Source organism: Mytilus trossulus, chromosome 10 (assembly GCF_036588685.1).
Source record: "Mytilus trossulus isolate FHL-02 chromosome 10, PNRI_Mtr1.1.1.hap1, whole genome shotgun sequence".
Taxonomy (NCBI): Eukaryota; Metazoa; Mollusca; class Bivalvia; order Mytilida; family Mytilidae; genus Mytilus; species Mytilus trossulus.
Window position 1 is genome coordinate 2,900,339 of NC_086382.1, and position 121,896 is coordinate 3,022,234.

Genomic DNA, 121,896 nt, shown 5'->3' on the forward strand with positions numbered 1-121,896 from the left:
GAGCCCAGGTGGTCGTGTGGTCTAGCGGGACGGCTGCAGTGCAGGCGATTTGGTGTCACGATATCACAGTAGCATGGGTTCGAATCCCGGCGAGGGAAGAACCAAAAATTTGCGAAAACAAATTTACAGATCTAACATTGTTGGGTTGATGTTTAGACGAGTTGTATATACATTATGTTCACAGTCATGTATCACCATCATTGATGGCGATCCGATGGATACATCTGTTGTAGGGTTGTCACTGACTCAGACGTACTTATGAATATAATTATTTTCTGTGACTGTATCTTACATTAATTTGTAGGATCCTTTACTATAGATAATTTAGCTGATCTGTAACCATAACATCTTCATGCCTTATATATCATGTACTGTAGTACGCCGCTAGATTAAAACTGACGTGGAAAGGTAACATGTGGCCACCAAAAGCTCTTTTTTTGAGAGCCCAGGTGGTCGTGTGGTCTAGCGGGACGGCTGCAGTGCAGGCGATTTGGTGTCACGATATCACAGTAGCATGGGTTCAAATCCCGGCGAAGGAAGAACCAAAAATTTGCGAAAGCAAATTTACAGATCTAACATTGTTGGGTTGATGTTTAGACGAGTTGTATATACATTATGTACACAGCCATGTATCACCATCATTGATGGCGATCCGATGGATACATCTGTTGTATGGTTGTCACTGACTCAGACGTACTTATGAATATAATTATTTTCTGTGACTGTATCTTACTTTAATTTGTAGGATCCTTTACTATAGATAATTTAGCTGATCTGTAACAATAACATCTTCATGCCTTATATATAATGTACTGTAGTACGCCGCTAGATTAAAACTGACGTGGAAAGGTAACATATGGCCACCGAAAGCTCTTTTTTTGGGAGCCAAGGTGGTCGTGTGGTCTAGCGGGACGGCTGCAGTGCAGGCGATTTGGTGTCACGATATCACAGAAGAATGGGTTCGAATCCCGGCGAGGGAAGAACCAAAAATTTGCGAAAGCAAATTTACAGATCTAGCATTGTTGGGTTGATGTTTAGACGATTTGTATATACATTATGTACACAGCCATGTATCACCATCATTGATGGCGATCCGATGGATACATCTGTTGTAGGGTTGTCACTGACGCAGACGTACTTATGAATATAATTATTTTCTGTGACTGTATCTTACATTAATTTGTAGGATCCTTTACTATAGATAATTTAGCTGATCTGTAACAATAACATCTTCATGCCTTATATATCATGTACTGTAGTACGCCGCTAGATTAAAACTGACGTGAAAATATGGCCACCGAAAGCTCTTTTTTTGAGAGCCCAGGTGGTCGTGTGGTCTAGCGGGACGGCTGCAGTGCAGGCGATTTGGTGTCACGATATCACAGTAGCATGGGTTCGAATCCCGGCGAGGGAAGAACCAAAAATTTGCGAAAGCAACTTTACAGATCTAACATTGTTGGGTTGATGTTTAGACGAGTTGTATATACATTATGTACACAGCCATGTATCACCATCATTGATGGCGATCCGATGGATACATCTGTTGTGGGGTTGTCACTGACTCAGACGTACTTATGAATATAATTATTTTCTGTGACTGTATCTTACATTAATTTGTAGGATCCTTTACTATAGATAATTTAGCTGATCTGTAACAATAACATCTTCATGCCTTATATATCATGAATTGTAGTACGCCGCTAGATTAAAACTGACGTGGAAAGGTAACATATGGCCACCGAAAGCTCTTTTTTTGAGAGCCCAGGTGGTCGTGTGGTCTAGCGGGACGGCTGCAGTGCAGGCGATTTGGTGTCACGATATCACAGTAGCATGGGTTCGAATCCCGGCGAGGTAATAACAAAAAATTTGCGAAAGCAAATTTACAGATCTAACATTGTTGGGTTGATGTTTAGACGAGTTGTATATACATTATGTACACAGCCATGTATCACCATCATTGATGGCGATCCGATGGATACATCTGTTGTAGGGTTGTCACTGACTTAGACGTACTTATGAATATAATTATTTTCTGTGACTGTATCTTACATTAATTTGTAGGATCCTTTACTATAGATAATTTAGCTGATCTGTAACAATAACATCTTCATGCCTTATATATCATGTACTGTAGTACGCCGCTAGATTAAAATTGACGTGGAAAGGTTACATATGGCCACCGAAAGCTCTTTTTTTGAGAGCCCAGGTGGTCGTGTGGTCTAGCGGGACGGCTGCAGTGCAGGCGATTTGGTGTCACGATATCACAGTAGCATAGGTTCGAATCCCGGCGAGGGAAGAACCAAAAATTTGCGAAAGCAAATTTACAGATCTAACATTGTTGGGTTGATGTTTAGACGAGTTGTATATACATTATGTACACAGCCATGTATCACCATCATTGATGGCGATCCGATGGATACATCTGTTGTAGGGTTGTCACTGACTCAGACGTACTTATGAATATTATTATTTTCTGTGACTGTATCTTACATTAATTTGTAGGATCCTTTACTATAGATAATTTAGCTGATCTGTAAAAATAACATCTTCATGCCTTATATATCATGTACTGTAGTACGCCGCTAGATTAAAACTGACGTGGAAAGGTAACATATGGCCACCGAGAGCTCTTTTTTTGAGAGCACAGGTGGTCGTGTGGTCTAGCGGGACGGCTGCAGTGCAGGCGATTTGGTGTCACGATATCACAGTAGCATGGGTTCGAATCCCGGCGAGGGAAGAACCAAAAATTTGCGAAAGCAAATTTACAGATCTAACATTGTTGGGTTGATGTTTAGACGAGTTGTATATATATAAAGCAAATTTACAGATCTAACATTGTTGGGTTGATGTTTAGACGAGTTGTATATATATATATATATATATACGAGTCTAAATTGAAAACTACGTTCAAACCTATGACTGCGTTGGATAAAAACCGCAATTTTTATACGTGTGCATGTCAAACAAATTTCGTTGTAGAAGGGTCTAAAAACAGCACAAACAACATTTTCCAAAAGACCAAAAGAGTGAAAAAGTATATTTAAACAAAACGCATTTGACTAACAGGTCGAACAACTGATGTTCTTTAACTCTGCTGACTGCCATTGGCGATTGCCAAATAAAATTGATCACAGGTTGTAACAAAATGGATCTTATTATAAATTTAATACGTCACAGAAAAAAAAAAATTGTTAACTTGTGGACAGGATGTTGTGCCACAAACATTCGGTGTCAATATTTCTTTAGTACACCATATCCGGATTTCGACAATAAATGTCTCTTCAGTGATGTTAGGGATCGAAACGGTATTTGGAAGGCCATATAAAAAGCACCCTCATTTTTAGAGAAAGTACCCTCATTTTTAGATTAACTCTTGAATTTTAAGAGTCAATATATAGGATGAACGGATCATATAAACCGGAGGGAAAATATGATACATGCCCAAACAAAAAATATAAACGAGTCTAAATTGAAAACTACGTTCAAACCTATGACTGCGTTGGATAAAAACCGCAATTTTTATACGTGTGCATGTCAAACAAATTTCGTTGTAGAAGGGTCTAAAAACAGCACACACAACATTTTCCAAAAGACCAACAGAGTGTATATATATATATATACATAAGTACGTCTGAGTCAGTGACAACCCTACACCAGATGTATTCATCGGATCGCCATCAATGATGGTGATACATGGCTGTGTACATAATGTATATACAACTCGTCTTAACATCAACCCAACAATGTTAGATCTGTAAATTTGCTTTCGCAAATTTTTGGTTCTTCCCTCGCCGGGATTCAAACCCATGCTACTGTGATATCGTGACACCAAATCGCCTGCACTGCTGATCTGTAACAATAACATCTTCATGCCTTATATATCATGTACTGTAGTACGCCGCTAGATTAAAACTGACGTGGAAAGGTAAGACATGGCCAGCGAAAGCTCTTTTTTGAGAGCCCAGGTGGTCGTGTGGTCTAGCGGACGGCTGCAGTGCAGGCGATTTGGTGTCACGATATCACAGTAGCATGGGTTCGAATCCCGGCGAGGAAAGAACCTAAAATTTGCGAAAGCAAATTTACAGATCTAACATTGTTGGGTTGATGTTTAGACGAGTTGTATATATATATATATATATATATATATATAAGTGCCTATAAATAGCAGCACATGACATACAAATCTATGGGAGTGTGATTAATCAGTACAGAGATTAATTCAATTACACAAATATAATTATAGATTGCCTAACAATGTAATTTTAACACACTATTTAGTATGTAAATATAAGAATGTTTAAAATATTTACAAAATGATGAAAATAAACGCAATATTTCGCTAGACAAACTAGCTTTATCAAGCGTGCATCTATCCAGGTGAAATCGAATGTAGATGATAAGAAACTTTTGCAGCTCAATGTATATGTTGAACTTAGCTGCCTTGAAAATAAGAAAAAAAATTTATAAGAAAATTTTGCAGCTCAATGTCTATGTTGAATTTGGATTGAGCTGCCTTACAAATGAAAAAAAAAATTAAATTTGCAGCTCCATGTATATGTTGGTCTTGGATTTAGCTGCCTTAAAAATACATAATTGGATTGAAATAGCAACGTCCATTGGCCGATATTACGGGATAAAAAGGACGATGCTTAGTTTTTGGATTATTCTTTATCTTTCCTGTATCTTTTCTCGTCTTTTTCGTTAAGACCATCGGGTTCTAATGTGTGAAGTTGGTGGATCCAAAAGTTTTCTCTTCTCCTTCTCGCCGTGGTGTCCCACTCGGTGTTGACTTCTATAATTTGGAAAGTGACATTTTCAAACGGATGTTTCGTTGAACGAAGATGTCTTGTGAGAGGACAGTTTTTGTTGGTTTTGTACGATGAACGATGGTTATTGAGCCGAATATTAAATTTATCCATTGTTTCTCCCACATACTGAATGCCACAAGTGTCACATGTTAATATATAAATATACGGAGAACTCAATTTATATATTAACATGTGACACTTGTGGCATTCAGTATGTGGGAGAAACAATGGATAAATTGAAATGAAATAAGTAACAGATGTATGAATAAAACAGCATCTAGCTTGTCACAGTGTACCACTAGTTTTTCCACATTTTCTTTTGCCTTCTTGTCATAGTACATATAGTACAGTTCTTCAAATTTAATTTTAAGCTTTTCACATTTCCTTCTTATATTTCTTCTTTCATTTAGATTTGTGTTATCAGGATATTTCTTATAACTTATATAGTTCTCTGTATTCCTTTCCATCCATATTTTATTTTGTTTATATTAATCAATTTCTAATTAAACTTTCTTATTTTATTTAAATTCAAGCATAATAAAACATTATGATATAAAAAAAGAAGATGTGGTATGATTTCCAATAAGACAACTATCCACAAAAGACCAAAATGACACACACATTAACAACTATAGGTCACCGTAATGACCATTGTATTACTTCCCTTGAAGGACATAGTTTGTAAATAATTGTAGGATTTAATAATGTCCACCATGAAATAATGTCCTCTATTTCATAACATTTTGAAGTCAAGTGAACACTATTTCATAGATATTGCTATGACAATCTGTCCACTTAGGGGACAATAATCCATGACAATGGAAATTATTGAATACCTAAATTCTAGGAAATAGTGTCCATGTGGACACAATTTCCCAGGACACCATTTTGCCTTACACCTACCCCCCCCCCCCCCCCATGTTTTGCATTAGAGTATCCTACAAATATTATGGAATTTATTAATATCTATTTCTTATGGCAAAAATATTTCTGAATATTCATTCCATACGATGAAATTGCCTCCCAAAGTATCAATGCAGTTTTTAAATAATATTCAATGTAAACACAGGTAATTTCTTTTGTGTTTTGACACAGTCCCCACATTTAAAGTGAAATTTGTCAACCTCAGCGTCGTGAATTTACCTTTTCGTAACACGTCTATTAATAGATAGATGATAAGTATAAGTAGATTTGTACAAAAATAGTTGATTAAGAAAGATGTTGATTATTCATAATGGGAGGGGTTTTTTTCTCGTTTGTTGTTTCCCCGACAAACGAGACTGTAAAAATTGGGGCCCTATATTTGCTTAATTGCCTTTTTCAATTTAGAGTTCTCAATTTTATTGGTGTTACAGGTGATCATTAATGAAAAATGCTTAAAATTATTTGTTTTATCAAATTTAGAAAAAAAATTAATAAAAAATATAGATTAGTTTAAACGTTCATTTGAGGAAAAATAGATCTATAATACCAAGAGATATAAGGAATGTTCTTATGAAGCAACAAAGAAATAATGGTCAACAAGATAAATGACACATATTTTATAAGATTACAGCGAATTCTTAAATTCAATAAACAAACTTTTTCTATTGTAAACTTGTTCATGTGACACACAAGATTTTGTAAAGAACACATCAGTCACTCTTATTTTGTTTTATCATGCCTAGTTATTACTATAGAATATAGAGAATGATAATAGAAAATGAAACATTATCACAAGTGCATAAAATTGTAATCTAACTCTTAATGCTTGCTTAAATTGCTGTTACTTTTTTTCTTTGTCTTTCTTATTGCCTTAATTATCTATCTAAAGTTCAATAACAATAAAAAGTGGGGAATATATTTAACCAAAGAATGGCAATACTTTTTTTTGGGGAAGAGCGGATTTTGTAGTTCGAAATCCGAATTAGCATTAAATGTAACACCTAATTCAATATTTTTGTAGGTGTGTCGTAACGCAGCATAAATGAGTATTCAGGCATTGCTGTCTTTTCATCAAATATTGATATATCTCGATAACCAATGGCTACCTATAATTAAAGATGCATTGAAGAAATGGGTAGCTTATACTTATCATGAGGATATCAGATGTCCATTGTGCACGAGAGGTGGTGTTGCTTCAAAGTTTTGTATTGATTGTGATGTACCGATTGATAAAGAATGCTTGGAATTTCATCAAAATATAACACCATACTTGGAACACACTATCATAGATATAAGAACATGCAAAGAGAAATTTAAAATTAAACATTTTTCAAGGAAACGTTCCTGCTCATGTCACAAAAAACCTCAGGCCGAATTTTTTTGCAGGTCTTGCAACAGCTTTAAATGCGACAAATGTGTGCTAAGTCATAATAAAGAGAATTATACGATTGCCTCACTTCAAGATATATACTTAATATTAGACTCCATTCATGATTTAAAACGTTCTTTAGAAGATGACATTCGCAGAAATCCCACCGAAGAAGGCGACAAAAATGATCTATTCAAAACAGCCATATTATGGATAGAAGTCGTTTTTGGCATTAACAATGATTTCATTGATGTATGTTCAGTACCCGTGCCAACAAGCCTACGTACAGCTTTAGTAGAAGGGAAAACATCTCCAAAGACAATAATAATGACAATTTCACAACTTCAAAAACAACTGGATACGGTAAAAAGAGAACTCTTCGAGATCCCCGACCCAACAAATAGGAACGAAATGGAATCAGCCTGTGAAACTGGTATGATATTTTAGCAATTTTCAATGAATAAATTCCTCTAAAAAAAAATTCTTGTTCACATTGTGGCTATATTTTCATGATGCAGGCTTTTAATGATACGAATACCTTTGCTTTACTGTTTTTTTTCTTTTTTGTAGTTGTATACAGAATATATTTTGCTGGTTAAACATATGAATCGTGAAGTGGGAAAAGATATTCAAGAAATGCCATTCGTTATCAATGATATGAGTGTCTTCTTATAGACAAACTAGTTTTAACCCGCAATATAATGTATTTGCCTGTCCCAAGTCAGGAATCTGTTCTTCGGAGGTTGCGTTTGTTGCTTTATATCACATTTGTTTGTCGTTTATATTGTTTTGTTCATAAATCAGCCTGTTGCATTGTTTTACATTAGTAATTTCGGGGCCTTTTATAACTGACTATGCAGTTTTTACTCATTGTTTAAGGCCGAACAGTGACTTTCAGTTAATCATATATTTGTCATATGGTCTCTTGTGGAGAGTTGTCCTATTGACAATCATACCACCTCTTCTTATTTGATAGAGACCTCTCTTACCTCATTGACAAAATTGTTGATTTCATCGTTTAATTTCCACAGTTTTCTCGGATAGAGATACCAAAGCGACATTAAAAGAGTACAAGTAAACGAATCCATAAAAGTTGTTAGTTGCATGATTTGAATAAATGCTGTGGATAAATGACTTCATACGTCTCTAAAAAAATGTTTTGATAAAAAAAAAGTTAAATGACCAAGAAGGTACGACGCATTAAAAGTTATTTTATTGGTCCTGTTTAACACGTAGTTGAACGTTTCAAATTTAATTGCCAACTAAGAAAATAAAAAAGTAGCTGATTAAATCATTAACCAAACTACAACATTTAAAGAATCGTTGGTTTTTTTTCCAGATCACTTCAACTAGGTATTTTCAGAACAATTCAAGACCTGATGAAGTTTTGGATAGATATTTGAATTTTGTAAATTTCAAAAAAAAAACTGTTAACTGAATTCAAACTGATTTCAAATAATGATTATTATATGGGGATCGTCTTTAAAAAGATTGAATCGGCTTAGAGATGTGAGAAAACAATAACAATGTCATTTGATATTATAGCTTAGATGTACCTCAGGCGAAAACGCTGCAAATAGAAATGTAGACAGTTTGCAAAATGGACAATAAGTTTTCGAAATAAATTTGAAAGTGACAAAAAAAATGTTTCGGCAAAATGGGTTGCCAGAAAGCATATGAACCTAAAGGGAACATACATGTTTGATTATCTCTACTTTACTTACATCAATCACAAATTTTTTTTTTATATGACATTGTGTGATTGATGCCCAATCAAACACAACAACATTGACTGTGCGTTTTCGTGTACATTATGATTTTTTATCGCCATAATTTATTTGTTTTGTTGCAAAATGTGTTAATGCCGAAAGACAAATGAAAGCCTTCTGGTAATAGGAACCATAAGAACACAGGTTCGCATTAAAATCCGTAATGCTCTTTAGGTCGATAACTCACCAAAAAAATCACATCAAAATTAACAATTGTAATTAAAAATATCCTTGTTAAAATATAGCAAAGGAAACTGAACTTTCTATTACGGATGTTTTTCACCCAAAAGTCATATTCAGATTGTTTAAATCCCTGTTTATTGGCAGTCAAAATTAAAAGTCAAACCAGGTTCAATCCACCATATCCGGCATAAGACATTGCCTTTTTAAGTCAGGAATATGACAGTTGTTATCTATTCGTTCAATGTGCTTTTGATTTTGCCAAGGGACTTTCCGTTTTGAATTTTCCTAGGAGTTCAGTATTTCTGTGATTTAACTTTTTAATTGCAACCATATGAATGAAGATCATTTTTGTTCCATATGCGTATTCAAAATGGAGCGATGACTATAAATCATGCATAGTTTTAATTGAAGTTTAGTCACGTATTACAACTGATCATCGATCCTCATCAATTTCTATTAAAATCACTGAAAGGTCAAACTTTCTTGCAAATATCTGCCGTTGCTTAAATAAGACAGATTTAATTCATAAGCTTCACAGGAAGAATACAAAGAAGATAACACTTTTCCCTCTACCTTCACGTTCTTCGATTTTCATGTTGTTCTCTCACAAAATAATGCAAAGTATATTAATTATGTCAAACACACACTTACCAAAATAACCATAAGGGATTTTAATGATACAGTAATATCTGTATTATATCTTGACGTACATCTTGAGATGGAAAATGAAGGTCGGATTAGATAAACAGAAAAAATCCAACACTATCTTTCGATTTTGAACTCTTCTGTTGGTTTAATATTAAGTTATTGAAATTTGTTTGTCTTTTATTTGAGGCATATATAGCATGAACGCAGCTATCTTATACTGACCAAAACCATAACCGAACAGAAAACAACAACCGGAAACAGCATGACAATAGCAAGATACGAAGTATTAATATATCGGAATACTCTAGAGTTTGCGCACTTATAAAAAGCTAGGTCAAAGGATATTTTAACTCTTCAATAAATAAAGTTTCAGAGACTAAAGTACCAATCAATGATCATACTATCCATTGTTTCAATACAGTTTTAATGCAATTATATATGTCAACATATTTGTTTTAGATCAAACTCATGAAAAACAAGTGGTGACAGACAATGATGCCGATCAAATCAATCAAAATCAATCTTATGAATCGAACGTTCATCCCTACCTACATCAAGTAAGGAAATTATAAATCAGAAATTGTTCAAAAACTGAATACATTTGCATGTTTTAGCGTAAAGCATTAAACTATTGTTGATAGAATGAAAATAAACTCATAGATAACAAGGGCCTGGTTTTCGAAAGTATCTTATGACTAAGACATGTCTTATGATGGTCTTTGGACATATCATAGTCGTAAGATATGTTTTCGAAAGTGTTCCAAGTTACGATTAGTCATAACTTTTGTCGTTTACTTAAGACCCCTCGCGACATGACTTATGATGGTCATATGATTGTCAACTAAAATTTTAATTACTCTTCATGTATAATTTCATGTTCATTGCAATAAAAACATTAGTTGTGTTTCTCAGTTAGCTAAATAGTAAAGTTTTTTTTTCTCAACTACGTTAATTAAAATTTGAATCTCCTGCGACATACAATTTGGATTTCTTTTCTAACTTATGGTTTTGTATAATAAATATACATATTATTTCGTTCCTAGTATATTTAAAATAGTACTGTTTTAACGTATGTGCACGGGCATTTCGTTAAGCGGGTACTCGATGTACCGAATCGAAAAATTATTCACAGTTAAATAACAATGCATGTATGATAATACATGAAAGCGAAGTTCAAGATTTTTTATATATTACAAACTAAATTTAAACAAATTATCAACTCATATTTCAATTCCTTTTTGTATAAAATTTCATGTCCATTATAATGAAATAAAACATTCGTAAATATCAAGAATGGTAATAATTAATATGTTCATACTTTTCATTTTCATTTTTATATTTATCACTTTTTAATCATTATTTAAAATAATAGAACATAATGTTCACTTATGACAGACATGAGAGCATCATAGCTATGACTCTCTTTAGACAGCTTTGATTTACATCCTATGACATATCCTATGATAGTCATAAGATGATCATATAATATGTCCTAAGATATATCTTATGATACTTTTGAAAACCAGGCCCCTGGCCCCAGGATTAATTTTTTTATTTACGCCAGACGCACGTTTCGTCTACAAAAGATTCATTTGTGACGCTCAAATCCAAAAAAGTTAAAAAGACCAAACAAAGTACGAAGTTGAAGAGCATTATTAATCCTGTACTATTAATTGAACTGCGATAAGGATAGTGTTATTATTTATATTTATATAGCGTTATATTAAAATGTCACACGCCAGAAATAGTTTATTAACATTATCTTGGAAACCATACATCCGCTTTTTCGAACACATCATGTGAATTGTATTATTCTTTAACTTACTAGATTTAATGTTCTGCTTGGATAGAATTCCTTGATGAGTAGATACGCTTCTATCCTCGTAATAATTGATAAAATACAATAGAATAAGAAACAATTATTCTGATATCTTTTCATATGGTTGGGTTTTGTTGTAGCAACCTGATGAGGATACGCAAATCAGTGGAAATCAAGACAGACCAATTGATAAGGAAATAAGAGGCTTACAACAGGCACAGCAACACCAATTAAATCTAGACAGTTTTGTTAATTTACACAAGACTGACTGAGAAAAAAAAGCTTATAAAAGGTGGAACATTCAGTAAAAAAGATATTTAGTTATCTTTTTTATTAAATACTGTTGTACATAAGTGCTTGATAACAAAAACACCGCTGAGAAGAAAATTATGAAAGTGGAATAGTGTACACATTTAAACAACAATCTTATTATTCGTTGCTTATTGTTTTAAGTTTCTTACATGTTCAATGAATTAAAACATTAAGAATAGAAATAAGAAAAATACAACTGTATATGATATCATGTTTTGTCATGTGTTACCACTTATATGGTTATCTGCATTGCTAAGCATCTGGAGAAGAGTAAAAATTTATAGGAAACTGGGATATCCACAACACTGTCTTAGTGTTATCGCTATTCTTTCGTAGCTATAAGATATCTAAAAAGGAGTAGCTCCAGTAAGACTCTTTTTTAGCCCCAAAATATAACAGTATTTCACATTTGTTAGCATGTAAACTTTTATCTTATTATTGGAAAGAAGAATACTTCTGCTGCATAAATATTAGCTGTTTGTGACGATAGTGTTTTCTTCTAAAACAGATTTAGTTGCTAACTATCTTTTTTCGTGTCAAAGGAACCAAGCGCCATATATTTTAACATCAACATTTAAACTTGAACAGCAATTATCCAATTATCTTAGCCTAACTGTAAAAGGTTCACATACCTTTTTGATATGTAATTGCACTTTTTCGGTTCTATGATTGTTCAATACTTTTATATGGATCATATTTCTGGATTTTGGAACAGCAGTCCTAAATCGTTCATTTGATTTTCATGCAGATTATTTTTATTCTTTTTTACGGTTTTTTACTTTGTTTTTACCTTTATGCAACATTTTGTTTTATGATTTTGTTTAAATATGTACTTCTGTATTGACATTCGACTTCTTTTAGCTCACCTGGCCCGAAGGGCCAAGTGCGCTTTTCTCATCACTTTGCGTCCGTCGTCCGGCGTCGTCGTCGTCCGTCGTCGTTAACTTTTACAAAAATTTTCACCTTTGGAACTACTGGGCCAAATTTAACCAAACTTGGCCACAATCATCATTGGGGTATCTAGTTTAAAAACTGTGTGGCGTGACCCGGCCAATCAATCAAGATGGCCGCCATGGCTAAAAATAGAACATAATGGTAAAATGTAGATGTTGGCTTATAACTCTGAAACTAAAGCATTTAGAGCAAGTCTGACAAAGGGTGAAATTATTTTTCAGGTCAAAATCTATCTGATCTGAAATTTTCAGACAAATCAGACAATCTGTTGTTGGGTTAATTTGCTGCCACCAAATAAGTAATTTTAAGGAAAATTTTGCAGTTTTTAGTTTTTATTTAATATTATTATGGATAGAGATAAACTGTAAACAGCAATAATGTTCAGCAAAGTAAGATCTACAAAAAAGTCAACATAACCAAAATTTTCAGTTGACCCCTTTAGGAGTTATTGCCCTTTATAGTCAATTTTTAACCATTTTTCAAAAATTTTAGTATTCTTTTAAAAAAATCTTCTCCTCTGAAACTACTGGGCCAAATTTAACCAAACTTGGCCACACTCATCATTGGGGTATCTGGTTTATCAAATGTGTGCCGCGACCTGGCCAACCAACCTAGATGGCCGCCATGGCTAAAAATAGTACATAGGGGTGACATGTAGATTTTGGTTTTCTCTCTAAATCCAAAACAATTAGAGCAAATCTGTTAAGGGATAATTTGTGTATTAGATCAAGATCTATTTGCCCTGAAATTTTCAGACAATCAAACAAGCCCTTGTTGGGTTTCTGCCCCCAAAATAGTAATTTTAAATAGAATTTTGCAGTTTTTGGTTATTATCTTGAATATCATTATAGATAGAGATAAACTGTAAACAGCAATAATGTTCAGCAAAGAAAGGTCTACAATTAGGTCAACATAACTAATATTTCAAATGAGCCATTAAGGCGTTATCGCCCTTTATAGTCAATTTTTAACAATTTTCATAAATTTCTGTAAATTTTTGTAAATTCTTAGAAAATATTTTCCACTGTAATAACTGGGCAAAGTTCATTATAGATATAGATAATTGTAGCAACAAGAATGTTCAGTAGGTAAGATCTACAAACACATTACCATCACCAAAACACAATTTGTCATGAATGTATCTGTGTCCATTGTTTGATATGCACATAGACCAAGGTGAGCGACACAGGCTCTTGAGAGCCTCTTGTTTTATTGTATTTCTACTAGGTTAGTTCCACTGAGTGTTTGTATCATATTGTTTCATTTACTTGTTTCTCCTTTTTTTTTAAATTACCAAATGTACATTGTCAGAGTAACTTATTTTAAAAATTGTGTTTTTATTTTTATAAAGTTAAACCAAATTACTCATGAGTGTATTTCTCATTGTACGAGTACATATGTGTATGCTTATGTGTTTATTTCTTCATAATATGGTTACATATCTACTGGCCGTTTTCCTAACAGAACTTTCTAAAAAAAAAAAAAATAAAGGCGCCATAAAAAAAATAGTTTATACCAATTTCAGGTGAGCTCAAAAGCACACTGTGTACAAAACATTTTGATTTTTACAGTTCTAAATGAACTTGACATATCAAATTCATGTGGGACCTTTTACCTTGAAAAGACTGACGATAGTCATATATAGAATTCTGAAAAACCGGTTTTAAATATAATTTTGGATAATTTAAAAAAAAAACGTCCTGATACTATCTTTAAAATACAGGAAAAAATTAATTTCAAATGCATCAAGGGATTCATGCATCAACTAGAATTTCAAAATACGTCCGTTTTTATTTACACTTCTATTATTAAAATTGAAATGAAGATATCTGATAATAGGTTAACAATATTTGAAACGCAATTTAATGGTTGACAGTTCTAAAAAACTTTTTCTGAATCAAAACTACTACACATGTTTTTAAAGATTCAAAAACATTCTATTTAACAATAATCTTTCATAAAAGAAAAGAAATTTGAATGAATTTGAAATTCATGTATCATTCTATAGGAGCTTATATTAGGCCATATAGTCTATGCAATTTAAAATACTAGTTGTCTACCAACAACACAAAAAGCTAAGACAAAAACTGAACAAAACAATGAAAAAGAGCCCAACATCAGACTAAAATACTTTTACCCTACTTATACTTTGACGTCAATTAAAATTACTTAGCCTGAATAAAAATATAAATATTTTTCTTATATCTCTTACAATAATCATCATTTGATTAAAATGATTATAAATTCTTAAAATATTATCTAACTTCATATAAGGAACACGATGAATGATTCTATTGAAGCAGGATCTCAACTTGGGATCTACCCTTCAAGAGCACAAGAGGTCATCTGATTGGTTATGATAACGTGCGAAATTTTTTTCCTTTTTCCTAATATGGATATTTTATATATCGATTTGAACCTCTATCTTACAATTTTTAACATCATCGATACCATCTTTACTACACAACGCATTCCGACAAATAATGAATCTTCAGTGATACTCTAGGCCAAAATCTTTCAAAATAATAAAAAATATTTAAAGAGGGACAAAAGATACCAAAGGGACAGTCAAAATCATAAATCTAAAATAAACTAACAACGCCATGGCTAAAAATGAAAAAGACAAACAGACAAAAATTAGTACAAAAATGTTTCATCTACAAAATGGGAATAATAGATAGGTATTCTTAGTTATGCTTCGGGACAACTTTTACTTCATGGAGAACGAATCTTAGATCAATAACATATGTGTTGGGCTATGTGGATTGGTATTTCAACAAACAATATGTACTCAAGTGTGCCCTAATTGTACAGCGCTACTGGCCGAATTCCTTAGAGAACTTTCTAAAAAAAAAAAAGCCTCGTGGAAAGGTCTTCTATACCACTCAGATGAAATGGTGTCGTTTCACACAATACCCCACTTTAAAAATATATATTAAAAATTACACAATAGCAAAACAGAGAGAAACATAGTTGGCTTAACGTTTTATAATCAATGTTTCCTTTTTTATTGACAACATATTTGTTACGTTTTCATGACGTGTTTTTCTACAAATTAATGGATATCCATGGGAAAAAACTGTTATCTTCTCTTTCCTATTTGTCCCTCTACATATATGAGGCTAACTTCATACATGAGCTCCTTATGAAGAAAGAAAAAAAAGTTAAACAAAAAATCACAAAAAACTCCGAGAAAAATTCAAAACGGAAAGTGCCTAAAACAAATGGCAAAATCAAAAGCTCAAACACATCAAATATTTGATAACAAATGTCATATTCCTGACTTGGTGCAGCATTGTCCTCTAACTTCTATGTCCTCAATATAGATGTTGTTCTCTCCTTAAATACCCTAAGTTTTGGTGACTGTGCTGAATGCATCTATCCCGTTGAACAAGAAATAACGAAAACTACAGATATATTTAAGTCTTTCTCAGATATCTACTTACGTTTAGAAAATGACAATGAGAGTCTGTTGAAAAAACGCTTCATATTTCAGCGCCCCGTTTGTAAACAATCTATATAGAATCATTTCAGCTGCACCTGTTTATGGAGTAAATAACCCTTAGTTGATTAGATATTTAAGAGCTTGTATAAGTTCATAGTAACAGCAAGCTTTGCAGAACCTTGATTTAGAAAAACACCCCATTCAATTGAGGGGTTCGCCAGAGCCTTACCTAAATGAGAAAAAGTTGATCTTGGCAAAATAGGACAAACAAAACAATCAGGTCTGTGATCAAACGTCTAATTTGTAAGTTGAAAAACTGAATAAAGGAAAGAACAAAGTACGTTTTCTAAGACAAAAAAGATGCGAAATGTCTAATATAAAGAAGAAGATGTGGTATGATTGGCAATGTGACAACTATCCACAAGAGGCCAAAATGACACAATTAACAACTATAAGTCACCGTACGGCCTTCATCAATGAGCAAAGCCCATACCGCATAGTCAGCTATAAAAGGCCCCGATAAGACAATGTAAAACAATTCAAACAAGAAAACTAACGGTCTTATTTATATAAAAAATGAACGAAAAACAAAAACAAACGACAACCACTGAATTACAAGCTCCTGACTTGGGACAGGCACATATGTAAATAAGTTCTGTTCACGATAAAATAAGTCAGGAGGGGTATATGTTTGTTAAATTTGGAGGTAGACTGTTTTCAGCAAGTTGTCGGCATTCCTATTCAAACAAACTGTGCGCCTCTCCTAGTTGATCTCTTTTTATTTTCATATGAATCGGTTCCTGAAGTCACTTGTCAAAAAAAAAAAAGAAGCCCGATCATTTAATTTCACATTTAGATATATGGCTGACGATCTTTAAATTAATAATTGGGTTCCATTAATATCTCCTGCAGAACAAGAAATTATAAAATCAACAGAAACGGTTTCATCCGCCCCATTTTAAGACTTATACCTTGTATGTCATAAGTGGTCAACTCCATACCAGAATCTATGACAAGCGAGACGATTATAATTTTGAAATTAAAAAATAAATCCCAGCAAAGCACCAAAATACCGACTTCACCTTTATATGTGGTATACATTTCCATCTCATTCGGAATTCAAGGTCTTGCAGCTGCTTTTCAGATTTTGTAAAAAGGTCACCAGTGTCATACCAGAAAGTTTAGTAGCCAAAGTAACGTCAAAGCACGTCTTGACTTGTTTCTATGGTGCGGAATCAGGGTCATAAATATTGACTTTAGTATATCCTAAAATAATTTCAGTATATACTAATTTACATTTAAGCATACCTTAAATTGATTTTAGGGTATCCTAAAATGATTTTAGTAAATGCTAAAATTATTTTAGGGTATCCCAAAGTCAATTCAGTTTATACTAAAATGGTTTTAGTATATGTTAAAATCATTTTAGTAGCTTCCCAAATGATACGTGATGGTCTTGAAGTATAGATTAAAGAATTATTGATGAAAGGTACTCACGTTTTTTGTCATCTGAATTACGTGTTAAAGTTCCCTTTTGCGGTCCTTTTATAATTGTAACCTTTACTGTTTGTTCATTTTGATTGTATTGTTATGACATGGATCAGTTCAACCCGCCACTGTGTCATTGTGCTATGGTCAATTTGAAATTATTGTCTTCCATGTTTGCTTAATATTTTGTGTTCTTTTTGATTTAACAGTTTTGAGCTGTTATATATTATAAATCAGTATTTCTGAGTTTAAACATATTTATCTATAGTATATTGGGAAACAAGTTTTGAAATGTATATTAATCCCTTACCACTTTGCGGGTGCGGGAGCTGCCTTGTAGAGGCATTAGCCTACTCTTTTTCGAAATCAACAAGGGTGTCTTTAACGTGCAAGTGATATGGTATTAACTACTGACCCAAACCTTTGACTTTTTACATATTGTGTATGTTTGTTTTGTTCACCCTTTGTTATCATTATAATGAAATTCTATGTTACTGTCATAAATGTGAGAGATTTCGCAAGCTATAAAACCAGGTTTAGTCCACCAATTCCTACATAAGGAAATACATGTACCAAATCAGGAATATGACAAATCAGGAATTCGTTAGATGTACTTGAGCTTTTGACATTTTATAAAGAATATTCCGTTTTGAATTTTCATTAGAAATCGGTATGTCTGTTATCTTAATTTTTGTCCCCGAATCAGTCCATTTGAAGCTAAAGTCAAATCTGAGAGACTCATATTTCGTGTTCTATGAATACTAAACATAAACGAATAGAAAAAATATTTATAAAAAAAAAGGAAATCGTACAAAATTTGCACAAAATATTCACTTTGAGAAAAGACTAAGCTTTTATCCAAATCAACGAGTATTATTTGTTTACACTGCATAGATATGACACGCATATTATTGATAAGAAACTAAGTAGGTCAATAAACGATCAAACTTTACGTCATCAATCTTTAAATTGAATATAGTAAATATTTAGGGTAAAATTAGAATTCTTAAAAACCTGTATATTTTTAAAATCAAGGTTAACCCCGTGAGGGGAAAACCATTGATGATACTATTTTGAAATAACACCAGAAAAGTTAACCCAAAATAGATTATTTACTGTGTATCATTTAATAAAATTGAGAATGGAAATGGGGAATGTGTCAAAGAGACAACAACCCGACCAAATAAAAAACAACAGCAGAAGGTCACCAACAGGTATTCAATGTAGCTAGAAATTCCCGCACCCGGAGGCGTCCTTCAGCTGGCCCCTAAACAAATTTATACTAGTTCAGTGATAATGAACGCCATACTAATTTCCAAATTGTACACAAGAAACTAAAATTAAAATACTACAACACTAACAAAGGCCAGAGGCTCCTGACTTGGGACAGGCGCAAAAATGCGGCGGAGTTAAACATGTTTGTGAGATCTCAACCCTCCCCCTATACCTCTAACCAATGTAGAAAAGTAAACGCATAACAAAACGCACATTAAAATTCAGTTCAAGAGAAGTCCGAGTCTGATGTCAGAAGATGTAACCAAAGAAAATAAACAAAATGACAATAATGCATAAATAACAACAGACTACTAGCAGTTAACTGACATGCCAGTTCCAGACTTCAATTAGACTGACTGAAAGATTATGATTTCATCATACGAACATCAGGCACAATCCTTCCCGTTAGGGGTTTAGTATCATACCATCATAACATATATGAGAAGAACATAACCCGTGTCATGCCAACAACTGTTTTTAGAATAAATGTGTTTAGTTCCGACGCAAAAACCTTATCAGTGACTCAATAGTAACGCCAAAATTTGCAATCTTTAATGACTTGACAACAGTATCGTTATTATATCCCTTCTTAATAAGTCTATTCAAAGTTTTTGTAAGTTTCTGAGGTGAATACTGACACCTTTGTGCTTTATACAGAATATTTCCATAAAAAAATGGATGTGAAATACCTGAACGTATAAGAAGTCTGCATGTTGAGCTATATTTACGAATGATGTCTTTATACCGATGATAAAATTTAGTAAATGTTTTGACTAGTTTGTGATATCGAAAACCCTGGTGTAATAATTTATCAGTAATACATAAATTTCTCTCGTTAAAATCTAAAACATTGTTACATACACGACCGAATCGTACAAGTTGAGATATATAAACACCGTAAGATGGTGACAAGGGAACGTCACCATCTAAAAACGGATAATTAACAATAGGAAATGAAAAATCATCCCTTTTATCATAAATTTTAGTATTCAGCTTTCCGTTAGTGATATAGATATCAAGATCGAGGAAAGAGCAGTGGTCATTGTTAGTATAAGCTTTATTTAAAGTAAGTTCAGCAGGATAAATTTCATTAATATACAAACTGAAGTCGTCATTATTAAGAGCCAAAATATCATCCAAATATCTAAAAGTATTATTAAATTTGTTTATCAGATGTTGTTTTGATAGGTCGTTGCTTATTTTTGTCATAAATTGTAACTCATAACAATACAAAAAGAGGTCTGCAATAAGTGGTGCACAGTTAGTCTCCATTGGAATTCCGATAATCTGACGATATACGGAATCCCCAAAGCGAACAAAAATGTTATCTAGTAAAAATTCAAGGGCATATATAGTATCAAAGCATGTCCAATTAACATAGTTTTTTTGTTTATTGCTACTAAAAAATGACCTAAAAGAGTTTGAACATATATATTCACATTCTGATTTTTTGAATGCCCATTTAATTAGGTGTGTGAATTTTTTCTTAATGAGAATGTGAGGCAATGTGGTATACAGGGTAGAAAAATCAAAACTTTGAAAATATTCTAAATCACCAATATAATAGATATAGGAAGATGTGGTGTGAGTGCCAATGAGACAACTCTCCATCAATTGCTATATTTGGACGGATTTTCTGCCTTTTTAAATGATTTTTTTATTTAACGGCCGTTGTTGTCTTATTCAATAAGACAACACCGGCCGTTAAATAAAAAAAATCATTTAAAAAGGCAGAAAATCCGACCAAATATAAATTTTAACTCAATTTTGAAATAGTTTTTATACCATCCATTGATAAAACAAGTCACATCTCTTTTAAGGCTAATATTCAGTACCACAGTAACTCTGCATCTGTCAACGGAGTATTTGTAAGTGTAGGACCACCAATGCACCCACATCAATTTAGAACGTATCTAAAAGTAGTCCCCGCCTGTAAAATATAGCACCTTTGATATCACTGTTTGATAACTAAAATACAGATATACAGAAACTAGATTGATTTTCTCGCTTGAGCTGGTACAGCGAAAGTGAGAAAAGCAATCGAGTTGAGATGACCAATGATAATCTGTTTAATGAAGAAATTAAAAATTCCATTCAATATAGGAATATGTATCATTCAAAAAAAAGATTGGATAAACTTTAAAAAGTGGCGTAATAAAACAACGTCGTTAATATTTAATGCAAAAAAGGAATATTACCAAAACGCGAAAACTAGTTCCAAAAATAGTAAAGAACTTTGGAATCACATTAAAGAGTTAAATCCAAAAGAGGATAATATTTTCCCACCTAAAATGCAGTATGAAAATCAAACGGTTTATAACAACCAAGATATTGTAAATACTCTTAATGTTCATTTTTCATCCGTAGCTGAAAAACTTATTGGAAAATAATACTTCAGATATGGATTTTTCTATGCTACAAAATTTTACTAGTAAAAAATTAAAGAAAACTGAAAATTTTCATTTAAAACTCATTTCCGTTGGAGAGGTGTGTTCTCAACTAAAACATCTTAATATTAATAAATCCGCTGGTTTGGAATGAATTGGTCCCAAATTTTTAAAGCTAAGTGCAGAAATAATATCCCCATCATTAACTTTTTTAATAAACAAAGTATAACTTCAAATCGTTTTCCGCAAAAAATAAAACTTGCAAGAGTAACTGCTTTACAAAAAGGAGCCCTTAAATTATCTTCCAATTTTAAATACCATATTTAAAATTTTCGAAAGACATGTATGTACACAGTTATTTGAATTCCTAAACTATAAAAATTTGTTACATATCGCCCAGTCAGGTTTCAGACAAGGTCATTCCTGCCAAACAGCGCTAACTAAACTTATTGACGAATGGTTAGAATATTTAGATAATGGAGAAATAGTTGGTACAGTGTTTTTAGATTTCAGTAAGTCTTTTGACCTTATTAACCACGTCATACTTTTAGAAAAGTTAAAATTTTATCATATCGGAAAACATATAATAGAGTGGATAAAATCATATTTGTCTGACAGACAACAAGAAGCCCAATACGCTAACATTAAATCTGATAAATCGTTTGTAAAGTATGGAGTCCCTCACGGTTCTATTTTAGGTCCGCTGTTATTTTTAATATATATAAATGATTTACCACTTCATGTTAAACAATCCAATATGGATTTATATGCGGATGATTCAACATTACATTTTCGTGATTAAAACATTGAAAAAATAAACAGCATATTGCAAAATGATTTAAATGCTATACAATTTTGGTGTAACAATAACAGTATGAAAATCAATGCACAAAAAACTAAGTGTATGAAATTGGGTTCAAAACCAAAACTTAAACAACTATCAGAATTATGCATTACCGTCAACGAAACATGTAATGAGAATGTCCATTCTTTCAAATTACTTGGAATTGACATTGATGAAAATTTAAGCTGGAAAGATCATGTTGATCGTGTATGTTAAATAATGTCATCTAAAGTATCACTTTTATATAAAATTAAAGTATATTTGCCAATACACACAAAGCAACTATTTTATAATGCATATATTATACCATATATAGACTATTGTAGTTCAGTTTGGGAAAATTTATCACAAAAAGATTCAGATAGAATCATAAAACTTCAAAACAGAGTAGCAAGAATTATACTGGAATGCGATATTTCTATTCCATCTAATTTCATGTTTACTTCTTTACAATGGCTATCTTTTACCAAAAGAATAAAATACCAACAATCAATTTTAGTGTATAAAATTGTAAATGGGCTAACACCTGATTACTTAGCAATTCTAAATATTGATGATGTGCAACGCCACAACTTACGATCTGTCTCTAATTTTGATTCTTTTGTTCCAAGACCAAATACAAATTTTTATAAAAAATCTTTTCATTACTCTGCAACCAAAGTATGGAATAATTTACCACTCGAAATAAAAAAAATGTCCTAATGTGGAATTATTTAAGAAACATAGTTATAATCATTTTCTTGAAAATTATATGCAAGTCAAATAATTTGTTTTTCTCTAACAAAACTATATCAAATATTGCCATTTATTACCCTTTGTATATTTCAATGATTGAATTGTTGTATATACTAGTAATATATATTGTAATTTAATGTATCAATGTTAACTGTATGCATGTATTTTGTTTTAAGGGCCTCAATGAAAATTATACTATTTCTAATTGAGTTACCCTCTTTAAATAAAGAATTTATTATTATTATTATTATAACTACAGAATTTACCTAAATGTTTTACAGGCTGTGAAATAGAAACAATGAACACAAACCAGATTTGAATTGTCCCTGTTCTTTACTGATTATATTCAATGTACCTCTATAATAGAAAAACTCCAAAACTAGTACATGTATAATGCAAAATGACATCAAAATGACATATGTTTCAATAGTTTTGTTTTGCCCTTATTGCATTTTGCTTTTAAAAGATATATAGGAATGATAATGTCACTGTATCTATCATGGATAGTATTTTAACTCTTCAAAAATATTTGCCAGTCATTTGCAATTTTGCGCCTGTCCCAAGTCAGGAGCCTCTGGCCTTTGTTAGTCTTGTATTTTTTCTAATTTTAGTTTCTTGTGTATAATTCAGAGTTTAGTATGGCGTGCATTATCACTGTACTAGTATACATATTTTTTAAGGGGCCAGCTGAAGGACACCTCCGGGTGCGGAAGTTTCTCACTACATTAAAGACCTATTGGTGGCCTTCAACTGTTGTCTACTCTATGGTCGGGTTGTTGTGGATTTGACACATTCCCCCTTTTCCTTTCTTAATTTTATTTGCTCAACCTGACATACTTCAGATACATAAAGGACTTTGTTTTAGTTTGTCACATTTTATTGTGTCTGTCCACAGAAGCAGCTTGTACGAATGGATTTAGTCTTCATAAAAATGGTACAACGAATGGTGTTGCTAATGGTGTACAGGCTGCAGCCGCTGCTGTGATGAAGGCAGAATAAGAAGTGGATGCTAAATATAGATCTTTTAAAAGGTAAACTTGGGTTTCCAGGAAACAATTTTTTGAGAGATATGATAGGTTTGGGAAACCAGAAATTGTTACTTCTGTCAATGATTGTGGGTTCTTTTATTTTCATGGGTTAATTTTCATAGAATAAGGAAAATGTATATTTGTGAAAATTAACTTCGTTGTTTAGCCAAACTCTTTATACAAAACTATAAAAAAAATAATTTCAGTGAATATTCAAATTAGTGATTTACCAATACACACAAAATCCACATTTGTATTCAGTAATATCCACTGTATATTATATGTAATTTTGAATTTAAATGGAAGCATTAAATTATTTTGATATAAAAAGATTTTTATTTTGTAAAAGTATCTAGAAAATAAAATTCAATTGACATATTATGACTGTAGTTTTTCTATTTTGTAAACCAAAAAATATATGGTTGCTTAAAGTGTCTTTACTCAGTTTCATAGATTTGAAGAAATGATTTATCAATTTTATGCACAAGCTGGATAATAAAGGCTTACCACAGGCAGTTGAGATACTTAAGAAGAAAGCTAACAGTTATTTTGAGAAAGAACATTATTCTAAGGCTATTTACTTATATAACCAAGCCGTAGCTAGATCTTCTAATTCATCTGTGTTGTTTGGGAATAGAGCAGCAGCTTACATGAAAAGAAAATGGTAGGTTGCTATGGTTATGACTTGATTTAAATGACACATTTTGAAATTGAAGGGCCATTTGCAGTTAATGTTTTATCCATTAAGGAATAAACAAGTTCAAACATGAAATAGACATGTAAATTTGGGCTGAACATGGTCTAAATATATTTCTCTTTCACCAAAAGTTTCATTTCTGCAAATTTGTTGTTTAAGTAAACAAGGACATCAAAAGCACTATTTTGTGTCGGAGTAGATCTTCTTTTACATACATTCTAAATTGAAAGGAGTAAATAGTGTCTGACACCTTAATAAATAATTTATATATTTGAAAGACAACACAGTTTAAAATTCCAGTTTTCCTCGTCACATGTTTATTACATGTATGAGGTTTAGAATGTCAACTGGTAGAGGGAATTCTCAAATCTTTCAATTTCATTGGTATTTTTTGTTGAAGAGGGGTAAATAGCCTCATTTGCAGATTGATACTCTCATAAAACTCACTTCTGATTAGTTGAAATTTTAACCTTTTAACCTTTAATATTTCAGGGATGGTGATTTATATGCAGCATTAAGAGACTGTCATAGTGCTTTACAATTAGATCCAAACCATTTGAAAGCTCATTTTCGATTGGCTAGATGTTTGTATGAGTTGTCATGGCCACAGGAAGCTTATGATTGTTTACAACAATTTAAAAATAAGTGTCCAGACTATGCAAAAAGTAATGCATGTGAAGCTTTAGACAAAGACATTAAAGCAGCCATTAGCTCTAATGCAGGTAAGTAACAGAGTTCCATGAGGGTTTGGATTGGAGGAAAATGGAGAAAAATGGAGAAAACAATAAGAAAAGTGAATAATGAGATGGATAAATATAAAGAATAATGGATAAAAAAAAAATGAATAATAGAGAAAAATGGCTTATGGTAGAAATTAAACAATAAAGGAATGAAAACTTTATATAACTCAATTATTTTTGTTCTCTGACTATAGACTTTTAGAGAAATGCTTTTTTGTCTTGTAAGAAAAAAAAATGAAAGAAGCAGAAACATTTTTTGTTATACAAAAGGTTAAGAAGATACCTTAATAAAAATATAAAAAAAATATATAAGTAGAAGAAAGGTAGAAAAGTCCATTGTCAAAAAAAAAAAGAGGAACAACAATCGACAAAACACTGCACTGACAACTAAAATTATTTATTGAATTCCATATGGTTGAAGAGTTTATAGTAACCGATAGTTGTTTACATACATCTTACACATTCTTTGACTCTGTTTGGATAATTAATTTGATGAAAATCATTTATAGCACATCATTCTGCATATTTTTTATTTGTAACAATAGATGATAAAGACCCAGATAATGCTGTAGATCCACAGGCTGCTATGAGAAAGAAGTCCTTCCCAATATCTGACCAGGAGAAATTATGGCGGGAAGCAGCCTTTGACCATGAGTCCAGGTTCTGTGGGCATTGCAATACAACTACAGATATAAAAGAAGCTAATTATTTTGGAAGGTATAATTTATTTGAATTTACTGTAATAAGAGCGTTATGCTTGCAGTAAATTCAGTTAATACTGTCAAGTCTGGTAATTTCATATGTCCTGTAAATTGACATAACATTTGCTAAAGAATTTATTGGATGCATCCGGATATAGACCTTAAGGCAACTTTTTATAAGACGGCAAAAAATGTTTCTCATTGTATAATGCTATCATGTCGTTGTTGTCATCCAAGACACATTTAGTTTCCTGACAATAACTTTAGTTTTAGTGAATAGATCTTTATAAATATTTACCACTTCCACTAAAGGAAGATTATATGATTGATTTTGGGTGTTATGGTTTTCTGGTCAATGGACAATTAAGACAATTCAAAAGCATTGTAAGGGAGGTAACTCAAAAACATTTAACATACAGTGTTGGGTATGTACAGACTTACCTCCCTTACACTACTTGTAAACTATGTATATAGAAATGTCAGGTTTTGGACTAATTGCAAAAAAGGGGGGGGGGTGTAGTAGTTTTCAAATTTTTTCCCCCCAAATTTCTCAAATTTCAAATTTTTGAAAAGTTTGAAGAAGAAATCTGTAATTGCACAAATAGATATGTAAGATCTTGACATTTGTTTTGTGTCAGAAACTCATATTATGTCAAAAATTTGATCACAATCGAAATTCAGAGCTGTATCAAGCTTGAATGTTGTGTCCATGCTTGCTCCAACTGTTCAGGGTTCGACCTTTGTGGTCCTATAAAGCTGCGCCCTGCAGAACACCTGGTTAATTGTTAAAGGAATTGAGGTCAAGATGTTAACTAAGATATATAGTATGTACAGTGTACTTTTGATATTATGGGAAGATATATTGAACATGTAATATAAATATAGAAAATGATAATCTCATTGCTTTGTAGGTGATCTTAATCTTGTGTTCTTCAGCCAAAATCAAAAGCACCTCTAGATAGCTCTTTATATTGTAGAAATATATTTCAAATTGTGTTACATATATACTTTATATAACTAACTTTTTGCCTGTAAAACAAAATTTAACACAGTGACTGTAAATTCAGAAATTTGCAACATTTTATTATTGCAAAGAATCACGTCACGAAAGGTTTTGCAAAAACAAAATTTAATACAGCAGTTTTTGAAGTTGTAATAAATAATCTTACATTTCTTTGTTCAACAATGAAAATTTTGTAAAAGTACAGTATATCATGTTAATATTTGCAGCAATGGTCAGTATATAGTAGCAGGATCTGATGACGGTTCTTTCTTTATATGGGAGAAGAATACTACAAATATTGTACGGGTATTAAAAGGAGACGACTCTATAGTAAATTGTCTACAGCCACATCCAAGTCATTGTTTGTTAGCCACCAGTGGAATAGATCCGGTGGTACGATTGTGGAGTCCTTTAGCAGAGGTATATTTGCATTTTGTGATCAATTGATTGGTTGATTAATTGATGTATAGAGGCAAATATTACATTTATATTCAGATTAATTACTTGTAAGATACATATCAATAGACTTTGCTTTGTACTGGAAGGACAGTGATGCAAATTGATTATGTACAAGTTAGACTGTTTTCACCATGTGATATAGATTTTTATTTGTCTTTGTTTTCAACTTTATGCGTTCATAGGATTTTGGTTTTAGATGTCATTTTAAGGCATTATCTTTTCTCAAATTATCCAGATTTATTTTCTTATAAGGATGTAAATTCTGGATTAGAAAAATTTACAACAATTTTGAATTTGACTTTGTACTGCACTAAGTTAAGTTTTGATGCAAAATGGACAAATGTTAAAACATAAAGACTATGTTTTAGTTATGCTATTTTAGATCTTCTCTGTTTTTTATTTGATGGGTCCCCATGAAGTTTTCAGAATAGAGAATTATGGGGAAATGTGCAGAATAGAGAGCAATGAAATTAAAGAACAGAGAAAAATAGGCAAAAAAGATAAAGAATAGATATTTATTTAAGCTCTACTAAGTTATTTTAATTTAATTTTAATTCTGAAATAAATTGAAAAGGTAGTCTGCAATAATTTTAAATTAAGAATGACTAACATTTTATCTTTCAGGATGGTTCAAAGAATGAAAGAGAAATTGATAACTCAGATGACGCAGCATTAGCCAATCAAAAGAGAATGAATGCTGACCCCTTAGAGGTCATGCTAATGAACATGGGATACCGGATCACTGGAGTGTTTGATGTAGATGAAGAAGAAGAACAGAGAGGTTACCAAGGGGTCAATTGTCGACCCAGTTGAGTTGCCTTGATTTATAGAATAATAATTTAAGACAGTTTATTAAGTTTAAAACTTGTTTTTGTATATGAATTGTTATTGTGATGTTGTTAAACCAGATTATGATACATAATTATTTAAATGGCTGTATAACAGTATTTCCTCCCCAGTATGAGAGCCTCATTGCTCTATAGATTTTTGTAATCTCCCTTTGCTTATTCAATGTATGACAAGTCTGGATCATACATATGTTTTGAAGTAAAAATTGAAGAGGTCATTGATCCATGCTTTCTTTTAATTTGAATAGAAGAAAGAAAATCAAAATGTATACATAATTAGGTATTGTTTTAATTCCTAATGGATTTTGTATTTTTGATTATAAATCATAATTAATTCAAAAATATGTGCAGGAAATAAACATTGTTATTTTAATCCTTTTTGAAAACAAATTTGTGAAAATGTAAACAATTTGTATTTTCATTTACTATTTGTATTCTTGAAATATTCTTCTATATATCAATTTATATAATTCTTACTAAAATTTGCTCAAAATCTCTCTGTTTTTTGTATCTTTGTAAAATGATATACTTGCTTGAAATGATATGTGTCAGATATAAGATATTTTTGTCGGAGGGAAGTAATAAAATCATTGTTTTTGCTTTCAAGCACACATTAAAAAAAAGAATGATCTAGACAAAAGCTCAACAGAAAATATAACTGTTTATAATCATAAAAAAAGAAAATACAGTTAACTCTTAATATTTGAATCTCTTTTGTAAAAATTGATCCCCTATCTCAAAGTAAAATATTTCATAGATGTCCTAGATTTTCAATTTTATTTTCTCCCTTTATCCCAAAATTCCTTTTATAACCTTTAAAAAATTTCAACAGTATGCTCAAGTTTGATGTATTTGCTATAAGCAGTTTTTTTTTAAGGTATCTTATATTAAAATATGTTCAATTTTTAAGAATACTAAATTCAATTCAACTATATCAATTTAAATGTTGAAGATATATATCATTACATATCCCATATTCTTTTCTCAACCAGTTGATATTTTTTTTGAATACTAATGTATTAATAAATTTTTCTTGGTTTTGTCATTTGTCAGTATTTGATTATGTTAAATTTTCTTGGATTTTTCTTGTTTTTTTTTCTGTTGAGATATATTACCAAAAATACATGTATAATGCACATGTTTAAGCATCCATTTTATTAACAAATAATAAAATAAAATCTATGCTGCTTATGAGCATGACAGGAAGTGTGTTTATAAATTGTTTATAAAGAACAGTAATTGTAAATCCAGAATTTATTGCTTTTATTTATTATTATAATATAATATTTTATTGAAAAGCACTTTACGCCCATATGGGCCAATGTCTTAAAACATTATACATAATATACAGTTTACATATATAAAACAATGAAAATAAACACAGCAGACACTTTGAATTATAATCCTTGTCTTTCTCTAAAACAACATATGTATATATATATAAGAGATTAAAATTATATCAAGGACTCCCTGCCCTCAGTCTTAGTGACTTTTTTAAAAAGGAGTCTTATTTGCAAGTGTCCTGTTTAGTTTCAGGATTGGAATATGTTTTAGTTTAACTACATCATTTAAGTTATTACATTTATTTTCATTTAAACATTCTTTTTTTAATTGTTCATTTATTTTACATTTAAAAAAGAAATGAAACTCATTATCTAGTACATCACAATGTGTATATATAGTCTTAAATCTCGGAATTTTCCTATATCTACCAGTTTCTATTTATAAACAGTGGTCACTTATTCGAAATTTACAAATTAGTTGTCTATAAAGACAAAAATGGGAGGCAAATCAATTTTTTTCAGTTAACTTTGTATAAAAGTTTTAAATATGAAGTTCAATAAATGTTATAATAATTCTGAGACATTTTTAAAATTCGGAAATGATATAGAATTTTAATGAAGAATGTGCTAATTTAGTTTGTTTCAATTTAAAATGAAGTCTTATTGTCTTTTGTTTTGATTTTGTTCTTAGTTTTTAAGAAAGTTTTTTCCATTTACATTTTTAAAGATGAAAACAAGGAAAATGTTCGCTATTAAACATAAGATGTAAATAAGTAAATTTGTGTGAAGTGTTCTAGCAATTATACTACATCTCTTGAAGCGATAGAAAGTACTTTAGAAAATTGAACAGATTTTTTTGTTATATAAAAAAATGATAAGGAAAAAGAGATATGAAGGATACCAAAGGTACATTAAAACTCATAAGTCACAAATTGAAGAAATCATGAAAAAAATTGAAGCTTATAAAAATAGGATTCATTTTATCTGTTCACCCTTCAGCTTATTTTAATTGGACCATAATATTTTTGTCATTGTATTTGTCACACATTTTTTTTATTCATTACTTTGCAGTTGATTTCGTTTAAGTAAACCAATCAAACTGAAATTTTATCAAAATAATCATTGCCTCTAATTAAGTGTTTTGAATGAAAATTAGTCACAAAGGGACAAACAAAAAAAAGTACATATTCTAATACCTTTCCTTCTGTATACTTCTGTGTGTTATATATCAAGGGTTTGTTAAAGCATATAATGTTTTTAAATATATAATGGTACTAATAATATTTGACAAAACTATAAATCAAGATTAAACTTGTATGAAGCACATACTCCCTATTGTATACCACTATAAACCTGTATGTAATGTGTTTGATTCAGTGATAGACACCTATGACAATTACAATGTCTTGGACAAATTATAAATAGTATTAGCTATGTGATCATGTTTTATTCAGTTGTTTTACTTTGTACCAGGAAGGTATAATTTCAACATATTATTTTAATTGCCATGCTTGCAGATTATTTGTAATAAAAAGCTTTGATTAAAAGCTACAAATAAAGAAATTATCATGTGTTGTTGTTTTGCATTTTAATCATTTCCATTAAGTTTTACCCTTGTCTGTCTGTGCATTCATCACATATGTCCCGAAAATTGGCTTCCATCCTCTAACTATAGTTTTCCTTGCCCAAATGTTAAACGTGAACTGTAGTTGTAAGATCAAACAATTGAAATAGTTTTATCAAGTGGACGTTTTATTTAGGAAAAACGTATCGTTAAAAAGGAAATTAAGAATAATACCAAACTCTGAGAAAAATTCAAAACAAAACCTAATCAAATGGCAAAATCAAAAGCTCAAACACATCAAACTAATGAATAACAACTGTCTTTAAACCATTCCAAAACATTTCCTTCTAGGTTTGTGGTACAAATAGTAGACTCATTCCTCACCATCTTATTAGTCTATGAACCAGCGTTAAATAGATATATATATCAATCATACTATTTACTCTGACCTTGACTGACACTATATTTATTTTTAAATCACTATGGTTATGAGCAGAAATCACTTCCAACATGATATGCTAAAAGTTATAGGGTATTTTGTGTACTGGAAAATTGTCCCAATCAATTATGGTACTTAACCTTTGACCAAACTATTATATCCTAGAGGCTAGTCCACAACTTTAAATTGTTATGGGAAAAGGAATAAATTGCAAACAATCCAAACTATTTGTCTGAAGAACTTAATAAAGTTTGTTAAGTGTTTTATACGATGTTGATTCACCTTTTACAAGGGTTCTCTACTCAATAAATGATTTGTCCATTCGATGTATGAAAACAACTCGACAACTAGTTAGGAAAAGAATCTTGCAATACATGGAATGTGTACCTAATTGCATGTACATTGCAAACAATTCCACTGACATAGCAGAAGGGATATATAGTTAGGTCGGGTTCTTTTGTAATTCCGACCAAATACGTATATAATGGGCTGGCCCATTTGAGTATTAAAACCATGTTGGAATTTGGCCAATAGCCTCTAACTTCGTTCTCAGGCATACGCAGCTCGTTCTCTGACCAAAATGGGAACAAGTTTCTTTTTCAAATTTCAAATTTTTGTTGTCTGAAATATGATGTATCTTTTATATTAAAATTCTTTAGCAAGAGTAAATTTAAACCACTTTTTATATGACCGCAAACATTTTTTCAGTCGTGTATTGATATAACGTTGTCTTAGTCATCGGTTTCCGAAGACGGATTGTTTCCGGATAATAGCTTTGATATGAGTAAATAGGAATCACAATGTTTATAACCACAAAAGGAAGGTTGGGATTGATTTTGGGAGTTATGACCCTAACAGTTTAGGAATGAGGGCCCAAATAAGCATTTTTGTAGTTTCCAGACAATATCTTGTGTTTAAGTTTATGAATCTCTCTGATATTATACCACAAGCTTCCATACTACAAAGGGATGGTTAGTAATGCCTTTTGGGGGTTATGGCTGAAACAATTTAGGAATTTAGAATGAAAAGGAGAAAACAAGGGTTTTCAGCTCACCTGGCCCGAAGGTCCAAGTGAGCTTTTCTCATCACTTGGCGTCCGTCGTCTGTCGTCGTCGTCGTCCGTCGTCGTTAGCTTTTACAAAAATCTTCTCCTTCTGAAACTACTTGGCCAAATTTAACCAAACTTTAGCACAATCACTATAGGAGTATCAAGTTTAAAAAACGTGTGGCGTGACCCAACCAACCAACCAAGATGGCCGCTATGGCTAAAAATAGAACATAGGGGTAAAATGCAGTTTTTGGCTTATAACTTAAAAACCAAAGCATTTAGAGCAAATCTGACTTGGGTAAAATGGTCAAAATCTAACTGTCCTGAAGTTTTCAGATGAATCCGACAACCAGTTGATGGGTTGCTGCCTCTGAATTGGTAATTTTAGGGAAATTTTGCTGTTTTGGGTTATTTATCTTGAATATTATTATAGATAGAGATAAACTGTAAACAGCAATTATGTTCAGCAAAGTAGGATTTACAAATAAGTCAGCATGACCAAAATGGTCAGTTGACCCCTTTAGGAGTTATTGCCCTTTATAGTCAATTTTTAACCATTTTTGTAAATCTTAGTAATCATTTACAAAAATCTTCTTCTCAGAAGCAACTTAGCCAAATTAAACCATACTAGGCCACAATCATCATTGGGGTATCTTGATTATAAATTGTGTCCTGTGACCCAGCCAACCAACCAAGACGGCCGCCATGGCTAAAAATAGAACAGAGGGGTAAAATGCAGTTTTTGGCTTATAACTCAAAAACCAAAGCCTTTAGAGCAAATCTGACATGGGGGTAAAATTGTTTATCAGGTCAAGATCTATCTTCCCTGAAATTTTCAGATGAATTGTACAACCCTTTGTTAGGTTGCTGCCCCTGAATTGGTAATTTAAAGGAAAATTTGCAGTTTTTGGTCATTATCTTGAATATTATTATAGATAGAGGTAAACTACAAGCAGAAAAATAATTTCAGCGAAGTAAAATTTACAATTAAGTCAACAGGTACAAATTGGTCAGGTGACCCGTTAAGGTGCTATTGCTCTTTATAGTCAATTTTTAACAATTTTTCGTAAATCTTAGTAATCTAAAAACCTTCTTCTCCGAAACTACATGGCTAAATTAAATAAAACTTGGCCACAATGATCATTTGGTATCTAGATTAAAAACCGTGTCCGGTGACCCAGCCAACCCACCAAGATGGCCGCCATGGCTGAAAATAGAACATAGGGGTAAAATGCAGTTTTTGGCTTATAACTCAAAAACCAAAGCATTTATAGCAAACTGACATGGGGTAAAATTGTTTATCAGGTCAAAATCTCTCTGCCATGTAGTTTTTAGGTTTATCGGAAAATCTGTTGTTGGGTTGCTGCCCCTGAATTGGTAATTTTACGGAAATTTTGATGTTTTTGGTTATTATCTTGAATATTATTATAGTTTAAGAGATAAACTGTAAACAGTAATAATGTTCAGCAAAATAAGATTTACAAATAAGTCAGCATGACCAAAATGGTCAGTTGACCCCTTTAGGAGTTATTGCCCTTTATATTAAATTTTTAGCCATTATTCGTAAATCTTAGGAATCTTTAACAAAAATCTTCTTCTCAGAAGCAACTTAGCCAAATTAAACCATACTAGGCCACAATCATCATTGGGGTATCTTGATTATAAATTGTGTCCAGTGACCCGGCCAACCAACCAAGATGGCTGCCATGGCTAAAAATAGAACAGAGGGGTAAAATGCAGTTTTTGGCTTATAACTCAAAAACCAAAGCATTTATAGCAAACTGACATGGGGTAAAATTGTTTATCAGGTCAAAATCTATCTGCCATGTAGTTTTCAGGTTTATCTGAAAATCTGTTGTTGGGTTGCTGCCCCTGAATTGGTAATTTTGATGTTTTTGGTTATTATCTTGAATATTATTATAGTTTAAGAGATAAACTGTAAACAGTAATAATGTTCAGCAAAATAAGATTTACAAATAAGTCAGCATGACCAAAATGGTCAGTTGACCCCTTTAGGAGTTATTGCCCTTTATATTAAATTTTTAGCCATTATTCGTAAATCTTAGGAATCTTTTACAAAAATCTTCTTCTCAGAAGCAACTTAAACAAATTAAACCATACTAGGCCACAATCATCATTGGGGTATCTTGATTATAAATTGTGTCCGGTGACCCGGCCAACCAACCAAGACGGCCGTCGTGGCTAAAAATAGAACAGAGGGGTAAAATGCAGTTTTTGGCTTATAACTCAAAAACCAAAGCATTTAGAGCAAATCTGACATGGGGGTAAAATTGTTTATCAGGTCAAGATATATCTTCCCTGAAATTTTCAGATGAATTGTACAACCCGTTGTTAGGTTGCTGCCACTGAATTGGTAATTTAAAGGAAAATTTGCAGTTTTTGGTCATTATCTTGAATATAATTATAAATAGAGGTAAACTATAAGCAGAAAAATAATTTCAGCGAAGTAAAATTTACAATTAAGTCAACAGGTACAAATTGGTCAGGTGACCCGTTAAGGTGCTATTGCTCTTTATAGTCAATTTTTAACAATTTTTCGTAAATCTTAGTAATCTAAAAACCTTCTTCTCCAAAACTACTTGGCCAAATTAAATAAAACTTGGCCACAATGATCATTTGGTATCTAGATTAAAAAATGTGTCCGGTGACCCAGCCAACCCATCAAGATGGCCGCCATGGCTGAAAATAGAACATAGGGGTAAAATGCAGTTTTTGGCTTATAACTCAAAAACCAAAGCATTTATAGCAAACTGACATTGGGGTAAAATTGTTTATCAGGTCAAAATCTATCTGCCATGTAATTTTCAGGTTTATCGGAAAATCTGTTGTTGGTTTGCTGCCCCTGAATTGGTAATTTTACGGAAATTTTGATGTTTTTGGTTATTATCTTGAATATTATTATAGTTAAGAGATAAACTGTAAACAGTAATAATGTTCAGCAAAATAAGATTTACAAATGAGTCAGCATGACCAAAATGGTCAGTTGACCCCTTTAGGAGTTATTGCCCTTTATATTAAATTTTTAGCCATTATTCGTAAATCTTAGGAATCTTTTACAAAAATCTTCTTCTCAGAAGCAACTTAGACAAATTAAACCATACTAGGCCACAATCATCATTGGGGTATCTTGATTATAAATTGTGTCCGGTGACCCGGCCAACCAACCAAGACGGCCGTCATGGCTAAAAATAGAACAGAGGGGTAAAATGCAGTTTTTGGCTTATAACTATAAAAACAAAGCATTTCGAGCAAATCTGACATGGGGGTAAAATTGTTTATCAGGTCAAGATATATCTTCCCTGAAATTTTCAGATGAATTGTACAACCCGTTGTTAGGTTGCTGCCCCTAAATTGGTAATTTAAAGGAAAATTTGCAGTTTTTGGTCATTATCTTGAATATTATTATAAATAGAGGTAAACTATAAGCAGAAAAATAATTTCAGCGAAGTAAAATTTACAATTAAGTCAACAGGTACAAACCAGCAAGATAGTCTTAAGATCGACGACTCTACTGTTGAAGATGTTCAACAATTCACCTATCTGGGAAGTATTGTCAGTACAACAGGAGGCACAGACGAAGACATATCGGCAAGAAAAAAGAAAGCACAACAGGTATTTTCCATGCTTAAACCTGTTTGGAGGAGTAATGCTTTAAGAACTAGCACTAAGTTAAGGATATTTACCACCAATGTCAAATCTGTACTCTTATACGGATCAGAAACCTGGAGAGAAACAGCTGAATCCATCAAATCTATCCAGACTTTTGTCAATAAATGTTTGAGAAACATCCTCAACATCAGATGGCCAAACAAAATTTCCAACAATGTGCTATGGAGAAGAACCAAACAACAGCCAACAACCCAGACCATAAGAGCAAGAAAGTGGAAGTGGATCGGGCATACCCTAAGAAAGAAAGACACGCACATTACTAAGCAAGCCCTAGAATGGAACCCCCAAGGACATCGAAAAAGGGGAAGGCCAAAAAACACCTGGCGCAGGGGACTAACAACCGAGCTGAGTAAAATTGGGATGGCCTGGAAAGAAACAAAACGAATAGCCATGGACAGGAAGAAATGGAGAGAAACTGTAGTCGCCCTATGTCCCCCTTGGGACGAAGTGGATTAAGTCAAGTAAGTTTTACAAAAATCTTCACCTCTGAAACTACTGGTTTAAATTAATCCTAACTTGGCCACAATCATCTTTGGGGTAATTAGTTTTAAAAATGTGTGGCGTGACCCGACCAACCAGCCAAGATAGCCACCATGGCTAAAAATAGACCATAGGGGTAAAATGCAGTTTTTGGCTTATAACTTATAAGTACAGCTCTTTGTAAGAACCATGCAGGGTGCCATATACATGTGATTTATGAGGGTTTCAGATTTTATCTATAAATGGCATAGAAGAAGCAATAACTGAAACCTGCTAAAAAATAAATATGAGTGGGAAAAAATGAGTGGTTGCCATGGTAACGGACACTCTATTTTTTGGTTGCGAGGCATAGTAAAATCTTTCAAAAATCAACCAAATCACTACAATTGAGAGCCTGATTAGGAATAGAATCAAGCATTTTTCAATAATTTTCATATGTAACAGTGATACAACTTTGTTTAAGCATCATTTTAGTTAAGATTGCATGTAAATCAAATTTGTAAATTTTTGGAAAAATTTTGACAAAAAATGCATATTTTCAACTTTTCTGAATTTGGGATTTTTGCGAAATTATCAAATTCTCTATAGTGTTTTAAAAAATACCAAAGCATTTAGAGCAAATCTGACCGACTTTAAAATTTGTTTATCAGGTGAAGATCTATCTGCCCTGAAATTTTCAGATGGATCGGACAACCTGCTGTTAAGTTGCTGCCCCTAAATTGGTTATTTTTGGCATCCCCTAAGGAGTTATTGTCCTTTATAGTCAATTTATAACAATTTTCATAAAATGTGTAAATTTTTACTAACATTTTCCACTGAAACTACTGGGCCAAGCTCGTTATAGATAGAACTAATTGTAAGCAGCAAGAATGTTCAGTAAAGTAAGATGTTCAAACACATCACCATCACCAAAACATAATTTTGTCATGAATCCATCTGCGTCCTTTGTTTAATATTCACATAGACCAAGGTGAGCGACGCAGACTCTTTGGAGCCTCTAGTTATTTGTTGGTTTCACCATACTTTTTCGGTTACTATCTTACTACCAACTGGAACATGGACTGGGCGTAGCTTCCTCATGTTTTAGTAGTTATGTCAGATTAAAGATGTTTGAAAGTTGAAGGACAACGACACAGTTTACTATTTGCTGGATGTTGTTGAGTGTATTGAGATTCCCTGTTACATCTGCTTTTCTCCTGATGCATTGTGTGTAGTGGAAACACCAGTTGTTTGTGTTGATGTAAGATCATACATTTTATGCTGTATTTCGGATGACGACCTCATCGTCAATGAAGATATTGGTAGGCTCGAGTTGCAGTTGGTGTCTGAACATGATATACATCTTGAGTAAAGTCAGGAACCTTGAGTATACTAATCGCTCTTGGCTTGAAGTAAACTGTATACCAATGGATACTTTGCGATGTCAACCATTGCATGACATGTGTAAAGTTTGAAAAACATTTTACCTCCACCATACTAGTATATCATGATATATGCTGATGCTAGTGTTAGATTTTTTTTTACTGCATGAAGATTACAATACACCAAACTGTTTTGTCGTTTGTTAGAAAGAAAGAGTCACCTTTGGTAGTACATTCCCAGATACCCTTTATGTTGATTTCATCAACGTTTTGTTTTTGTTGCAAAACTGGAAGACTCATTTTGTATTTGTTTAAAAATGGAATTCTTATATTATCTCATATCATTTGCAATGTTGGGATTACAATTTTTAAGGTTTACAATTTCAATTATGTCTTTATATTACTTCTGTTTATCTGGCTTAGTCTTTATTTTAAGGTAATTCTTCGAAGTAGAAAAACATTTTTACAAATAAACAGTGTAATGATTTTTATCGCTTTTTAAATAATATACTAAAACAGTGTAAGAAATATGTTTATCTTTAAAAATACAGGTAGATCTTAGGTGAATTTTTAATCAACCTTCATTGTTATGATAACAAATTATCTATCAAAACATCTTTTGCTATATGCATGTGGGAACAGAAGGAACAGTATTTTTGAAAAGTGGGTATAGGAGGAAGACACCCTTTTCACCTAGTCTTATGACACCTTTAAGATTCTTACCTAAGGCAACGTACATCGTATTAAATACCCGGAATATACGCATATAGTCATGATCATATGCATATGGTCCTTTTACTCATATGATCCGGAACAGAAAGGAAAGAAATAAAAACAAAACTGTTCACAATGCATGTTAAATAAAATGCACATGCAATGAAATGTTACGAACCCACTGGAAACATTCTAAAATTATAAAATAAAAAATTCAATCCTGGTATATTTGATGAGTTTATCTACAAAAATAATTTTTTTATCATTCATTTCATTGAAAGTATTTACATGCTAACAGTTTGCTGATAGTCATGGCAACATTAACAATACACACCTGCTTTTTTCTGTGTAAAAGTCTTTGACGTGACAGAAGTCAATTTATTTCCTATTCTTTGTATGTGGTTTTGTTATTTGCGTGTAGTATTTTTAAATTTTGAATGTGTACACATATAGTTCGCAAACGAAATGTAAAGGGAAATCTTATAATTTGGTAGATCACTTCGGTATAAGTATTTCATAAAAAAAAATGATTCTTGGGATTCTTTGATACGCCGATTCTAACAGTGCACTTATATCTGTTATATTGGACCATAATACGTAAATGCCCTATTTTATAATTTAAAGTCAAAAGTTTGTGACCACAATCATTTTGTGTCCCAAACCTATGCTGTCACTTTTACATCCTGATGTTACATGTTGTTATTACTTTAAAATTATTTTGAATCAATTAAATATAAAGGAAGCTTAACCAATTCAATAAATTGTATTGCCACTTTGATTTTAGGGCAGAGTTGTAAAATTGGTAATCATTACATGGCTACTTATTTTTATATCATAAGTTGTGAAAATTGTGATAAATATCAAATTGGTTTTACTCATTAGTAAAAAAATGATCCAATTTGTGTGATTTCTTAGGTTCACCTCAACAATTATTCTGAAGGAAGATAAGTTTGTATACGGCCAACCAAACATAACTAATATGATAAGTAGAGAATTTGAAGCCATCAGAAACAAACATTCTTTAAAACAATCATATATTGTTTTAGAATGATTTGTGGGATATTGAAAAAAAACAAGGTGTTTATTTTTGCTATTCGTTCCTTCATTCATTAAAAAGAACTTGCATCATCTCTTTAACTAAAATAATTGCTTTCGGAATCATCGATGTTTATATTTTTCTCGATTGAGTGAAGTCTCCAAGTAAATATATCTCACTAATTAACCATAGATAAATATGACTAATAGACTAATAATGACCTAAATTGTTAATTGTGCCAAACAACATGTCACTTGCAGAAAAGGATTCCATAAAATAAATCCCACACATAGAGTGCATTTCCTTTTAACCAAAATGTGTTTTGTGTTGGCGTTTGTTATCGTTTGATAAACGCTACAAAAGAAGAAACAAATTCATCGTTTAATTAGTGTTTATCAAAAAAGTCAACAGTAGTATACCGCTGTTCAAAACTCATAAATCCATGGACAAAAAAAAATCGAGGTAACAAACCAAAACCGAGGGAAACGCATTAAATATAAGAGGAGAACAACGACACAACACTAAAATTTAACACACACAGAAACGGACCAAGCATCAGACAAAATCCCACGAAAATAACAAATATAGCATCAAAACCAAATACATGCATTTGGGATAGACAAGTACCGTGACACGTCTTATCGTAATGTGAATTTACTCTAAAAAAAATAAGAGAAAACAAACGACACAACGTTAAAATATAACACACAGAGAAACAAACAATAATATAACAATGGCCATATTCCTGACTTGGTACAGGACATTTTTAAAGGAATAAAATGGTGGGTTGAACCTGGTTTTGTGGCATACAAAACCTCGCACTGTAATGACAATGTTAAATATAACATTGACATGACAACATAATATTACAGGACCCTGTCAGCCCTTTATTGCCCTGTTTTCCACTTTCAATAATGCATGTACATAGTGTTGGTAAACAGATGTATCCACATAAGGGAATTCGAACCATTCTAAAATATTACAAGAAAGGTAAAATATAAGGAATACCTGATGGGGATGTGCATAGGTCTACATGACCATAACCGAAACACTATTTTTAGTATTAAAACGCATACCAGATATGAATTTCTATACTCAAAATACACACATAAGTATTATACTACAAGCAAGCATGTATGAATTAGGAAAAATGTATTCCAGAAGAAAAAAATATGTATCATTCTTATCAATATGACAGTTGTTATCCATTCGTTTGATGTGTTTGGACTTTTGATTTTTGATTTTCCATTTTGAATTTTCCTCGGAGTTCAGTATTTTTGTGTTTTTACTTTTCACAGAGTTATACCAGCTCTAAATTACTCTAAATATATGCACATAAAAATACATGAACTACAAAGGATGACAATAACATAGACTGGTTTGATCCTGGACCCGATTGATTATAATATATCAAAGGTTGAAGTTAGAAACAAATGTAGGGTTTGTACTAACAAACGACAAACCGCAGACGCAGAGTGCATAGTTTGTCAAAGTTTATGCAAACTTTGCAAACGTATGTTAGAAACAAATGATCAAAACATGTTCGCGCTTAGACGTTTCCATCGTTTGTGCTAGAAAGAAATGCACTCGTATACTCTAAATTGTACAAATAATGCTTATGAAATAACAAGAGGCTCTAAAGAGCCTGTGTCGCTCACCTGTATTTACTGATGCTTTGGAAATCATGTAAAATAAGGTTTAAATCATAATTTTTAGTATAAGATATCATTAGATACTATAATAATATCTAAGATTATAGCAAAAAACTACAAAATTTCCATAAAATTACTAACTCAGGGCAGCAACCCAACAACTGGTTGTCGGATTTGTCTGAAAAATTCGGGCCAGATATATCGAAATATGATGAACATTTTTGGCACCAGTCAGATTTGCTCTAAATGCTTCAGTTTCAGAGATATAAACAAAAAAACTGCATTTAACGCTATTTACTAATTTAAGCCATGTCTGCCATCTTGGATCGCGGACAGGGTCATTGGACATATTTTTAAAACTAGATACTCTTATGATGATTATGGACAAGTTAGGTTACATTTTGTCTTAGTAGTTTCAGAGAAGACTTTTTTAAAAGATTACAAAAATTTAAGAATAAATGGTAAAATTGACTATAAAGGGCAATAACTCCTGAAGGGATCAAATGACCATTTTGGTCATTTGACTAATTTGTAGATCTTACTTTGCTGAACATTATTGCTGTTTACAGTTTATCTCTATCTATATTAATATTCAAGATAATAACCAAAAACTATCCTTAAAATTACCAATTAAGGGGTAGCAACCCAGCAATCGATTGTAAGATTCATCTAAAAATTTCAGGGCAGATAGATCTTGACTTGATAAAACAATTTTAACTCATCAGATTTGCTATAAATGCTTCGGTTTCAGAGTTTTAAGCCAAAATCTATGGGCCAGGTGAGCTAAAACAAATAGCCCAATATGATATTTTGATTTGTATGAGAATTAGGACGATATAAAATTAACATCACCTATATCATCATTGGAAAATTGACTTTCATCGATTACTACAATTTTCTATGGAAAATAATGGGTTTCAGAAGTTCAGTCTTTTTAAAAAAAAAGTGAAATGGGTAAAATGCTGTCTGAAGTTGTATTTATTGTCCATATGAGGGTTTGTTTATATTCGATGTATTCACTAGTTTATATGCCCTTATCCATCTGTTCATGTAGTCACATCGGCATGGGAATCTTTACATGTCTTGATTTAGACAGTCAATCTCGTTGACACGCTTTTTAAATTCGAGCTTAAATAAAAAGTTATCCATTCATGTATGAGTATGTCTAGAAACAATGAGTTTAATATATTTTAAAGCCGATTCCAACGAGTGTGTAGCTAAAGGTAAAATTTGTGGTATGCTTCCTTGCTAGCTCAATCATAAAATCATTATAAGGAGTTCATTTCTTTCTAACCAAAAGTCTGTAAACGTTGTGTGGCGTTTGTTGATGTTTTCTAAACGCAACAAAAGTTGAAACAAATACATCGTTTAATCAGTGGTTACTGAAGCTGTTTTTACTTTCCATAATGCATGCACATGTTATTGGTAAACAGACTTTTTACAAACGTGGAAACTAATACATCGTTTAATCATGGTATATTTAGAAACACATGTAGCGTTGTTCTAACAAACGACGAACTGCAGACGCATTTATAGCGATTGCATAGTCTGTCAAAGTTTATGTAAACTTTGCAAACGAACATTAGAAACAAATGATCAAAACATGTGAGCGCGTAGTCGTTTGAATCGTTTGTGTTAGAAAGAAATGCACCCTTAAGATAAATGTAAGGTACATCCAATATTTGAAGTCAATAGTTTAGCAGAAAACCAATCAGAATTAAGTGACAGAATATAAACATTGTAAAACTAATGTAGTGATAATTATAAGCTAATTTACATGAAATGTTAACTTGTAGGTGTGTTTGATTTGCCAATTTTATTTTGATAAATGCTGAAAAGTTAAATGAAATTAAAGCTGAAATTCCTAATTTTTCTTCTTCTTCAGACATTACAGATATATTTCACTTGTTTGTTGAATTTCTTACATCAAGTTAATGAAATGTAGTTGGATATGATTGGCAAGTGCTGACCGTATTCATTTTTACACATACACATATAAAATTGAGAGAGAATGGAAATGGGGAATGTGTCAAAGAGACAACAAACCGACCAAATAAAAAAACAACAGCAGAAGGTCACCAACAGGTCTTCAATGTAGCGAGAAATTCCCGCTCTCGGAGGCGTCCTTCAGCTGGCCCCTAAACAAATATATACTATTTCAGTGATAATAAAAGCCATACTAATTTCAAAATTGTACACAAGAAACTAAAATTAAAACAATACAAGACTAACAAAGGCCAGAGGCTCCTGACTTGGGACAGGCACAAAAATGCGACGGGGTTAAACATGTTTGTGAGATCTCAACCCTCCCCCTATACCAATGTAGAAAAGTAATGATATGATTACAATACACCCGGACAGGTTAAAAAGATTGGAAGGTGTCCAAAAGTACATATGACCCCATCACTCAATCTAGCTCAGATTAAGTCTTAATGAAGTAGAGAAACGACATTTTTCTTCAAAGCTGCATTTTTTTTTTATCTAAAACTCATAAAAGAGGGACTGTTTTAAGTAGTAAGATAAAGTTTTTCTTTTTTGTGTGAATACAAAAAAATTAGTTGTAACTACTATGCATATAGATGAAGAAAATACACCAAGAGCATAACGATAATTCATGCGTGGGGAATACACCGAATTGCATTAATTAACTAAAATGCCTATTTAGGGCGTTATATTGAAAAAAATATCTTATTTATTGTTATTAGAAGATTTTTTTTAATTCAATCAAAGACCAAGAAATGAAATTTCATTTGCAAAGTAGTCTAGGTAAACCTTGGTATCAAACATACAAATTATAAATAATAAACAGGCCATTGATATGCATGTTTGCACTGGATGATATTATGACGCATTGCTCCTCCTAATTTTAAGGTAATAATCATTTCATGATTGAGCTAGCATGGCATTTAACCAAAGACTCTACATTTAACTACAAACTCGTTGGAATCGGCTGTAAAACTAATGAAAGGTAATCTGCAAGGTAGGTCGACAGGAATGTAGGACTTGAAATGTTATATACGCCAGGATAAAAGAGTATGCTAAATAGAGGCATTTTTTTTCATATCTTACAGCATGACGTCAACAGATTTAAAGCTAAAACTGGACGCAATAGAGTATCTATGAATTTCGTCAAGCCAAGCGAACTTGTAAAATAAAAAAAGATGTTTGATAGGAATGTGTGCAAGTCTAGAAGTAGGGTATAAAAACAAGAATGTGTCCCAAGTACAAGGATGTTCCATCCTCACTATCATTTTCTATGTTCAGTGGACCGTGAAAATGTGGTAAAAACTCTAATTTGGCTTTAAAATTAGAAAGGTCATATCATAGGCAACACGTGTACTAAGTTAAAAGTTGATTGGATCCCAACTTCATCAAAAACTACCTCGACCAAAAACTATAACCTGAAGCCGGACAGACGGACGAACGGCCGATCGAACAAACGAACGAACGCATAGACCATAAATGGGGCATGACAATGCGATCGTCCATTTGATCAAATTGCTTTTACGACTGATTTATTGTTTCAGTTATCTTTAGTACTTTGTTATATTTTATGAATCACTAGAAACACAAAACTCGGGTTCAATCTTTGTTACCTCCCATGGAATGGAAATGAAGTAACATAGATATCAACTTAGTTGCACATTAACTGTTGCGATAGAAGCAAGAACATTAACTAAAATTGTCGACGATTTGAATAGATCATGTTGAGCACTGTATTATAGAATTTAAACTTTGATGTAATCCCTCATTTAGATTTATGTATATGTGTTCATCTTTGCAAAAGGTAGCATAAATAAATAAATTATACTTTATTGTATTCGAAAAGCTTGACAGAAGCAGAACTTAAAAATAAAGTTATTTTTTTCTTCACAAAACAAGTATACAAGTAAAGATGTGATTCGGATATTTTAGAATTATCAACTTATTTGCTAATCGCACTTATACATATGTTACGTCCTTTTCATTTATTGAGGCTGAACCAATTTACTTTAACATGAACTAACATAACGGACCCTTACCCCTGTCGTAATCCACTCACCAATACCAACTGACTATCACAATATGACGCTCGCATTATTACTAGAAAAAATGAAGTAGTTAACTAACCATTGTTTTTGTTTTGTTTAAGCCAAGCCGTTGTCAGTTTATTTTTGATCTATGGGTTTGAATATCCCTCGGGTATATTTCCCCCCTTTTTTTTTTATCTACACTATCATATGAAATAAAGCACCCACTTCGTGTTTTTATCTATAACATAAAATTGCGACTGGAAATTAATAACAATCACGATCAACGTAAATATGCATGAAATGAACATTTCATTACCATATTACCTTTAAACCTGATAGAAAAAGAAACCTGTCATTGATTTTTAAAGTATTAAATGAACTTGACATATCAGAATGATGGATGCCCTTTTACTTTTATCAGACTTTCATGACTTGCGATCATCATAAATAGAATGCTTAAAACCTGTTTTTAAATATAGTTTAGGATAATCCCGACACGAAAAAACCATCTCTGATACTACTTTTAAATATTTTGGAAAAGTAGAATCTAAATGCATCAAATAATCTTTGCATCAAATCAAATTTATAAATAACTCAGTTTTATAAATAAGATTGTTATTGCATTTATTCAAGCATAGAATATATCAATATTTGATTGAAGGGTTTTATTCCTGTTTAAACATTATTGTGGAGGCAATTTAATTTTTGAAAGTTCTCAACAACTGTTTAAAAATCAAAACTTAAAACAGGTTTAAAGTTTCGGCAACATTTTTATTACAAGAAAAATATTAAATCAAAAACATCTAAAGAAATAGTCAGAAACAAAATAAGAATTAATATTTCATGAATATCATACAATTAAAAGCACTGTTAACAAGTTTATTTATCAATAGCAAGAAAAAAATGTGTATGAGCAACGCGACGAGTGACCCAAGTGTAGCAGGATCTGCTAACCAGTTAAACGCTTCTGGGGTTATATCAGTTTTTGTTGGGTTTCGGGTTGATCAATCTTTTGTTTTCATTCTCTTATCGACTTTCGTTTTCTTTTACAACTTATGAATTTAAATGAGCCCTGAATCTCGTTTGCATCTTTTTATCTTTATCTTATTTTATAACAAAGACATATAACCTATCATTTAGTGTAGAATATGTCATATGAATTGAAATAGATGTAAATGAAGCTTTCTGTCTTTAGAAGATTATTGTCGTCTGGTACTGATAAAGGCTTATTGAGAGGCGGATTACTGTTCCTGTAAAAAAAAATATATATATAAATCTCGCTTTCGGTACGTTGGTCCCTTAAAAAAACATGGACCCTCATGAAATGTCGCTGCGTAATGTTCATTGATAATATAAAACCATTTTGGTAAATGTGAAAATCAAAATATTGTGTTGGATATTACCACGTGTTTATTTTCAAATAAACAAATGACCCTAGTTGCGTCGTTTTTATTATTTGGTCTTTATGCTCCTCATCGCCGGAGTTTGTTAAAAGCCGGTTCAATTAGTCAACGGAAATAAAAGGCATAAAATCCGAAACTAACTGGAAAGACAAAACAGAGGGTTTTTTTTCAAATAGATTGACAAACAACCCACATTAGATAATTGCAACTGGGAATTATTAATTCAAAAGCAGCACTTTTTTAAAGTTTTTTTTATTGAAAGTGTTTATTTTATTCAAACGTTTTTCAAATATTTTTATTTGTCTGATGTAAAACATTCTACTCAGAGGAACAAGTGATCAGTATGCTGGAGTTTAGTATCGACAATATATTTGTTAAATTTTGAGAAAGACTTTCCACAAATTTTCGGCATTCCTATTGGAACGAACTGCGCCCATCTCCTTATCGAGCTCTTATTACTTTCATATGAAACGGAGTTCCTTCCGACTCTTGTCAAAAGCAAGAATATCAAAGAAAGCATATTATTTAGTTTCACTCTCAGATATATTGATGATGTTCTTTCCTGTGACAATCCGAACTCTTCTGATTTGGTTCCATTAATATATCCCATAGAACTAGAATTTAAAGTAACAATAGATACGGATTCCTCCGCTTCATTTCTAAAACTTTTATATATCAAATTTGACATACGCAGTCATCTCAGTACCCGAATCTATGATTTTAATTTTCATCAATTTGCTAGTGTGCTTTGTACGTGTGATTTTTTTTTGGCACATATGACGTGTCTCTGTACCTTTACACATCCCGGCATTATGTTTTTGTTATATCATAATTTTGACAATACTTTGAACGACAAAATTATTCTATATCACTTCCTGTGTGACAATTACATTCCGACGTCAAACACGTGACTCTTGACTAGAGTTGATGTGAACCTAGCCATTCAGTCACAGGATTTCAAATATAGCAACCTTTATGGGTTGAGTTAAAATACATATATAAGAAAGCAAAGAATGTGGTTGTTAAATTTGATATGTGCTTTTTGCGCTTCCTTGTTAAAAGTGTGTTTGGTTTTGTTTGGTTTTGTTTTTTATTGGGATACGGTGGTGATTGCTGTACCAATATTTTGATAATTTTACCTTTATTGCCGGTCTTGTTCACGCATCGTTGTAAACATAATGGAATTTGATGCGACTGTCATGCAAGTGAGAAGTTAAGCGCTAAAAATCAGGTTCAATCCACAATTTTCTACATTTGTACTAAGTCAGGAATGTGATAGTTGTAGTAAATACGTTTGATGTGTTTTATCATTTGATTTTTCCATTTGATTATGGACTTTTATTTTGAATTTTCCTAGGAGTTTAGTTTTTTAGTGATTTTACTTTTCATTGATTATAATTTTATCACTCAAGAAAATAACCAATGTTTCCCCTTATTTGTAAAACATTTAAATTTTAACGTCGAAAAGAATGTCCAAGTAATGAAATAGTCACCAATTATTTGCCGATATAATCACATAATCATTAAAACTAGAGATCAACTATACATGAACTATTTGGTCTGATAATCCAATGATCACCAATATAGCGGTCAAGTCATGACATAATCAGAAAACCTCTGAGAAGGCTCGTGTTTTGTTTTATTCTAGAAAATTTGAACATAACCATCTCTGTCATCGCCCTATTTCGTGATTCGCATTCGATTATAATTATTCATATATCAAACCCGCGCAATAGCTCATTGACATTGTAAAGACTTAGTTCGGAAAAAAAGCAAATTATTGTATTATAAAACTAGTTTATTGAATACATTGAGACTATTGATATACAAGAATTATTTTCACAATAATAACTGAGCATGACAAACATAGAATTAGTGTTAATACAATACAACACAAGAAGAGCAATCGCTATTTAGTGACCTTGTCAGTACTTTATCTTCCCATGTTATCAATAAAGTTGTACTGAGATTAGATTTTAAAAAAAAAACAAGAATTTGTTTCATAAAGGCAAGTATTTCACAAGTTCCCACGCTCGTTAAAAGCGTATATTAACAAATAATAAGTTATCGAATTTCCTGCTCATGCTTATAATTACAATACACAGTTTGGTGTAAAGTGTTTGTTAGAAAGTGAAATTGATCTACTATTTTAATTCACCGATATGTGTCCTAACCAAATCAACTTAATTTAAGAGGAACGAACTCCAGGTAAAAGTGAACTGATGTTACACATTGTAATTTTATCCCCAGTATGAACAGCCAGATGATAATTCAAAATAACTATCATTACTGAGTTGCCCAGAGTCTAAAAGTTCATGCAACATGATAATATATTAAATATGTATGTCTATGAATGTGTTTCGGTTTGCCATTGTATAAAAGGTTATTTTCAAAATAAATGTATATTAACGACAGAAAATAAAACTAACAAATACCAGTAGACAACAGTACATTTAACCGATATATGTATCAACATAAAAGAATTATACTAGCCAAGAGAGAATAAATGTTTGAAAAATCATCAAAATACTTGAAGAAAATTCAGATATTTGTCTTTTTTACAATGTTACCTACATTTAATCATTTCACATGTTGTTGTTTTCTTGTGGACTGATATTTAGATTATTCTTCTTTAACTCACCCAGTCGTGAAAAATCGTAGTTTACTAACTTACAAATAAAGGCAACAGTAGTACCGCTGTTTGAAAATTCATAATTCGATTGAGGAAAAAACAAATCCGGGATACGAAATAAATTTGACGGAAACGCATCAAATATAAAGAGGGAAACTACGACACAACAAAAACACAACATTAACATGTAAAATAAAGGCAACAGTAGTATACCGCTGTTCAAAACTCATAAATCCATGGACAAAAAACAAAATCGGGGCAACAAACCAAAACCGAGGGAAACGCATTAAATATAAGAGGAGAACAACGACACAACATAGAAACGCAACAGCACACAGAAACGGACCAAGCAACAGACAATACACCACGAGAATAACAAATATAACATCAAAACCAAATACATAAATATGGGATAGACCGTGCCACGTCTTATCTCAAAAATAAGAGAAAACAGAAACGACCAATATTATAACAATGACCATCTTCCTGACTTGGTACAGGACACTTTTAAAGGGGAATAAAAGTGGTGGGTTGAACCTGGTTTTAAGGCATGCCAAACCTCGCACTTTAATGGCACAGTTAAATATAACATTGAAATGAAAACAAAATATTACAGGACTACAATACAAATAAAAAGCAGAACATATTAGACAAAGAAAAGCATGATTAATAGATAACAAAAAGCATCAGGTTTAAAATGCAATACGCCAAAAACGCGTCTAGTCCACACGAGACTCACCAGTGACGAAAAAAATACAAAATTGTACAGCACTGAAGATCAAAAGTTGAAAAGGTTTTGCCAAATACGGCATTGTTTGTATGCCCAGGATAAGAACATTCATATTATATAAAACAATTCACACTATTGCAAACAGTAAATTTTAACAAATGAATATGAAAGAGATATACATAATGAAACTGAAGTAAAAACTAATTACAGAAAACTGATTACAGAAAACTAAACCCGAATACATAACGCCCAGATATACAAGATCGAAAGTGAAAAAAGTACAAAGTTGTACAGCACTGAAGATCAAAAGTTGAAAAGGTTTTGCTAAATACGGCATTGTAATATGCCCGGGATAAGAACACTATTATATAGAACGATTCATGCTATTGCAAACAGTAAATTTCAACAAATGAATGTGAAAGATATATTCATAATGAAACTAAAGTATTAACTTATTACAGAAAACTAAACCCGAATACATGATGCCAATTTCAATACAGCATAGACACATCGGAATCAGTCCAGGCGTTAACGCAATTAAAAAAATGACGTCACATACGATGGCGAAAAGGCAAACGTTATGCTACATTTGAACTTATAAAATTTAGAAACAGCATGACGTCACACATGAATCCTGGTACTTTTGATAACTATGAAAAACTATAATTTAAAAGTGAGCTAGAATTAGGATTGCTTTAAGATTATATTAAAACTAAATACTGATAATTCATTAAAACAAAATGCATATTGTAATACTTATTAATAGCAATTAACTGTAATATATATATGTCCAGTTTGTTATGAATCCAACTTCAAACGTAATTAATCGTACAAAATTAAATATAATTTAATAAAACACAAACGAACTATAAAATAAAAATGGCCGTTTTCCTCACATTTCAAGAATAAATGGTGTGGGTTGAACTCCCGTTTTTATGGCAACGTAAGTTATAACTTTTAAATGACAATATTACTTGACAGGACTACACACATAAATGGATGAACATATATGACAGAGAAACACACGAATAATAGCTAACAAAAGATACCAGGTTTAAAATTTAATACGCCGGACGTGGCTTTCGTCCCCACAAGACTAACCAGTGACCTTCAGATGAAAAAAGTTAGAAATCCAAACCGAGTACAAAGTTGTAAAGCACTGAGATCCAAAAATTCGAAATTTTTTTGAATAATACGGCTTGGGTTTTCTGCCTTGGATAAGAATATCCTATTATTAAAAAAAATCATACTTTTGCAAAACGCTTACTGTAAATAATACATGAAGTTCCAAATGAGACCTTCTGAAATATTTTAAAATACTAAGAGTTCACTGGGTGTTGTTACAACCATATCTTTAAACATATGAATTAGGTTATCATTTATAATAAACATTCTATTTTTGTACACATTTTCGTTCAAACCATTTGAAACTATTTGGTTTTTATAGCTTCTTGTTTGTGGTCTATATTTCTTTTGATTTTAATATTCTAGTGAATGTTAACTTTATATTTTAAACTTGAAACATCATCGTTCTATTTAAATAGTATGTTTTGAAATGAGACTTTACTACAAGTATATCTAATGTATACATATTTTTTAAAAACATTTATATTTAAGTTATCTATTATCACAATTGTAAGACATGCTGTTTTTCATTCATTCTCTTCACATGTTTCATAGATGTTCTTTTGATTTTAATAAATCAGTATATTTCACGCAATGGAAGAATGTCATGATTCATAACATCCCATACCTTTTGGTGGAAGAGCTTGCAAAAGCTACAAATATTCTTTCCACAGGTATTACACCAATTTACTGCTTTATTTTTGTCAATACACAGCTGACATTTCGTCGCATTGGTCAGATATCGATAGTTCTGCTTCAATAATCCACCATTCACTTTCATCAACGCTTTTCCAGACTAAAAGCATAAAATATATTACCATTCTCAATTACATTAAATGCCATCTGCAATAATTTGAGTCCATAATGAAAGATATTAAAATCAATTATCGGATAAAAAAAATAACACAAATGCACACGTCACGCGTTTTTAATACATCCAGGAGAGCTAAAAAAACGAAAGAATGGAAGGCAAATAAATAAATCACACCAACACGTGGCTTGCTTCTTGTTTTTTTTTGTACAGTCTTTCGACCCAATAATGTTAAATACATGTGAACTAAAGGATATGCATGATCTTTTACTGCTGTACACAACATTGTGTATGCTCAATATGTATTTACTGCTGCAAAACAGACAGTGGTTATAGTTTCATTAAAATAATGATGTAGATCACAAATTGTAATAATTGAATCAAAAATACATGCAAAAGGGGAGGAAATTTATAAAAATGACCACATTATTGATATTCATGTCAACACTGCAATGTTGACTACTGGGCTGGTGATACCCTCGGGGACGAAACGTCCACCAGCTGTGGCATCGACCCAGTGGTGTAAATAGTTATCAAAGGTACCAGGATTATAATTTTCGTCTACATAAGACTCATCACTGACGCTCAAATCAAAATATTTATAAAGCCGAACAAGTAAAAGTTGTAGAGCATTGATGATCCAAAATTCCAAAAAGTTTTGCCAAATCCGGCTAAGGTTATCTATGCCTGGGATAAGATAATCCTTAGGTTTTCGAAAAAAAGTTTTGTAAACAGGAAATTTATAAAAATGACCACATTATTGATATTCATGTCAACACTGCAATGTTGACTACTCGGCTGGTCATACCCTTGGGAACTAAACGTCCAACAGCAGTGGCATCGACCAAGTGGTGTAAATAGTTATAACTATCAAACAATATCAAACTAAGATATGGACTTCATGGTACAATTTTTATGATATCAGGGGCAAACACTTGTCAAATTCTTGTAATCAGCCCCAAAAAAACCCAGATATTATCATTTATTTGTATGTTATATTATTAATTATGAATGCAATAAATTACTAAAACCCATAACGTTAAAAAGCAGATTAATATTCGTCGAGGATATATAAGGGGTAATATAAAGCTGTTCATGATTATTTAAATATGTTGATATTACACCATGGTATTAAAACTAGAGGCTCTCAAGAGCCTGTATCGCTCACCTGTTATAACCTGAAAATTAAGAATTCATAAAAAAAAAAGAGATAAAATTTGGCTTCAAATTAACAACACTTGGCCAGAACCTCATAAGGAGAGGAACATTTATGCTATGTTTGGTTGCATTCAATTCAGTGGTTCTCTAAAAGAAGAAATGTGTATGTATTTCCCATAGGGTCCTATGTTAAACTAAGTCCCCCCTATGGCGACCATCTAGGTAGTTGGATTGGCGCAAAGTAACAACACTTGGTCGGCATCTCATTAGGAACATTCATGCTATGTTTGGTTTCAATCCATTCAGTAAAAGAAAACATTTGTATGTATTTCCCTTATGGCCCTATGTAAAACTAAGTCCCCTGCTGGCGGCCAGATTGGATGATGGATAAGCTACAAAGTACCAACACTTGGTCAGCACCACATAAGAAACATTCATGCTATGTTTGGTTTCATTCCATGCATTGGTTCTCTAGAAGAAGACATTTATATGCATTTCCCTTAGGGTCCTTTGTTAAAATAAGTCCCCCGCTGGCGGCCATCTTGGATGATGTATCGGCTACAAAGTCACGACACTTGGTCAGCACCTCATAAGGAACATTCATGCTATGTTTGGTTTCATTCCATTCAGTGGTTCTCTAGAAGAAGTCATTTGTATGCATTTCCCATATGGTCCTATGTTAAACTAAGTCCCCCGCTGGCAGCCATCTTTGATGATGGATCGGCTACAAAGTAACAACACTTAGTCAGCACCTTATAAGGAACATTCATGCCATGTTTGGTTCCATTCCATTCAGTGGTTCTCTAGAAGAAGTCATTTGTATGCATTTCCCATATGGTCCTATGTTAAACTAAGTCCCCCGCTGGCGGCCATCTTGGATGATGGATCGGCTACAAAGTAACAACACTTGGTCAGCACTTCATAAGTAAAATTCATGCCATGTTTGGTTTCATTCCATTCAGTAGTTCTCTAGAAAAAGTCATGTGTATGCATTTCCCATAGGGTCCTATGTTAAACTAAGTCCCCCGCTGGCGGCCATCTTGGATGATGGATCGGCTACAAAGTAACAACACTTGGTCAGCACACAATAAGGAACATTCATGCCATGTTTGGTTCCATTCCATTCAGTGGTTCTCTAGGAGAAGTTCAAAATGTAAATCGTTAACGACGACGACGACGACGACGGACGACGACGGACGACGACGGACGATGGACGCCAAGTGGTGAGAAAAGCTCAGTTGGCCCTTCGGGCCAGGTGAGCTATAAAGGATTTAAAATAAATACCTAAAACAAGTTTTTATTATATCATGATTTAATCTATTCCAGTGATTACATAGGGGCTTGTTTTTTTCCTTGCCCAGAGCGGATGCTCCCTTCACTTGATGTAACGATTCCATGAATAGAAGGATATATAATAGATATAAGAAGATGTGGTATGAGTGCCAATGAGACAACTCTCCATCCAAATAACAATTCATAAAAGTAAACCATTATAGGTCAAGGTACGGCCTTCTACAATGAGCCTTGACTCACACCGAGCAGCAAGCTATAAAGAGCCCCAAAATTTAAAAAAAAAACATAAATCATTTCGAAAAAAAATCTCTCTCAATTAGACGGAATTTCCTCTTAAATATTTGTAAAACTGAACTTTATGTCTGAAAAAATAATGAATTATATTTCTATTGCAAAATAATAATCGATAGAAAAGGCAGCGATAATACCTTTATCTATACTTTACCTGTGTATTTCTTTGCATTACCAAAATTTCTACCGTTGATATAATGGAATATCGGGGACTGTTAAACCTGCCCACTTCATCACAATCTGTCATTATTGATTCGACGCGTTCCTTTGGTGTTCCAGATCTGTAAGAGACTGTTTTCATATTTTGGTCCATTTTCTTAAACTTGATTTCATTTATTCCGTCTCTCTTGGTTCGTACGCACATGAACCAATCTATAAAAAATAATGACACTAAAAGGAATTCTATATCATGTAGATGTTTCGATTACATAGATAAGACGATGTGGTTTAAGTGACAATGATACCACTATTCATCTAAGTCACAATGTATAACTAGTGGCTTGTAAAGACCAAGCGTCGCTCACCTTGGTCCATGTGCATATTTAACAAAGGTTAGTCTCCAACTTTGGTGACGTGAATATAATTTGTATCCTCTGTTTTGTTGATCTTGTAAAACTGATCATCCAGTCGATTTCGTTTTTCTCTATCTTTTTAAGTTTTTCTTCAAAACACAAGAGGGATATAAATGATACTCATTTAAAGGCAAATACTTTTTTTATAGAGTGACAGTGTACTGACTATATTTGCAGAATTTAACTTGTAAGTAGATCCCGCTTGCTGATAATTATTTTGATATAAAGTGTCCATTTATCTTCTTAATTAAGACAAATCGTGGAAAATTCATCATTAAAGGACAATGCTCTAATAAACAGGATCATTTTGGCTTATTTCAGTCTCTATCTATCTATTATCATTGTAAAAATATAAAATAAAGACGAAAACAATAATTAAAATATTCATCAAAGGGCAATTACTATAAAAAGTAGTCGAATTTTACCATCAGACTTATTTGTAGAACTTGAGTTGCTGATAATTTTTCACTTAAAAAATAATAGGCAACATGAAAAAACGGCGAATCTTCATCAGAGCAATTACTACTATAAGAAATTGTCTGACAATTTTGATGTAAACAAACAATTCTTTGTCTGACTTTGTCTATTTATAACGGATTTCAAAATAATAAAGAAAACTTGCGTTTTATCCCTATGTTCTATTTAGTCATGCCGTGTCTTGGTTGGTTGGCGGGGTCATTGGAAACTATATAACCTAGTCAAAATTGTGGCCTAGTTTGGAAAGATTTAGTTTAGTGGTTCAAAGTAGAAGAGTATTGCAAAAGTTAACTATGACGACGACGATGGAAGACGACCACGAATAAAGACAATGGTGACGGACAACGGACGACAGAAACGGACGACGGACGCTCAGTGACGAGAAAAGCTCACTTTGCACTTCGAGCAAGGTGAACTAAAAAGTTTACAATTATAGGTCAAAGTACGACCTTAAACAGCTCATTTTGCAAAGATATCATTACGAAAATATTGACCAGCAGATAATGTCAGTTTCAGATCATTTTTGTTTGAATCATAGCGATCCTTTACAAAGTAGGATTTATCACTCCCTTACACGAGATACTTGTATCTACGTTGACCATTCTTTTTTATGAAACAAAGCAATACCAACTCTTTCAATTTGTCTTTTAGTTTGGAATGTAGAATACTTGTGTAAGTGTAAAGTGTAGAAAATTAAAATGTTTTCATACTTTTACAATATAAAAGATCTTTGGAATATTTTAGTCTCTACATCTTATTCACGCGAACTCTAAAATAGGCAGTTTCACATTAACTGTGAAGCCCGTCGGTGATTGCTAATAAATTAGATGTTAATACTTTAGAAAGAGGGTTCGTTGAGCACTTGGAAGACCCTGCAATATACCGTTGTTTGTAAGGACACTTATGTAGTTTAGGTATCCAATACAGTGATGGACGATCCAGTTCTTCGTCTTTGGTTGAAATTCCAAAGGAACATAGAACAGACCTATGATTATCCAGGATTTCTTACATTTTGTTACAGCAAATTTTAATAACACAAAGAATCCGTATTTTCATGCCAGTACCGAAGTACTGGCTACTGGGCTGGTGATACCCTCGGGGACTAACAGTCCACCAGCAGAGGGATCGACCCATTTGTAGTAATAACATTAACGGTACCAATTTCCTGCACCAGATGCGCAGTGATGCTCGTGGCCAATATAATTGAAATCCAAAGCTTATATAAAAGATGAAGTGTCGTGAGGGTATATGTTGAGTTTCCAAGTGAATTGTTAATACCAAATTCGTTTACCAAGCAGTTAATATACCCGGAATGAGTTTTACACACAAAAACGATGTTTTTTGGGGCTTTATCTGCGGGGATAACAACACATTTTTCATGTAAGTGAGTATGTACATAATGCATACTTCTTAAATATTGACAAATGAACTTAAAAAACTTATCTACTTTAAGCTTTAGTTTTCTATGTTGTGTTTTGTGTACAATTGTTTGTCTAATGGTCTTTTCGTTTTTAGCAATGGTGTTATCTGTACATTGGTGACATATGAGTTTTAATTTCCCTCTGGTATCTTTCGCTGTCGTTCGTAATTTTTAGGTAAAGTTAACGAAAAGGTTACGGGGTTATCATTTCATTCCCCTAACATCTGACAGTAATGTAACAGCACAAACAGTAAAAAGAATAACGTTAAATCGACAGCACGATAACCTTGCAAAAGAAAAACTTACCACAAAAGAACACTTGCAAAGCTAGCAAGTAAAGGCAACCGAAATTCAAATTCATAACTCTATTTAAAAAGACATATCAAGGTAACAAACAAAGAATGATTGAGTCGCATGATCTATAAATATGAGCGATACTATAAAATATCAATTTAAATGGCTTAACTCATTCAAAAGATATTTTAACAAGAGGGAACATACACTGAAGGAATACATTTGATATAAGATACAATGTAAATGTTAACCTGGCTTTATAACTAGCTAAACTCTCACTTTTTTGACAGTCGCATCAAATTCAATTATATTTGCAATGATGTGTGAACTAAACAAACAGACATAATTGTCAAAAATAGGGTACTGCGGTCAACATGGTATTATTACCTTAATCACTCTAAATACAAACAAATATCCAACAATGAAGCACAAAAAGGAATATTGACAAAGCATATTATCAAAAATCAAAGACAAAAATATAAAACAATACAAGTACAGAGCCACGTCATCTGTATCAAAGAAACACAAAAAGACATACAGACAAAGTAAATCAGCAAAAATAAAACACACAAGAATACAAAAAGAATATTAATAAAAATGACGGGATGTACATGTACAGAGCCCCGTCGTATGTATCAAAGAAAAATAAATAGGCATATAGACGAAGCACACCAGTAAATATGAAGCACAAGAAGACAAAAAAAAATCGTAGAACAATAACACAATGACGGGATTCTAGTTTGAAGTCATCCATCTGTGTTAATATCTAGGAAAAGATAGTATCCTAAGTCTTATTTGAATAGAATATATAAGAAAATTGAACTAAAAGGAGGACAGCAGCTCGTTAATATATTTGTTTAGAAACTTCTTTTCAAATCATTTCAAGATAGAATATCTTCATTTATAAGATAATATAAAAAGATCTTCATATTTTTTTTGATAAAAACTAAGACTTAAATATAACTTTTAAACTATCAATAAAATACAGCATATATCAACACAGTTGTATATTGCAAAACAAAACATCCAAATACAAGGAAAATCAAATATATCTATTTCTTGCAACTTACCTTTTTGTGCAATTCGCTGCTTAAGATTCCAAATATTTGCACCAGGAACAGTGAAGAGCAAACTTTGAAAAAAGTCGTCACACTTCATATCCACAATTCTTTCTTGTTCTGACATAGGCTCCTCAGTTCTTAGGTATGGAATGGGTACATTTTTGTTAGGAAACACATCCTGATTCTGACTCAAAATATAGTCTATGGACTTTTTGTGATTTAAAGTCTGCCTCTTGGTGTCTGAAATGTTAAACAAATGTTTCAATAATAAGATTAACACATTTTGATTTTCATCCTTTTTTGTGGTTTTCATTTGTATATCAGCCAAGTAAAACTTTAAATGTCACACATTGAAATATGTTTTTATAATTTTCTCCGTAGTGAATTTTCATGCTGAGTATATGACGTCGATGGGAACAATACAAAAAAAAACCTCATATCCTTAGGAATGATAATGAATTGAAAAGTCAAAATTGGAATAGCTTGCTTAATCAATAACGACCAAACGAAAATTCAAATAGCTGAATAACGAAAACGAATAGTCTTTCTTATACACACAGCCATGAAAACACACATTGGAATGAAAAATACATGCCTAAAAGGTAGAACAGTCAAATGATTAAATAATATTGAAAGACGAAGGAAATACTTTAATATCTTTAAAATTGTTTAGATTCTGATTGGCAATAAATTTAAAGCTCAGCTTTAATTGTTACCAAAACTGATATTGATTATTTAAAAAGAGTTTTCTCCGAGCACATAGAACTCTCCAACAATTTTTGGTGTTTGCACGGACATTTATTTATTTTAGGTATCCAATAAATAAGGGAGGATCCAAAGGATGTGACATATTGACAATACATTTAAAGAAATATCGGGAAAACGTCGAATAAAAGGTCAATGTATGGTCTTTAACGACAGATAGGGTACCGTGCAGTTAAATATTGGGTGTGAGTTAGTAGAAAAACGAGTTGGTAAATATTGAGTACGAGTTTGCAAAGGTTTGCGAGTTGACACACTATTTCATTCTAGATTTGTAAAACTTCTAGACCTGTCAGACTTCTTGATTTGTAACATGTTGATTTGTAACTTGTAATTTTTCTTTAGAAATGGAACTGCTCATTGGGGGGCAACGGTAACAATTACACAGACACATCTCACAAAACGTGACTAAAACTAAGTTAGAAATGTAGAAATTTATGTAACGAACGAAGAAAATACGTTAACAAATTCAGAAATTTTGTGTATACACATTAAAAATTACATTTCACAAATCAAAAAATGTAGAAGTTCATGTAACGGAAGGAAACAATACATGCTACAACTAAGAAATTACGTTTTACAAATTTAGAAATTGCAAGTTACGAATTAAGAAATTGTCGCAGTAAAAATCAAACCAAGGAGTGGTATATTGAGGTGTACAATGTTTATAAAGTGACTTCATGATAAGTATTATCATTATTACAACTTAGAAAAAAAAACCAGCTGATTTCTAAACAGAAACACATTTACAATAGGAACAAAAAAAAGTTATCATAAGTCTAAAAAAAAATATTACCATCCTCAAATGTATAAATATTTCCAATTCTAAATTCCCTAATGTCTTGTTAAGCAACATATGTTCCGCCTCTTATAGGATTGCAATAACAAAAAACAAAGTTCTTGTCATACACTACATTAACATAAAAGAACGATACCAAAAGGTCATCCAAACTCATATGTAGAAAATAAACTGACAAAGCTATGACTACAATAGATAAAAAAAAAAAAAACCTAACAGACACGCCCACTAACTAACACGACCATTTTTATTTTTGTCTATCTGATGAGCTAAATCAACTGATTTTCATAGTTCGTTTCTTATGTTGTACTGTTATGCCACTGTCCCAGGTTAGGAGGAGGGTTTGGATCCCGCTATCATGTTTAACCCCGCCACATTATTATGAATGTGCCTGTCCCAAGTCAGGAGCCTGTAATTCAGTGGTTGTCGTTTGTATATGTGTTACATATTTGTTTTTCGTTCATTTCTTTACATAAATAAGGCCGTTAGTTTTCTCGTTTGAATTGTTTTACATTGTCTTATCGGGGCCTTTTATAGCTGACTGTGCGGTTTGGGCTTTGCTTTGTTGAAGGCCGTATGGTGACCTATAGTTGTTAATGTTTGTGTCATTTTGGTCTTCTGTAGATAGTTGTCTCATTGGCAATCATACCACATCTTCTTTTTATATATATATTAGTTTGATTTTTTTTCAAGTGACAAGCACTGTGCACACATCCACGAACCGAAGCGTCATTAGTTAAATGAAAGATTCGTGTGAATCACAGTTTACATTCATATTTGTAACAGATAACTTACATTCTTTTTCTTGACAATGTGGGTCTGCAAAACAAATTGATTTCCCCACTCTTACTGGGCTGAAAATAAACATATTCTAGATTTCGAATTATATCTCATGAATAAAACATATAGCTAGAAACAATTACAAACTACAGAAAAACTCAGAATTCAAGTTCCAAAAACAGCACAAGTTATTGATAAGCTTTCATTGGAATAGTATTGTCCATAGAAACCAATGCTTTACAAAATTGAAAACGATCTATTTACATAAAATCTACATGCCAGGGCTAAAGAAACCGCCAAAGAAATGGCAACAATATATGACGTCCGGATCGATAAGATTAATTTTGTTTGTATCTATCTCATGCTTGTGAATACTAAAATCTAGGTGGACTGAATATACCCGTATATATGAATAAAATATCTTATGAAGAGTTAACTTAAATTGCCGCCTTCTTGTTCTAAACAAATATTTTGATCAGATTGTTTTCAATATGAACATACGGATATGATTATGCTTACCTTGGAGACAACTGTTTACCAAGGCCATTAATATTGACTACTGTTGGGTAATTTTTTCGATTTAAACGATTCCTAATATAGCTCGCTTGTCATGTTTTGAAATTTTGGTCAGATTTTCGGAATTCTCTGATTTCATCCATTTAAATGCCTAAACAAATTTAGGTGACCCCCATTTTTATTTTATAATTCTTTTATATGTATGATAATAAACTGTCTGTTTAAGTCTTATAAAATGTTATGTCTTTTAATAGTTTTTAAGCTATGAAAAGGCAAGAGTGAACATGTTCCCGCCAAAATGTCAATGGCTAATATCTCGAAACAAGCACGGTGACCTATATATTGTTTTTTGTTCTTTTGATTTCTTTATCAATCCTCTATCAATATATGCTAGTGTTTTGAAAAATTAATTATTTTGAAACTGAGAAGCTAACTCCCTTGAAGACTCCAGTATTACTAAATTTGAAATAATTCAAAATAATTTAATTATGGATGTAAGGCTGATGCATTTTGTCTATAAGCTCAAGGCATACTTTTTTCATGTGACTGTGACATAATCAACGTTTTTGTCATATTTGACTCCGGATAAAAACGGAATTTGGAATTAAATTATAAGACCGAACAAAACTAATTTCATGTTGGACGGGCCCGCCTACATACTTTTTTTCAAAATCCTGGATGAAAATATTTGTTTTCTGCGCATGTTTTTTTTTGGTTAACATTGTAAAAAAATATAAATCATTTGCAAGAATGTTTGAGTCAACGTCAAATCGCGACCCTTTAATCTGTTTCGAGTATCAACACATATTTCATATCATAAACACCAAGAAGGATTCATTACAAAAATCTTGTCGATTTTCGTTGTTAGAATAAAGGACATGGAAGGAGATGTGTTGCTTTCAACTGCAATACTGCCCGTGGAAGTTTTATCGATCTCTTATTATTTAAAGCATCTGTTATTCAGACTAACAGTATTTGTCGTTTTTTGGTGTGATCCATATTCATAGGTGTTTGTTTATCGTTTTGTTATATATATTTGGAATATAATTGTTTACTTAAAACAGGTTGGGGTACCCCACCATGTTAATAAGTTTAAACGAGGATAATATTGTAAAAAAAGCACTTCTTAGTCCAAAACTTTTATTTTATATTCCTGGACGTATATCTTCTTTATTATTAGTATACGTTTATCCCTTTTTTTAAAGTTTCAAATATAGCGAAGGTTAAAAAGTAAGTTTTTCTGTTTTTCCTCTCTACAATAGCAATATTAACCCTTATCTGAGGGACAGTCTAACATTTAAGTGATATCCCTTATTTTGGGGATAAGGGTGTTGTTCTCAACCTGTTAAATAAATTGTTACTTTGGTGGTTGAGTGTTATCTCATTAAGTCATTGCCATTGGCAACACCAGCACTCATATCACATTTTATTGATATTAAAATTTCTTTTTGAAAAGTACGTTTACTGAATTTACCATAGAGGATAAGTTTGAACTGAGCACGATTGAATCATTTGTTATTCAATCTTTTCAAATACTGTTAAGATTAAAACAACCAATTTAGATCAAAATTCAATAACCAGTAACATACTTATGTTTTATCTCATGAAAATGTTTACATACCCATAAATGGCAATACGTATCACGTTCTCTGTAAATAAACATAAAACCAAAAATGAATCATTAACACTTATGGCAATTTATTTTGATCGGACATTCGTTGTATAAAGAGTCTCACAAAATCTTCACTTAAAAAGGATGAGGTCTGAAAATTATTTTTTATTTTGCTACCTGATCATGTGCTTCGACAGTGTGTTTTTTTCATGAAATTTTAAAGATATGCTTACAAAGGAAACCTAATGGTTTTTAACATAGAGATTTTAATAACATGAACTGACTGATACATTCTTAGCTCTTTTTTTATGAAGGAACAAAAGAAAATGTATACATACCGCTCGTTTGCATCGCAAGTTTTACGAAATCCCTGTCACTCTGAAAATCAAAACAAATGACACATTAAAACTTGGTGGGGTTCGTGTTGCTTAGTCTTTGGTTTTCTATATGGTGTACTATTATTTGTCTGTTTGTCTTTTTATTTTTTAGTATGGTGTTGTAAGTTTATTTCCGATCTATGAGTTTGACTGTCCCTCTGGTATCTTTCGTCCCTCTATTATGCCAATTAAATTTGATCGGACCATTGTTGTATAAAGAGTCTAAATCTTACTAAATCGTCACTTAGAGGATGGGGAGGGATCTGTTAATCCTTTACATTATTTTAACTAACGATGTGCCTCGACAGTGGTATTTTTTTCACTTTGTGAATTAAGATCGCATATTTGCAGAAAATCTGTTCACTTTCTAAGACTTTGTATCGGAAAGAGCTTGAAAAATAGTTTAGACTTCAAATCGTTTGAGAGAAAAGGCGAATGGTTATTATAACCTGTAATTAAAGAACCTGACTTCAGAACTGTTTATCAATTGCAACTGATTATAGTTTGTAAGGTTTAGCCTAGCAATTTCATTAAATGACAATTAAGAATTATGTTTTATTTCTCTACCATGACGTCATACTTAAGTTTTATTTCTCTACCATGACGTCATACTTAAGTTTTATTTCTCTACCATGACGTCATACTTAAGTTTTATTTCTCTACCATGACGTCATACTAAAAAATAATTTCTTTAGACAAACCGTTCGATCTCAACCTATTTTTTGGTTTTATTCTTTGTAACAAGTCATGTTCGGAAGTCATACATTATTTCACCAATTTTATTGCTGAACCCGTTAAGGGTTATACCAGAATATAGGTGACAACTATCAGTTGACGAAATTTACTAACCTCTTTGGTCATGTCTATTTGATATCGGGATTGTGCAAACAGACTCGTGTGTGAATAGCCGTTTGTAGTTTGGTCGGATTGGTGCTGGTCTTCGTTTTGGAGAGACTAAAGGAGATAAAAAAAAAAAGAGTTAAGATTCACGAGTTAATAAATAGTAATAACATTCACAGTATGGATTTAACTGCATCAGAAATGCCTTTCGACAAAAGAATATGTTTTTCAGTAATGCCCGACGACAAAATATTTGTAAATGTGTAATTGCGTTATCATATATATCATCGGATATTTTTGATATCGTTTTACATAACTATTTTGCTATGTATTCGTATATAAAAATGTAATGCATTGATTTCTAAATATTGGGAATTTCACGTATTTTGTCAAGACTTATGTTCGCCTTTGAAGTCCGATATTTCTTATTCTTCAAACACTCTTATTTGGTATTGGAAACTTTGAAAATGCAGAGTATAAAGGTTTTAATATTTCTAGAAAAACTTTTGGTTAAGATTATATGGTAGTTTTACAATAAATAATTTTAAAAAACAATGTATCCTTTTCTTCATAATAAAATTTACTCTTAACACTAATTTCAATTTAGACTGGTCATTGAATTTTACGTTCGGAATTCGATGGGGAGAAGTTATAGTTATTTCTTACTTACCTGTTTACCTGTTTAATGTTTTCCAGTTGTATTATAACAGAACGTAAAAAAAAAACCAGTTATGTCTGCTTTTGTAAGAACGGTTGGAGTTTATGTGTTATGTCTTAACATTTATGGTTTGAATCCTGTTATCTCCCTTTTCAATGCAAATCTCCATAGGAAAATTTAAATGGTGATTTTTTTAGTCTTCCCCAAGTTAGATTTTATAGGACTTTTTTCTGTTTAGATTTGGGGTATAATGCTTATGATTTAAACTTAAAATCTGCTGTTGCAATTAAATTCGGGTAAGGGTCAAATTTATGCTAGATTGACTGGACTATTAGTCCAAATAATTATGACGTCGTCACAGCATTAATTTAAAATAACCTTTCAAGACCGTTATAATCATGATAGTATTGTGAAAATATTTGTGAATTATTTTAGATCTCGTTCCATATATTTGTATGAATTTCATGATTTATATATACGTCACAACGATACGTCACTTTTTGTGGCGTTTATCTGTGTATGTGACGTACAGTTTGTGGTGTTCTGTGCTGTCGTTAACTCATGGGAGATGTCCGTTGTTGTTCTGCGGTTTACATGTTGTAATTGTCTTTTTTTATTATTTATTTATGTATTTATATGTGCTGAGTGTTTTTGCGTTTGTTTGCACTATATTCCTGTCACGTAATGTTGTCATTTTAGTGGAATTTTTAACATTACCATATAAGCGGGAGATGTGGCTAGCCATAAAATTAAGTTCAACCCATCATTTGTTCTAAAAATGTCCTGTACCAAGTCAGGAGTATGGCAGTTGTTATCAAATAGTCCGTTTCTATGTATGTTGGCGTTTGTTGCAGATCTGTGTTTCTGTTGTTCTGTTGTTCTGTTGTTTTCTTCATATAGTTGATGTGTTTCCCTCGGTTTAAGTTTGTAACCCGGATTTGTTTTCTCTGAATCGATTTATGACTTTTGAACAGCGGTATACTATTGTTGCCTTTATAACGATAAGGAATGCATCTTTGAAGAAAATAATATTTAAGAAATTATAAAAATATGTTTGTGTGTTGAATGTCTACGCAGTGTAAAAAAGCTTGAGCAACTTAACAGAAAATAGCTTGTTTCAGTCTAATTTTGCTGTTTCATTCTAACCTTCTGAAAATGTTTCTAGGTTGTACAAATCTGTTGTATTTCGATGTTGTTCAATAAATGTATATCATGCCTTAAAAAAGATATGACTTGCTTTTAGACATGTATGAACCTTTTAATAAAACTTCATTTTCAATGTGCATATTTATTCTATACTTACTGGTATTAATTCGTGTGGTGCAACAAATCCATCGCCATATACTGATAACTTAAATGAATTGTCCATTCTGTTCTAAACTGAAATAAGTGTTAGAGCACGAAATTAATTGAGTGTTATTTTCGTTTTGAAGAAGAATATTTTTGCAAACGCTACTGTTGGACTTTTCTGGTTCATTTTATGAAGATTCTAAATGGTTGACCTGGAAAAACAACTCGGTGCACGGACCACATAACTGCACGTTCCGCTTTGAAGATGAATTCTTTTCAAGCGACACCCCAAGGTGTGGTTACTAAGATAATTCCCTATATCTACTTTAAGTTTTGAAAAATCATCAATGATACACAGCTACTTTTGCATAGGTACTATTTCTGTACTAAAAATCTGTAGTACTGGAAATTTACCTTTTAATATTCAGTACTATTTCATTTCTTTAAAAGTATTGTAATATTTAGGTACATGTATTTTACAGTACTTAATTTGTACTTGAAATTTAGGTACTACAGATTTTTGGTTATTACCGTTACATTTTCAGCATTTTGAAAGTTTTTCTATTTCAAATCTCTTAAAATTATGATTTTCAGACATGGAATATTGTATTATTTCTGTACCAAAATATTTAGTACAAATCAAGTGCTGAAAAATACAAGTACCTAAAAATTACAATAATTTTAAAGTAAAGAAATATACGCGTGTTTCGTCTTCAGAAGACTGTTGTTTTGTCTTTTCGTCTTATTTTGTTTTGGCGTGACGTTGTCAGTTTATTTTCGACTTATGAGTGTTAATGTCCCTTTGATATCTTTCGCCTCTCTTTTATTTAAAAAAGAGTCATCCATTGATCGAAAGCATTGAGAAATTATAGAGAATAACTCCAGTTTGAAAAAGTATTTTCCTTACGACCAGTCATGGCCCTCAAAAGACTAAAAACATCCGTAGCAAAAGAGGGACGAAAGATACCAAAGGGACAGTCAAACTCGTAAATCTAAAACAAACTGACAACGCCATGGCTAAAAATGAAAAAGACAAACAGAAAAACAATAGTACAAATGACAAAACATAGAAAACTAAAGAATAAACAACACGAACCCCACTAAAAACTAGGGGTGATCTCAGGTGCTCCGGAAGGGTAAGCAGATCCTGCTCCCCATGCGGCACCCGTCGTGTTGCTTATGTGATTACAAATCCGATAAATATTCTAATTCGGTAGGTCAAATTCATGAAAGGGAAGGGGATTGTAGTTACGACATAAGGAACATATCCGATATCATTTGTGAAACGGTTATTCCATTAGCAAATTAGTAACAGCTGTTTTAACAAAGCAATCTACTCCACCTTCTGGTTGCTACAAACAAAGAGAAAAATATTTATGTTGTAAAGCTGCCAACACCAGCAGTTCTTTCATCACCTGCTTTACAAAACAAGGTTATACCATCTACGTTAATATCTACTGTAAAAACAAAGAATATAGATATAGGAAGATGTGGTGATGGGTGCTATAAAGGGCCCCAAAATTACTAGTGTAAAACCATTCAAACGGGAAAACCAACGGTCTAATCTATATAAACAAAACGAGAAACGAGAAACACGAATATATTACATAAATAAACGACAACTACTGTACATCAGATTCCTGACTTAGGACAGGTGCAAACATTTGCAGCGGGATTAAACGTTTTAATGGATCCAAACCTTCTCCATTTTTCTGAAACAATAGCATAACATCACAACATAGAAAAACACACAATAAAATATCAATTGGCAGACTTAACTCAATCAAAAAACGTATGATTAAACAATGAACGAATAAATTTGATCTGCGATATCTGAATACAAATGCACAGTTAATTGAATATTAGAGACAAACATTCATGACCAACAAGCTAACAAACAAATTCAAACAAAGCCATGGATGGACATTACTGAGAAATATTTAACCAATCAATATTCACTTTAGAAAAAAACCGGTTTTAAAAAAATTATTATAATCTTGAAGTTTATACAAATGGAGTAAGAATAAGTGAAAAATTGAAGATATTACAAATAATCAAAGCTGGTGTACAGACAAGATCCATATAAATAACAAAATAACAAAAAAGCATTATAAACAGTATCAACATGTCGAATAAACTCTATTTATGTATTAACATGTAACACCTAAGGCATTCTGTAAGATGGTGAATCAATGGACAAATTTAACATTCGCTTAAATAACCACCGATCATGTACAAAACCAACAAAAACTGTCCCCTCACAAGACATCTTCCCCGAAAGAAACATCCGTTTGTTAATGTGAAAGGGACACCACGAAGAGAAGGAGAAGATAAAACTTACTTTCGGAATCACCAGCTTCAAACTTTAGAACCTGGTAGTCTAAATGAAAAAGACGAGAATAGGCACAGGAAAGATAAAGTATAAGTTCTATTAACCTTAATATATAAGATAAAGTATATATATATCTTAATATATAAGATAAAGTATAAGTTCTATCAACCTTAATATCTATGTAATTTTGGCAAATGGACGTTGAAAAGTTACCTTAATCAACAGATTTTTTAATTTAAATCAATAATCTTGACCTTCATCCCGTTTTTGTTTTAGCCGCAAAATTAAATGTACTTGGAGATGCAACAGTGTTTTTTTTTTTAGTTTTTTTTTTATCTGCAATCGATTTCATCTTGGTAGATGCACGCCCGGCGACACCAGCTTGTCAAGCATAATATTGCGTTTCATTTTTATTGCATTGTAAAGATTTTTAACATTTTAATATTTACACACTAAATAGTGTGTTTAAAAATACGTTGTTATATAAAAAAGAAGATGTGGTATAATTGCCAATAAGACAACTATCCACAAAAGACCAAAATGACACAAACATTAACAATTATAGGTCACCGTACGGCCTTCAACAATGAGCAAAGCCTATACCGCATATAGTCAGCTATAAAAGGCCCCGATAAGACAATGTAAAACAATTCAAGCGAGAAAACTAACGGCCTTATTCATGTAAAAGATTGAAAGAAAAACAAATATGTAACACATAAACAAACGACAACCACTGAATTAAAGGCTCCTGACTTGGGACAGGCACATACATAAATAATGTGGCGGGGTTAAACATGTTAGGGGATCCCAACCCTCCCCCTAACCTGGGACAGTGGTATAACAGTACAACATAAGAACGAACTATAAAAATCAATTGAAAAAGGTTTAACTCATCAGATAGACAAAAAATAAGCAATTTTATATCTTACTAAGTAGGACATCACGTGACTTGGGTAACGTAGTGGGCCGCCATTTTGTGTCATCTTGTCCCATATAAAATACATAGGTGCTTCATTAAAGTTAGATTTTCTTAATAATCTGACCCCTTTTTTAACTTTTGAAACTATAGCATTGGTGTTCCAACATAATTCTACCTTAACATATTGGTTCTGTTTAATTTTTCATTAAACTACGTCCCTGAAGATTCGTAAAATTCCTACTTTTCTCGTCATTTCCCCGTCAACTCGATTTTAAATCTAGCCCATGTCTGCTTGTACATCAAATTCACAAATTCCCTAAGTAAAAGTAATACTTTGCAACTCGATTGATAATATTAAAACATATATCTGGCGAAACAGTTTAAATCGAGGGCTAATAACGTCCCACATCGATTTACAAATGTGATTTTATTCGGGATTTTTCAAAATAGCGGATGTGTTTGGAAGTGCCGCATGTATTTTTATGATTCGTTTTTATAAATCTTGTATTTTTCATGCAATTTTTGTGCTGTTTCTGTTATTTTCATGGTTGATATTCTGATAGGTTTGATGTTTAAATTTCTTGATAAAAAATAAAATTATTTTAAGTGTGGAGTGAAAAAATAGTTACAACTGAAATTTTCAAGAAAAATATTTTTCAATTTTTTAAAGATTTTTTCCCTTTTTTGTATAATTTATCTTTATATAGAAAAAATAATATATTCTTTATAGAAAAAAATATTTTCGTCTCGAGAGATAAACAATACATGCACAACATTAGATAAATGCTCTGTACCTATTAAAGTTGATGTCCATTTAAATCTTCGTTGACCACTATGAACAGGTTAACCCAGATTTAATTCATAATGTTACATAACAACAAATTGACAGCTATGTTTTAGGAATCGTGTCAAACCAAAAGCCATCAGGTGAAACTAACATCATGTGTATACATGTATTTCCAGAGTTTAGTTTTAGTGATATAAACCAGTTTTCTAAAATGTAGAAATATACAATTCTCTTTCCCGTGTACACTACCGAAGCAGTATATATCATAAAAAAAACTTTAAGAAAATATAAACAATATCAAAAATTCTTCGATAGGTTAATTTTTGCTTAAAAAATAACCAAATAATAATGTTTCACTGTAATTGTTTAAAAAAATACCTTATTTTAATCTTATATTTAAAAGATGTTTTTGTTTCATAGGAATTAAACGAAACTTCATTGCAAAAAAAAAGTAAAATCGCAAAAATACTGAACTCAGAGGAAAATCAATTAGGAAAGTCCATAATAATATGGCAAAATCAAATAACAAAACGCATCAAAAACGAATGCAAATGATTTTTGTTATGTTTTGTTTACATTAAAAATAAGAATATTAAAATTTTAACTTGTGAAGAATTTTTTTTTAACATTGCATACTTGACAATATTTGGCATGTACTAAAAGGTGGAGTGGAGTATTGGAGTGGAGTGGTGGAGTGTTGGAGTAAAATCATGGAATGAAATATACTTAGAATATCCAAAAATCAATATCATTTTAAGAATCATTTATAATAGTTGTTTTTTAATTGCAACACACAATGATTTTATATTATTTCATTTGACATGTTTGATTATTCATCAAAGTTAAACAATGTTTTGGGTAGCATTTATGACATCTTAGAATGAAAGGGGGGGGGGTAATGTTGTTTATGTTTATCGTGTAGTTTATTTTACTGTCCTGAATTGTAGTGTATTTCTAATAAGAAGGGGGAAGCAAAGGCCCGGTAACCTATGCAGTTAAAATTAATTTTGGACGAGCTCACAATTTTTTTTTTATTAAAATACAGATATATATATACCGTTTCGATCCCTAACATCACTGAAGAGACATTTATTGTCGAAATCCGGATATGGTGTACTAAAGAAATATTGACACCGAATGTTTGTGGCACAACATCCTGTCCACAAGTTAACAACTTTTTTTTTCTTTCTGTGACGTATTAAATTTATATTGAGATCCAGTTTGTTACATCTTGTGATCAATTTTATTTGGCAATCGTCAATGGCAGTCAGCAGGGTTAAAGAACATCAGTTGTTCGACCTGTTAGTCAAATGCGTTTTGTTTAAATATACTTTTTCACTCTTTTGGTCTTTTGGAAAATGTTGTTTGTGCTGTTTTTAGACCCTTCTACAACGAAATTTGTTTGACATGCACACGTATAAAAATTGCGGTTTTTATCCAACGCAGTCATAGGTTTGAACGTAGTTTTCAATTTAGACTCGTTTATATTTTTTGTTTGGGCATGTATCATATTTTCCCTCCGGTTTATATGATCCGTTCATCCTATATATTGACTCTTAAAATTCAAGAGTTAATCTAAAAATGAGGGTACTTTCTCTAAAAAATGAGGGTACTTTTTATTTGGCCTTCCAAATACCGTTTCGATCCCTAACATCACTGAAGAGACATTTATTGTCGAAATCCGGATATGGTGTACTAAAGAAATATTGACACCGAATGTTTGTGGCACAACATCCTGTCCACAAGTTAACAACTTTTTTGTTTTCTTTCTGTGACGTATTAAATTTATATTGAGATCCAGTTTGTTACATCTTGTGATCAATTTTATTTGGCAATCGTCAATGGCAGTCAGCAGGGTTAAAGCACATCAGTTGTTCGACCTGTTAGTCAAATGCGTTTTGTTTAAATATACTTTTTCACTCTTTTGGTCTTTTGGAAAATGTTGTTTGTGCTGTTTTTAGACCCTTCTACAACGAAATTTGTTTGACATGCACACGTATAAAAATTGCGGTTTTTATCCAACGCAGTCATAGGTTTGAACGTAGTTTTCAATTTAGACTCGTTTATATATATAAATATATAGTGATTAAGTTAATTATCAAAATATGGTAGGTTTAGTCCCCAGTTAAAAAATTGAATGTCTTATCCTAGGCAAAATATATTAGAGGCTAAAAATCATCTTGTGATAAAAAAAAATAAAATTATTAAATGGACTATGATTTAATTAAATTAAATTGTCAATCAATATTTTCACTTTGATTTTATCTTATATGTTAATTTGATAATGACAGTACTATTTAAAGTAGTTTGTTTCTTCCAATTAAAAATAGATAAGGAAAATGTTTATATCCACCATCGGCTGTCCATAGAACCCATCAAACTGTTATTACTATAAACTCAGAAACTAAATAACTTTAATAGATGAGAAATGTTGTTCTTTTTATTTAATTTGATTAAATAAACATATGTCAAATCAGTACCAACCACACATTATATGTTCTGCATATTATGAAAACAAGACAGATATAAGTATTTTTATGAGTATTTATCATATGTTTAGTACAAAATACAGCAATTATAATAAAGGTTCATTTTCTAAGTCAGTATCACCTACCCTGTAACGCGTACCCCGTATCGCATATCTAAACCCGTATCGTATAGCTAAACCCGTATCGCATACAAATGAAATGACGTCTGCATTTGATCTAAGACGCCCAGTTGCTGTCCCCACTAAACAAATGTCCTATCATTTCAACTTGTTTGATAAAAATCAGTCATGTTGGTACTTGGTAATATTTTTTGGATCTGTTTTTTAATTAAAACATGTAGTTGAAATGATAGGACAGTATCGTTTACTTTGTGAATTATTTAGATACATAGTCTTAAAAGTGTATTGAGAATGTAATAAGGTTATAGGGGAAATTACGATGTGAATATTCAGCAAATATAGAAGTCTGTAAAAAAAAAGTTAGCTAGAAAATACAGGAAAATCACAATTTCCTTTCCTTGCTTATATTTTGGGACGTTTAAAAAAACACCGGTTATTCCATGAATCTGATTCTGTTAAAAATATATGATACACAGAATGCTTGGCAAAATCTGTATCACATGCTGTATCACCACTCGACCAGGATCATTCCTCGGGACCTTTGACCCTCCGGAGTGATATTGGTTTCTCGTGGTGATACAGCATGCGATACGGATTTTGCCATGTATTATTCTATATATAATGAAAACATTTTCAACAAATATTGTAAAATGAAAACTTTATATATTGTCCTGAACATGTAATGATGAATTCCGAGTGATTCTAGTAAAAGCAAATGCTCATCTGATAAACTTTGCATCATTTCATTATGGATTAAAACATCTTTGAAAAGTAGAGAAACAGATTGTTTCAAGATTTTTGATCTTGGACTTAAATATATTCTATGATCATATCTTTTCAACACAAGATCATTTGGAACATTTCTATGTTATATTTGTTATTCTCATGGGATTTTGTCTGATGCTTGGTCCGTTTCTGTGTGTGTTACATTTTAATAGTGTTGTGTCGTTCTTCTCCTCTTATATTTAGTACGTTTCCCTCGGTTTTAGTTTGTTACCCCGATTTAGTTTTTTGTCCATGGATTTATGAGTTTTGAACAGCGGTTATACTACTGTTGCCTTTATCTATGTTTCCTTGAAAACGATTGTCCACATCCGAATCATTTTCTTATTATTTCAGCTATAAAAGTAAGATGGAATGGTTGTTTGGTTAAATCATGTCTTTGAACTTCAGTGTCTTGTCTTAAAAATAATTTACACCAAAATGTTGTTAACTAAGGTAAAATTGCTGAAAGACCCTCTCCTAAATTTTAAAAATCTGTCATTTAACATTAATCTTATCCTTTATTTGTAATATTGTTTGGAGATATAACCTAAATCAAAATGCCCATGACACATCCAAGGAGAATTATATTGGTATAATGAACTTGAATGCAGTTGGATGCTTTTGATACATGTATTCTATGATTTTTATAGCTACACATGTAAGAATAAGAATTTTAAGAATAAGAATAAAAATATCGTATAAATTGGTTTAATTCCTAACTCCATGTTTTCACATCGTGACTCCACTCAAAAACTCCATAACTCCAACACTCCACTCCACTCCACCTTTTAGGTCATGCCACAATATTTACGACAGAGTTATCGGTCCTTAATATCACTGATATAGTTGGGTATAATGTTCCAAGCATTAACCATTTAACCGAGTATGTGAAAAACTATCACAAGGTTCAGTTGGAGACGAGTTCTTTCTTTTTAAGGGTCAAAATAATAAAATAGCTGACCTCCGTAAAAGGTTTATTCTACAGTATTATGTAAACAGTCTATGTGAAACTAAAATGTGTGATGTGCTTAATCTATGTCATACAGACTAACTTACAAAGTTGTCTTTACCTATAGAATATTTATTCCATTATTTTTAAGCGGGTCTCCTTTTTCATTTTTATCTCCTATGGTTCCACCTTTCTCATTGTTAATAATAGATAACACTCACTCATGTATATGTTCCGGACCATATGAGTATTTGGACCATACGCGTATGGTCATGACCGTATGCGTATACTCATATGGTCCGACCATACGCGTATGGTCCGACCGTACGCATATGGTCGGACCATATGAGTATAATACTCGTTTGTTTATTAACGGGCCGGACCATATGAGTATTTGGACCATATAGGTATATATATTTTTTTCAAATTACATTATAAACGTTTCAATAATACAAAAACTTTATCTAAAAAAACAGTGATGGTTTAAAACATGACAATTTTTTAAATTTTATAATCCAAAAAACTACGTAAAAATTTAATATTGATAACATAGTTAGTTTTCATCGCTAGTTACATTCGTGCATATAGGTTTGGATGACATTCACTTCCAGACGGTATCATAGCTTTTTTGCATTTGCAAGAAATTTGTGCACGATCTTTTTCATTTACACATTTTGTTTGCGAGTTAAAAACAAGCCTTTTTTACAGCTGCGTTCAGTGATACCGAGGTCTTTGGCAATTCTGATGTCTACGGTGTTTTTAAGAAGCTCTAGATTTCAAATATCGTAAAATCACTGTAATACACCATCTTCACAACACAACTTAAATAAACCAATAGTATGCTACTTTCCAGTGACTTCTTATGTAACAGTTCATTAAGAAATTTTTGGAATTTAATTTTTTAGTCGACATATTGCCAATTACTCGTAATAACTAATCGGTAATGACCATCGGTATAAAATGTGTTTACTTTAAATTTGACAATTAAATTATTAAGTAAAATAACTATGTGAAACTTCTTATTTTTATTTAGCTTATCTTTTTATTATAATATAATGATAGAATTACCTATATGATAGCGTATTTTGAATGAACGGTCATACCATATGAAGAGTTTAGAAGTATTAAAAGTAAACTGTAACAGAGTGTTAATTACCCCGACCATACGCGTATGGTCCGACCATACGCGTATGGTCGGACCATATGAGTATATACCCATATGGTCATGACCATACGCGTATGGTCCAAATACTCATATGGTCCGGAACATATACATGGTATATTGTTTTTACTATGCTTTTGTTGCACTCTTTTATGTCTATTTCTTTTTTGAAATAAAATAGCATTTCTCTTTTAATGGGTAAGCTTGTACATCTACTAAGTATTTCTTTCAAGACCATAATCTCATTTATTCATAGTTTCACCTCTTTCAAAAGTAACATAAAAAAGAGGGAGGTAAGATTCTTTGAAAAGGATGCTACTGTATTGTCCAATTTAGTTAGATATGTCTACATACTAATGAGAAATTGTATCTACTGTTAATTCAAAAATTATTGGGTGATATTTAGGAATGCGAATACTGCGACTGGGTTAGGATCGCAAAGCCCTCTCATTCTCACATCCAATACATGTATCCTTGTGCAGGTTTTCTTGAAATCGCAATGATAAATATCGATTTTTGGACAATTCTTTATAAAATCGCATAATAAATACACGCAATAATTTCGGAATTTACAGTATTCGAGTTTACAAGAAGTGATCGAGTATTTACAAGAGTGAAATCTGGTACACTTTTAAATTCATTTATTCAACTTTAGTCATTGTTGGAAATTCGTTTATGAGACACCTGGACGACACATTTTATAGAACGAAAACATATTTATAGGTCAATATATTTATTCAACAATCGACCCTTACATAATTATGTCAAGCTCTCATAATAACAAAATACATAACTACATGATACTAGAACAATAAAAAAAAATGATGCGAGTACTGACTTTAGACATTTGCATGAATATGACATGGTTAAGGTTCATGTGGACCCTATGGCTAAAATGGCCGTATTTTCACCTCAAATTTTTCTCTGAATACAGGCAAACCTGTGAATCTGGAAAAGTTTTAAGGCATAGCATGCGCTAGATAAATAGAATTCAAATGCATTGTATGATTTAGAAAATTCGTAACTTAACTGGATTTTGCCATACACTTTTTTTCGTCTCTGCAGAAGATGATAAAATTAACAAACAGTTGAGTTTACCTTGATATGGTCCACTCAGGTACACAGTTTAAATAACAAATTATTGTCAGGTATCTATTGTCCATCTAATGTCCATGTCAATTAAAAATGCTCACTTTAATGTTTACCTGTGGGGAAGTTCTCAAACCTGTTTCCCAACTTAGTTTATTTTGGCACCTTCTGGAGGAATGAAAAAAAGTGCACGGCAAAATCCTGGTAAGTTTTTATTTTTCTTAAACATAAAACATACTTAAAATTCATTTATCTAGGGCATGCTATGCCTGAATTTTTTTACAGATGCCCAGGTTTGTCTGTACTCAGAGTAAATTTTGAGGTGAAAATACGGCCATTTTAGCCATAGGGTCCACATGAACCTTAAATCATTTAAATTTTTAATATTTTATTTTATTTTACTATCTTGCTATCTTAACCCTCCGCGTTAGAGTCTCGATATGAAGACTTATAAAAAGGGTTAGACAGTGATAAGTGAACCTTGGAATGAGAGGTCAGAGAGCGGAAGTACGGGCGGAAAGAATAAATAAGGGGAAGAAAGTTGCGGAAGGGGATAGAAGGGGGAAGTGGGGGATAGAAGAGAAGGCAAAAAACAATAAATTGTATATTTGAAAAGTTTCTTTGACCATGTTCGTCTGGAAGTAAGGAAGAGGGAATAAGGAATCAGGAAACCCTGTCCATCCCATTGTGAAATGACTTTTATTAAATTCTATATTCAAAGTATAATAATCAATGAAATCTCAAGAACAAACCAAAAATTGCCACAATAGCGTTTCAATGAATGCTGACACGCTAAATGAAAATGTTAAAATTTTATATAACTGTTTATTGGAACCACTTACGCTTTCTACCAACAGGCATGTAAAGATAGTCGTAGACGTATTTAGCTCAACTTTTCAGAATTCATATCTTTGAATGCGTCACTGATGAGTCTTTTGTAGACGAAACGCGCGTCTGGCGCAAATACTAAATTTCAATCCTGGTATTTAATATGAGTTTATCTACAACTTTAGTTTTGAATTGAAATAACAATTATCTTGACTCAAGTGCCACGGATGAATATTGTGTGAATGAAAAAAGTGTCTGGTGTAACAAATTACAAGCATTGTATCTTTGATGAATTATTCTAACATATTTCATTATCTTTAAAAACTTATTACATATTTAACACAACTTACCTGTACAGTTCGTGATATTAATATTGTTGAGAAAAATCGTTCCACCTAAAATTGGGGATTCACCTCTACAGTTCGGGAATTCCCCTGTACAGTTCGTGATATTATTATTGTTGAGAAAAATCGTTCACCCTAAAATTGGTGATTCACTTGTTTAAAAGCATAAAATAAACTGTAAGCAATCGGTTCCAAATTTAGCGTGAGGTTAATCCCAAACATTATACTAAAAATATACTAAAATTAATTCTATTTTTAAAACCTTGTAAGATAGAGCAGTTTCAGAGTTTTAGTTGTTCAAATATGGTGTAAACTGATAAATTCAAAATCATGCAGTGTGTTATTTTCCAATGTTTTTAGGATTTTGATGGTTTTAACAAAATGTTTTCAAGTGTTTTACGGGTATGTACGAAGATTATATTTTATAGTTGATTTCCTATCATCAATAAGAGCAGCAGATATAAAATTCATCATAATTTGGTTTCTCTGTCATGGGATCTTTTTTCGATTTGACAACAAAGATTCGGTTACTTCCTATTTGAATAATCATAGTCTTGGTCCATCCGAAACGGTCGCCATCTTTCTACATATATCATTGTTTAACGACCGATGTAAGAAATGTTAAAGATACGACAACGCACTAGTTACCAAATTTTGGTCTGAAACGGTTATTTTGTTCTTAAAGCCTCGGCCACGGATGCATAACGGACACACACTGGATATGCAACGTACGAGAAACGGACACGTACCGGACAGAACGGATGCCGAACGTACATCCAACGGACGAGTAACGCATAAAACGGACACCTAATGGAAGCGTACCGGATAAAACGGATAAACAAGATATACTGAAAAATCAAATAGTCCAGTCAAACTAAGATTTAACCTCAAACTAATTGCAACAAAAAATGTTTTAGTTCTAATCTATAGCATTATAGCATTATGCCCTTTATATACACAGAAAAAAGTCCCATAAAATCTAACTTTAGGAAAACTCAAAATCAGCATTTTTAATTTCCTATTGAAATTAACATAGGAAGGGGAGATAACTCTTGCAAAAATGAGTCTTTGATTGTTTTTCTTGAGATTTATGTAAAGTAGGATACTTTGATGGGGTTATTCGTTTGTTTTTGACTAAATTATATATCTTCTGCTCATGAAATGTACAAAATCGAAATGTTATGAGTAGTTTTATTTTTTTTAGTGCATTTTTCATTAAAGAAATTGCAAATTTGAAGCTATTAACCATTTTGAAAAAAATATTGTGAAAATCTGGTATTGTTTATATATGTATATAAATTTTTTTTAGCAACTAACTTAACTTAAGAAACTTTAAACCACAAAAAAAAGAATACATACTTAATTGTTTTTATTGAAATTGAGGTTCTTTACCTTGACATGTTGAAAAATTCAATAAATGGTCAACTAATGAATTACGAAATCTAGATTATGGCTTGATAAAATATATGAAAACACCTTTAGAGTTGTTTTCTATACTCTAACATGTCTGAAGACCGGTAAAAAATCAAGAAATCAATACATTCTGATGAATAAAAGCGGTAAAGTTATAATTTTGTAACAATTTTTATTGATATTTCTGCCTTTTTTTACAAGAGTTATCTCCCTTTTCAATGCAAATCTCCATAAGAATTTTAAATGGGGATTTTTTAAGGTATATTTTATGGAACTTTTTTCTGTGCACATTTTGGGTATAATGTTAAAGATTAAAACATAAAAAATGTTCTGTTGCAATTACTTTCGGGTTAAGGTAAAATTTATCCTAGCTTGTCTGGACTAAAAGGCGACAATAATAATACATGCAAATCGCATCAATATTCAAAAAGTTTCTGTGTAACTGGTTTTGGTTTGTTCTTCAAAATTCCGCCAAAGGGTAGTGTCTGGCACGAATAAGAACTGCTTGATTGTGAAGACGTGCCTATACTCGAAGATCGATTAGTAATACTAGTAATAAGAATTCATGAACCTTAAGAAATCTGACAAATCTGACATACCAATAATAGGCATTGCTAACGCGAAATTTTGAATTGGCATTTATCCGTTTAAGATCCGTTCATCATCCGTTTTATCCGCTATTATACATCCGGTAGAAGTCTGTTTCTCATCCGTTCAACATCCGTTTTATTCGTTAAACGTCCGGTAGAATAGTTATCAAAGGTACCAGGATTATAATTTAGTACGCCAGACGCACGTTTCGTCTACATAAGACTCATCAGTGACGCTCATATCAAAATATTTAAAAAGCGAAACTAGTACAAAGTTGAAGAGCATTGAGGATCAAACATTCCAAAAAAGTTGAGCAAAATACGGCTAAGGTAATATATGCCTGGAATAAGAAAATCCTTAGTTTTTCGAAAAATTCAAAGTTTTGTAAACAGGAAATTTGTAAAAATGACCACATTATCGATATTCATGTCAACACCGAAGTGTTGACTACTGGGCTGCTGGTGATACCCTCGGGGACGAAACGTCCACCAGCAGTGGCATCGACCCAGTGGTGTAAAAAGTTATCAAAGGTACCAGGATTATAATTTAGTACGCCAGACGCGCGTTTCGTCTACATAAGACTCATCAGTGACGCTCATATCAAAATATTTAAAAAGCCAAAACTAGTACAAAGTTGAAGAGCATTGAGGATCAAACATTCCAAAAAAGTTGAGCCAAATACGGCTTAGGTAATCTATGCCTTGAATAATAAATCCTTAGTTTTTCGAAAAATTCAAAGTTTTGTAAACAGAAAATTTATAAAAATTACCACATTATCGATATTCATGTCAACACCGAAGTGTTGACTTCTGGGCTGGTGATACCCTCGGGGACGAAACGTCCACCAGCAGTGGCATCGATCCAGTGGTGTAAATAGTTATCAAAGGTGAATTTATCTTCCAGACCTCCAACGGATGTATAACACACGGTTTTACACTAGTAATTTTGGGGCCCTTTATAGCTTGTTGTTCGGTGTGAGCCAAGGCTCCGTGTTGAAGGCCATACTTTAACCTATAATGGTTTAATTTTTAAATTGTTATTTGGATGGAGAGTTGTCTCATTGGCACTCACACCACATCTTCCTATATCTATATAACGGACACGTTATGGATACAAAACGGAAACGAAACGGACGAGTACCGTACAAAAAGGACGCCTAATGGACGTTCAACGGAAATTTTATCCGTTGGACGTCCGTTCAAAGTTTTGAACATGCTCAAAATTTTCCACCGGACAGAACGGACGTCGACGGATAAAACGTACGCGTAACTGACATGCAACGGATATGGACGGACGTATAACGGATAAGAACGGACGTTTAACGGACATGTACGGATTGAAAAAAAAAATTATCCGTTAGTCGTCCGTTCGAGCTATCCGGGAAGGTGTGACCGAGGCTTAACATTATCTGAAAATATGAACTATAAATTATTTAGTCATATTCAGACTTCCAGTCAATTTTCAAATTAATCGAAAGTGGTAAATTTATTCAAGACAATTTGCTGCAGTCAAATCAGTTCATTTCAGTAGCAGTTAAACAATTCAATATTATTTGGTATGTACACGTAAATAGCAACTACTGAACAGTGTGAACATAGACTTAACAGATTTTAACTTACTGCAAGCAAATAGGCTACACAGTACTGAATGTACTGCAGTGGATTAGTCTGAAAATTAACTGAAAAATTAAAATTGAATAATTAATTAACTGTAAAATTGGCATGTACTATAACTTTCCCCCAAGAACTAAAAAGTAAAACTATGTTAACATTGTAAAATATAAATAAAATTATAAGATATTTACAAAAACTTTTTCTTTGTTTTTTTATAGTATTTACGATGATGAAAAGGACTAACGAATAGTGAAAAGTACCTTTTTTTCTCATATAAACCGATTGAGCAAGTGCAAAAACAGACGATTAAATTAACTTCTTTAAGGTTGATTTGGTACAATGGTATTTCTTCTATATTTGTATCATATTCTGTGGTTTTTAAAACATCACAAAACAGGATCATTTGTTAAGAATGCACTGAAATCATGGGCTGCCATTAAGAATGTCGAACAATTAAGATGTCAGTGGTGCAGCGATCAAGGTCCAGCAGTCAGGTATTGTAAAAATTGCGTTAAACTGCTTGACCGCCAGTGCGAACTTTTTCACGAAAAGATCCCTCCGTATCAACTACACACAACTTTCGATATTACTACAGAAGGTCTTGATTTTCAAATTTCGAATTTTGCTCCAGGAATGTTTTGCGAACATCATCGGCATAAGCTGCTTGACCATTATTGCTCCAGTTCCGGTATTTTATTATGCGAAGAATGTAAAGAAAACGGTGACTTTAATGTGGACGAAATAGAACATTTTTTTTCATTGCAAGACTCGATTTATGACACAAAGAAATTGATTCAGGAAATACTTCATACACATCGTAACTTTCCGGAAAGTTCAGAGATGATAACAATGTTAAAGTGGATTGACGTTTCTTTGGGACTTATTCCTGAGTTCGATGATTTCGCTGCAGTACCACTTTCACCGGATATACGAAGAGTATTGGAACAAGAAATATCATCCTCGAATCAAGTTTTCATCAGGTGTAGCGAAGTAAGAGATAAAATGGAAGGCTTACAAATAGAAATGCGTAGAAAATTTTTGTCCAATACCAGAGGTAAAAAAGGGTAAAAAATTACTGCGTTAAAGGAAGTATAGAATAACTAATATAGAAACACAATTTTTTTACAATTGACCTTATTTCCATGACTAAATAGTAATTAGTTGTTAAGAGAATAATAAAATAAAAATGCACTAATGCAGTGTACATGCAGTCATCTAAGAGAAATTACCATAAAAAATAACCTGTTTCGCAACGAAAATAAGCTAATAGAGTTATGTAAAAATATTTTGACCCAAATTTTAATTCTGATAATTGAAAAGTAATTATTATATAACATACAAAACAAAATAACCAGCAAAAAAGAGTTTTCCTCAATTTTGATTTTTTTGTGGGGTGAAGGAACCGATAGGAACTCATTGAATATTGAATTTGAGAAACATATTAATTCAATTTTATCTGAAGTTGACAATTCATTTCAAAACTCTTTACCGTTATTGCATCTGATGAAATGACAGTGAAATATGATACGCATAATGTGTATACGCACTTTTAACTGACCTCTTAGCACAAACTTACAACTTCTCGTCTAATCAAATTCCTTGAATTTGTCTCATAAGTTTCATAGAAAATACTTTTTCCGTGTACTGAGTATTTATGCGTATTGACCACAGGGGTAAGATTTTATTGTATTGTAATCAAGTTATTAAAAACATAACGTGCTACTGGCTATTCTGGAATGAAATTCTGTGTCCAAAATTAAAATTAAATATTCATTATAAGTTTTCACATTGATTTTTAAATATCCTGCTATTTAAATCTTTGTTTTAAAAAATATATATATATTTGACTGTTGCAACCTTTTATCATTTGAATAAAGAATTCCAAATATGGTCCTTAATACCTTGATTAGAATACAACGCTATCTTATAATTGTGGTCATTTATCATCCATGCAATTAATTTGTACACAAAAGAGCATGTACTTTGACAACTTGTGAAGGGAAATTAAAGCCAATTGATGGTGATATTTTAAAACTTTCTTACGGAACTTGACGCCTTCATTGTAAATTAAAACACTGAAGAAAATATGCCACTTATATCTACATTCTGAGAAAGCTTTTTAGTCTTTGAAATACAAATAAAAAAAACAATAATTAATCATCTGTTGGTAGTTGCTATTCCTTTCCGAAAGAATATCTATTGGAACATAGATACATGTACATGCATTTATATTTTTCAAAGTTATTATAGCTTTAGTTTTACTATGAAATTGAAAGAAAAAAATTAAATACAATTAAATCTTTCACTGCAATTGATTTGTAATTGTATGTCTGTTTTGGGCATTTTGTTGTCATCTTTTAAAATACCATGTAATGAGACTCACCTGTAGTGAGACACCGCTTTTGATCAATATACATACTTAGTTTCCTATTACATCAGTAGCCTTCATTTTTTTCATTCTGGAATGAAGGGCCTTTTAAAATTACATAATTTTAATGAGAAATTGACAAATAAACCTCTATTTTACTCATTTATGTTTATATGCTACATGTATAAACTCATGATGTGATATCTATGATACTAGTCACTTGTGATACAAGTATTCAACCAAACTATGATGAACTATCAATTGACCAATTAAATTATTACGTGAGTTGTTAATATGTGCTTAATTGGATAGTCTATGAAAGAGTGTATATAAATTTCATATATATAAAAAGTATTTACGTTTTCATATACTAGCCATTCCATATAAAGCCAGGCTTAATTTATAGAAATCGGACAAGATTAATTCATTTTGTCACTAGAAGGTTTGAATACATTTTGAATTGATCAGCCAATACTTGGTCATGTTTGATGAATATGTTCAACACCGCTATCTTGCTTCGGTCTTTTATTGTCTCTTTGATATGACCAAGTATTGTCTAAGCCATTATTGGTGCTTATTGTTTTTAACTACTCATGAATCGTCTTTATCAAACAAAGTTTTAACAAATTGTATTGAAATTACTAGTTGCATGCGTTCTAAGATGGATAACTCTAAAGTATCTGGTATATTCTTAGATGCAAATGAACAACAGGCAAATGATTTCAGTCATCACCCAACGGAGCTGTTACATAGTATTCAAGATGTAAGCAGAATCAGATACTATACTAATATAAACATTTTATTTAGAATATTTGTTATCATAAGAAAATTGTTCTCTTTCTTATACACTTCAAATTGTATGATTGAATTTATAAACAATTTTAAATCATTTGACTTTTTTGCTATAAATCACCTTTTCAAATTATCTGAAGCCGTGACGATACTTTATCCATGAAATCACAAGTGTTAATATTGATTTATCACAAATAAATTAAAAAATATCTCGATCATGTGTTGTGTATTGTATAGTCATAACTAGAAGCATTACAAATACATAAACAAATTCTGTATATTGAACTATTATTTTTAAATGAAAATATTCCCGTGTATTGTTAATTTTGTGTCGATTTATAGTCATACTAATGCAAAATGCAGAAATTTAAGCGACAATGTTTGTTTGTTAATTGCAACTTTACGGTCAAATATTACATTACATTGAATTACGAAAGTACAAAAAAACTGCAATGGTTAGTTGAGCGATCTGGTTATGAGCGGCAATTAAAACTTAGGATGCGTTTTTCCTCAAATGCATCAAATATTCGTTAAACTTACTATTTAGCACATTTTTTGTATTATTCCTTTTTTAGGGTGCAAACATCACTGACAGCCATACCAATAACGAAAGCACAGCAAATGTTCATGTTTTACAAGAAGCAGATCAAAGCCAGATCAACACAAACAGTTTTGAGGACTTACATCCATTTTAAATATGGCCTAAAGCTTTTAGTCTATATAATGTTTTTGTATTCTATTTCAAACGATACTTTTTTTTAGTTTAAAATTTTACGTGCTTTTGTTTGGTGCAAATGTCTCTTACTTTCTTTTTTTCTAAATGAATTATCTATTTTATATAAATAATTAAATAATCAATTGAGTAAACATTTAATTAATGTATTTTGAATGAAATTTAAGATTGTTTAAATCAATTGTTTAATGAATTTTAAATTATTGGTTTGTCATATTTTGGTTAAAGTCACGTCAAAAAGGTTATTCAGCAAAGATTAAAATATTTGAAACTGTTAACCGTGACTTTTATAAAATATATTAAAGATAAACCATGGTTTTGTTATAAATAAGTAAATAAAAATACTTCAAATTCTAGTAGGAAAATGTACGTATATCATCTATCAAAATAAGAAGATGTGGTAAGATTGCTAATGAGATTTGATTGGAATGATCTCATTAAAATAAAGCAGATTCATTTTGATTTCAGCAGGTTAATTACTTTTGGGTTGCTTTGATGTGGCACATGTATAATATTGTTGGCAATTGTTTGTTTATATTCGTGCGGCTTTGTTTAAAAACTTTAATCGTTCTTTTAGAGGCCAGGTCCATTCCTGTACTAGTATATATATTGTCGAGAAGCTTTATTAAAAGTTGGTTAAAACATAACAGTTATATTGTACTAAATTGTAATCCTGGTACTTTTGATAACTATCTACACCACTTGGTCGATGCCACTGCTGGTGGACGTTTCGTCCCCGAGGGTATCACCAGCCCAGTAGTCAGCACTTAAGTGTTGACATGAATATCAATTATGTGATCATTTTCATAAACTTCCTGATACAAAACTTTGAATTTTTCAAAAAAAAAAGGATGTTCTTGTCCCAGGAATAGATTACCTGAGCCGTATTTGGTACAACTTTTTGGAATTTTGGATCCCCTATGCTCTTCATTTTTGTATTGTTTGGCTTTATAACTATTTTGATATGAGCGTCACTGATGAGTCGTATGTAGACGAAACGCGCGACTGGCGTACTAAATTATATTCCTGATACTTTTGATAACTATTATATTATTATTAAGTTGCATATTTCAAGAGTTAAATTTACATGTTTAAAATGTATAACACACGTGAGGAATTACCATGTTACTGTTAAGTATAATGGGGAGTTAACGAGTTTAAAAAGGGATGCTTCAGCGATCACTTTAAAGATTCAAAATCGTAGTACCGACGTTTATTACTTTATTTTATTAAAGGGATAATTTCTCCTAGTACTTTAGTTTATAAACAAGTTTGTTCAGTTGGTGTGCTATCTGTATATTACAACTGTTCAGAACTGAATGTTTTTATTTCAAAGAATAGTAGACTTTACTCTTTTTTCAACGACTAAATCATTTGAAATGAGGAAGTGTTATGGTATTTAAGTAGTTTATGTATGTCATGCCTAGTATTAAATAGCAATAGAAAATATTATTTCTATCGTTGTGGTTAAAGTTAATCCAATTAAACGTATTATTAGTCATGTAAAAAATGAAAAACTTTTTCAGGTGAATTAATACTTATTTGAATTTCAGGAAATAAACAATATAAAATATAAATGAACTTTTAATTTGATATAAGACACATTTCAGAGACATTCAAATAGTGACCTTGTGACATAGCGCGTTGCTTTTAAAAAAAAAAACCTGTTATCTGAAAATGGAAACAATGTTCTCATTAGATTTTATCAATTTACTGGAAGCTTACCTTGTTCAATTCTATTTGATTAATTTGTTGATATTTTGTGAGTTGTTATTGTTTTAGTTAGTATTGTAATTCGATGTTTAATATGATTGTATAATAAGCAAAAGCAGATATATGTATTCTTAATGAACAGAGCTTTGTGTGAGAAAGTAGTAATGGTAAAATGTCTATTTTTTTTACTTTTTATAAAATAAAAAATAATATTTTTCTTTACTTTAAGTAAAGTGTCTATGTGTATTCTGTATATGCAATATAACGAGGAATAATACCATTTATTAAATTTACAGTACGTTTGTTTTGTTTTTATTTTACAAGACGATTTCAGATACCCTTAGTAGTAGAAAACCTATAGTGCAATAGCCGATTGGTACCTGTTGTCACCATCGTCTTCAACCGACCTCTCACTTATCATAGCCGTGTGAATGTATCACAAAAAAAACTTTATATAAGATATATATTTATACATGGCTTTGCTTATTGTTGACGGCCATACGGTGACCTATGGATTTCAATGTCTGTTACATTCGGTCTATTGTGAAGGTTTGTCTCATTGGCAATCATACCACATCTTCTTTTTTTTTATAGATATATCTCGTATCCAATGAATGATTTAGTGTAAAAAACGCCATACACAGTCAGAGGAAAACATTACATTGTGCAATGCTAAGACACAGGCATCGAAAGATAGTAGAGCTATGCATATACACATGTATATAACAATAGTATCTAGATTGCTTTTAATTCACTGATAACAAAATCAATATTAATACCAATAAAAACAATATTCAAAGATCTAATTACAGTATTGAATTGGTTACCTTTTAGAATAAGTTTATTTAAAGGGTAGATAAGTTTACCCGGATCGTTTCTAAGTTTTTGGGCTCGGTAAACAACATCTCCGTATAAATAAAAATGTATAAACCTGTTTGAAATAAGTTTTCTGAAGGTACTTCAAACCGTCACAACTGTATACTTAAGAAATAAGAATTTATACAACAAAACTGACAATACACAAGTTTGGACTCAAAAATTAAAAGAAAATTGATTATCCAAAGAAAAACATTCAGTTGCAAAGCAAATGCATATAAAAAAGAAACTGAGCAAATTGGAAAGTAATAAAATCTCGTATTAGTGAATACAGGGGTCAAATTTGTTTTGCGGAAAATGATGACAAAAACCGGCACTCAAAAAACCCTGTCTTGTATCGTTTCTTTGCAGACTTCTGTAGTAAAGGTTGTAAGTAATTTGTGATAACTAATCCTCTTACTTAATAATTTACCAGTAAAACAAAGACTACGTTCATTAAAATCCAAATTGTCAAATCGAATTGATGACCGAAAATCTTATGTATTGTCGATTTCAGTCGTAATTCCTTATTGGAGCTGTTTTATGTAAAGGCACACACCTGCTTTTAAAACCCATATGATGCGCACATGCACGAGCGTTATGAATCAATTGAATTGAGTAAATTACAATACGAGATATGAAACAGCTAAGAAATTGAAAGTCTTCGCGCGCATTTCTTTCTAACACAAACGAAACATGTTTAGATCAGTTGTTTTTAACATACGTTTGCAAAGTTTGCATAAACTAGTATGGAGTCTTTAAAAGGTGACATTTGGTGGATTAAAGCTTAAAGTTGTCCTTCGAATTCTTTCAGACACTTTTTTTTTAATCGACTGAATGTTCAGTGAAAAGATGTATAACGTTAAAGATACTAGTAAACTTAATACAGGTATAATTGTTAACCCTCCGGAACTCTGAAATGTCGATGCCCCCAAAATACCACAAAAGGTATCACTTAGTGGGAGAGAAAATAAAGGTGTTACATACATTTGTAATGAATTAAATAAGCAAACAGAAACAAAAAATTTGCTTCAAACAAATTTTTTTTTAAGGATTTTGAGTTACAAATGAGATCACTCCATGAAAAACTTATTTTGAAATATACAAAATGCTTTTTGGGAAAAAAAAACCATATGTATCCGTTGAGATTAACATTGCAAGCTTTCATTGATTTATATTTATATTCCTGTTTTAACACCAGACCAGTAGTCGGCACTTCTGTGTTGACATGGATATCAAATACTAGTAAATGATATTTTTTAGGCAGTTAAGCGAGCACCCTAGATTTATGTTCTACCCAATAAATGCTGAAATATGTGCCATTGTTATTATCTAGCTATCTAGTTATGTTATTTATAACTAATTGGACAGTTTTTTCATACTTTTAATTCTTGATTTCAAAAAAACCTTAAATGATCGTCGATTTATCCAAAAGTTTTGAAGTTGAAAAAAGCCTATATAATCTTATTACACAAACTAATAAATAGTTATAATGTTCAGTTACTTCTTTAGTGTCGAAGAGTTAAGAAGTTTTCTCAAGTTTTGGGATTTGGCGTTCTTGTGCATCATTTTTTCCGAAATTTTCCTTACTCATACCCCTCTAGTAATTTGGACGGATTCATTTATAATGGCCGGGGCGGGAAGGATTTAGAAGAGCGTTGATAAATTGACTGTATTCATACCTGATAATTAAATTTGTTTAAAAAGTCAACTTTTATATTCATACATGTATATTGTAAAACGGACAGCTGTTGATAATAACATGCACAGCATTTTATTAATTTCTTGAATGAATTGTGTACTCTGAGTTACAAAGTCAAACACTCCTTTCATCTAATATTATTGTCACATGATTTCAAAATGGTGGATGAACCCTCACACATGGAAAAATCACGAGAATCAAACTTCCTTCATTTTAGAATTATCAGGCTTATAATTTAATAATATTTGCTGATAATTAAATGAGCTTAAGGACCCGTTAATTTACAAACATTTCAGCGTGTATGTTTTATGAATTCTTTAAACAATCATTAAATGCCAAAACAAAATTAAGTCAACAAGTTCATGTCACCTGAAAAGGTCTTAACTGACTTAACTCACATGGTTTAAATTCGTGACTGGCATTTTGTGCAATGTGATTGAATTGTTGACATTTGCTTTACACTTTAATTGAGGACTTAGTTCGGTGTAACAATGGAAGATGTAGATCCTTTAGGAACACGACCTACAGTTGTGCAAATAGAAGATCTCACTCGATGGAACCTTACAGCTTTGTTAGAAACAAGAGAAAATGATAATAACTCTGAAGATTTTCATCCTTTTCCTTGGAGAAATGACTTAAACGCTAAAATTATTTTATGGTATGTAATTGATGCTATGGGCATGATGGGTGAAATCAATATTTTGGGTGTAATCTTTTATAGTGTCTAACGTTAACGGTCATAAAACTTTCGAGCATGATTTTTGTACTCAGATTTGAAAATCAACCAATCAAATTGCTGGATTTCATGTTTCGAGCTTGATTTTTGTTTGTAAGTAATGAACAATTCAGGAGTCAGTTTCACCAAAAAAACTTTGAACTAAGATTTGTCGTAAGTTACATACTGATGAATTGTTCATGACTTAATATTATGATCAATCTTAGTCTTAATTTTTTTTTTTTTGTAACCAACTCCTGTTTTAAGGTAGATGTAATTTCAATGATTCAAACAATTCCAACAAGAAAACTGAAAGGTCTGATTTATATATACAACACACATGTATGTACAAAGCAATAAACAAAACTAAATATATAAATACAGTAAAACCTGTATAAACCGGCCGGCTACGGGACTATGAAAAAGGGCCGGTTTAGACAGTGAGCCGGTTTATTCAGGTTTCCGTTTTGACCGGAAGTTTATGACTTGAGACGTCCGACATTTTGCATGTAAAAGTTTTCTCTGATCATAAATTATATCTGATAAATTAAAATACTTTCACTTCGTTTTCATTGTTTGCATTTGCATCATAATGCTCGCGTTGTTTGGATTGTGAGACGAGAGTTTCGTTTTATTCCCATGATCAATAATTTGAAATGTTGGAATGGCCGATTAAAAAGCCAGATTATTATCAAACGTAATTTCATCACTTTCGAAACGTTGTTGTATAGTGTACAATATCCATTGATTGTTGTCATCCGGGTATTTTTCATTATCAAGGTCATTTGTTTAGGGGTTCACAACAGGGAACCCATGATTTCGAAATCACGATGTGAATTTCTTACTCCGCGATTTTAATTTGTTTATCCAAGTTAAAACGTAAGTTCAATCCGAATTATATTCGGTGTGTTTTTTCGTTTACTTGTTTATAATGTTTTAATAAATAATACAGCTCACTACTACAACGAATGTAGGTTCACAGTTTGACACCTGACTAATTGATAATCAATTATGTTTTAATTGCATATCGATCATTGAAATTTATTAGACAAACCGGTTTTGACAGGTAATAATTAATGTAATTAAGAGTATTGGGACTTCATAATTAGACCGGAATTCGAAATACACAAGGTCCGGTTTACAAAGGGTATTTTAACAAAGACTTTGTATGGAAAAATATGGGACTTTTATTTTCGGCCGGAATGGACAGGAATCCGGTTTATTCAGGGTCCGGTTTAATCAGGTTTGACTGTATAAGAAAATGGTATGAGCTGATGAGTGCCAGTGAGAAAACTCTCCATTCAAATCACAATTTATAAAAGTAAATCATTATAAGTCAAGGTACTGCCTTCAACACAGAGCCTTGGCTAACAGTCACACCAAACAGTAAACTATAAAGGGCCCCAAAAATTACTACTGTAAAACCATTCAAACAGGAAAACCAAGGGTCTAATCTTTTTAAAAGGCAACAAAGAACAAATAGATATGCATGTACAACATGTACAAAAATGTAGGAAGATGTGATGTAAGTGCCAATGAGACAACTCTCCATCCAAATAACAATTAAAGTAAATTAAACAATTATAGGTCAATGTAGGGCCTTCAACACAGCGCCTTGGCTCACACTGAACAACAAGCTACATGTATAACGGCCCCCAAAATTACTAGTGTAAAACCATTCAAACGGGAAAACCAACAGTCTAATTGAATTACAGGCTTCTGATTTTAATCATTTAGGACAGGCACATACAGAATTTTGAAGGATGAATTAAGCAAATGGCACTCTTATTTTGTAATTTTGTAGGTGTGGTGACGTAACAACATTAGATGTACATGCTCTTGTTCACTCTACAAATGAGAAACTGAATGATAAAAGTATAGAAACAGAGACATTGTATGCCAAGGCTGGACAGGAACTTGTAGATGAAATTAGAAATAATGTGAGAGGTAAGTACATTGTTTACTCTAAAAAGTCAGGACATGGTTTGTTTAAATTTGTTATACTTAAATACTGTTAAAAGTTAGGACATATTGTTACATGTACCACAAAATTCATGAACTCAGATGAGATTAAAAACAAGTATTTTCTTATCCAAGGAAGGGAATGAACTTGTACATGCCTCTCGATAAGATTAAGAATAATTTCAACAGTAAGTTGTGTAGAAAGTGGGGACATATTATGCCAATAGATATAGGAAGATGTGGTGTGAGTGCCAATGAGACAATTCTCCATCCAAATAACAGCCATAAACTCAGACAATGTGAAGAAAGTACTGTAAAAAGGCAGGACATGTTTATTTGCTATTTCCAGGCTTAACATGAACTCAGATGATATTAGCAATACCGAAAAAATTAAGAACATTTGGTAAAAAGTCAGATCATAAAAATTCTTTCAAAATTTGTTGCTATTTTTTTCCAAGCTCTGTGATCATGCTGATCATCTTCCAATTTCAAAGAAATTAACCATTTTTAACTGAAACAAAAGAAGTAGTAGTTTTCAAAAGCTTTGACATTTTATTTTAAAGTTGCCTGTAAATTGGGTTAATGGGGAAGGGGACTTCGGGGTTTTGATTTGGCCTTCTTGCTGTATTGATCTGAGTGCCACTGATGAGTGTAATGTAGACTAAATGTCCTTTTGAAATTGCAGATTGTAGGCCTTGTGTCTTTGATGAATTATGGTATATGTTTGGTGCATTCAAAGTAGATTCCAGCTTAAGCATTATCATTTCTAAAAAAAATAATTATCATATACACATGAATATCACAGTATTCATAAACTAAGATGGTAATACAGTATTTATTTTTCAGTATGTAAAACAGGAGAAGCTAAGTTAACCAAAGGCCACAAACTTCTTGCCCGATATGTCTTACACACTGTTGGACCTCGCTATAATGTAAAATATATCACTGCTGCTGAGAGCGCCCTCTTTAGTTGTTACAGAAATGTCATGCAATTGGTCAGGTATATAGAATGTTATTGTTTTGTTTCAACTATTGAGTATTTCTAAGATGTTATAACATTTTCAATGCTTCTTGATTTTTATTCATTTGAAATCTTGAAGTTGTTAGAACACAAAATCTTCAATTTATGCAGTAAAAACAGAGGCAAAAAATTAATGTAAATATATGCAATATGTCCATATACTTTTAATCAAACAGATAAAATTATTAAGATTTAGATACAGCATCTTTTTGTGTAAATGCTTTGTCTTGGTTAAGATGTAAGAAACTTGATGGTTTAAGAAAAACTACATTTAAAAATTATGATCAATAGTGTTTTCATTTTTACAGAGAGAATTCTATAAAGTCTGTAGCGCTGTACCCAATACATTCAACAAAAAGAAGTTACCCTGTTAAAGAAGGAGCACATCTAGCTATTAGTAAGTATCAGACTGGTCCATTAAGGATATGCCTCCCCCTCCCCTCAACAAAAAGAAGTTACCCTGTTAAAGAAAGAGCACAGCTTTTAGTAAGTATCAGACTGAATGCATCAGGAATGTGCCTCCCGTTCCCCATTATTATTACTTCAATTCCAATTTCCAGAATTCAATTATAATCCTACAAATTCAATTTAGGATTCTAGAAATGAAATAGTGCATAGCTGTGAAAGGGATAGTACTTAGCTGCTTACAAAACATTTTGAAATGATTAGCAAAATCAGATAATAATGCATATATAAGGCATAAAAAGATTTCAAGAATGTATTATAAAGGGGCATAACTTTGAAACTTGAAAGTGGTAATAAGAAAATATTTCTGTTTGTTATTGAAGGAACAATAAGAAGATTCTTAGAGAAATATGGAGATGACATAGAGACAATTATATTTTGTTGTAATGAAGAGTCAATTGTAAGTAAAAGAATTAAAATACAGAATTTGAATTAAAAGAAAAAGATAAAAGAAAAAAATACCATACAAATGTTGACTTACCAGAATTGGAGAATTGACATATTTATTATATTGTAATCAGTGTTTAATTGGTAATTGATTTAATATATTACAAATTTTGAAGGCAGCCTGACACATACAAACACTGCAAGTTTTCTATTGATTTCAGAAATCAAAAATCCTAATCTTGCAGCTACTTCCCTGCATAGGTCAAATACAAGAGAAAACAAACTATTTTTTTATCAATTACCTACAGTACGCCCAGAGAGTTTGTAATCGCGAACTTTTATCACCGATTTCCGAGTGTAGCGGTGTGACACCGCGAATCACGGATTCTACTCCCAATTTCCTCCAAAGATTCTCTCCCAACACCGCGTGGCTGTTAATTGGTTTATTGCCCATCGGATGAACTGAAAATTAATGACGCGTGACAACATAATCGGATTAGCCAGATTTATTACCTTTGTACATTTAATCGATCTTGATTGCACCTGTGTGCTTTAAAATACGTTATTTAAATGTCCATTCATTGTCAGATAAAAGTGTGACATTTTTATTTAAAATAAGATAATTATTCTTATGATGCCCATGTCATTGTCATATGAAATGAAACGTAAAAACGTATAAAAATACGAATAAAATACTTATTCAGTATTTTCATTATAGTCCGATCAGTTCATAATTTTTGTTTTTTCAACAAAGTTTCATCAAAGATGATTTTACCACAATTAGAACCTTTTAAGGCCTACTCAGTGAGCAATATCCGGTTCATTAATAGTTCAATATTATATAATTAATATCAACTGGCTTAAAACAAAATGATGTTTTTACGGTAATTTGTCCAATCTAAATCAAACCCTAGAGTTAATTTATCGGACCAACAAGTGAACTCTGTTACTTTCAATTTATTTTGAAATGTAAAATATTATGTTCCACTACCTCGGTAGATTACCGACTTGAAATATTTGAATTTAAAAAAGAAACTGTAAAGTGACAAATAGTTTTGTATGCAATGTGGCAGCCCTATATTCATAAATACTGAGATAATTCCCCGCCCAGACACAACACAATAATCACAACCTTATTTAAATATATGAAGAAATAAAATCACGTGTTTTTTATCTGTTATGATCTGTTATTGATCTTTTATTATTTAAAATAAAATTGGATTGGCGCAATCCGTATTTTACTGCTCGTTAAAAGTCCTCGGCGAAATATAAAAAGAAGTATTTCAACAATTTATACTATAGAATATTAAAATGAAATTATATCGTACAAGAAAGAAATATGTAAAAAAAATGTGGATCGGATTTTTACGATCGACACATTTTCACAGAAGTTCTCTACCAACGCCCATCAGGAACTGAACGACATGCATCCTGTTTTCATCTACCATTAATGTATAGTGTTGACTATGGAAGTATAAATAATGTCCAGGTTTATGTCCTCTGTTGACTGAGAAACGTATAAATAAAAGGCTGATGTTCGTTTATTCAGAAAAGGAATAAAATTTAGAATCCGGTTAATCAATTGCAAAAGGACCTTCTAGAGCCTCAATCTTAACGCACACAAATGTCAATCATTACAAAGCAAGTTTAAACCTTCGATTCAATGAATTTTCCCACGGTTATCCAGAAAGGTCACCTGAGTTTACTGTTACATGATACTATTTCCCGCCAAATAAAAATCTCGTGGACAAAATTAATGTCACTATTTTTAGCATTCAATATTGTGAGCGAGGTCAAGTTCAAGTTAAACCACGCACTGTTGATCACTGAGATGCGTGTCGTCTTCCCACGGCAATTAATTGTTTTAAAAATATTAAAAGATCACTGTTCTAAATACAACACAAAAGTTTACATTCATTGTGCGTAAATGAATATTATGCAACGACGAGTTGATGCAGCTATAGATGTATTCCTGTTGTAGCCGAAATGTATTATATATATCATAAAGTAATGTTAATCGTGAAGAGAAAATGCCGTAGACTTATTAAGCATAACGAATGGTGAATAGTATTTTCTTTTTTACTTGCATATACAAGTTTTAAGACACGTAATTTTCTTTAAACTCACTGCTCACATTTTATACCTTCAGCGTTAGTTTCCGTTTATTTTCACGCAAGTATGTCTCTTTTCGTAAGTTATATCAATTACCGATAAATTAAAAAAAAAACGAGGTCATAATCAAGTATAGATTTTTTTTATAAAACTTAATACAATTGAAAGCATTAACAACAACGTTTTGGATTTTAAAACTTTTATTTTGTAATCGTAAAATGGAAATGGCGTAGAATTATTAGCATAACATATAGTGAATAATATTTTCTTTTTTACTTGTAGTATAAAAATTTTGAGACGTGTAATTTTTCTTTAAACTGCCCTCATTTATTCAGCGTTAGTCTCCGTTTATTGTTGCACAATTATATCTCTTTTAGTAAATTAAATATTTATTTACTGATAAAAAAACGGAAGTCAAAATCAAATATAGTTGTTTAAAAAATTGATTAAAATGTACAGTGTAATTGAAAGAATTAACAACAACGTTTTGCTTTTTATTTTAATCTTTCATTTCTTTCAAGCAATCAGATATAACCTGATAATCAATAGACAGGAAATACAATTGTTTAATTACATTAGAAATCTCACATACCTTGACTGTCACGTGCCGGCATAGATCAGACGGATTAGGGCAATTAATTACCTGGTGTCACACCGCGTCACACCAGACTGGGAGAGATGTCGCTAATACAATAAACAAAAGGTAGCGGATTTACGCGGAAGTCGGAGGGAATACTCCCAAATTTCTCCGAGAATTTTGGGAGGGATGTCGGAGTTTCCTGGTGTTACACCAGCAAAAATATCGGAGTATGGAGTTTGGGATTACAAACTCCTTGGGCGTACTGTAGGTAGAAAAGTAAACAAAGGGAACAACTCTGCATTTACTTTGTTGATATGCATTTATTTACATATAACTAACAGATATAGTTTCTTTAGAATGAGCTTTGCCGGTTTAATTGTATAACAGACTTTAAAGTAGGGGGTTCATGTGTATATGTAGTAGGTCATTTAATAATTTATCAATGTATGTGCATATATGATATACATGTATATGAAAAATTACTATATGGAAGTATTTTGATTGTTCTTGAATTATTAATTTTAATGTAAAAAAAACCTTTTTATACGACCGCAAAATTTGAAAAAATTTTCGTCGTATATTGCTATCAACTTGGCGTCGTCGTCTGCGTCGTCATCGTCATCGTCCAAATACTTTTAGTTTTCGCACTCTAACTTTAGTAAAAGTGAATAGAAATCTATGAAATTTTAACACAAGGTTTATGACCACAAAAGAAAGGTTGGTATTGATTTTTGGAGTTTTGGTCCCAACATTTTAGGAATTAGGGGCCAAAAAGGGTCCAAATAAGCATTTTCTTGGTTTTCGCACTATAACTTTAGTTTAAGTTAATAGAAATCTATGAAATTTTGACACAAGGTTTATGAACACAAAAGAAAGGTTGGGATTGATTTTGGGAGTTTTGGTTTCAACAGTTTAGGAATTGGGGGCCAAAAAAGGGCCCAAATAAGCATTATGCTTGGTTTTCGCACAATAACTTTAGTTTAAGTAAATAGAAATCAATGAAATTTAAACACAATGTTTATGACCACAAAAGGAAGGTTGGTATACATTTTGGGAGTTTAGGTCCCAACAGTTTAGGAATTAGGGGCCAAAAAGGGACCCAAATAAGCATTTTTCTTGGTTTTCGCACCATAACATTAGTATAAGTAAATAGAAATCTATGAAATTTAAACACAAGGCCAAGGTTTATGACCATAAAAGGAAAATTGAATAATTGGGGTTCTTTGATATGCCGAATCTAACTGTGTATGTAGATTCTTAACTTTTGGTCCCGTTTTGAAATTGGTCTACATTAAGGTCCAAAGGGTCCAAAATTAAACTTAGTTTGATTTTGACAAAAAATGAATCGGTTGGGTTCTTTTATATGCTGAATCTAAAAATGTACTTAGATTCTTGATTATTGGCCCAGTTTTTAAGTTGGTTCAAATCGGAGTCCATAATTAAACTTTGTTTGATTTCATCAAAAATTGAATAAATGGGGTTCTTTGATATGCCAAATCTAACTGTGTATGTAGATTCTTCATTTTTGGTCCTGTTTTCAAATTGGTCTACATTAAAGTCCAAATGGTCCAAAATTAAACTTAGTTTGATTTTAACAAAAATTGAAATCTTGGGGTTCTTTGATATGCTGAATCCAAACATGTACTTAGATTATTGATTATGGGCCCAGTTTTCAAGTTGTTCCAAATCAGGATCTAAAATTATTATATTAGGTATTGTGCAATAGCAAGTCTTTTCAATTGCACAGTATTGCGCAATGGCAAGAAATATCTAATTGCACAATATTGTGAAATAGCAATTTTTTTTTTAATTAGAGTTATCTTTCTTTGTCCAGAATAGTAAGCAAGAAATATATAATTGCACAATATTTTGCAATAGCAAGATTTTTTTTTAATTGGAGTTATCTTTCTTTGTCCAGAATCAACTTAAATCTTTGTTATATACAATATACAATGTATATTCACTTTTTACTAATAACTGATAAATTAAAATAATCTTTACCATTCAGTGATAACAAGCAGTTTTTTTACATCTTAATACTTTATGATGTATTTAAATGAGTAGTTATTGTTGCAAACTCCATTAGAAATTTTAATTGAGATTAGTTTTGGAATAAGGGAAAGGGGGATGTGATTAAAAAAATTGGGTTCAATTTTTCTCATTTGAAATTTCATAAATAAAAAGAAAATTTCTTCAAACATTTTTTGAGAGGATTAATATTCAACAGCATAGTGAATTGCTCTAAGAGAAAACAAAAATTTTAAGTTCATTAGAACACATTCATTCTGTGTCAGAAACCTATGCTGTGTCAACTATTTAATCACAATCCAAATTTAGAGCTGAATCCAGCTTGAATGTTGTGTCCATACTTGCCCCAACCGTTCAGGGTTCAACCTCTGCGGTCGTCTAAAGCTACGCCCTGTGGAGCATCTGGTTTATGAATGCTATTGTAAAGAAAAATTAGTACAATTTCCAAAATGACACAAATTTTCTATTGCTCACTATATTTGCAATTTTTTTGTTAAATTTTTTAGCTCACCTGGCCCGAAGGGCCAAGTGAGCTTATGCCATCAATTGGCGTCCGTCGTCTGTCGTCGTCCGTCGTCGTAAGAATCTTATCCTCTGAAACTACTGGGCCAAATACTTCCAAACTTTAACTGAATGTTCCTTAGGGTATCTAGTTTATAAATTGTATCCGAAGTTTTGATCTATCAACAAACATGGTCGCCATTGCTAAAAATAGAACATAGGGGTCAAATGCAGTTTTTGGCTTATAACTCAAAAACCAAAACATTTAGAGCAAATCTGACAAGGGGTAATATTTTTTATCAGGTCAACATCTATCTGCCCTGAAATTTTTAGATGAATCAGATATTCTGTTGTTGGGTTGCTGCCCCTGAATTGGTAATTTTAAGGAAATTTTGCTGTTTTTGGTTATTATCTTGAATATTATTATAGATAGAGATAAACTGTAAACAGCAATAATGTTCAGCAAAGTAAGATCTACAAATAAGTCAACATGATCGAAATGGTCAGTTGACCCCTTTAGGAGTTATTGCCCTTTATAGTCAATTTTTTACCATTTTTCATAAACCTTAGTAATCTTTTACAAAAATGTTCTCCTCTGAAACTACTGGGCCAAATACTTCCAAACTTTAACTGAATGTTCCTTAGGGTATCTAGTTTATAAATTGTATCTGAAGTTTTGATCTATCAACAAACATGGTCGCCATTGCTAAAAATAGAACATAGGGGTCAAATGCAGTTTTTGGCTTATAACTCAAAAACCAAAGCATTTAGAGCAAATCTGACATGGGGTAAAATTGTTTATCAGGTCAAGATCTATCTGCCCTGAAATTTTCAGATGAATCAGATATTCTGTTGTTGGGTTGCTGCTCCTGAATTGATAATTTAAAGGAAATTTTGCTGTTTTTGGTTATTATCTTGAATATTATTATAGATAGAGATAAACTGTAAACAGCAATAATGTTCAAAGATCTACAAATAAGTCAATTTGACCAAAATTGTCAATTAACCCCTTAAGGAGTTATTGCCCTTTAAAGACTTTTTTCACAATTTGTTCATCATGTTTACTTACTTTAAAAAATCTTCTCCTTTGAAACTGCTGTATCAATTTCAGCCAAACTTAGGCTGAATGAGTTTCAGAGTATCTAGTATAAATTTTATATTTTATTTCCTTGTATGTAAAGAAACATAGCTCCTATGGCTAAAATAGAACATAGTAGAAAATGATTTTTTTTTTGCTTTTGAAGAAAGTAGGACTATCCAAAAAACATTTAAAAAATTGAAAAGCCAAAATAATGATTTAACCAAAAGAATTAAGGTGAGCGATTCAGGCTCGTGAGAGCCTCTTGTTTTATTATTTATTTTTTACCAGGATGCCTATTTGAAAATTTTACCCTTGTATTTTCCTCGAAATGAAACTGAGGAAAAAATAGCAGTAACAGAATTGCCCCTAGATATAGGGAATGAGGATGGAGAACCAGTTATACCAGAGAGACAGATTAGAATTATGGATAAACCTACACTGGCAGCCATGAGTAAGTTTGAACAGGGTATCAGTCATTTGGTTGTATAAAATGATTAAAATCAAAGCTTTATACAGGCTTTGGTGGCCAAGTGGTTTAAGTAGTTCTACTACTGTTATCACTAGTCAGTGTGGGTGCAATGACTCTGATCTTAAATGACTAGGATTGTCATTTTTAGCTTACCTGGCCCGAAGGGCAAAGTGAGCTTATGCCATCACTGGGTGTCCGTCGTCGTCCGTCATCTGTCGTCGTAAACTATTTTAAGAATCTTCTACTCTGAAACTACAAGGCCAAATACTTCCAAACTTTAACTGAATGTTCCTTAGGGTATCTAGTTTATAAATTGTATCCGAAGTTTTGATCTATCAACAAACATGGTCGCAATTGCTAAAAATAGAACATAGGGGTCAAATGCAGTTTTTGGCTTATATCTCAAAAAAGAAAGCATTTAGAGCAAATCTAACATGGGGGTAAAAATGTTCATTAGGTCAAGATCTATCAGCCCTGAAATTTTCAGATGAATCAAACAACCCATTGTTGGGTTGCTGCCACTTAATTGGTAATTTTAAGGAAATTTTGCAGATTTTGGTCATTATCTTGAATATTATTATAGATAAAGATAAACTGTAAACAGCAAAAATGATCAGCAAAGTAAGATCTACAAATAAGTTAATATGATCAAAATTGTCAATTGACCCCTTAAGGGGTTATTGTCCTTTAATGACAATTTTTCACAATTTGTTCATCATATTTGCTAACTTTAAAAAATCTTCTCCTCTAAACCTACTCAACCAAATTCAACCAAACTTCAACTGAATGATCAGTAGGGTGTATAAAATAAACTTTGTGTTTTATTTTCTATTTCGTCAAAAAACATGGCCGTCATGGCTAAAAATAGAACACAGGGTAAAATGCAGTTTTTGGCTTATATCTCAAAAACTCCAGCATTTAGAGCAAATAAGACAAGAAGTTAAAGTATTAATTAGGTCAAGGTCTACCTGACCTGAAATTTTCAGCCGAATTGGGTAACTGGTTTTTCAGGTATAATGCCCCTGAATTGATGATTTTAAAGAAATTTTGCAGTTTTGGGTTATTATCTTGAATATTATTATAGATACAGATAAACTGTTAATAGCAAAAATGTTAAGCAAAGTAAGATCTACAAATAAGTCAATTTGACCAAAATTGTCAATTGACCCCTTAAGGAGTAATGGCCTTTTAAAGACTTTTTTCACAATTTTTCATCAGGTTGACTTACTTTAAAAAATCTTCTCTTTTGAAACTGCTGTATCAATTTCAGCCAAACTTAGGCTAAATGAGTTTCAGAGTATCTAGTATAAATTTTATATTTTATTTCCTTGTATGTCAAGAAACATAGCTCCTATGGCTAAAATAGAACATAGGAGAATTTTTATTTTTTTTTTGCTTTTGAAGAAAATAGGACGATTCAAAGAACATTTAAATAAATTGAAAATCCAAAATAATCATTGATGAGAGATTTAACCAAAAAAATTAAGGTGATGGATTCAGGCTCTTGAGAGTCTCTTGTTGTCTAACAAAGGTCTGTGGTTTTGGTTTTTATACGACCGCAAATTTTGAAAAAATTTTCGTCATATATTGCTATCACGTTGGCGTCGTCGTCGTCGTCGTCGTCCGAATACTTTTAGTTTTCGCACTCTAACTTTAGTAAAAGTGAATAGAAATCTATGAAATTTTAACACAAGGTTTATGACCATAAAAGGAAGGCTGGTATTGATTTTGGGAGTTTTGGTCCCAACATTTTAGGAATTAGGGGCCAAAAAGGGCCCAAATAAGCATTTTCTTGGTTTTCGCACTATAACTTTAGTTTAAGTTAATAGAAATCTATGAAATTTTGACACAAGGTTTATGACCACAAAAGAAAGGTTGGGATTGATTTTGGGAGTTTTGGTTTCAACAGTTTAGGAATTAGGGGCCAAAAAAGGGCCCAAATAAGCATTATTCTTGGTTTTCGCACAATAACTTTAGTTAAAGTAAATAGAAATCAATGAAATTTAAACACAATGTTTATGACCACAAAAGGAAGGTTGGTATTGATTTTGGGAGTTTCGGTCCCAACAGTTTAGGAATTAGGGGCCAAAAAGGGACCCAAATAAGCATTTTTCTTGGTTTTCGCACCATAGCGTTAGTATAAGTAAATAGAAATCTATGAAATTTATACACAAGGTTTATGACTATTAAAGGAAGGTTGGTATTGATTTTGGGAGTTTTGGTCCCAACAGTTAAGGAAAAAGGGGCCCAAAGGGTCCAAAATTAAATTTTGTTTGATTTCATCAAAATTGAATAATTGGGGTTCTTTAATATGCCGAATCTAACTGTGTATGTAGATTCTTAATTTTTGGTCCCGTTTTCAAATTGGTCTACATTAAGGTCCAAAGGGTCCAAAATTAAACTTAGTTTGATTTTAACAAAAATTGAAACCTTTGGGTTCTTTGATATGCTGAATCTAAAAATGTACTTAGATTTTTGATTATTGGCCCAGTTTTCAAGTTGGCCCAAATCGAGGTCCAAAATTAAACATTGTTTGATTTCATCAAAAATTGAATAATTGGGGTTCTTTGATATGTCAAATCTAACTGTGTATGTTGATTCTTAATTTTTGGTCCAGTTTTAAAATTGGTCTAAATTAAAGTGCAAAGGGTCCAAAATTAAACTAAGTTTGATTTTAACAAAAATTAAATTCTTGGGCCTCTTTGATATGCTGAATCTAAACATGTACTTATAGATTTTTGATTATGGGCCCAGTTTTCAAGTTGGTCCAAATTAGGATCTAAAATTATTATATTGAGTATTGTGCAATAGCAAGTCTTTTCAATTGCACAGTATTGTGCAATGGCAAGAAATATCTAATTTCACAACATTGTGAAATAGCAAATTTTTTTTTAAGTAAGAGTTATCTTTCTTTGTCCAGTATAGTAAGCAAGAAATATCTGCAAGAAATTTTTTTAATTGGAGTTATCTTTCTTTGTCCAGAATCAACTTTAATCTTTGTTATATACAATATACAATGTATATTCACTTTTTACTACCAACTGATAAATTTAAATAATCTTTACCATTCAGTGATAACAAGCAGTTTTTTTACATCTTAATATTTTATGATGTATTTAAATGAGTAGTAATTGTTGCAAACTCCATTAGAATATTTTAATTGAAATTAGTTTTGGAATAAGGGAAAGGGGGATGTGATTAAAAAATTGGGTTCAATTTTTCTCATTTGAAATTTCATAAATAAAAAGAAAATTTCTTCAAACATTTTTTTGAGAGGATTAATATTCAACAGCATAGTGAATTGCTCTAAGAGAAAACAAAAATTTTAAGTTCATTTGAATACATTCATTCTGTGTCAGAAACCTATGCTGTGTCAACTATTTAATCACAATCCAAATTTAGAGCGGAATCCAGCTTGAATGTTGTGTCCATACTTGCCCCAACCTTTCAGGGTTCAACCTCTGCGGTCGTATAAAGCTACGCCCTGCGGAGCATCTGGTTCTCTGAGCACTCCAGCTTCCTCCACCAATAAAAACTGGCTGCAGAGGAAAATATTCCAAAAGTGTCATTAAAACACTAAAAAAATAGCTATATAGTTACCTATCAAAGCTTCGGATAAACCCACACTTGCAGCCATGAGTAAATTTCAGCAGGGTATCAGTCACACATGGTGTAACCTATCAAAACTATGGATAAACTATTAAACCTACCATAGCAGCCAATCATAATTAATAGATAAGCCATGAGTAAGTACATAAATTATGAACAGAGTGTCAGTCATACTGGAATGACAAATCAAAGCTTTACAATGTACATAAACCATAAAAAAATACCCTGTCATCCAATTAGAACTATGAATAAACAATAAAAACCTACCATGGCATCCAATCAGAATTGTTGATAAATCTACACTGGTAGCTTTGAGTAAGAATCAGCAGGGAATCAGTCACACAAGGGGTAATCAATCAAAATTATAGATAAGCCTAAACTAACAACCTTTAATAACAAGGTTAAGCAGGCTATATATTAATTTACCAGCCTGCACAGATTTCTTATTTAGAAATAAGACATTGTGCACAAATTTGACTTTTTCTCTTTCTGTAAGGATAGCACTCAAATAAGACTGATCACATTTTTTAACAGCGTCCATGTTCTTTATTGTCTGGAATTTGCAGTTGATATTTGGCACTGTATATTAAACAAACAACAATCAATCATTTAGTCGAATTTATTATAGATATTTGTGTTACTTCTTTCAGGGAAAAGTTCTCTAGACGGGTTTGAAGAAACAGTAGATTTAAACAAAGAATTTGCAACTTCTACTATTGTTGAGGTTGGTAGGCATCCATTTGCTAAGATGGAAGAAAATCCTGACACTCATAAAAAGACACATATGTATGGTAAAACAACAGATGAACAGAGGGTACAGGACAATAAAAGGAGGTATGTTTATTCTTAAGGTTTCTACATATGAAAAGAAGATGTGGTATGATCGGCAATGAGATCTGGCCTTGCGGTCATAAAACTTTCGAGTCAGTTTTTTGTACTCATACTCAAAAATCAACCAATCAAAATGTTAGATTTCATGTTTCGAGCATGATTTTTGTGCTCTGAGCAAAGTTTTATGACTTCAGCCCCTGTTGTTGTTCTGTTACTTATTTTTTTATAATAAGTGTTCAAAATCATTATTGTTAAGATTTTAAGGTCATAATCATCAGCCTTCTAGACAGCATTTTGTATTGAAATGAATTATCATTGATACAGTCATAATTATTAACCAGATGCTCCGCAGGGCGTAGCTTTATACGACCGCAGAGGTTGAACCCTGAACGGTTGGGGCAAGTATGGACACAACATTCAAGCTGGATTCCGCTCTAAATTTGGATTGTGATTAAATAGTTGACACAGCATAGGTTTCTGACACAGAATGAATGTATTCAAATGAATTTAAAATTTTTGTTTTCTCTTAGAGCAATTCACTATGCTGTTGAATATTAATCCTCTCCAGGGGCAGATGCAGGAATTTTCCAAAGGGGGGGTGCTATCCCAGGGCAAAGGGGGGGTGCAAAACATATGTCCCGATACAAATGCATTGATCGACCAAAATAAAGGGGGGGTGCGAACCCCTGGAACCCCCCCTCTGGATCCGCCACTGCTCTCAAAAAAATGTTTGAAGAAATTTTCTTTTTATTTATGAAATTTCAAATGAGAAAAATTGAACCCAATTTTTTAATCACATCCCCCTTTCCCTTATTCCAAAACTAATTTCAATTAAAATATTCTAGTGGAGTTTGCAACAATTACTACTCATTTAAATACATCATAAAATATTAAGATGTAAAAAAAAACTGCTTGTTATCACTGAATGGTAAAGATTATTTAAATTTATCAGTTGGTAGTAAAAAGTGAATATACATTGTATATTGTATATAACAAAGATTTAAGTTGATTCTGGACAAAGAAAGATAACTCCAATTAAAAAAATTTCTTGCAGATATTTTTGCTTACTATACTGGACAAAGAAAGATAACTCTTAATTAAAAAAAAATTTGCTATTTCACAATATTGTGAAATTAGATATTTCTTGCCATTGCACAATACTGTGCAATTGAAAAGACTTGCTATTGCACAATACTAATATAATAATTTTAGATCCTGATTTGGACCAACTTGAAAACTGGGCCCATAATCAAAAATCTAAGTACATGTTTAGATTCAGCATATCAAAGAGGCCCAAGAATTTAATTTTTGTTAAAATCAAACTTAGTTAAATTTTGGACCCTTTGCACTTTAATTTAGACCAATTTTAAAACTGGACCAAAAATTAAGAATCTACATACACAGTTAGATTTGGCATATCAAAGAACCCCAATTATTCAATTTTTGATGAAATCAAACAATGTTTAATTTTGGACCTCGATTTGGGCCAACTTGAAAACTGGGCCAATAATCAAAAATCTAAGTACATTTTTAGATTCAGCATATCAAAGAACCCCAAGGTTTCAATTTTTGTTAAAATCAAACTAAGTTTAATTTTGGACCCTTTGGACCTTAATGTAGACCAATTTGAAAACGGGACCAAAAATTAAGAATCTACATTCACAGTTAGATTCGGCATATTAAAGAACCCCAATCATTCAATTTTGATGAAATCAAACAAAGTTTAATTTTGGACCCTTTGGGCCCCTTTTTCCTTAACTGTTGGGACCAAAACTCCCAAAATCAATACCAACCTTCCTTTTATAGTCATAAACCTTGTGTTTAAATTTCATAGATTTCTATTTACTTATACTAACGCTATGGTGCGAAAACCATTCAAAATTTGCGGTCGTATAAAAACTGTTTACCAAACTTTTAATTTTTCGAAATACATGTACTAAGGAATTTTAAACCTAGGGAAATATTACCTAAGCTGTATTTCGCAAAATATTTTTGGAACTTGGTTCTCCAATGCTCTTCAAAAAAATACATATTTGCCTGTTTTTAGCTCACCTGGCCCGAAGGGCCAAGTGAGCTTTTCTAATCACTTGGCGTCCGTCGTCGTCGTCCGTCGTCGTTAACTTTTACAAAAATCTTCTCCTCTGAAACTACTGGGCCAAATCAAACCAAACTTGGCCACAATCATCATTGGGGTATCTAGTTTAAAAAATGTGTGGCGTGACCCGGTCAACCAACCAAGATGGCCGCCACGGCTAAAAATAGAACATAGGGGTAAAATGCAGTTTTTGGCTTATAACTCAAAAACCAAAGCATTTAGAGCAAATCTGACAAGGGGTAAAAATGTTTATCAGGTCAAGATCTATCTGCCCTGAAATTTTCAGACGAATCAGACAACCCTTTGTTGGGTTGCTGCCCCTGAATTAGTAATTTTAAGGAAATTTTGCTGTTTTTGGTTATTATCTTGAATATTATTATAGATAGAGATAAACTGTAAACAGCAATAATGTTCATCAAAGTAAGATTAACAAATAAGTCAACATGACCGAAATGGTCAGTTGACCCCTTTAGGAGTTATTGCCCTTTATAGTCAATTTTTAACAATTTTCATTAATTTGGTAAATTTATGTAAATTTTTACCAAATATAGTTCTCTGTTACTAATGGGCAAAGTTCATGATAGATATAATTGTAAGAAGCAAAATCGTTCAGTAAAGTAAGAACTTCAAACACATCACCATCACCAAAATACAATTTTGTCATGAATCCATTTGTGTCCTTTGTTTAATGTGCACATAGACCAAGGTGAGCGACACAGGCTCTTTAGAGCCTCTAGTTTTCTTTACTGATGAGTCTTTTGTAGAAGAAAAATGTGTCTGGGGTAAAAACATTTAAGCCTTGTATCTATGATGAGTTTTACGTCAATATTGAAATGCTTCCATAAATGTACACCAATTATATCTGTACTTATCATGTGTGTCCTGGTACTTTTCAGACTTTTGAAAGAACAAACACTTGCAAGAATAAACTATGCTAATTTTTACTTCCAGGTATGAGAGATACCTAAAGCGAGCTAAGACTGAAGATTTAACAGACATTGCCGCACTAAAGTGTTTATACAGGACTGGTACTGATAAGTTTGGGAGACCAGTCATAGTTTTTGTGGGGAAATTATTTCCTGTTAATACTGTAGACTTAGACAAGGTTAGAATTAATTTTTAAGGAAGTCATATAAAACTCAGTGTGCAATAGATGATTTCCACAAGGGTACACTTTTTCAAAAACCTAACCCCTCGCCCCCTCAAATTTATAAATATAAGAAATAAGAAATTTGGAAATTTACAATAGACAACACAACAGCATCAGAATGTCATTTAATAACAACTTGCATGTAAGAGTTTCTGTTCTTGAATGGAATTGATATTTTGACCCTATTGGGTGCTTTAGGGATGTACAGCTCTGAGGAGCCAAAAATTTCTGGATTTAAACTTTTTTTCTAAACCTGATTTTGAGGTTTATATGACTGAAAAAAAATAATTGGGGAAGAAAAAAATGATATGGTGGTGTGCTTCTTTTTTTCATATGGCCCTTTGAACAGTCAGGGGAATTACTTAAACAAGTAATATTTAAAATTACCCATACAAGTAATGTTGAAAACGAGGCTATTTTGAATATAACTTATATAAGTAACTTTTATAAATATTAATTTTATAGGGGTCAACTATACATATTTTTAATACTAGCTTTAACAAATTTTCGCAGTCATCTTGTTATTTTTCCCATGAAATATGAAATCTAATCTTTCTGAAACACTAATTGCCTTTCTGACGCACTTATCTTTCATATCGATGCTTTTGGGTCAAAGATTGGTCTCTTGGGACTATTAAAAAATCATTTTCCTCAAAAATCTTGAAGCTAGACAGATATTAATAGATAGAAACTTGTGAATTAATTAAGACTTGAAGTTATTTATAATTTGTAACCCAAAACAATTACATATGTTCCTTAAATAAGTGTTATTACTAATTATTTCAAAGATGTATAAAATAACTTATTCAAGTAATATTTTTGTCATTATTTTTAAAGTAACCCTTAATCTCTATACTCCTCTTAAATCTAATAAATTCTTCATTTTATGATATAAAATACTGTAAAACTTCGTTAAAACTACATTTAGTCCATGCTTCTATTGAAATTTAACATAACTCTATTGAGTTATTTTATAATTTTTCAAAACAAAAATTACCTATACAAGTAACTAAAAAAAAAATACTTGTTTAAGTAATGCCCCTGACTGTTGAAAGTACTTAATTTTGATGATTTTCCAATTTTTCATCAATTTTTATCCATTTTTGGGCAAATTATTTTCGTGAAAAAAATCACAGTTCCACAATTTAACTTTTTTTTTTTTTTTAAAGTTACAGAGTACAGTTGTCCAAGCAGGGTAAGACAATGTATTTTCTATTTTCAGGCATTCCTCTATTTGATACGAGTGTTAGAGCCGATTGCTGAAAAAGATTATGTTGTTGTTTATTTTCACACTCAGTCTACGGCAGAAAATCATCCAACCATGAATTATCTCAAAAACGCATATTGTGTACTGGATGAAAAGTAAGTTTATTTGACAATAGTATTGAATTTCTCAACCTTATTGAAGTTCATCATAGTTTGTACTTGGCTTTAGGACATTTGTTGGAACTTAACTTGAGAAAGTGCTGCAGGGTATAGAAATTGTCCCTTTCCATTTTGGTAGTCTATATAGCTATAAGAGTTATGTGGGGTGTATGAATATTTAGCAATATTAAATCTTAGGGCAATAGCAATAATGTCTAGGGATTAATAAACACTTGCAATAACTCTTTGAGCTGTCTGCAGGTGGTGGGTCAATGCTAGACTAAATTTTTTACCTAACCAAGGTTATCAATTTTTAGAGGCAGTTCAAATTTCAAGCCTTTCAGTTAATTGATTATAAAAGAACAATAAATGATATTTTATACTGACTGAAATCCAGAAAATCCTGTTTTTTGCGCAACAAAAACTCATTTATTCTTTATTTTTATGCCCCACCTACGATAGTAGAGGGGCATTATGTTTTCTGGTCTGTGCGTCCGTTCGTCCGTTCGTTTGTCCTGCTTCAGGTTAAAGTTTTTGGTCAAGGTAGTTTTTGATGAAGTTGAAGTCCAACCGACTTCAAACTTAGTACACATGTTCCCTATGATATGATCTTTCTAATTTTAATGCCAAATTAGAGTTTTTACCCTAATGTCACGGTCCACTGAACATAGAAAATAATATTGCGAGTGGGGCATTCGTGTACTGGGGACACATTCTTGTTTAAAAGTGAATTATTAATTTCAGCATTTTCAACTCCTGAATGAACTTGGCCAATATTTGTCATTTAACAGTCATGTTGTGTCAAGAGAGGAATCCTTTAGATTTTAAGGGATCAGGTGTTCTAACTCCCTCATACTTGTATAGTTATATCCTAGAAAATTTAGACCAAGAAAGAAAAGTTAAGTGGTTACCATACCTTATTTTCTTATTTAAACAAAATAAATTTTAAGACTTGAAATACATTTATTGAAAATCACCTGAATATAATTCACCTTGTATAACCCAGGGAAGTATACACATGGGGCCCTGTGTTTACAATCCATTGTCCAGGGATAAACAGTGGACTCTTATTTTTAAATCACAAGAACAAAAGAATTTCCAAAAACTGTTGTTATATTCTCTTTTACAGATATAAAAAGAATTTAAAAGCTTTTTACGTGGTTCATCCAACATGGTGGTCAAAGGTATAGTTTTAAGAAATAGAATTTAAATTTACTATGATAAAATAAAAAAAATACCATAATTTTATCATGATTTTGTTATTCATATTTGAAAATTATAATTTATGAGGATTTTATAAAAAATCTGTGGTATCTAGTTATTTTCACGATGGTCAACTTATGGTTTAATTAACAAAAAAAAAGCACTGGATGATTCAATGATTAAACTCTTCCACAAACTTAAACATGTTAAAGAAAAACTTTTTTAATATTTTGATTTAGTCAAAATTTTAGAAACATGTATAACAGTCAATTTTTTTATTCTTACATTCTTCTGATTTATGTTTACAGCTGACAACATGGTATTTCACAACTTTCACAGCGTCAGATCTCAAAAATAAAGTATATAACCTGAAAGGTGTTCAGTATTTGTATGGTACAATTTCTCCTGATCAACTTGATGTACCATCATTTGTTATAAACTATGACACTGAGGTTTGTACTGAACTCTATTTCGTCTTAGAAAATTAGCTACATATTTATTACATCCAATGGATTTCCTGTTTGTATGATTTTACCAAATGAGTCATACCATCTGTCCTTTGTTAATATGGGAATTTTTTCAATAACAAATTTTGAAATCTTATCACATAAACTTTAATAATAACTTGAACCTGACCTTCGAGGGAAAGAAAAGGACATTTAGTATAAAATACTTAGATGAGGTATAATTGTATATAAGACAAATGATGTAAATGGTAGAAACTATAGGTTGCCATACAGCCTTTAACAATGAGCAAAACTTATACCCCATAGCTAAGCTCATTATAGATACCAGGATTATAATTTAGTGTTTATGGCAGACCCATGTTTCATCTACAAAATATTCATCAGTGAATCAAAAAAGGTTTGAGAAGCCAAGCTATAGAAGGCCCTGACAATATAAAATGTCAAATTCAAATTAGAAAGCTAACCGCCTGATATATGTACAAAACAACAAACGAAAAACAAAAATGACATCATTTATAAATATTTGCTAACTGAAAACATTATAATGCTAAAACATTGATGTTTATCACATTTTCCTGTGAAGTTAAAGATTATAGCTTCTTAATTTTTGAGACCAAAATGTTATATTTTATCTAAAATTTCCATGAAAATGAAAAGTGAATCTGACAAAAAGGGATGGAATTGTTTTGAAGATGGGTTGCATGTCCATTCTAATATTCAAAGTAATAATCAATGATCACAGTGTACAAGCGGACAGTGACACAAAACGGAAGTTGCTGATCTGTCCGACGGCGATCGGCTCGTTGTTTTTCAAAAAAATATAGAATATCAACACAAAGTGTCCCATAATGGATTGTTCAGCAGCTCAAGGTAAGTGAATAACTACAATGATGTATTTTTGACCATTTAAAGCTTATTTTATGCATTTAGCAACAACCGTCATTTTAAAATAACTCCTGATCATGAAGAGGGGTCAAAATTTTGCGATTTTTCGAGTCATAAATCTTAACAAAACTCCGAAAATTCAAACATTTTCAAGATTTTTAATCGATACATAGTTGAATAATCATATTCCGCATACACACACAAAAGTTTGGTTCATTTTTTTTTTATTATATTGTCACAATTGAATCTTTTCTATTCAAAGTGTACTGTCCGCCTCGTTGCCACCGTATGTTTTCATACTGTCCGATTCGTTGGTCATATTCATGATCGATATCTTAAGCAAAAGTAAGATTGAAACATGCAATTTATCCACATTCATGACCGATTTCCTAGGAAATATCAACATTTATAAAATGTTACTGATTATTACATATAAAAAGCATTGTTAATGCATGCACATGAAAATTTAATATACGTTTCTCTAGTTTGTTTTAGGAAAATGGGGCACGTAGGTGATTTTTATGGTATATTTATTCATACATTCATGTGGAACATTGTTATTTTTATCACTTAAAAACATAAATAGGGGTAATAACTTTTCATGAAAAATACAACCATGCAACAAAAGTTATTTCTAGGCCTTTTATAGCTGACTATGCGGTATGGGCTTTGCTCATTGTTGAAGGCCGTACGGTGACCTATAGTTGTTCATTTCTGTGTCATTTAATTTGTTCTCTTGTTTAGAGTTGTCTCATTGGCAATTACACCAAATCTTCTTTTTTATATTTATAAACGTTTGACACAGAAAATCAAAACAATAGTTTTTTACACCCAGTTTGCGTCTTATTTCACCAATAATCAAACAAATCTCATGGCTTGGAATTCAAGTCAAAAAGAATCAATTGAAAAGTTACGGTGTACTTGAATGGTCCATGAGTTTGTTTTCCTATTGCCTTAGTAGAGGTAAGAATACTTATATACACACATTTAACATGAAGTATGCGGTGAAGCCTTTCTTGTTAAATTTTTTATCATAACTTGCATTTATTCTGTATGAGTTATTATTCAATTCTTATATGTACAAATCATCGATTAAATAAATTAATATGAATACATTCACGTTACTTAATACATGTATTTGTAATCGCTTAGGCAGTTGCGGATCCAGGCGGTCGGGGGTCCGGGGTTGGGAACCCTAGTTACTTTTTTTTTAATCTTTCATCTGGGTATGAATTCTCTCTTAACAATTTCTGGATCCGCTCCTGAATTATATTTTATATTATATTATAATTGTCACTATGTATGTAATAACCATCCTTTTGTAGTTGGTTTGGTATAACACAAAAGTTTTTCGTCTGAAGAATGCATTTATTTTGAATATAAACCTTTATTTTAAGTGTTTGTTCCGGATGGCGAATTATATTGTGGTCTATTATTTCGGAAAATATTTTGCACGAAAACAAGCATGTTGTACAACTATAAGGATTACTAGTACTCATCATGTATATCTGAAAATATAAGCAAAACATTATTTATTTGATGTTCTTAAGTGCGCTGCATCACTCACTATCATCTACTGTTGTTTTAAAATAACTTTTAAACAAGAATGTGACCATAGTACACGGATGCCCCACTCGCACTATCGTTTTCTATGTTCATTAGGCCGTAAAATTGGATCAAAACTCTAATTTTGCATTAAATTAGAAAGATCATGTCATAGGGAACATGTGTACTGAATTCACCATGCATTTATTAGAATATTATATCGGTAGAGAATCTAACAACAAGGTCCGCAAACGATGAATACGAGCAGCAGACATGAGTAAAGGTTCTGGAAGAGAGACCAATGTCCCCCTTTAATTGACACGAGATCCAAGCTGAATATATAATCTATAAATATTTTCCATATATAATCATAGACAGTATCTGTGTTGAATAAAGTTTAAATGTGGATAAATTGCATGTTTCAATCTTACTTTTGCTTAAGATATCGATCATGAATATGACCAACGAATCGGACAGTATGAAAACATACGGTGGCAACGAGGCGGACAGTACACTTTGAATAGAAAAGATTCAATTGTGACAATACAATAAAAAAAAATGAACCAAACTTTTGTGTGTGTATGCGGAATATGATTATTCAACTATGTATCGATTAAAAATCTTGAAAATGTTTGAATTTTCGGAGTTTTGTTAAGATTTATGACTCGAAAAATCGCAAAATTTTGACCCCTCTTCATGATCAGGAGTTATTTTAAAAAGACGGTTGATGCTAAAAGCATAAAATAAGCTTTAAATGGTCAGAAATACATCATTGTAGTTATTCACTTACCTTGAGCTGCTGAACAATCCATTATGGGACACTTTGTGTTGATATTCTATATTTTTTTGAAAAACAACGAGCCGATCGCCGTCGGACAGATCAGCAACTTCCGTTTTGTGTCACTGTCCGCTTGTACACTGTGATGAGTGTGGGGGGTATTTGAATTTTTTTTTTTAACATAATCAAATAAATAAAACAAGTTGGTCGGTTTAATAAAATTTATTCTTAAAGGAAATAGCACATCATCTTTGAACTAACATTTCAATAGTACAAATTTTAATTATATTTTCACAGATTAACGGATTTAGATATTATGTTCCGCCTGAGCAAGAAGAAGCGGCTGGACTGTGACGAAAGCTTTTAGACTTAGATAGAAAGCACACTGTTATATTGTTTTGGAGTATATAAGTACATTTTGGCTTGACTAAGATAGAAAGCAAACTGTTATATTATTTTTTGGAGTATATTAGTACATTTTGACTTCAATATTTTTGAGAGATTTTTTAATATCTGTGATATTACATATGATGATCCTTTATTTAGCATATTTGTAAGAAATAGGGTAATTTTCAACCTTCAATGTTTATAGTTATTGCTTCTTTGCAAATTTTCTTTCCTCTTTACTCTTGGTTGACCTTGAGTTTCAGTTTTACTGAGTGTGATGTTGTAAGTTAACTCTTCAGATATCGATAGAAATCTGCCGACAACCAGTCACTTGAGAGTGAGATTGAAATTTTCCAACTTTGGAAAATAAATTTTCAAATTTCTGATCCCCCACTTATTGGCCACATAATTATAATACATATAGCCTTCTAGTCAATGGCCTAGTGCATATACAGCTAATTTCAATGGTAGAGTCTTTTGTTTGATGTAACCATAGAGTGACACAAAACTGTCATTGAGATTATGTATTAGGCAATACATACATGTATGTAAAAGAATTATATAAAAGTTATAAAAAAAAGTATTTACAAGTGATATTTTATATGTGTATAGTTGTTGATTTGATGACAACAAAATAAAATCATATTCTGATCAGTATTATAGCTAGAATAAAAGGACACATAGTAACGTTAACACAGTTTCTAGTCTGATAAGCCAAACTTAATCATTTTTTGAAGATACAAATTTGAAATAATTCAATAGATTTATTTATTTTTGTTTGATTTATTCATAAAGATATTTTTATAATAATAATTTGCAACTCATTGAAAATCTTGAATAACAACTTTAAATATATAAATGTAATTGTTTTTTTGTTAATGTATGATAAATGTACCAACTTGAAGATTGAAAGAAGAAAATCTGATGATTGAGTGGGTTGATGTATAAACAGGTTATTTATTTATAATAAACGTATTTTTGTATTCTGTATTGCTGTATAGATTTTTTTCTAAATATCATATGAACTTTATATGAGGACAAGAATGAGGTATGGTACCACAAGACGAATGACGGTAATATTTGTTAAACTAATGATAACGATTAACGTTTTACTCCATTTGACACTAACAGTAGCTTCAAAATGAGATTAGAAAAATGATGACAAAAAAAGTCTCATTTCACAAATTCACACTAAAGGTAGTAAAAAACATAGGCTTGACCCTAAAGGGCATTCCTATCCTCATATATATGTGATTTTTTTTCTATATACCATATGAATATGTCAATTTCTTTTACAATGGAGTTGAATATATTTTTTTATTTTCTTAGTACAGATGTGTGGTTTTTTTTATAGAATTCATATTGAATTAAAATGTTATGCTTTATACTTTGAATAATACATGTATGGATATCTAAAAGTTAGAGAGGCCGCAATATATGAAAGGAAAGTAGAAAATATTTAGATATATTTATATTGCTTTATAAGTGCGACTGTGTCTCGGTACAAAATTTTGAATTGTTGTTGTCACCATATGGGATTCATAGTAAACTATTTTGTTAAACTGTGAAAATGACTTGTGTTGTTTATAATTTATTCATGGTGGGATTTAATTAATGGTAATTTTTTTTTTATAAAGGAAAAGGTATGATAAAGACACTTTTTCTGCCCCCTTAAATTCCAAAATCAAAAGTATTATAAATCCTTTAAATGTTCATATTAAACTTTAGTCTGACATCAGTTTTAATATTTTATTTTAGTTTGTCTTACATATTAGCTTTAGGGCTTTAAACTTGCATTTTAGTGCAAAACACCAAAAGCTGAAGTATAACTTTGTGTTGTCATTGATTTAAAGTTATGAGCAGCAGCTTTTCCCAAGAAGATGTTGCTTTGAAATGTGTTTTACAATGATTATAATATGTTTTAAAACAAATTTACAGTCAAGCTCATAAATATTTTAACCAAGATTATATCAGAAATGATTTTTTTTTGTCAAATATATATAATTTTCTTCATGTTTATGACATTGATGTCATAGTGACATTACAAGTAACCTTTTTGTTTTCAGATTATAATAACCTGTTTATTTATCAATAAAATTAACCAAATTTTGAAAGGCTTGAATAAGTTAACTATTTTTACAATTTAAGGGGCCAAATAAAGGCTCTTAATTATCGTACCTCCTTCTTTAACATCTGTGAAATATTTTGTATGTAAATTTTGTTACATAAAACATATACCAGATTTTTTTTAATTTGTTATGAACAAATTTGTCACAAATTAAAATATTGAAACAAGGTGATTCTCTCGAATATTTTCTTCCCAGTTTGTCAATTCCTTGATGTTTCTAGAATACTAATTTCTCTTGTTATATTTGATTAAAATGAACTATGAATTAAAGTGAATTCCATGTAGTCTAGTATGCAAGGTGAGGGGGAGGACAGGGGGATACCCTTCTCCCACCCCTCTTCTCCTTTCTCCTACCCCCATTCTCCTTTCTCCCATTAGAATTAAACATCTCCTTTTGAGATATTTTTTCTTGAAATATTAGATCATTTTTTAAAAGGAGAGATATTTTATTTTTTCTCCTTTCTCCCACTTTTTCTCCTTTCTCCCAGCCTTCCTCTCCTTTCCCTCCCCCTATCTCCTTTCTCCTACCCCCTTTCTCCCTGTCTCCCTTACCCCTGTCCACCCCCTCCAAGGTGTGTCGAACAAGGAAAATCAAGATAATTTACAAAAATATACAGATTGTTGCCAAATAACTTGTAAAACGTGAAATATTTTCAGAACCCCTTGTGTCCTAGGGAGTTTTAAAACATTTCAAATATGTATTCTGACTTATTGCAAGAGACTAATTTTAGGTCAAATAATGGCCTTATTGCCACTGCTCCTTAGAAAATCACGCCAAAGGTGTTGTTTTTTGTCGAGCCTGTGACTTTAGCTGCAGAAAGGTCAATATGTATAGGGATAGTGATCCAAAGACAGCTTTAACTAACTTTTTAGCTTTATATTTGAGAAGGTGGATGCTTCATACTTTGTAACTATATAAGCCTTATGTTGTGAAGTTTCCGTCTGACACATGTCTATTGTCCTTGACCTTGTTTTCATGGACTACTTGAAAAAAGTAAAGATTTTTCATGTTTATTTCTTTCATATTTTAAGTAATACGATAACTATATATGGTATGTGTGCACCTTGCAAGGTCCTCATGTCTGTCAAGACAGTTTTCACTTGACCTCAACCTCATTTTAATTGATCTGTGAACAAGGTTAAGTTTTCATGGTCAAGTCCATATCTCAGATACTATAAGCAATAGGTCCCCTATCTTTGGTGTATGGAATAATTGGAAGGTGAACAAGTCCAAGTGGCAGGTGTCATCTGATCTTGACCTCATGTTCATGGTTCAGTGGTCAAAGTTAAGTTCCTGTGTTTGGGTCTTTTTTTATCTAATACTATATGGAACAGGTCATGAATATTTATGATGTACATGTCAGTCTTGCAGATTTTATTTGACCTTAACCTCATTTTCAAAGTTCATTGATCAATGTTAAGGTGGTACCCAACACCTTCACTAAAACTAATTTGGTTGTTAAATCTTTATAAAATTTTGACAAAGTATTTACTTTGACCATTTGACAAAAATATGAAAATTGAAAAATAATTGAACCAAGCATTTTATCAGAAAAATTACACTGGTTATATAGCAGTTTGACAAACACTTATTTTGATCATTGAGAAGCTTAATATTCCCTTAACAACACAATGAAATCAAAATGTTTATCTGATTTTACAGAGTTATCTCCCTGTAGTGTTAGGTACCACAGGTGGTACCTAACACCTGAACTAAAATTAATTTGGCTCGTTTAATTTTCTTAAAATTTTGACAAAGTATTTACTTTGACCCTCTGACAAAAATATAAAAAAAATCAAAAATATTGAACCAACCGTTTAATCAGAAAAATTACACTGGTTATATAGCAGTTCGATAAACCCTTATTTTGATCATTGAGAAGCTTAATATTCCCTGAACACCTCTACGTAATTAAAGTGTTTATCTGATTTTAGAGAGTTATCTCCCTGTAGTGTTAGGTACCACCTTAAGTTTTGTTGTTTTGGTGTATTTTTATCAAACTTTAAGCAATTAATCAACTATATTTTTTGTAGGGAAGGATTGTAAGGTTTATACGTCTGTCTGGCAGGTATCATCTGACCATGACCTTATTTTCATGGTTCATTGGTCAATGTAGAGTTCTCATGGTGAAGTTTGTTTCTCAGATACTGATTTTAAGGTGTATATGTCTGTCTGGCATGGTTATCTGACCTTGATCTCATTTTCATGGTTAATTGGTCAATGTTTAGGTTTCTTGGTTAAGTCTGTTTCTTAGAAACTATTAGCAATAGGTCAACTATATTTGATTTATTGATTGATTGTAAAGTGTACATATATTTCTCCTTTGGTTTATCTGACCTTCACTTCATTTTCTTTAATCATGTTAAGGCATTTGATACTTGCAGTAAAGCTTTATATCTGGGATTATCAAAAATAAATAAAAGGTTAATAAAGGAAGCGAGAAGTTTCAATGTGTGCACTCTTGTTCACTGAATATTGCATTACTCTGGGGTTGCAATTTTTACCCCTCCCCCTAATGACCAGATGGGTTTGGTTTCAATAAAAACTGGTCACCTTAACATATCCAAGAATACTGGAAGTGGAATTAAACACAAACAATCAATCAATATAAAACCAAAGTAAAATTTCAACAAGTCTTCAGTTTTCAGTTACTGGTATCATTTTTATACAAAAGATTTCAGTGAATGATATTAAAATACAAACAGATATGTGAAATAAAATTTTATTCACAATTTACAAACCAATCAAATTCAATGCAATACCATTGGCACTTATGAGGCATACTATCGTATATACAAAAGTTTACAAAAAAAAAATCTGAAACAATAAAATTCTTGATTGATGTCAACAAATAATATAGTATGATGAAAATGCAATATCTGTTTCTCAAAACTGTGAATATATAAGGTTCCATTTTAGCTATGTGCCAATTATCGTGGATACAAGACGTCAATATTATAAATATGGTGTATATCATACATGTATATCAAAAAATTTGTTGGTCATAGTTTTAAAAGCTGTCAAGTTCATGTTCACAGATTTGACTCAAATTCTCTAACTGGATATATGCCATATTAAAACATATAGCCAATTCACAAAAAGTATAACAGAGACGTGTAACAATGCATTGACTATTTATTATGCCTTAGGTTTTCATGTGTTTTGTACAATAATAATATTTAGGTAAAATTTTCTAAGCTTTTAAGTCTGGGTTTCCATTGATTTTGGAGTGCTGTTGTAGTTATAAAAAGTATGTAGAATATCTATTTATTTTCAATGCACTTAAAATATTTCTCTTGGTAAAAAAAAAGTTAAACAGCAGTGAGACAGATTATGACAATTCAAATGACCTTCACAAGTTTTAATAGTAATGAGAAACAGATAAACTTCAAATGACCTTCAAATACTTCATGAACAGATAATAAATGCTTTAACATGGAAAGATTTAACAATAATCAAACAAAAATTTATAAAAAAATAAATCGAATACAATCCTCGAAATAACATGTTTGTTAGTATACTGAGAATAAAAATGGCATTGAAAGTTAATGGAATATGACCTTTGATGTGTAAAGACAATAGGTATGTACCTTCTATTCCATTGAATAATCTGACAAAGAATAGAATGACTGATAATGTTAAATTAGTAAAATTACACCATAACTTGTCATATTTAATTGAAAAACCCTTGGTTTTACTGATCTAGAAGAAGACACTTAATTTGTTTGCATAGAAAAAACAAATGAATTCCCTTGTCTTTACTGTAAAATCAAGTCCTATATATAATTTATAAATTAATTGTGGATAATTAAATTGATTCAATCTAACCACACATAAGAGTGGTAATAAAGAACTTTAATGCCCTAAGCTGTAATAAAAAATTAACTTTCAATGATATTTTTAGACTCAGTGTAATAATTGACCAACACACCTACATATGATTTTATACTT

General features: G+C 31.8%; 5 protein-coding genes across 5 annotated transcripts; 4 read left to right on the forward strand and 1 right to left on the reverse strand.

The window, feature by feature from the left end:
- The first annotated feature begins 24,467 nt into the window (after positions 1–24,467).
- Positions 24,468–29,027, forward strand: LOC134686558 (WD and tetratricopeptide repeats protein 1-like). Its single transcript, XM_063546230.1, has 5 exons — positions 24,468–24,652; positions 25,178–25,407; positions 25,971–26,142; positions 27,357–27,549; positions 28,213–29,027. Exons 1-5 carry the CDS (start codon positions 24,468–24,470, stop codon positions 28,399–28,401), a joined length of 969 nt encoding a protein of 322 aa, XP_063402300.1. The 3' UTR covers positions 28,402–29,027.
- A 1,563-nt stretch (positions 29,028–30,590) lies between these two features.
- LOC134686561 (uncharacterized) lies at positions 30,591–36,916 on the forward strand. Its single transcript, XM_063546233.1, has 2 exons — positions 30,591–30,625; positions 36,235–36,916. Exons 1-2 carry the CDS (start codon positions 30,591–30,593, stop codon positions 36,914–36,916), a joined length of 717 nt encoding a protein of 238 aa, XP_063402303.1.
- Positions 36,917–52,167: 15,251 nt separating this feature from the next.
- On the reverse strand, positions 52,168–61,871 carry LOC134686564 (uncharacterized). The gene is made up of 4 exons (XM_063546235.1): positions 61,844–61,871; positions 58,993–59,223; positions 55,314–55,531; positions 52,168–52,402 (listed from the first exon to the last, which is right to left on the reverse strand). The coding sequence occupies exons 1-4, from the start codon at positions 61,869–61,871 to the stop codon at positions 52,184–52,186; spliced, it is 696 nt and encodes a 231-aa protein (XP_063402305.1). The 3' UTR covers positions 52,168–52,183.
- A 16,811-nt stretch (positions 61,872–78,682) lies between these two features.
- Positions 78,683–85,929, forward strand: LOC134685992 (transcription intermediary factor 1-beta-like). Its single transcript, XM_063545698.1, has 4 exons — positions 78,683–78,802; positions 82,236–83,071; positions 85,081–85,148; positions 85,753–85,929. Exons 2-4 carry the CDS (start codon positions 82,357–82,359, stop codon positions 85,870–85,872), a joined length of 903 nt encoding a protein of 300 aa, XP_063401768.1. The 5' UTR covers positions 78,683–78,802; positions 82,236–82,356; the 3' UTR covers positions 85,873–85,929.
- Positions 85,930–90,375: 4,446 nt separating this feature from the next.
- LOC134686730 (protein GDAP2 homolog) lies at positions 90,376–118,112 on the forward strand. Its single transcript, XM_063546437.1, has 12 exons — positions 90,376–90,838; positions 92,700–92,842; positions 93,704–93,857; positions 94,187–94,275; positions 94,667–94,743; positions 101,321–101,483; positions 105,761–105,944; positions 108,988–109,141; positions 110,409–110,548; positions 111,681–111,735; positions 112,063–112,206; positions 115,727–118,112. Exons 1-12 carry the CDS (start codon positions 90,672–90,674, stop codon positions 115,781–115,783), a joined length of 1,527 nt encoding a protein of 508 aa, XP_063402507.1. The 5' UTR covers positions 90,376–90,671; the 3' UTR covers positions 115,784–118,112.
- The last annotated feature ends 3,784 nt before the right edge of the window (positions 118,113–121,896 follow it).

Coding starts and splice junctions, on each gene's coding strand:
- LOC134686561 (XM_063546233.1), top strand. CDS start 30,591: ATGATAAGGAAAAAGAGATATGAAGGATACCAAAG. Junction 30,626..36,234: donor AGATATGAAGGATACCAAAG/GTACATTAAAAC, acceptor AAATAATTTCAG/CGAAGTAAAATTTACAATTA.
- LOC134686730 (XM_063546437.1), top strand. CDS start 90,672: ATGGAAGATGTAGATCCTTTAGGAACACGACCTACAGTTGTGCAAATA. Junction 92,843..93,703: donor AATTAGAAATAATGTGAGAG/GTAAGTACATTG, acceptor TTTATTTTTCAG/TATGTAAAACAGGAGAAGCT. Junction 110,549..111,680: donor TATTGTGTACTGGATGAAAA/GTAAGTTTATTT, acceptor TCTCTTTTACAG/ATATAAAAAGAATTTAAAAG.
- LOC134686558 (XM_063546230.1), top strand. CDS start 24,468: ATGCACAAGCTGGATAATAAAGGCTTACCACAGGCAGTTGAGATACTT. Junction 25,408..25,970: donor AGCCATTAGCTCTAATGCAG/GTAAGTAACAGA, acceptor TTGTAACAATAG/ATGATAAAGACCCAGATAAT. Junction 26,143..27,356: donor GAAGCTAATTATTTTGGAAG/GTATAATTTATT, acceptor TAATATTTGCAG/CAATGGTCAGTATATAGTAG.
- LOC134685992 (XM_063545698.1), top strand. CDS start 82,357: ATGGTATTTCTTCTATATTTGTATCATATTCTGTGGTTTTTAAAACAT. Junction 83,072..85,080: donor ATTTTTGTCCAATACCAGAG/GTAAAAAAGGGT, acceptor GTATATTCTTAG/ATGCAAATGAACAACAGGCA. Junction 85,149..85,752: donor TGTTACATAGTATTCAAGAT/GTAAGCAGAATC, acceptor TTCCTTTTTTAG/GGTGCAAACATCACTGACAG.
- LOC134686564 (XM_063546235.1), bottom strand. CDS start 61,871: ATGGCCTTGGTAAACAGTTGTCTCCAAG. Junction 59,224..61,843: donor GGTAAACAGTTGTCTCCAAG/GTAAGCATAATC, acceptor TTAACATTTCAG/ACACCAAGAGGCAGACTTTA. Junction 55,532..58,992: donor GCAGCGAATTGCACAAAAAG/GTAAGTTGCAAG, acceptor TATTTTTTATAG/ATTGGTTCATGTGCGTACGA.